General features: G+C 36.9%; 2 protein-coding genes across 7 annotated transcripts; both read right to left on the bottom strand.

Moving 5' to 3' along the window:
- Nucleotides 1–16,766: 16,766 nt before the first annotated feature.
- Nucleotides 16,767–87,739, bottom strand: ATF2 (activating transcription factor 2). Of its 6 annotated transcripts, none has more exons than XM_081141804.1 (15): nucleotides 87,573–87,739; nucleotides 77,070–77,160; nucleotides 67,079–67,153; nucleotides 65,049–65,118; nucleotides 56,470–56,566; nucleotides 53,297–53,415; nucleotides 53,028–53,156; nucleotides 50,298–50,476; nucleotides 49,683–49,797; nucleotides 47,701–47,787; nucleotides 34,932–35,081; nucleotides 30,731–30,937; nucleotides 24,062–24,167; nucleotides 21,238–21,273; nucleotides 16,767–19,296 (listed from the first exon to the last, which is right to left on the bottom strand). In XM_081141804.1, exons 3-15 carry the CDS (start codon nucleotides 67,108–67,110, stop codon nucleotides 19,070–19,072), a joined length of 1,554 nt encoding a protein of 517 aa, XP_080997930.1. In that variant the 5' UTR covers nucleotides 67,111–67,153; nucleotides 77,070–77,160; nucleotides 87,573–87,739; the 3' UTR covers nucleotides 16,767–19,069. The 6 variants fall into 6 exon arrangements, with proteins under 6 accessions (XP_080997930.1, XP_080997931.1, XP_080997932.1 ...); XM_081141805.1 differs by having other exon boundaries at nucleotides 87,348–87,710; XM_081141806.1 differs by lacking the exon at nucleotides 21,238–21,273.
- A 9,351-nt stretch (nucleotides 87,740–97,090) lies between these two features.
- Nucleotides 97,091–100,343, bottom strand: ATP5MC3 (ATP synthase membrane subunit c locus 3). The gene is made up of 5 exons (XM_081143383.1): nucleotides 100,227–100,343; nucleotides 99,936–100,041; nucleotides 98,710–98,787; nucleotides 97,995–98,188; nucleotides 97,091–97,352 (listed from the first exon to the last, which is right to left on the bottom strand). Exons 2-5 carry the CDS (start codon nucleotides 99,972–99,974, stop codon nucleotides 97,238–97,240), a joined length of 426 nt encoding a protein of 141 aa, XP_080999509.1. The 5' UTR covers nucleotides 99,975–100,041; nucleotides 100,227–100,343; the 3' UTR covers nucleotides 97,091–97,237.
- Nucleotides 100,344–135,596: the final 35,253 nt, after the last annotated feature.

Here is a 135,596-nt window from a genome sequence, read left to right as displayed (position 1 = left end):
CCGCGCGTGGCCAGCCCCGAGCCCGCCGCCCCTTTCCTGCCCCAGTGCCTTAGGTTAGGTTTGTCCCTTCAAACTGAAGCTGTCGCCCTCCTGTCCAAAAAGCACCACCCCCAACTGGGAGGGAAACAGGCTTTCTATCCTTCAGCCAACATTTATCCCGCTACTTAATGGAAAGAAATAGCTAATTCGTTCCTCCAGCTTTCCTTTTGTTACAATACAGTCTCCTTCGGGGGAAAACTGGGTGTTGGCTCCTCTCACTGTAACCAGGCTCAGACCCAGACATCTTACAGTGAGGGAGCCGGGCCCCCCAGCACCCACCCTGCAGCTCCTACTGTCCCCAGGCCCTCGGGCCTTAACACGCAGCCCTCCTTTTCCCTCCCGCAAACTTGGGAGTTAGAGTTTTATTTAATTGAAAATATGTATTTTTAAATACCTCTTTATTGATTTCAGAGAAAGGAAGGGAGAGGGAGAGAGAGAGAAACATCAGTGATGAGTCATTGATCGGCTGCCTCCTGCGCGCCCCTGACTGGGGATCAAGCCCGCAACTGCGTCACAGTTCCACTTGGCCCTCTGCCCAATCCCCCTTTCCGCGCTCCCTTACAGGTATTGATTCAAAGAGCACGTCCCATGAAACTTTCCGCAGGCAAATCTGTCTCCATCTGTTTCCTGGGGAGCCTGACTTAAGACAGAGGGTGTGGCAGAGATGTCTACATGTCCCACATAATGCACTCTCCCTTTCTTCCTTTGTGATATGGTTTATGATGTGTCCTTGTAATAAATCACTCCACCATAATTACTTAAGCTAGCACAAAGGGCTTCTTGTGTTTTGCAACCAAAAGGGTTCTAACTAATATATTATTTCCTTATGATAAATTTCCAGAAATAAAATTAATGTTACACAAGAGATGCACATTTTTAAGACTCTTGATCCCTATTGCCACATCATACTTCAGAAACATTGTGTCAATTTACATTCTCATCAACAGTGTATGAAAGTAACCATTGCCCAGATGCTGCACAACACTAATACTGTCCTTTTTAAAATTCATTCACTCAACAAATGTTTACTGAGTGACTGCTATGTGCCTGGCTATGTACTAAGTAAGGACTGTGGGTAAATCTCTGCCCTCATGGAGCTTGACTTCTAAGTGTGAAGAGACACACAGTTAACAAAATAGATAAGTTGCATTGTGTACAGGAAGATAGTAAGTGCTACGGAGACATATAAAACAGGGGAGGAGGGCGGGCAGTGGTTTAAGTGCAGTGGTTAAAGGAGCTCCCCCTGAGATGGTGACTTTTCAGCAAAGACTTGAAGGAGGTAAAGGAACAGGCGTGAGACTCTAAGGGAAGAGCATTTTTGGCAGAGGGAACAGCAAGTTCTGGAGGCTGAGTCACACCTGGTGTGCTAAGCAACAACCAGGCTGGAGGCTGGAGTAAAGGGGGAAGTGGGGGGAGTGGGAGGGGATGTGGTTAGTGAGGTAATGGGGGTTGCTATGTGGGGGACTGCGGCTTTCTCTAGACCAAATGGACAGGCATTAGGGGGACTGGAAAGGCAGAGGGACTGTTCTGATGTGTTCAAAAGGCGCCCTCTGGTGGTTCTGTTGAGAAGACTACAGTGAAGGCAAAGTTAGAAGTGGGGAAACAGGAGACTTTGCCTATCTGCTAGACAGGCAGGTGTGCTGCAAGAATTTTTTAAAACATGTAATATTTAGCCAGGGATGCTGACCTCTTTTCCCTCAAATTGTCAAATAAAAAAATGGCAAGAGTCAACACAACATAGCCGTTGGTGTGAATGAATCAAAATTATACCTCTTTTTTTGGTCAGATCAGCAAAAAATATAACAAATTTTTGGGTGTCCCACAAAATTTTAGTAATTAGTTTCTGTGTGCCATGAGATGAAAAAGGTTGAAAATCGCTGTGCTAGACCAAAAACATGTTTCATTTTGGTTTCTTTTGCACTTGAACATTTTATATATAAATTGGTTGTTCATATTTCTTCTATTGGAAACAGCCTATTTTAAGATCTTTGCTGATTTTCTATTATCATATTTACCTTTTGTTATGAGTTTTCAGTGATAGTAAAAATGTAGCTCTTTGTCTGTCCTATATATGTAGTTCTCTGTCCCCAATTGTTCTTTTAATTTAATCCTGCTTATATATTTTTTTTAGATAGAGAAATTTTTAATTTTTATGAGGACAGATTTTTAAAAAATCCAAGATGATTCCTTTAGGGATTCTGCTTGTGATGTAATAGTTAGAAAGTATTTTCCCAAGGTTCTTGCTTCGTTCTAGGCATTTTTATTTGAAAACATAGAAGCTGGCTTACTGAATGGGAAATTTATTATAATACTTGGGATTTAAACTGGAACCTAGGGGTAGGGGATTTAACCAGGCCACTTGAGATTCTGGAATTAGGAACTAAAACTTTACCTGGAACCAAAGCATTGCTCCCACTTCTCTCAGCTTCCTGCCCGCTCCTCTCTGCTTCTCCCTCAGCATCTGCTCCAACCTTCTCTCTTCCTCTCTGATAAGCTGTTTCTCCTCAGTGTGGCCACCCCTGTTCCAGCACCACTGACAAGTGGACTAGCATCTCTGTGCCCTAATTTTGACACATGGGAGAGAGAAGCTAATGCAAACATCTAGTAGATTGCCCTACCTCCCCGACCCCTTCCCCCCATAACAAATAAGCTGTGTCCAGGGGGTGCTAGAGTCACATGCTATGGGGCTCATCTTGAGGGGGCATGTGGAGGAGCAGTTCTTAAAGGGAACAGAAGGCATGCACTGAGCACATACCATGAAAGAAGTATAATCCACACTCATCTATATTTTATTCTAGTACTTCTTTGGTTTTAAATGTTCCATACATCCGAAATTAATTTTTGTGTAGGGTATACTATAGAACTATCACTTTGTTTTATTTTATATTTTACTGCAAAAACTGTCCCCAAATTTGAGGAAAAGAAGTTGAACTTGTACCAAAATTGCTATTGAAATGAACCAGATGTCTTATATTGCTTCAAGGACTTTGATGACTATTGCTCTTTAAATGATGTTTATCTGATTGTTGGAAATTCCTTTTGGTTATATGTTTTGTTGTTACTGCTGTCCCTTACCAATTCAAAAGCAGGCCACAGGATAGACTCAGCCAAACATGATCACTCTACCTAGTGGGTCACTGACACAAGGATGGGAGCCACCACCAGACCACTGTGTCCAAGGAATTCGTGTCCAGACCTTTGGTGGAGAAACAGCTGAATTCAGAAAGGCACTGTCAGCCAGGTGCCTGCCACATCTTTCCCATCCCGTTCTCTGTGGGGAAGAGTATCTAGATTAGATAAATCATAGAGATGATAGAAGTGGCAGAAACCAGTCAAACAAATACAAAATCTGGCAAAACTGCTGTTAGCGTTTATTTTGAGGGGCTTGTCATTTGTCCAGTAAGATAATTTTAAAATTAATTAATTTTATCATGATTTTAAAAAACCAGCCAATAACAGTAGGCAAATTATTTCTTTGATTCTCAATTTTTTTTTTCACTTACTACATGTCACTGTTGAACTAGATGATTTCTCATGTACCACAAACAAAAAATTCTGATGTACTGATTTACCAGTTTCTTGTGTAGGAATGTGTTAGGCTGTATGAAGTGCTGCATTCCCCCAAGGCATTTCACAAACACGAGAGCCAATATCTTCAAAGACTAACTTACCAAAGATACATTAAGAAATCAGTGAACGTTTAATAATTTCTCCAATAGTGATGATTGGAGAGGAGAAAGACCATCTCTCTTCCAAGTCTTCAGTAGAGACTACAGAGAACATTTTAAATAACTTCCATTCCACATAGGCTGGTTACCTAAGCCTGAACCAACCCACTCTTTGCTAATAAACTTCCTTTTCCTGCCCCCTCTCTGCCTTTAAAAACATTTCCTTTTCTGTAGCTCTTGGGAACTCCTTTCTATTTGTTAGATGGAATGCTGCCCAATTCATGAATCATTGAATAAAACCAAATTGATCTTTAAATGTACCCAGTTGAATTTTTTTGACACTGGTTAATCTCCTTTTGAGGATCTCAAAGCAATTTACCAATATCCCTTCTCTAACTGTAAAAAGAGGAGTCTTCCAATGTTTAAAAGCATACTGATTATTTTGAGCTCTAAGTAGTCAGTACCGATTGATTCACTGGTAAGTAGTCTCAAAGAGGCAATGTACTGATCCAATCTATGTTTATAACTTTGTTGGCCCTTTGATGAAAACAGGGACTGGTCAAAGGGTTCTGTGTCAGACATCAGAATTTAAAGACCATCAGCCAAGTACTTGGCTCTTTTGTATAAATTACAATTGTTCTGCTAATGGACTTTTCTTTTTTATATAGGCTCCAGGGTGTGTGTGGGTGTGTGTGGGGTCTCTAATTGTGACCCTGAAGAAAAGCATCAGCATCATCTGGAAACTTGTTAGAAAAGCAAATCCCTGGCCCACCTCAGACCTACTGAGTCAGAAACTCTGGGGTGGGGCCCAGCAATTTGTGTTTTAACAAGCCCTCCAGGTGATTCTGATGATTCAAGTTTGAGAACCCCTGTCTTAGGTGCCCCCCACTCCCAACCCCTATCATGGGAAATTGACACTCAGTTCTAATCAAACGTATATTTGGATCTGGGTGGCATTTACACAGGTACATAAATCCATAAAGACTCCTCAGGCTCTACACTTAAAACTTGTGCATCCTACTGAATTTAATTAAACCTAGATTAAAAAAAAAAAAAATCACAGACAAATTGTATTTCTAAGACAGCTGGTTGGGGCTGGGCTCCCTTGCCCCTATGAATGTGGGTGGTCAGACCCAGGGAGCTTGGCCACAGTAGCAGTGTCCTCTAACCAGTGATCTCCAACCTGCCCTGACGGGCCATGCCGCAGAATGAATAGACAAGGGGGCCTGTCTGCAGCAACCACAAAGGGATTTGTGTACAATGGTTAGCAGGGGTTTAGTCCCCAGACAACAACCTTGACCTGTTCTCTATCATCCGGGGAATGTCTCCCAGACCTGAAGACACAGGGAGCCCTAATGTGACACCTGGCAGCAGGTGGGAGGAAGTCCTGGTCCTTCAAACTGGAGTGGGGAAGGAGGTAGAACCTAGAAAGCAGTGATAAAACTCAGCCGACCTGGGCAAGAAAGCAACCAAACAACGAGAACATACCTGCTGAGGCAACCTCTCGGCCTCAAAGGAGCCTGAGAAAGGGGGAGGAAGGACCCAGGACCAAGAAGGGCCCCTGCAGGGCCACAGCCTCTGGCAGGCGTCTCCTCTGTCCTGCCCGCGAGGGCGAGGTGCAGACCCCCCGAGAGTCATGGTGTCAACTCTGCACCCAGCCTCAGAACCACAGGATTCTCTGCCTCGGCCCTGAGGTGCCTCGTGTGTCTGAAAGGAAACAACGCACCCAGTTTCCAGCCTCCCATCCCCACGCACCAAGAGCTGCCACCCCTCCCCGCTCTTACTTGGAGAAGCCGCCCTGGACTCTGCATCTGGGCTGCTGGGAAAGCCCAGCCTTGCCCAGTGAACGCTCGGGGCCAGGGCAGGGGACGGAGACCGGCCCAGCAGGCAGCCCCGGGCTGGGCTCGCGTCCCTGGCCCTGTGCTCAGCGCACAGTGCTCCCAGCCAGGCCCGGCCTCAGCGGCTTCTGCATCCCGGGCCTCTGGTTAAGTCAAACTGACTCTCACTCAAGTGCGGTTTCCCCCGCTATCCACAGGTACAGAGGTCCCTATGAAACCTTTTGAAAGGTAAAATGGTGTAAAGAGAAGAGCAATTACCATTAATTTATATGAAAACACTTTTGAGTGTCCCCAGACCCTCCAAAATAACCTTCAAAATCATATCAACTAACACGAAACCTACAGTAACACTAACATGCCGTAAAAACAGAGCCACCCTTGCTGCTCCGGGTGCTGTGGCCTGTAAGGACTTGGTGCGAAACAAATGCGGCCGCAGTTTTTGCCTTCTGCCTTTTGTAAAAGTGAAAATCCTCCCTGTCAGAGAAAACAGGTACTAAATGGTGGTCTTTCCCGAAAGTGAGGTGGCGTAACATGAACTTCCAAAACGCAGGGGATACCTGGACTACCTACAGGGTATTTTTCAGTCTACCCTTGACCAGTGGAAACGGAAACACGTTTAAAATCATTCCTGAGTCAATGACGCTTTCCTTAATTTCCCGGAGAACCTCAGGCTGGAAAGCAGGCCTCGGCGTGTCCCGTCCACCTCCTGCGCAGGTGTTCCCGCTGCTGCATGGCACTGGTTCAGCTGTGGGGCTGCTTGCTATGCCTCTGGTCGTCCAGCATCTGAAAGTTATTTCCACAATGGGTGAGTCTTCCATTGCGTAAGGCTTGGTGGGGAGAGACCTCCCCCCGCAGACCATGAGGCAGGCGGCTACCCCTCTCTCCATCCCGAGAGCATGGACAGCGGGGACCTAAGCTCAGCCGCTCAGATGCTGCGACCTGCAACTTTAACTTTTGAGCAATAATGCAAAGATGAAGGGACCTTGAGGAATGATCCCCTGGGACGGCAGTGCAGTCTGAGGAAGCGCCCAGGGGCAGCAGAAGCAGTGGCGGCTTCCCATTATCCTGAAGTGAGACCGTGTCCGCCAACCGGCCAAGGCTAGTTTTTGTTCTTGGTCTCCTCTGGCCACGTTAGTGCTTGCTGTCCACTCTCCCCTTCTGTGAAACTTGAGCTCCTGTCCCCAGGTCCCAGGAACGCCCATCATCACGGCCACAGCAGGCTCTGCAGCCCAGCCCTCCGGTCTGACCCTGCGGCGGGCTGCTGATCCTGGTTGAGTGTCAACCTGGGATCCAGGCGATCAGGGTTCGATTCCCGGTCAGGGCACGTGCCCGGTTGTGGGCTTGATTAATGACTCTCTCATCATTGATGTTTCTCTCTCTCTCTCTCCCTCTCCTTCCCTCTCTCTGAAATCAATAAAGATATATTTTTTAAAAAAATAAAAAAATAAAGTGCTCAATGTAATGTAGCACATAGTTCTTGCTTTTGCAGATGCACAGTTGACTTCATTTGGGAGGGCTCCAAAAAGAAGTATTTAATAATATTTGGTGCAACAGGATTTTATCTGTCTAGCTTTTTAGTTATAGCCAACAAAACAAAAAACACACAAAATCCAGAACTATGTAAGCCATTGTATATTTTAATATTAAACTAATGTTAAAGTAATAATTACCTGCTAAAATAAACTGACAGTGAATTCATTCCAACTTTTCTACAAGAAACTTATGTTCTCTTCCCTTTTAAAATACTACCACTAGGTGGTGTTTTGTTCAATTAATTCGAAAGTAAAATTTTCTTTTGACTCCGATTTCAGAAGGAAATGTACTGAAAAGTAAACGTTACCAGCTGCATTTCAGTCTTAATATTTACTTTCCAACTTATTCCAATTTTCTAGACCAGCTATGGTAAAAATGAAAAGTTGCTTTTCTCAAGTGTTATGCACACTGTTCCATCTTTCTTTAAATGAAATGGAAATGAGTAGGTCTTTCTTTTCTCCCCTCGAAAGGACCTGGGAAACAGAATGATGCAGGAGGCAAGCCCTAACATAGGAGAGAAGTATGAATGTTTGCCTGTTTGGGAAATCACTTTTTATTTAAAATTCTCATACCTTTCTTTTAAAATAAAAAATTCATATTAAAAAAATCAAATTCCCCTTTAAACTAAAGATACTAGACTTTTTAATCCCTTATTTAATAGTGCCCACTGCTCCTATCATAGACATACTAAGTCTTCTGCAAATTTATTACTAAAAACACTTTGTTAAAAACCAAAATTATGGATCACTTATAAAAGTACTCCCAGCTGATGGAACAATTATTTAAGTAAGGTAAATAATATTTTTTTCATTAGAAATGGTAAAAATGGGCTTTTATGTGTCAACTCCAAGCCTTCATTTCCCTCTGTGTCCAACCTGGATTTGAACCCTAACCTGCTGCTTATCAGCTCTGTGACCTTGGGCAAGCCTCTCTCTCTCCTGTGGGGTCGTTGTGGGCTGCTGCAGCTCTCAGCTCACTGTCCCAGGATCTGTTGGGCAGCCCTCTCCACGCAGCTCTCTCTCTCCGAGTCTCATTGCCTACTCACTCGCCTTGCCCTGCTAGTACTAGCCCCAGTAGCAAAATTCGTAGAACCTCTATGCCCTGTTCACACCTTTGTATATAGTCCCTTTATTAAGTTCTCCTACATTACCCAGCAATTTCAGTGCACCACCTTTTTCCTGCTGGGTCCCTGTGATCCAGGGGTTAAGCTAATTTGGGGGAGGTGGTAACTACAAGAAATGCCCTGACTATTCATTACTTGGGGCCTCTGTGCTTCTCCAGAAATCTTGATGATACTTGCTCAGAACTCAAATTCAGGGATCCCACCACTCTCACCTGCTATGTTTTCCTGCCGCATCCAGAGCCCCTGGGTTCAGCTGAGGGCCAGGCCCAGATGCGAAGCTCCAGCCCCCCTCCACCGTTCTAAGGACACCGAACACAACACGTTCACCATTTGTGAGGCTCTGGGACTTTGCTGAAGAGTGGGTGTGACTTGGCAGGGACCCCATAGCATTCCATCCAGGCTTCAGCCATTTTTACTGCTTCCCCAAACCTGTTTCCCTCCCAAATGAACTACCCTTATCTGCTGTCTCATGTCATCCGACTCCCTGGTCCCCAGCTCCCACTGCTTCTCTGATCAGGGCACCCAGGACAGCTTGGTCTGTTCTCCCCAGGCCCTTCCCAAATTCCATGGAAGAAAATCCTCTCTTCTTGTAGCCTTTGGGGCAAACAGGCTCAGCAAGTCCTGAAGTCACCCAATGCTCTCCACATTCTTGCTAGCTCCTTACCTACCCCCAGCAGCAATTACACCCCTACGATCCCACAGCACATGCTGGAGGAGGGCGCAGCTTGGGAGCAGTTGGCAAAAAACAAACCAGACTTTGGGAACCAAGCATTTTACTCCAGGACTCCACTTGATGAGCCCACATGCTCGGTGGACTTGGGCCTTTCCCTCCTGTGTGCCCAAGAGCCACTTTTACACAGTTTAAAGAGCTCCTCTAAATCAGCAGTTAAATATGCCCAACCCCCGCAAATGAGCAAAGAACAAAATCTGGCTCTAGAGGACCCTCTGCCCAGGGGCTGTGGGCACTTTGCCTGGGGCCCCTTCCTCTTGGAGCAGGAGGTGGGCTGGTGGTGAGGTCCTGGGCCTGGAGACTCTGGCCAGGATGAGAAGGGACTACAGACAACAACAGCCACTCTACTTTTACTCAGGCCCCTGCCTCCCTCGCAGCCCTCCCGAGCCCAGAGGAGCTCACCTCAAGCATCTCCACGCCCAGGACCCCGCCTCCCATTTCCTGGGACACTTCTCCCTCCAGCCCCAAACCTTGTCACTGTCTGGGCTGAGCTGTCCCCAGAATGACTATGGGAATACTCGCCCCTTCATGGGAAAACCCATTCTCTTCACAAAGACGTCGTAGACTCAGAGGGATAATGGCCCTATAATTACAAATACATTTCTCAAATTCTGGCTAGTTTGTCTAATATAAGAGTAGCTTGGAAATCAAATTGAAATTGGGTTGTATAACAAGCTAAAACCAATTTCTTTTCAAGAATTAAAAATTTTTGTGACCCAGCATATGCACGGTTTGCTCTCTTATAACATATCTTGGAAATGTGTTGTTCAGAATGAGGTTTATTTATATTTTTGAAAGATTTTCCCCATCTTAATTTAAATATTTTTGTCTCATTTAATACTGTAGACTTTGAACACTAGTTTGCTCGATATCGATATTGCCTGACCTCTAATTTTATTAGTTTGTATTTCCCAGCATATCTTTTCCCATCTTTTTATTTTCAACCTTTCTGTCTTTTTGTTTTATATGTATCACTTGTACAAAGAATATAGTTAAAAGTTGATTGCTTTGTCACCCAACTATGTGTTTAGGTTCTGTTGTTTCCTTCAATTTCATGATTTCCATTATATTAATTTTTTTTCCTTTCTTCCTCCCCCCATAAAGCCTTAAGGTTTCAACAAGCTTATTTAAGTTGTTTCTGCATCATGAGCCTCAGTGATTTCAGGGACCCAGGCCTTTTTGATCTTGCTCGGTCATCTGTAAAGTGTTAACCTCATCTGTGCGGCACCGTGCCTCACCTCCACGTGGACGCTGCAGCCCAAGGAAGAGAACAGGGGAGGGATGACCCAGGAGTTGCACGTGTGATTTTCATTCACTCAGTGAGCTGGGACTTCAACACCCGTCCTCCCAGGGATAAGGGAGGCTGGGAAAGCAGTTGCGGTTACTGAGCTGTCGTCTCTCAGGGGCATTCCCCACCCTTCTAAACTCTGGTTTTTGATGCTGGGATTTCGGCTCTGCAAACTACATTTCTCCTTTGTCAGCTAACTTTGCAATAAGTTCTACCAAGAAGAGGCAGTGGAGGGACACGGGAAGGTAGGAGAGAGGGGTTTCTTCTTATTTGCTGGCTGTTCCTTTCATGTGACCCCCAAGAATGATCCTGCACCCCAGTTGCATCAGTTGGTCCCAGTCGCCAGCTTCTTTTGGCACTCCCAGAACCAGCCATATCGCCACCCTGGAGACCTGAGTCACAGCTCTGGGAACTGTTGGTCCTCTGAGCGTTTAGGTTCTATAAGCTCAGACTCTTCTTTTTATTCCCATGGCCCTAGGAGCTGTAGCTGCTCCCTGAAGTTATTACCTCTGTTTTACCTCAGTGTTCCTAATTGGACTTTTCAGTTTTCCAACATTTATTAAACTCATTTGCTATATGAAATTCCCTGTGTTTAAATGCCAAGTAGAGTTTTGATTTTCCTGAATGAACTTGGCCTGACTGATACATGAGCCTGTAGCTGGTTGGCCCAGTGTCATTAAAAACTATATTGTTCTTTAAGAAGGTATGGTGGATATTGGGGACAACTACCAGTCCTCAAAACAAAATAAGAATCTTGGTACGGTTTCATTGTTCCCTTCTGTCCCACTGTACCTTTCAAGATTTGTTGAAACCACCTTGGGTTTTTATTCCCATAGCATTTTAAGACTTCCTTAAACAGTTCTTTTTAAATTATTATTTTTAATATATCTTTATTGATTTCAGGGAGAGGAAAGGAGAGGGAGAGATAGAAATATCAATGATGAGAGAGTCGTCATTGACTGGCTGCCTCCTGCAGGATCGAGCCCGCAACCCAGGCACGTGCTCTAACCGGAATTGAACCTCGATCTCCTGGGTCCCAGGTTGATGCTCAACCACTGAGCCACACCCAGCTGGGCCCCTGGGTAATGTTTTAAGGGAAGGATGTGTGTATACTGGGGAGGGGGACATACATTTTGGGTGTCCAAACATGTTTTACAGTGAATGGGTTCACAAGTCACTAGTGTGTGCTATAGAATAAAATTAGTTCATTGAGAAAAACTTACAACACAGAAGTAGCACAGGACACCAGTGCCCCGAGCTCTCATTATTGCAGCAGGGTGATCTTGGGGTGATCGTGTGCCGACAGCCTGCACATGATCCAGGAGCAGAGGCCCCAAAGTGCTTTACGTATTTATAGGGAAGATGGAAGGGAGTGAGGAACACTTAGTGGATGCAACAGTGGGATTTCCTGAGAAACAGATAAAGAGCCTCGGAGCTGAGCCTCTGGTGTTAACGTGATCTTCTGCTGAGCTAACAGACCTGCTGAACGGGCTTCCTGCTAAGCTGCTGAAAGAGGTGAGGGAATGAACCTCCCGAGCCGTTGGATACCTATCTCCTTGGTAACGTTCGCACTAACATAGAAAAAAATCATATAGCTGGGACCACTGTCATATAGTCAGACCACTGTCAAAATTACTCTGAGATATTAGCTAGGGTTTCCTGTGTCCTTGAGAACTAGATGGGACCAGCTTGAACCCCGATTTCACGTCTTGCGTGCCCAGACCGCTTCTCAAGATTTCTTCAAATTCCTTAGGAATTTGTGTAGCACAGTGGTTAAGAGCACAGGCTCAATAGCCAGGCTGCTGTGTTCCAATTCTGACACTCTGCCTGTGCAGCTGTGTGCACTTGACTCCTGTCCCTGCCCACATGCATATATGCAACCTAAGGGCACAAACCATGGTGTGGTGAGGGCCTGGGGAGGAATGGGTCAATGGGGAGAAAAAGGGACATCTGTAATATTCTGAACAATAAAAAAAAAAATTAAATTAAAAAAAAAGAAAGAAAATGTAAATTCATTATGAAAAATTTGGAATATATAAAAAATTAAAAAGTAAAGAATGCCTGGTTATTAAAAAATGTATATTGAAAAAAAGAACACAAATCATGATTTTAATGCTTGCATAATATTCATTAGGTTCCCATGCAATGTTCTGTAGTGGATTTCTTAGTAGCTTCTGCTTGGTATTTATCAAGTAGAACATCAATATAATCTAATTTATAGTTAGATCTGATCTTATGATCTTAAAAGAATTTAAAAAAATTCCTGACTCTGGCTTTCCTTATAATTTTTCTAATAGACTTTTCATTTAGGAAGATACAATATTTGTTCTAAGTTCTGTAATATATTTAAATGAGTTTTGCTGAGATTGGGCTTATTTTGGTTTGTCTTGAAGAAGTATGTTGTAGTGCTGGATCAGTATCTTCTCTCTGTCCAAAGGAGTATTTATATTTCACTCAAATGAAGGAACAGGCCTCAGAAGCATACTGATTATGAGAAAAACCAGTCAGAAGTGGCATTTGAGAGTATAAAATTCCTGACCATTTGTTTCAAACACTAGTCAACTAAATCTGCATTTGGTGTGAAATTTGCGTATGTTTAACATTACAGATAGCCTCAAGAAAAGTAATATGCAAGGACTGGGATTTGGTCATGGAGTTTTAAAAAGCAGGTTGTTATGGAAGAGGGCCATTGCCTTGCCCAGGGCAAGCATGATAGGCGGGCAAGCCTGATAAATGTTTCCCTTTACCTGGGTGGGTCACACCCCAGTACACTTAGCATCCTGCCCAGTCCTATTTAACCCCTTGGCACCTGCTGTGCGGTGTGGAGGGTATCCATAACGTGTTGCAGCCACCTGGGACACACCTCATAAACTCCTAATGTAATGACAGTTGTCAGCCTGGAAACCTTCCCCAACACCTTCATACTGTTTTCCATAGTGGCTGCATCAATTTACAATGCCATCGATGGTGTAGCAGGGTTCCCTTTCCTTTACATCCTTGCCAACACTTGTTATTCCTTGCCTTTTAAATAATAACCAGTCTCAAAGGTGTGAGGTACTATCTCATTGAGGTTTTGGTTTGTATTTCCCTGATGACTACTGATGTTGAGCACTTTTCATGTACTTGTTGGCCATCTGTATGTCTTCTTTGGAAAAATGTCTATTCAGTTCCTCTGCCCTTTTTAAATTTTTTCTATTGTGTTGAGTTCTTTATATATTTTGGATATTAACCCCTTATCAGCTATTTGATTCGCAAATATTTTCTCCCATTCAGTAGGTTGCCTTTTCATTTTGATGGTTTCCTTTGCTGTACAGAAGCTTTTTAGTTTGATATAGTCCCACTTGTTTATTTTTGCTTTTGGTGTCAGATCTAAAAACTCATTGCCAAGACTGATGCCAAGAGGCTTACCACGTATGTCTTCTTCTGGGAGTTTTATGGTTTTAGATCTTACATTCAAGTCTTTAATCCATTTTTAGTTAATTTTGGTGTATGGTGTAAAATAGTGGTCCAGTTTCATTCTTTTGTATGTGCCTGTCCAGTTTTCCAGCACCACTTATTGAAGAGACTATTTTTGGCTCCTTCGTTGTAAATTAACTGACCATATATGCATGGGTTTACTTCTGAGTTCTCAATTCTTTTCCATTGATCTATGTATCTTTTTATTATAATAACATACTGTTTTGATTATTATAGCTTTGTGGTATAGTTTAAAATCAAAGAGCATGATGCCTCCAGCTTTGTTGTTCTCTCTCAAGACTGCTTGGGTTATTTGAGGTCTTTTGTGGTTCCATACAAATTTTAGGATTGTCCTATACTGTAAAAAAATGCCATTGATATGTTGATAGGGATTACATTCAATTTGTAGGTTGCTCTGGGTCATATATATCTATTAACAATATCAATTCTTCCAATTCACGAGCACAAAATATCTTTCCATTTATTTGTGCCTTCTTCAGTTTCTTTCTTCAATGTCTTATAGTCTTCCTAGCACAGGTCTTTCACCTCCATGGTTAAGATTACTCCTAGGTGTTTTATTCTTTTTGATGCAACTGTAAATAGGATTATTTTCTTAATTTCTCTTTCTGATAATTGGTATACAGAAATGCAACAAATTTTTGTAGTTGACCCTTGAAAACAAGTTTGATTGCACAGGTCCACTTACATGTGGATTCTTTTCAATATACAATTGACCTTCTATATCTGCAGGTTAAAAACCTGCAGATTCAACCAAATGCAAATCAAAGACAGTATTTTTGATCCACGGTTGGGAATCTGCAGACATGGAAGTCTGACTGTATGCATCGCTCTATGCCATATTATATAAGGGACTTGAACATTAGTGAATTTTGGTACCCCTTAGGGAGTCCTGAAACCAATCCACTATAGATATCAAGGGATGACTGTATATTTTGTTTCTCGCAACTTTACTGACTTTATTAGTTCTAATAGGTTGTGTGTGTGCACTTTGGAATGCTGCCAGAGAATAAAACTACATATATTTTCCCTTTTACGTAGGTTCCAATGTCACACGGCCTTTGTTATTTCAGAACTAATAAATCCTTTCATTTTGGAAACGTTTTCACTGGTCACACTTTTTCTATGGCAATATATGTAACTGGCAACTCACCATTTATGTTTTCAGAAAGGTCTTTTACATCTTGTGATTTTTTTCCCCCCCCATGTGGGATGCTCTCTAGGATCTTAATATTTGCTTCAGTGACACCCAAGTCTCAATCTATAGTTACACACAGTCTGGAAAGACCTGCACTTATTTTTTTAAACCATGTGAGAGAATTACAGAAGTTACTTTTATTTATTAAAATAAAAAGATTTTTCACAATTACATCAAACAAAAATGATTCATTGCTTCAAAACCATTATCCTGTAGTCAAGACAATTTTAAAATGTCAGATTAAATTTTGTTCTTCTAAATTTACTTTAGAACTAATTGCTTTGATACTTTGGTGTTCTCTAGGGTATGTGTGTGTGTGTATCTATGTCTATCCATGTGTATATGTATATAAGATGAAGGCCTAGGAGTAAATGTTTCTTGTATAACAAGTCTCACAAAGAAATTCTTAGTGTCACACATCAAATTCTATAGTCTCAGATCTAGAATTAGCAAAACTACATTCAACAGTAAGGACAAGTCAAGAGATAAGAGATTATCTTTCCTGTCCTCTAAAATAAACATGACTTTGCTCTTTTAATATACCAGTTGTCAAACTTTGTTACAGAAATGCATCAGCTTGTCTTCATGAAATCTTTTATATCATATCACATAATCTAGGTTAAGTGTCTTTGTTAGCATGTGTACCTTAAAAGATAGCAGTGATTCTTTTTCTTTAGATTGAAACATTGTTCTACATGCTCTCCAGCAAAACTCATCTTTGTCTTCACTCAGCACTTACCACTTCCAACACACAATGTACTTACTGTGTTGTGTTCCCCCCTCCCCCACAATGTAGAATGTAAGCTTCACAAAGGCAGGGATTTTTGTGTCCTGGCAATAGGTGTAGCCTAGAACAACGCCTGGCACCTGGCAGCACTTTCACCCTTTAAAATGATGTAGTAGGAGGCCTGGCCAGGTGGCTTAGCTGGTTGGAGTGTCATTCTGTAAACCAAAATGTTGCAGGTTTGGGGCATGTACGGGAGGCAATTGATAGATGCTTCTCTCTCTCTCTCTCATATCAATAAAAACATATCCTTGGGTGAAGATAAACAAAAACAAAAAAATTGATGTGGTAGGAGATACGGTTGTAGATGTTAAGGCGATGGGGTTGGGGGAACAGAACATCTAGGCCTTGAGGCCATTGTAAGGAATCCAGCTCCGAGTGCAGTGAGGAGCACCTCCAGGATTTAGAGAGCTAACCTGCCTTGTTTAAAAGCATCCCTCTAGCTGCTGTATTGATGGGCTGTAGTAAGTGGGGTGAAAGCAAGGAGACAGTTATGAGGCAGACAGCAATCTGGGTGAGAAATGCTGGCACAGATGAGAGTGATAGCAGTGTCAATGGCGAGATGTGGTTGAGTTCTGGCTTATTTTGAAGGTAAAGTAAACAGTGTTTCCTGATGAGTTGGACGTGGGCTATGAGAAGAGAGGAACAGAGAATGATAATGTTGTTCTGGCTTAAACAACTGCAAGAATGGAGTTGTCATCAGTTAACTTATGAAAATGAGGGAGGATTCCATTTGCAGGTAGGGTGGAGGAAGGTTAAGAGTTCAGTGTTGGACATATTATGTTTAAGGTGTTTTGTCAGGCAGGCATCAAAAGACACCAAAGGCTGGTGGATGTGTGTGGCTGAAGCTGAAGGTGTTTCAGGCTGGGGACATAAATTAAACGTTCACTGTACCTTAAACAGTGCTTCAACTGAATGCCGAGAAAGAAGAATGGGCTGAGCACCCTGCAGTCAAAAGGTCTTTGAGAATGAATAAATTTTAACACAGAAATAGAGTAGCAGGTTCTTAATGCCATGAAGGAAAAAAAAAATTATCATTATCAGGTGATGTTACTTTATGAAACATAGGTAAGAACAAGCAATTATGAACATAATTTAAAGATAGAATTTATTCTCTGATGGTTTACTCATGCAAACTGCACATAAAAGAAAATAGTACAGTTTGTGTAACATTGCAAATATAAGGACTCAAAATGCTAGGTACAGAAGTAGTGTGACATCCTGAAGGTCAAAATGAAATTTGTGTTTATACAACTAATAATGATTTTTATTTGCTGAGTACAGACTGATTTACAATGAAAGTTTTGCTAACGTTGGTAAGCTCATTAACCGTTTACATGACTTCTTACATCTATGTAGCTTTATTTTACAGTTGCAAGAATTCCTGTTATCAAAGAACTTTAACTTGCATAAATAACAAATTGAAAGGAAAATGCACTGAAGGACTTAGGAGAGAGAAAAATTGAGGCTTTTCCTAACCCATCCAAACTACAATAAAAAATAGCGTTCTTGCAGAATTCATATTTTGTGCCTTTGAGTTCAACTCCTTAGCATAACTATGGCAAAATCATGATTAGAAATTACTTTAAAATTATAAAACCAGTTAAAAATAAAAAAAATTTAGAAGTAGAATTATCAACTAAAAATGTTCTGTTTTAATAAACCAAACAATAAAATTCCTATTATCTTCATAACTTAAAAGTCCTGAAATATCATTTGTATAATTTGAATGTTTCCCAGTCTGGAACTTAGGCAGGTGGGATGTTTCCTTGAATTATCAAGGATATTCCATATAGGTTTAAATGTCAGTCTCATTAGGAGATGGCACTGAGACTTTAGCAAAGAGTGTAGTATGGATGCAGAACAAACTACACAACTTATTATAAATGCATTACAGATATTTACATAATGGAATCCTGCTTGAATGCCAGAAGTTGCTACTGGGTAGGACTCATAACTATTTTACAAAGGTTTCTTACACACATCTACTACTTTAAAATTTTTAACAATTTAGTCTATTTTAAAATAGTGTACTGTATTTTGAACATAACCGCAGAATAAAAATAGATAATGGCACATTAGAAAACTCAATATCCCACAGATGACTGGATAATGAGAGAAGTGTACCTACAATCATCTCATCAGAAACAAGCTACGTCATGGAATGTTAGTTACCCAAGCCTGCACAGTAATGACGTTTGCAACTGCAATCACCTATTGGCCAGCATCACACTGAAGGCATCATTAAACATTCAAGCAAAGACTGCTGGCATAAACTATTGAAAGACACATACATACACACATACATACATGTACGCTTTCTCACTCTTGCTTCCCACGTTATAATTACATTGTTCTAAAGATAGATACTGATTTTTTCTCACAAGAAACGTTATCAAAATTTGCTACTAAAAGATGACAGTGCTTTCACAAGAATAAGTACAAGTTAGCTTGCAAGTACAAGACAATGGGGGTAAACAGTCTTAAATTTTCTAAGTAGTAATTTTTAGGCTTTTCTGGCAACCATACCATACTTGATTATGCATAAACTTCTCAGTTTGTAACCTGACATCTGCAAAAAAACCCAAAAACCTAATTTCAAAAATTATTAAATATCTGATAACCCTGTATTGTACATTATATAATTTCATATTTTATTAGCCTCAAAACATAGGGTTTAAAATACTGAATTTAAGACTTGAAAAATAGTCATTTTTGAAATGATAAAGGATTCCAAAATTCATGTCTACTTAAAATTAAAAAAAAGATGCACTATTAATGATCTTGATTTAATTTAACATTAAGAGTGTGCATAAAAGCACTGTATGTCTTCTACCATGTTTTCACTCACTCAAAAAGTGTTCTCATGTTCCTTTTGCATAATGTGCAAAATAAAAGGCAAAAAGGTTAAAAGCAAATTTCTTTCTCTTGCTAGTGCTTTATGACTTTGTTAACATTACAAAGTCCATAGGGATTTAAGCAGAACTTTGGTATAAATGATATAACAATATTACCATCACAGTTGAGGGATAAGAGGTGGTCAAAAGAAATGGAAGTGGGAAGAGAGATTCAGTAACACCCCCATTTATTAAACACCACCAAATTAAAAATGATAAACCACAATGAATTATAATACAGTTTATACACTGAGCACAGAAAAATTAATAAATCTAACAATATTTATAAAAAAAGCAAAATCAGTCTTTTCCAGAGACTAAAAACTTGTTCAGTCTGATCATCAACTGCTGCTACACCACTTTAGAGCCAAATTTAATTTCAAGTAAAAAAAAAAATTTACAACCACAGATTTCGCATAAATGGAAACTGGTCTTTCCTTGATTTCCCTTTGAAGTCACTAATGAGTATCTAAAACTGCTGCACTGCAGGTTTCTAATCAACTTCCTGAGGGCTGTGACTGGGAGGAAGGAGCCATAACGATCTGTGAAAGTGCAGGCTCTGTACTCTGGTCCGCCACCTGGGTAAGGACTGAAGTGGCTACAGCTTCTGCCTTGGAGGTTGAACTGACTCCATTGGATGTGCTCACAGAACTATGCTGTATCGCTTCAGTATGTGGACTACTTGGCACCGACAGGTCTTCTGAACTATCATCTTTATCAGCAGCTGAGTGGAAAAAAGAAAGATTGCTCAGTTTCTTAAAATATCAAAAGAATGTATCAGTAGGCTGAGTCAATATTCAGAGTAAAAAGTTATAAGGTATTTTACAAAATCAGTTCTTTTGATAAGTCAGTATGGTGGGAATTGACTAACTGAAACGTGGCCATCAGGCATGAAGTGGGCAATTTTACCTCCATGCAGCAGGTCTAACAAAGGCACAATGACGCACATGGAAACATCTGGGTGTCCAGTGCCTCAGAAAATAGAGCTGAATATCTGCTAACCAGTGGGTGCTGAAGAAACTGGGGTAGGAATTTGGGAGACAGACTCCTATAGCTATAACCAAACACTTATCAAACAACACATTTAACAAAACCAATCTGTTTGCTACATCCCATTCTTACTAAAAGATAAAAAAAATGTATTGCCACATGAATAAACAAAATTAATTCTTACATACAAATTATATCTTCAAATTATTCCCTCTGTAGTCTCCAGAGCTACATTTATTCTGGCTGACTTTCCATCTACTGCAGCACTGGATGATTACAACACCTGATTCTAATGATGCAGACACATGAGAATAAGCAATATTTAGAATCTAAATGCCACCAGCTGTTATAGTTGCATGAATTAATTGAGGTTCAAATAAAAATCTGTATAAAGCTCTAGATACTACAATTGAAAAGATATTCAGGAAAGGGCATTCTAAATATTTATGAAGGTAAATCTACCAATTTGTAGGCCTGAATAACAAATCTCCCATATCTTTCTTATTTTAACAAAATAGAATCCAATAATTTCATTTAGTGAAAAATTTGATATGCACAACACACAGTTATACTGTATCGTAAGTTATGAGACACAACAATAACATAAACACCTTCGTGAAGCCAGCCTCAACTTAAGAAAGAGAACATTGCCAATAACCCTGAAGCTTCCTGGAAGCTCCTCTCCTCACCAAAGTCAGTCACCATTCTGGTATTTCTTTAACCATTCCCTTGTTCTTTCTTTGAAGTTTTGCCAAATAGGTATGTAACCCTAAACAATATTGTTTAGCTTATTATTGAACATTCAAAAAATAGTATCATACTGGATATATTCTTTTGCACCTTGTTTTATTTACTTGGCATTAAAATAATTTTTATTTAGTTTAGAAGAGACAAGAAGCAGGTTTTCTATTAAATCTGAGAATGTATACTGGCCTACTTGCTATTGGCTAAGTCCCCATTCTGAAAGTCAATTATTAAAACACTCTAGACACTATGAAGCAGGACTTATCCCATGATTTATAAGAGAAGATGGAAGGGAGGAACCTCACAAAGCACAACTTTTATTCAAATAAAATTCCTTCTTTTGAGGGTTTTCTGAAATATAGTAATTCTTAAGAATTTTGACACATTTGCCCCCAATTTATGCATTTTTGAAAAGCAGGTTTTAAAATATATGTGAGAAAGAGTCCCATCTTCTCCATAATATGCTATGAATGCAAAGCCACACCCCTGGATAAAAATTTGACCTCAAGACAGAATAAAAAATCTCAATCAGTAATTCTTTTAAAATTATAATAAATGTTATAAAACACTTATAATTTAGTTAAATAGCCAACACAATAGTTACATGTTCAAAGAAAAGACAGGAGACTACTAAGAAGCCCTCTGCTTATCTAACCACTACTCTTCAACAGGACAGCAAACTGACCTTTCTCTCAACCTTAAATTCTAGGGATGCACCAACTTTCAAAAATAAAAAGGCTGATCTGTGATGAGTGTAATAAGGAAATGAAAATGTATAGTGAAGGCAGTGACTCAAAATTAAACAGTAAATTCTAAGGGACAAGTGATTATCTCCAGTATTTCAGAATTATGTAAAGCAAATTTTCAGGCTGCACAAAGAACAGGTACTCACTTATAAATTCTGTAATTATAAATTTTATATATAAAATACCTTTATAATGTGATATATCTGCACCCATGACCATTTCTAGAAGGTGAGGAGAGAAAAATTACTAGTATAATCACAAGAACTAGACAGATACAAGAAATCTTATGACACTCAACGAGCCATTTTTAGGTCTACATAAGTTTAAAGAAATCAGCTGTTTGACAGTTCACTCTCTGAATTTCTCTACCTCTGTTCATATATATTTTCAGTACTGAAAATACAGGATGTGATAAAAGTAAGTTTGCAGTTGTTTGTGTAGAAAATAACACAATAATAATCAATAAATGATAATACAAGAATAAACCTACTTTTGGCCCACTCGTATAAGCTCTCAATTATGTTTAGGACCCACAAAGCTTTCTTTCCCACTTATGATTATAGAAACAACTATAATGCAATTTTAGTTATACTTAGTGATCATAGAGAATATGAATTAATGGCAATAAGATCCCTTTTGTGCTTTATTCTTTACGGAACCCAAACATTTAGAATGTATCATATTTTCATTCACATTTTATACTATTTGACTGGTAAGGTGCCAACTGTCACGGTTCCCCATGACTGAGGGTTTCCCAGGATGCATGACTTTCAGTGTTAAAACTATGACCCTGTGACAGTGTGACTTTAATGGTCATCTTTACCCACAAGAGTTTGTAATATTCCTTAACGTCTACTAAATCTTAGTTTTCTCTCTCACATATTTTAAAACAATTAACTAGCACTACAGCTCACCACCATTAGCAATTGCTGTGTGCAACGTGATGAATAGTGTTAGGTATTTGTGAATTTCCCCATATTTTCTACAAGATTTAAATATTCACGTTATCAGTCTGTATATTTACCTTAACTATTAAACAACAGAGGAATCAGATTTTTTCCAAAGACTTCAAATTTGAAAATAGAAATTACTTTAAAATTTCTACAAGAGCTGAAGAGAACAAATTTTATGATAGAACTATACTTGTTAATCTGATTATCTAGATGACTGGACAGGAAAAAAGGTAGGTATAGCTCCTCAAACCAAAAATATCTTGCATTCTCACAACCTAGTATAATATATATTCACTAAAAACTTACTAATCTAGATTTTCAGTCAGTTTATTTAAGGGTATAGGACATAAACCCATACATCTAGACATTTAAAAATACCTTTATAAATTATTGCTTACAATGAAAAATTGGCTTATATTTGCTGAACATATACAGCCTACAGAATAGAGAGAAAACTGCTGGGATTATCCAATTAATTGCTTAAGATTTAAAAATTGCAGACAATTTTCTTTCTCATTTTATAGACTCAATTATGTATTTCCTTTTGAACTATCAAAATTCAAGAAAACTCTCTTGCTAAGAAAACCATGTATGTATAATGCTGAACTCAGTAGCTTCTATAGGAAATTATGTTGTTAAGTCAGATGGGAGCCATAATAGCCTCATCCCTGTGGCAATCATTGTTAATATGAACTCCAAACAAATTTCTATATGGGTCCAATTTACTCCACAATGTGTCTCACTACCTTGTCAAAATGACTAGATATCAAAGGACTGTGATTTATTTGCTCAAAAAGGACAAAAATCAATGTTCTAAATATATATGGCAATAGAGAGTTGCTAAATCTACTGACTTTTAAATTAAAAAATATTGCCCATTCTGATGAAACTGCTTACAATGACTAGAAGTAAAGATGGTGGCCATTAAGTTTTATCGTGAGCACCTGAGGAACTGTTTGCATCCAATACAAAATGTTTCTTTCTTATGAATTACTGACAATGGCAAATTAAAACAAAGTGGATACATATGGTTAAAACAATCTTCACATTTACAAATACCCTGAAATATCACTAAATCATAAAAACGAAAACTGTGGGTTATATATTATAAATGTTGCCTAATGCATTCCTAGCTCTGTTATTTGTTACAAATTTGTGTAAATGGACAAAATTGGCCATTTATTCAAGAGTAACAGCTGGTTCCAACATTGTGCATATTATCAAAAAGAAGGACATTACAAGGAGGAAAAAACACAATTAACCTCTAAAATGCTGAGAACAGAAGAATCTCAATTTTTAGGGAAAACATTTAAGAGTAAAGTGATAAGCAGATAATTTAAATACTATTCTATTTTAGCATTTTTATGACTAATTAGAAGATTCAATACAAAGGTTCACAATTAAAAAAACACACACACAATGCTGATATCTAAAAAAGAACAATAGGATCTGATGCTATATATTAAGTGAAGACAGTTGATTTAAAAAAAGTCATTACTGCCCGGTTGGTGTTGCTCAGCGTGGGCAGTGACCTATGGTCCAGGAGATCACGATTTGATTCTCGGGTTTCGGGCTTGATCCCCAGCAGGGGGGTGTGCAGGACGCAACCAATCAATGACTCTCATCATTGATGTTTCTGTCTCTCTCTTCCTCTCCCTCCCCCTCTCTGAAATCAATAAAAATATATAAAGGAAAGGAAAAAAAAAGTCATTACTGAATGAAGGATGGAAAAGAAATGTTTCACCCTGTCAATCTAAGACAAAGTGTTACACTGGGAAGATAAAATAATCATCAGTACTTACAGTATATTTTAAATTATTAACTAACCCATTTTGTTGATCTACAGCAATTCCTAGAAAAAAAGCTAGAAATAGGAAAATTTAAAAACTCTAGATTCTAAGAAGTAGACCCCATTCCATAACAGTTTTGTAGAAGTTCTGGTATTTAATATTAAATATTAGAATTTCAGTCTCCTTTTTTTAAATGGAAGCTTGGTTCACTGTGGCAGTATTTCACTGCCGTAGCCTAAGGCTGTAGGTAATGGAACATTACTCACTATGATAGCCAGATTTCTTCTGCATGGCGGTTACAGGGCAATCTTTATGAGCCAGAAGAAGCTGTTTTAGCTGTGCCACTTCATTTCTCAGCAGGGTGACTTCACTCTGGAGAAGAAACAAGTTATGTACCTTACCAGCATCAGATTAAACATTTCTTACTGTTTAAAACAAGTAATGATTAAGATAATGAAAACTGGACATCTTTAACAGAATATCAAGGAATAAATAAAACATGCTGCTTACGTATGTTCAATCAATACACATTAGTTTTTATATGTTAGCATTTGTATAAAAGCTGCAACTTTTATAAAAATTTAAGATAACACAACTGGATAGCATATTTCAAAGTTTTTACATTACCATTTGCCTTGAAACTGCTGATTATATATATATTAGAGGTTAAATGTTGAAGGTATTTTTTATTACATATATGTTACATGTTCCTTTGATTATTTGAAAAATTAGAAACATCAAGGGAGTCAGGATAAATTTTCACTCACTCTCTTCACCTAAAAATGAAAAATTTATCCTGAAAACTCAATCAAGTTTCTAGTTTTCTAGAAACTTGGAAAAGCTCTGTATGGGAAATCACAATAACCAATGAATCATGGATAGCTAAAATGCATTGCAAGGCACTGTGCCTGACACGAAACCAATGAAAGTAGATGTAATACCTAAATGGTTTAGTTGCCTCTGACCTAGACAATTCGTACACATCTAAATTTAAATCTGATAAATCAATGGTGATTTGTCCTATTCTTTATTACAGAATAAGCATGTTAGCTTTTGTTTCGGATGCATTAATCTGGAAGATTCTCTGTAAAATTCCAAATAGAGATTCCAGTTAATTTTGTTGGGTCACCCTCACCCCCAAATACTAAAGACATATAGATTAGTGATAATTATCAATACTCAAGAGTTAGAAATAATATGAATAAATTGATAATATAAAAAAATCTTAATTTACAAACACCTCTACTTATTTGGACTTTCTTTAACCTTAACTATGCTGTTTTCATCCATGAATTCAAAATTAAATGAAATATAGCAAATGGACATACATAACAGCTCAGGCACTTCATTTTCCACCCTCCAGTCTCTTATCCAGAAAGCTTAACGTAAAATAATTTAGATTAGACTCATTAGGTATCCCGACATGATTAATGACAAACATAAAAATCAAAAGAATAAGGCAAGTCTGTTGGGTCAAATAGTTCCTCACACCCCAATAATAATGAACTGCAACACTATTAAAGCATAGAACAAAAATCGATGCTCATGATAAATCTGTACTATTAATAAAAGGGTTAAATTGTTTAGAATATCATATTTGAGACAAAAATGGTTTATAGCGATCAAAGCACAAAAGGGAAAAACAAAAGTTTTGCTTTAAAAATAAGTTGTTTAGACAATTCATTTCTATGAAATACTGCAGTGTCAATATTGCTAATTATAGATCTTCGTTAATGACACTATTGATGAGAAACCATGTTATGAATAATCCAATATATAACTTCCAAGAAAGTTTCTCCCTCTGTCTGTCGCATCAGCTTGATTTTGAGACTCATGTCTACAAGTTTCTCTCATTAATGTCTGTAATATAAAATAGGGCTGGATATGTATGTCAAGCATATATAATCTTTTATAATTTGGTACCTGTGGCCACCCTTCACATTAGTTTGAACCTATGGAATAATCAATGTTTAACCATTTTTAACTATGTATAGAACGATTTATATGGCTAAACACATACTGTTGTCTCTGCCTAGGAAATCTTTCCTCTCCTTTTCGCCTTGCTAATTATTTCACTCATCTTTAGCAGTCAACTCAGCATAGTACAGGTTTGCATAGAAAAAGAAGTTAGGTGCCCATTTCTTTGTTCCCACAGCCATATATACGTGTATGTTTGTGTGTATTAATATAGTAGTTATCACAATGGATTGCAATTTTTGGTTTACTTGTTTGCCACCTCTGCCAGACTGGGATTTTCTCAAGGGCAGGGATTATCTTGCTCTTTGTATCCCCAGAGCACAGCACAACCTGGCACAGACTGAGTACATATTTATATTTAGAGAGGACCATGGAAATTCTGTGTCTAGGAGGTAAAAAATACCAAAAAGAGGTGAAGTGAAATAAGGGACATGGAAACATTTTGAAAATGTCAAAGTCTCACTCAAATGTGAGAAATTACTGAATTTTTCTAATCAAAGTAAAACGTATTTGCTAAGATAAAGCAGATGCTGAAAAAGTTATTACTCTGGTCTAAAATAAAATGTAAATTATTTTGGCATTGTCTTACCATTGATCCACTCTATTTTAGCTACTCAAAATTAATTATATACTGATGAACAAATCTTTCTTTACAGCTTATCTGCAGCAGATCAGACTGATGAAATCATGACAGGGTGGCCAACTGATCAATCAATCAAAAATTCTCACTGATATTTCGCCACAGACTGATGACCAGGTATCCCATAAATTTATGATCTTTGACTTACTAGCTCAGCCAATACCCTCAAAATTAAATAATGTTAGATGGTTTCTTCTTTGGGGAATTTCTCATAGCTAAAGATATAATTTTTCTTATGTTTAGTCTTCAGAAAAACCAATGATCAAGTATCAATATTCCCACTACACAATTTCAAAGGTTGTCATGGATGCAAAGCCTACACTAGAGAACAAAACAGTTCTTGGTCTACAATAGAAATATAGATGAAGGGGTTCCATTTTGAAAATATTTTGCAAAACAAATGGGAATGACCTTTCTCTTCTTCTCATACTTTAATTACTTGTTTCATGTTTGTCTCCTCTGCTAGACCACAAGTTTTACAAGTGCAAGGATAATGTCTTTTTCACTATTATATTCCCTGTGTCTAATAACATGCTCTGCCACAACAGATGCTTAACGACAGAATAAATAATAAATAACTAGTATTTGCATAGCATAGTTACAGAATACTCTTCTATAGTCTCTCTCATTTGACCTTCATAAAATATTCTATGACTTTGACAGATGGGAAAGTAAAGGCTCAGAAAGATTTTTAGTAAAGCTAGTAAAAGGAAGTACTTGGTCTCAAACTCTTAATAAAATGCATGAGGAACAGGCGGCATTACTATTACCCTCCCCCAGATAAAAAACTCAGGGGAGGGGAAGAAAAGAAGACAGTAATATCATAAGATAGTTCTGATTTTTTTCCTTCACGAATTAAAAGAGGCATTGTATAGCATCTTAAATTGTTGCTATTCCTTTCTGTTTCAAGTAATAAATACTAAAGATTTTATAATACCTAAGCTTAAGAAGCAAAATCCACAAAAAAATCCCCAAGTTTTATACACAGAGTAATGGTTAAGGAATTACTTGTAGTAAAGAGTCTGACTTTTGTTTATAAAGGAAATATGCTGAAATTGTAAACTGAAAACTACCGCCCCCCAAATAAGTATAACTGAAAGACAAAACCATAAAGTTAAAACCATTTCAAATAAAAGACAACAAAATCATATTACCTTAAAAATATAATTTATAATTAACAGCATCCAAATCTTGGTTAGATTATCATAAATATCTCTAATACAATTTGACAAAAAACAAACAAACCTGCCTTTCAAGCAATGATTTTAGAAAGCTAAAATATAATCAAATTTCGTGTTTGGAGCAATAAGGTTGAATAATTTTTTAAATTGAATATATATTTGGTAAAAATATGAACAGTCATACCTCAAAATTCATCAAACCTTTTATTGTATATAATATATAAGTAACCATGAGTCATTACTGTCCACTACACCGATCAGCTAAGCCTGTATGTCAAATGAAAGATTATTTTTAAAATGTAGAATTGATGATGGTGTTCACACAAAGTACAGTTTAATTATTTCTTTGACATTCAATTTTCTTTACAAGTCATTCTGTTCTTCACAATTAGTGGTTTTGCTGTTGGCAGAATGAAAGAAGTTTTTTCTCCCTGAATCAGCTATAAGCATGTTAACTCTTCATACTCTGAAAACTACAGTTTGTTTTAAAACTATTTTAAAACTTTTAATTTTATTTGACAAATAACTAAAAAACAATAAAAATCAAAATCATATATCTTCTTGAAATAATAGGGAAAGTCATAATTGAAGTACCTTTGCTTCCCAAACCATCTGTGCTTCCCAATACCCTCTCTACCATGTTGCATCCTGGTACATGTCATTCCTAAAATTTTACCCATGTAGGGATTCATTACTATATGATTTCCATACCTATACATGTATCCATCTAACTTAACTATAAACCTTTTACTAGTGAAGGTTTATGGTATACATTTTAGTATGCAACTAACTTTTTATTAAAATTCCCATAATATAGAATTAACCATTTTAAAGTGAATAATTTGGTGGCATTTAGTACATTTACAATGTTGTGCAACCACTTCCCTCTATCCACTTATAAAACACCTCTGTTATTCTAAAATAAGACACGTTACCCATTAATCAGTTTCTCCCTTTCCTCCTTGCCCGTCTCCGGCAACGACCAAGCTGCATTTTGTCTCTATGGATTTATCTGCTCTAGATATTTCATATAATAGTCATATAATATGTGACTTGGTGTCTAACTTCTTTCACTTAAGCATGTTTTGAGGTTCATCCACATTGTAGCATGTACTTTCAATCCTTTTGTGCCTAAATAATATTCCATTTTATGTATATACCAGAATTTATTTATCCATTCATCTACTGCTGGACATTTAGACTGTTTACAGCAACTTTTTTTTTTTTTTAATTCTCACCTGAGGATATGCTTTTCAGAGAGAGTGAAAGGGAGAGAAAGAAAGAGAGAAAGAGAGAGAGAGAGAAACATCGATGTGAGAGAGACCCACTGATTGGCTGCCTTCTGCATGCACCCCGATCTGATCTGGCTGGGGATTGAGCCTGAAACCAAGGTCGTGCCTGTGGCTGGAATTGAACTTGGGACCCTTTCAGTCTGCAGGCCGACACTCTAACCACTGAGCCAAACTGGCCAGGGCCAGCAACTTTCTTTTTGCCCACAACAATATATTACAGGCATTTTCCCAGGTTAATACATACAAATGAACCTTATTCTTTTTTGTATAAGTATTTTAAAGAAACTCCTTGACAACGTATCATTTTGTCTGTCTTCATATTTTGTTATGTACCTCTAAAACTGAGAACACTTTCTTATCTATGATGCCATCATCATAGTTTTTAATGATTAAAAATACTGATTTTGCCCGCTGGCGTGGCTCATCGGTTGAGTGTCAACCTACGATCCAGGAGGTCATGTTTCGATTCCCAGTCAGGGCCCATGCCCCGTTTGCAGGCTCGATCCCCAGTAGGGGGCGTGCAGGAGGCAGCCAATCAATGACTCTCTCATCACTGATGTTTCCCTCCCTCCCTCCCTCCCTCCCTGCTTCCCTCCCCCTTCCTCTCTCTGAAATCAATAAAGATATATTTTTAAAAAATAATGAAAATAGTTTTTAAGAATTCATTTATCAGATGGTGATATTATAATAATTTCTTAGCATACCCTAGTAAGTAAGTATGTATTTGAAGTCTCTGTGATGTGGTAAATCATGTTTAATTTTTTTCTAAATGGCTAATATGCTTTCTAAGACAATTTGTTCTAAAACTAACATGTCAATTTTCAAAGCACAACACAGTATTAAAAGATGTCTGCCTTACATATAAAAAGTTTTTAAGTAATAAAATTTATATTATAGGTTAAATGCTATCCCTGATGCTAAAAACTTTTTCCTAAGCACTTAAATAGACATTTATAATTGGTGACATCTTTAAAGATAGAAAGGTTTAAGAAGAGAGCATTTCTCATCATCAATTATAATTATATAGAAAGATTTGTTTTTAACTAGGAATAAATTCACTCAGAAAACTGATCAATAACTACAATTCATTAACATCAATTTTCTAGTTGATGCTCAGCAGCAACTGGTAGTTTAGAAGATTTTGCTGGAGAACATTCACAACATTTAAAAAAGAAGAAGAAAAAAACAGAAGGAAGGAAATAGATTTGATGCTCCCCCATTGGAAATCTTACCAAAGACTGAACAGGAAGGAGCCTTAAACCTTTATACCCACGAGGTTCCTAAGAAATATATCTAAGGCACATTGGCAGGGCAGCATAAAATGATTTCTATTGCCACTGGCCATATTGTACCTGTTCTGTGGATAATAAGAGTCCTTCAGTTTCCAAAGCTGTCAATCTGGCACCTTTCTTGAGCACTATATTCACTTTAAATAAAACAAACAAAACAAAACAAAATTTATAATTCAAAGAACAAAAGGACTTAAAAACAAAACTGCTACTAAAGCAACTTTATTGTGATATAAACCAAAAAAAGAACGTGAAAAGTGAAATACCAGTAATATTTTTAATTTTAAGATTCTTTGAACTTTATATCACAACTTTATAAAGTGTAAGTACTTTTGCACTACACAATTAAACACATGTTTAAAATTACTTCATTGTATCAGTGTTAAAAGTTTCATCTCAGTATCCAAATAGGTTTAATAAAATTAGGCTTACACAGGTTCTATACACACCTAATATTGTATCCTAAAATATTTAGATGGCTAACTAGAAAAAAAAAAGGGAAGGGCTATGTTCATGATTATTAAAATAAAACAAAGTTTACATATATGCACCATACCTGCAGTTGTCCGTTTAATGAACTCAAGTCTTCTGCTTTCTTCTCTAAAGACTGAACCCAGACTTTCCTTTTTTGCCGGCATCTTGAGGCTGCTGCTCTATTTCTCTCCAGAAACTTCCTCCTTTTTTCATCAGGATCTTCATTAGCTGCTCTTCTTCGGCGACCACTTGTATTTTGGGTCTGTGGAGTTGTGTGAGCTGGAGAAGCCTATAATAAACAGAAATGGAAGCTTTTTATATTTTTATCTGGTGAGTGAAATAACACTGCCAGTAAAGGGTGGCAGAAGGGGAGAGCTACTAACTTTATTTTCTAAGTCTCACTGTACACATCAGTATTTTGGGGCAATGTGAAAATCACCCTGTGGTTTAATAAATTCCTTGAAATAAGTGAGCACTGCTGAAACAAGATTCTAGCTAAGTCACTACTATATTAAATATAGTCTTTAAAGATTCTATAACATTTTCATTTTTATAGAAATAATATGATGAAACTGAAAATGCAACACAAAAGATCATGTAAAGATCTTACATTTTCCCAAGTATACTCTTAAACAAAAGTACATTATGGTATTATTCAATATATTATGGTATTATTCAACCCTCTGAAAACCAATTATAAGGTACTATGGTAAAATTTTAATAACTTATTCAAAGTGACTATGGGAAACCATGTTTACTGTGCTATTTTTGAAGTAAAAATATCATTAAATCTGTAAATTTTCTTTAAAAATTGGTTTCTCTAAAATTAAGGCATGAAAGTATGTACAGGCTTTGGTATATCGTCAGGTGCCACTTAGTGATGGGGATACAGTCTGAGAAATGCATCATTAGGCAGTATCATTGTAGGGGAACATCACAGAGTGCACTTACCCAAACTTAGATGGTACAGATCATTATACCCCTAGGTTACATGGTATAGCTTATTGCTCATAGGCTATAAGCCTGGATAGCATGTTACTGTACTACAGACAATTTTAACACACAGTATTTATATCTGAACATATCTAAACATTGAAAAGGTACACTAAAAATAGAGTATAAAAATAAAAAATGTTACACCCGTATAGGGCATTTACCATGAAAGGAGCTTGCAGGACTGGAAGTTGCTCTGAGTAGGTCAGTGAGTAACTGGTGAGTGAATGTGAAGGCCTAGGACATTACAGTACACTACTGTAGACTTTATAAACACTATACACTTAGGCTACACTAAATTTATAAAAACACTATTTCTTTCTTTAATAATAAATTAACCTTAGCTTACTGTAACTTTTTTACTTTATAAACTTGAGCTTTTTAAAACTTCGGATTCTTTTGTAACAACACTTAGCTTGAAATACATTGCACATCAGTACAAAAATATATTCTTTTTTTATATCCTTGTTCTATAACTTTTACTATTAAAAACATTTTTTTTTTTGGAAATCCTCACCTGATACATTGAGAGAGAGAGAGAGAGAGAGAGAGAGAAACATCTAGCAGTTGCCTCCCATGTGCACCCCTACTGGGGATGCAACCTGAAATCTAGGTATGTGCCCTGACCGAAAATCGAACCCACAACCTTTTGGTGTACAGGACGACACTCCAACCAACTGAGCCCCTGGCCAGGGCTATTTACAATTATTTTTTTCTTTTAAAACTTTTTTGTTAAAAACTAGGACAAACACAGACATTATCATAGGCCTAACATAGGGTCAGGATCATCCACATCACTGCTGTCTACCTTCACATCTTGTCCCACTGGAAGGTCTTCAGGGGCAATAGCACCGTGGAGCTGTTATCTCCTATGATAACAATGCCTTCTTCTGGAATACCTCCTGAAGGACCTGCCCGAGGCTCTTCTTGAGGAGGTGTCACTCTTTTCAGAAATATGCCCAAGGTGGTTTGCTTGCTTGTTTTCCATCCTAGATTTGCTTGCAAGCATATACTGTAATCTTACAGAACCACCACCATATATGTAGTCTGTCATTGTCTGAAACCTCGTCATGTAGCACATTACTCTACTCAGCTTTTCTTCAGTTTTTTGAAATTTAGGGTAAGTCTTTTTCTAAGGGTTAGGTTCATTAATGCTTATTTTTCTGGTGGGTAGGATACCAGAGGAGTCCAGACTTTCATTTTAATTTATCCCCCACCCCTCAATGGATTGGCCTGGTTATTTCAGATCATCCAGAGACAGAAATCTTCACTCACTAGTGACGTTGTCTAGTGTCTAGCACTACAGAACAATAAATACCTCCAAGCCTCTCACAAATCCCAAAATTGTACCACAGAACACTTGAATACGGGAGACAGGAAATGAACCCTTGGAAACAGTGCAAAGGAAACAGCATGTTGTGCCCACAGGCACATGATGAGATTCAAAGAAGCCTGAAAGCAATCTGTTACCTATAATTAATTATATTTTAAAATGGTGTGAACAAATAAAACTTCTATCTTCTCCTAATCTATATAGTAAGCAAAAATCTCATATATAAGCTCAAATAAGTTCTGCAGGAAAATCACCAAACTACTTCTCACTCTATGAACTCCAAAAAAACTAAATGTTATTATTTAATTCCTTTTCCAAATAACTAGCATTAAAAATTATAAGGGTTATCCCATTTATACTATGTTTTAATTGTAATAAAGATCAAGTATTAGATTATTTATTTTATGTATATAATTCCAAGTTAATCTTTTAGAAAATACTTCTATGGCTGGCTTCAAGAATGTCAACCTTGCACCCAACTAGCATGGCTCAGTGGTTAAGTGTTGACCGATGAACCAGGAGATTGAGGTTCGATTCCTGGTCAGGGCACATGCCAGGTTGAGGGCTTGATCCCCAGTAAGGGGTGTGCAGGAGGCAGCCGATCAATGATTCTCTCCCTCATCATTGATGTTTCTATCTCTCTCTCCCTCTCCCTTCCTCTCTGAAATCAATAAAAACATATTTAAAAAAAGAAAAGAATGGCAACCTTGTAATATTTTTTGTACTTCATCCTTGTAAATTAAAGCAGATTTTTTCCCTGTATTCATCTGGCCGAATAGGAAATAACAGTTTTTTTTCTTTTTTTTAAATGGACAACTCAGTTATTACAGCAAAGGCTAAGCCCAAGTAAGTGGAAGCTATTACAGAATTACATTTGTATATTTTTATACCTAACAAGGACTCGAGGCTAATTAGAAGCATATATACCTCTTTCTCTCCTTTGATTCATTCATTCCACTTCATTAAAAAAAATGAACTAATCTAGAAACAAGAGATACAGCAGTGGAGCTGTTATCTAATAAAATCAAATATAAAGATACAAATAAAAATCAGATCCAGGGAAACTATAGCTGGTATAAGAAAAGAAATTATATTCCTTTCTTTTAAATAAACTTTTAAAGATGTGAAAACCATACTTAACTTGTAGACCATACAAAAAAACAGCCCAGGGCTTCATTTGGCCCCAGGTCCAGCTTGCTAACCCCTGAATTACGACATTAAAACACACTTGCTTGCCCGCTCCCTACAACTACATTCCACTTTAAGTTTCATAAAGATAAAATATAATTATCTAAATACCTATGCTTAGGAGGCATTCTAAAATTTGCTATTTACCTGTGTTTCTTTAAATGGAAAGCTTTGCTTTTTAATGCCAATGCTAACATTCTTTAAGTAGAGAAGATAAAAGCTCTTGTGTTCTGAAACACTTAACAGAAATATAGTAACCCTTTACTACAGAAATATACTATGGACATACAGAAATACCAATAATCTAACGGGAAGTCACAAACTACATACAAGTGAAAAGGGCCTCTAGTACAAACAGCTATATATGGCATATCTTTTCCTTTGGTGATGTTTCACAAATTTTAATTAAAGAATTATTTGATTTATGTTAGTAATGTAATACATATATACATTACTTACTGAATACAATCAACAGAAAAAAATGTTTCCTTAAAAAGTATCAATGGATATTGTGTTATTTCAGTCCAACATACATACAGGGTGTCCTACATAGTAATAACTGCTTGACAGAATATGGACTGGACTGACTTTATTTAATATCAATACTTTTACATTTGAACTGCCTTTTCCTAAGACTTCTGGTACACTTTCAGAATAACAATATAACCAGAAATAATTTTTTTCAAAGTACATAGTCAATTAAGTTACACTGTATTTGTTTTTTCAAGGATAACAACAGAGTGCTGAATGATAAAAACAACACACATACCGGAGTTTCTGTAGTGGATGTGGCTGGCTGTTGTAATGACTGTGGTCGAGATTCCTCTGATTGAGTCCTAACCAATCCGCTACCATGACCTTTTACAGTATCGCCATTGGTCACAGGAGGATGTTGCTGGGTCAAAGCAGCTTTTAATCTCTGAAACGCAAAAACCAATTTTTAAGAAGTTCCTTACTTTCCACCCAAATCTAACTCCTAACATGCTCTTTGGTTAACCAAAAAAGATATTTGTAAAGAAAGGCATAAATTCATTCAGCTTCAAAATCAGTTTTATTATAATTCATTTCAATCCTAAAATCACTATAAGTATCAGTAACATAAACAAAAGAACCTTTGGAAAGCTTCCCTGAGTCTTTTGTCTAGTACTAAAGGATTCTGAACTTTGTTGTTCCTAATCAATTTTGAGGAGTGAAAATTCAAAACACTACTTACTGAAAATAACTAGCTTTGTTAAACTAAAATAAGCAACACAAGTTAATTATGTGCACTTTCACTTATTTTCCCCCACCCAATTCCTGTATCCTATATCCCAATATTCCCAGGCTCTTAGATTCTTAGACCAAAATCTCTTCTTTTCCAGATATGGGCCATCTGATCTCTGCACCCAGGTCTGATGTCAGTGCTTACTTCGACAATGACCTGATGTTGCATTTTTTAGGCCACTACACTATCTGTCAGGCTAAACCTCCTCTCAGAACCTACAGCTGGGTTAGCCTCCCTTAGGTCTTCCCTGTCTCCAGTAAGCAGATCTACTTCCAAGTCTATCCCTTCCACTATGTTCCATTTTTCCAGTTAACTAGACTGTACCCAACCCCACTGTCAGAGTATGACAGGTCTAGTGTTAGAATGAAGCCCTAGAAATTTATGGTTACCTCTTTATAAGGACACAATTTGAATAAAGTTTATTCTTCTATCAGCAAAAATGTATCATATGTGAATATATTATTTCTCCAATCAGACAGTAAGCATTTTAAGAGCAGAGGTTGCCTTACACTTCTTTGTATCCCTTTTACCAACTGGCACGTTATTGATTTGCAACATAGATGAACAACAAATATATTTGCAAATCAAAAGAAATTGTTTTCTTTGGTGAAAACAGCACATGTGATTTTTGGGTAGTTTTATTGTTATGATCTGTAAATTTGAAATAATTAGCATAATATAATCATACTATAGTATCTTAGAGATGAAAGAGACCTCCAGGGACCTGAGAGATCTGGAACTATTATTGCTGATAATGTTCTTAATATCTGAGATATAGTCCTTGAGCCTAAAATAAAGTTCCCTCATAAAATTTGATGCAGAAATACGTCCATTACATTTTCCTAAGATCCACACTCCTGCACAAATTTTGGGAAAGAGAGGCTACAAATATTGGTATGAGAACTGTGTTGCAGTCTATCCAGTGCTTCCTAAACTTTCTAGAATTGCCTGGATGTTACATGTTAAAAACAGATTCTTGGTAACCTTTCTCTCTCCCTTCCCTGGACTTAGCAAAAAGAGGTGGATAAGAGAGAACTTTTGAAAAAGAAAAAAAAAAAAGATTCTAGTACAATTGCCTTCATTTACTCCAACTAAGAACAATTTAGAAAATTTTACAACTATTCAAAATTTGAAGTTTCTTTATTTTCAGCTATGCATATCTTCTATAAGTGATCCAGATCCCTTAAAAACTGAAACATATATGAAAAGATGAACAAAATTTCCACTATGGAATAGTTCTATCTGGACAACTGTTAGTGGACATTTTCTCTTTACTGCTAATCACTGTAGATTCTGAGTACGATTTCAAAAATCAATGGCAGTACTGATGTATGTTACATACAGTAAAATGAACTCATTTTAGTGTAAAGCTCTGAGTTTTAACAAGCACATACAGTTGTAGAACCACCACCTACAATGAGGCTACAGTACAGTTCTATTACCCCCAAAATTTCCCTTACTCCTTTCCTGTAACTCTCTCCTCACACACCCAGCCCCTGAAAACCACTAATTTGTTTTCTAATCCCAAAACTTTTGCCTCTTCCACACTACCATATAAATGGAATCACAGTGTATAGGTTTTTGAATCTAGCTTCTTTCCTTTAGCATAATGTATTTGAGATCCATTCATGTTGTGATATCAATGAGTTTCTAATAGGACAATATCCCAGTTTTATAGATTAGGAAACCAGAGATCACTTGCTCAAGGTCACACAGCCATTAAGCTAGTTCAAATCCTGGATTTGTCCAAAAAACACAAGGAGTGATCAAGAAATAAAATCTGAGACTGGATGGCTTAATGATTCAAAGACAACCACAAAGGATTAGGAATGCCAAGTCTGATACTGCAACAGCTAAAGCCACACCACCCAAGGATGAGGTAGGTTTTTCCCAAAAGAGTACTTCTTTATGAATTGCAAAGAGCACTACAATATGTAAAGTCCTAGTGTCTTCACTGGTTGGTATACATAATGTATACTGTATACATATTTGTATACATATGGTATACAGCCGAGAAGACACATTATGTTCAGAATTTAACTGCTTCAAACTATCTGTGTGACTCTGAACAAATTATTTAATTTTTGAGTCTTGGTAACACTGGGAATGAATAATGATAACTTCCTTGCAGGGTTAAGGTAAAGCTTAAGTATAATATGCAAAAATATCTGACTCATAAAAGGATTTCGCAAATGTCAGCTTCCTTATTTCTTCAAAAATAGCCTCTATTTTCTTTGCACAGATTTGGGGTTGGGGATGCCAAAAAATCAGGAGAGTTCCTACACTTCTGTATTTTCAAAATGTACTCAGGAAAAATGAACTTTCGGGCCATCTTAAGCACTGGTTTAGCCTCAGACATGTTTTATTATGTAAAATATATTCTCAAGACCACGTCATACACTGCATCTTTCAGAATCCAGATAAAATAAAATTCTTGGTTCCTCCCTTACTTTTCTTCCTTCTTAAACAAGCAGAAACAACCACATTAGTTGCTAAGATACAGGAACTTGGGAAACATAACTGATGGGATAATGTGGAAGTAGATGAATTAAAACTAAAGTCAGATAAGTGACCAAAGCAGTAGTTGGCTATAATCAGGTAGGAATACTTAGGCTAAGTGGTCAAAGAATTAAAAGTAGAAAGACAGGGGTTTGAAAGTGTGGGTCACATAAACAGAACAAAGGAGAATCTGGGGAGGTGGTCATTCTGCATAATTACATCATTTAAAAACAGAATATTAGACATCAAATACAATGAACAGTACTCAGTCTCTAGTGTTAGGTTAGGGCTTTCATTTCTGGATATAAGACGTGCATAAATATAAGAGGCTGTTGAGATGTGAAACTTAGTAAATCATGTGTTGGTAAAACATTTTTAAGTCCTTAGGTAGAAAACATCATAGAATTGAAGAGCATTTAAAGTTTTATAGAGAAGAGCTTAACTCTTAGAATTAATGAAATACAGTAACTGCACATAGGGGAGTCTGAAGTACATAAACATCACTCTCTTGAATAATCTTTAGTAGGGCAAGTTACTACCTTACTGAGCACTTAAAAGCAGCATCAGTATTCATTCATTACCCTCTCTTGACTGCCCTAGGGTACACAGTCCTCATCCAGTGAAGAAGCTCTAATGTTTGCTCCATGCTGTTACATTGATTACAGTGAGTCTGACTTGGAAAGTGTGCCACTGGGTACAAAATTTAAGATTTTTCAAGGGTTAATTAACACCGCTCTGAAATGCAGATTTTTTTAAACAGCAATAAATATACATGTAAACTAAAAATAATTAGAATGGGTTAGGTAAAAAAGTTGTCACTAAATATGATTCATATAAATTTTACAATTAATATAAGGATATATACAACCCACACATATATATTTGCTAGAGACATTTAAAAGAAGGGCAAATAGTTTGGTTCAAAAAATTAATAAAAATATATAAATATAACAGGTATTTATTTTACAATATAATTTTTGAGCTAGCAGAGATACTGGAAATCAATTACTCCATTCACCATCTTACAGATAAAGAAACGAAGGCCCAAGAGTAAAGTTAATTCCCAGAATCATAGAGAGTGAGGTACAAGCAGAACCAGGACAAGAAATTCTGTCTGTTGATTCCTAGTTCATTAAACATATTTTAAACAAAAGTTTTGCCAAACTAGAGCTTTTGTCTAATATTAAGTATTCTAAGTATATTAGGATTTGATAAGAACATCAGACATTGGTCAGCCCATTACTAAGATCAAAATTTCTCTCAATAAATTTAATACAAATAAAAAAAGACTAAGAACTCAACAAAATTAAATAATATTTAAAAGTCTATATTCTCCAACATGTACAATAAAACATAGACATAATTTTAATTTTAAACTAAAGGTATATACCTTGTTTGGAAGAATATGAAAATATCTTTATTACTATAATTCTAAGTAGACTAGTGTTTTAATGTTTAGAATTAATTTTTAGTGATGTAAAATTCAACTACTACATTGAAAACTTTTTTTCTTAGAGAAATAGAGATAGACTGTTGTGCTGAACTGAATTCACTTTAAGAGGTAATTTGCTAAAAATAATTTGCTATTCAAATTCTATGTTATATGTTGTATTCCTGAAAACAAATTTTGTCACATCTGTCAGAACTTAGTAGGAACAAACTACTCTATCATAGTTCAAAGAAAAACCATAATGTTCTCTGGAAACAATTTATGAAAAAGTCAGATCCATATTTCACATGTGCCACAAAAGCTCATCAGAGTAATAACCCTCCTTCTCCTGGGTGTTATCCTACCATCTGCTGCTCTATTACTTATCTTTATTTTGCAACTAATTAACAGCATAATCTTCTAAATTCAGCAAGTTAATTATCATTATTGTGGTCTTTGCAGCATCATCAGTCCTCATGAAGTCTTGTCTCCCCACCCCCAGAGAACATATGAAAATGAAGTAGGTTGGGAGAGAGTCTGTTTCTTTGGAGTGGGCTCATTAGGTGTTTGCTGATTAGCTTGGCATGCAGAGGCAGGTCAGAAGAATTCTGCTGAACATGAGGTTCCATGCAGGGTATAACTAAGTTAATGTACGTTTCTGAACATTTGCCAAGATGCCCTCTGTCAGCTCTCAGTAGAAACCCCCTGCAGAAAACCTACTGGCTACCCACTGTGTTTAAAGATATTTCTCAGTTTGTCACACAAGTCTTAAAGGAATGATTCTGGAGAATGCTACTTAAATACTTTACCACATCTTCTTAAACAAAACTCCTAGATGATTAACATTCAGAAGATTTACTTTTTGATTACAAATACTACCTAAGAAAACTGTTCTTAGGTAGGGTAACAAAGACAGTAAATATCTGTGATTTGTTTGTGTGCTTAATGACAAACAAAACCCCTATACCTATATTTGGTGAGATATAGTGCAATTTTGTAGAAAATAGATTCTACATTTTTTTAAACCACACTTACTTTTCCAAAGTCTTATTTTAAAGTTCTTAAAATTAAAAAAACAACAACAAGCCTTGCTCTGAAGAAATTTCTTTAGCAGAAAACAAGTATCTCATTTTAATATTTACAGTGGACACAAACACAATGCATATATAGTATCTTCCTGCAAGCACTAGGCATCTGAAAATCTGGGTACCACAAAAGTATCCTTAACTACCTTAGAATATAAATAAGTTTCTCTTTAGCTACAGCGTGCTACTCATTTTATGTTTTCCAATGCTGCCATCTCTCTTATTTTTTTTATCCTCACCAGAGTATATTTTTTCCATTGCTTTTCGGGGGGGGGGGGGGGGCGGAGAGAGAGAAAGAAAGAGGAACATTAATGTGAAAGAGACACATAGATTGGTTGCCTCCCGCACGCACCCTGACTGTGTCCTGAACCAGAACCAGGGAAAAGCCTGCAACTGAGGTACGTGCCCTTGGCCAGAATCGAACACGGGACCCTTCAGTCATGGGCTGACGCTCTAACCACTGAGCAAACCGGCCAGGGCTCTCTTACGTTATTTTTTAACCACAGGTCACTTTAGTAGAATCAGCACCGCTACAGTATTTAGCATATCATTGATAGATTGTGACCACAAAGGTCAAATAAATCCTTAAGAGATATGCAAAACCAAACAGGGAGGATGTTTTAAGAATTTTCAGAGAGTTGAGAACAACAACAAAGCAAAACCCAACTGAAGTAGTGAAAGAAGAAATTTTGAGTTTTATTTGGGCTGAAGACTGGTGAACAATCAGAAAAATTAATTATGTAATGTACAGGAGATGTGACTGGGAACCACTCATTTGGAAAGCATGGATTTGGAGCTCTGTCACTCACGGAGGAAAGAATAAAGTCCCGTGATCACTTATCTGGTCATTAACTTCTATGTACTGGGATATGAACCCAGTTTCAGTTTTCTTCAGTTGGAATGATACACTTCTTCATCTGGTAAATCTTTTTATTTTTTTAGCCCTTTGAAGCTTAAAAAAAGTAAATCAATGACACTGACGTTTTAATTCAAATTTAGAACTAATCTGTACCTATTTGGTATTTTATATTCTAAAAGCACCTAAAATAACAGATTATCCTTGGATTTCAATTTAAAATGGCTAAGAGACTGATTTATTCCTGTGATTTTAGTTGAAGAGCTAAGATAATCCTACTAAGCCTCTGAATCAATCATACAAGAATATTTTTTAAAACTATGCCTCTTTGATTGTTATATGCATATATGCATAATCCATGGACAAAGACAATAGTGTGGTGAAGGCCTGGGGTGGAGCGGGAACCGGATGAAGGGGGGCAACGAGGGAAAAATGCAGGACATCTGTAATACTCTCAACAATAAAGACCAAAAAAATTGAAAAAAAATTAAAAACCACGTCTCATTATATCTGTTAAGTTTAATTAAATTTAAAGGTAACTAAGTACTTGGGAAAGTTTGTTAGATAACTGAGGTACCTATAGAGAAAAAAGGATATATTAAGTTTAAAATGAACTTTAATGAAAATGTTTAATATTAATTATATTTTAAGCCCTATAAAAGTGATACTTACATAGATTTGTAAATTGGCCTTGAGAAATTAGTGAAGAACTAATTTAAAACTTTAATAAATATAATATTATTTCTAAAAAGTAGTCCCTGAAAAAATGATTTTTATGCACAAATGTTACCATTAAGGGCATCAGAAAATTGGAAACAAAAACCACTTCATTGATATGATATAATCCTGTCAGTACCTGTTGAAAAAAATCAATACTGTCCTTCTTAAAGGTAAGACTTTTTTATTTAAATTTTTTTTTTTTTTTTCTCCTAGAGAGAGAGGAAAGGGGAGGGGTTGAGAAAGAGAGAAACAGTGATTGGCTGCTTCCTGCACACCCCCTACTGGGATTGAGCCTGCAACCCAGGCATGATGGGAAACCGAACTGGGGACCTTTTGGTGCATGGGACAATGCTGAATGAACTGAGCCACATGGACCAGGGCAAGTAAGACTTTTTTGACTCTCTTGATAATCACAGGCAACATTTGCAAAAATAAATAAATAATCTCAAAATTTCAGATCACATCTGAATTTCTTGGTACCCAAGAAATGTTTGTTAAATAGATAACAATCTTCCTAAGGTTGGTACATTCATTTTGTCCTTCTAGCAATATATAAGTATGGTTGATGTTGATGATAATGACATACAGCACTGAAAAATTTTTTTTTTTTTAAAAAAAAAACACACATACATATCTTTATTGATTTCAGAGAGAGGAAAGAAGGGGAAGAGAGAGAGATAGTAACATCAATGATGAGAGAGTCACTGATCAGCTGCCTAGCCCGCAACCTGGGCATGTGCCCTGACTGGGAATTGAACCCCCATCTCCTGGATCCTAGGTCGATGCTCAACCGCTAAGCCACGCCCGACCGGGCAAAAATTCTTAAACAGAAACTAAATGATGTTTATTCTGTTACTAAAACAGGGTAAGCAGATTAATAATATTTGATAAAAATAATAAACCAATAGTGAAGTGTGCAGTAAAATAATTTCTGTACAAAAAAATAATCCCAATTAATCAGAATTCCTTTAGCATTCCAGACAACTGATATTTTATTACCAGTTCATGTTACCTGAATAGCATGGCAATATCTATTGTTTTTACAATAAGCCAAATAGCTATGACATATTAGAGAATGGAAACACAGGACAAATATATCAAAGGTGGTATGTTACCAAACCACAGTATAATTAAAATATAAATCGGTAAGAAAAAGATAAAGAGAAAAGCCTCAAAATATTTGGAAATTATAAAATACACCTTTTTTTACTTAAAGTTTTATTTTATTTATAAAACAATACCACCTATTACAGAGTTATGAAGATTGAGATACAAGCCAGATAAGATAACTCAGATAATTATCCAGATAAAGTTATAAGCCAAATAGGTACCTGAGCTTCAAGGGTAGGTAACAAATATTTCCTTTTAAATAATTGTGAACCTTGGAAAATAAAATCTTGCTTCTCACTTCTGCTTCCAGTTCCAGTTATTCTATATAAAGACAAGAAGCACTAAGAAAATGAAAGAGACCTGAGATCCAAAAGTAGACGCTTGTTGATATTGCCAAGAAGCTACAGTTTACACAAGAACCAGGAATGGAGGTCAGTTCATCCAAAGTTAATCAGAGAGGAAGATCAGTAAGTATCTACGAAAGTCTGTCACATAATACCCTCAGGCTAGCCCCTTTTTTCTCCTCTCTTCTGAAAAACACTATGGAGTCTTTCTCAACATTTTATTATAATAAATTTCAAACATACATCTAAGATGGAAGAATTATACAATAAACATCTGTATACCCACCATTACAGTCTTCCACTAACATTTTACTATATTGCTTTATCACACATCTGTTCACAAACTCATCCCTCTATCCATCATTCATAAAGCCAACTTATTTTTTGGTGCATTTAAGCAAGCAAAGAATTGGTTCAGCTAGTATCATTCTAGTCATGCAGCTAGAAACAGTAAAACACCACAGTGGATATTTACCCAAGAAAAATGAAGACACCTCTCTCCACAAATACTGTACAAGAATATTCACAGCAGATTAACTCATAATATCTAAACACCAGAAACAACCTAAATGTGCATCAACAGGTGAATGGATAAACAAACTATGATATATTCATACAATGAAATATTACTCAGCAATAAAGGGAACGAAATACACAACAATGTCTCAAAAGCACTATGCTGAATACAACAAGACAGACACAACAGTAAATACTGCATAAATCCATTTATACAGTTCACTTTTAAATAACCCATAGCTCAGAGAAGAAATCACAAGAGAAATTAGAAAATGAAAGACAATTAAAATATAGCATATCAAAATTTGTACAGAGACAAATATAGCTTTAAATGCATATATTAAAAGGCAAAAATATTTAAATCAATAATCTAAGCTTCCACTTTAAGAAGCTAATAAAAGCAAACTAAATCCAATTAAGTACGCAAAAGGAAATATTAAAGATAATAGTAGCAATCAATAATAGTACAAATATAATAAGAAAAATAAAGGCAAGCTACAGACTCAGAGATACTGCTATACACTCATAGAATGTCTACAAGGAAAATGATAAACAAAACCAAATGCTGGAAAAATGTGGGAACTAGAATTCCCATACACTGCTTGTAGGAATGTAAACCTTTGGAAAAAGCTCTGCAGTTTCTCATAAAGTTAAGTGTATACCTACCCTCTGAGTCAGCAATTCTACTCAAATATATGTTCACAAGAAGAGTTATATAAAAATGTGCACAGTATATTCACAGTAGCTAAACACTAAAAGCCATTCTAGTGTCCATCAACAAGAGAATGGATAAAGAAATTGTGGTATTCATACAAATAGAATATTAGCAATAAAAAGAAGCAAACTATGATACACTCAACAACATGGACAAATCTTACAGACACATGCTGAGCTGGACACAGAATATATAGATTCCATTTATATGAAGTTCTAGAACTAATTGCTGGTGACAAATAGAACAGTTGGGGGAGGTGAACTGATTGGGAAGGAAAATAAACTTTCTGGGTAGATGTTACTGTACTATACCATAATAAGGGTGTGAGTTACATGAATGCACTTATCAAAACTGTACAGTTAAAACTGGTTCATTCCAATGTATGTAAATTTTACATTTAAAAAGCCTATTAAAAACAATTGAGTGGGGGTAGGGAGTGGTTTGAAGTACAGATAAAATAAGAATATTTTGCTAATAATTGAAGGTGGGTGATGGGGGTTCATTATATTATCCTGTTTACTTTATCTAAGCTTGAAATTGTCCATAATGAAAGTTAAAAAAAGGAAACAGACTAACTTCTGAGTCTTTTTATTTAATTACAAAAGGACAAACATCTATTATCCCAATTAAAATAGGCAATCATCTAAATATAGCTATTTCACATTAGCAAACTTCTAATAAGAAATTTATTTGGATTATTAAATTTAAGTGGGGCAATCTGTGACTCCCCATGCTATATATAAATTTGTAAACGTTATGGCCTTGGTATTTTTTTAATATACAAGCATACAAAACACTTTTCTTCTTATTAATTTAATTTTCTGGTGACTTAACAGAGAAAGTGCTATTTAGGGAAGTGCTAAATTTAATAGTTTCTACAAATATGGCCTACTCTTGTAAGTCAAGAGTTTTATTGAAATCTGATTTGTTCCTTTTGAATTAATTTGTAAGAAAAGAAGCTCACTGAATATGTAAAAATATTTTTAGGTGCAATGCACCACAATATGATCTCTTTAACTCCCATTTCTACTCTCAGTTCTCACTAACTGAATTTTTTATTAGAATGATGTGTTTAAAGTAAAAAGTACAAAAAATATTCCCAGTGAAGCTCTTTGGCTATCAAGTGAAGATTCATCTTAGTATTTCTGAAGTTCTGATCTAAACATGCTGTTATGTGAAAAATTTCCCTTTCAGGTTTTCAAGTTCTCTTACCACAATCAATAAGCAGCTAATTTTCACACACCTTAATCATCTACTTAGTTCATTCAGATGGTGTGTAGGTTTTATTGTTAAAAAAAGCTATCCCATGCCAATTTCAGATTGATTATTTGAAATTAATAGGGAATAGCAATAAAAAATTTAAAGCCTTGCAATATGTAATGGTTTTATGTGTACAAATTTATATCATTAATACAGTGCCTAGCACTGAAGTGAAGCAAATAATAGGTGCCTAATAACTATTTATCTATTGATTTCCTAATGGTACATTAATTGCTGTTAAGAAGAAACTGCCCTAAAGTATGTTAGACGGCAGAAGTGAGAATTACACTGATTTATATAAAAGATGATGATGATGCACAGAAGAGGCACTGTCTTGTACAGCATTTTGGAAAACCAGCCACACCACTGGCTGCAAGTTGGTTGTGGAGGGAGAGGAAAGACCCTCCATTCTCATTTTGGAATTCCATAAGGACCATGGCATAATGCAAGAGAGCCCAGATGGCATTCAATCCCCAAAGGTGATGGTATATATTCTATTCCCTCCTTTGGTATATGAGCCCTGTAAGGTCTCTTCCCAAAGCTGTGTTGGAAATCCACACTTTGTGTGTGCAAGTTCAGCTTAAAAAAACAGCTGTCCTCACCCACACCGCATAAACCACAGAGAGCTTCTTGAAGGGAGCTAGTTTACCATGGTCCTAAGGTCAGGGTCAGGGAACTAAATAAAATAGACCACATGCTGAGTTAGTTCAGTGATGTCACTGAACACACATAATTGTGGAATGATCCCAAAAAATATTCTTGGGGACACCGTCTGAAAGAGCATCATGAATGAATATGCATTCAGACCTTCTCAGGTCCTACTACTCTTTGCTTCAAGGTTCACAACTCAAGTGAGAAGAGGAAACAATATTCTCTGCCAAAGCCATGATTCAAAATTCTGGCTTTGTTATCTTTCAGGGATTATCACAAGGCCTCTTAGGGAATTCATTTATATATGATTTAAAGTAGGGTTTACCGCCATTTTAAATAAAAACACTAGATGAAATTTAAGACTTTTGAAGGGTAGAGATAATTTTTTTAAAAAATGCAGCAGCTGCAGGTTTTCTAGCAAGAAAATTAGCAAATTTATAGGATTTGGGGCTAAGAGAAACCCCAGAAATCTAAGTATAATCCATTTGTTTTACAGATGAGGAAACCAATCTCAGAAAAGTTACAGTGGCTTGGTTAATGGTAATGAGTAGCAGAGTTAGGATTAAACTTAAAACGCATGTCTCCTGACTCCTAATCTATAATTCATTCCTTAAATAACAATTTCTTAGTGTCTGAAACACAACTCAAAAAAATGGTTTTCCTTTATATATCAGATGCAACGTTGACTAATTTGTGTACTATTTCAGAATTCTTGTCAATATTGTTCTACAAATGTACATCACTGTTTAAAACCACTTATCAGCACTGCCTTCAGATATTACACCTAGTTTCACCTGTAATATTCCTAGCCTCCACCAGGAGGACAGTTTGTTTAAAAGCTATAGCCAAAACCCAGACAAGAATTAGAAATTTACTTCCCATCCATCCATCCATTTAAAGCACCACTAACTAGTAACCATGCTAGTTGAAGCTTTCCTTTTCCAAATCTTCTGGTTTTTGTAATAGTGTAATACAGCCCATAATTTTACAAAATGTGATCTAAATTGTGCATTTGAAGTGGGCCTTAATGAAAAAAACTATTTCAAAACCAGCTCAAGAAATGGACATAACAAGTAATATCTTTTTTACCATTTTTGCTTCTGACTGTACCGGCTGGGGAGAGGAAGGACCTGGAATTCCTGGAACACTAGGCACCATGGTGACTGGTCGAACGAGCTATGCAAAAGATATTAAAAATTAATTGCTAGAGAATGTATTCAAAATGAGATTTGAACTTTATTTGCACAATGGCTACTATAATAATTTGAGACTTCAAATCAGAAAACTATATCTCTACCCTAAACCCTTACTGATCTTACATCCTAATTTATCCTTAAAAAGTTTTCAATTTCTAAGACATTTGCTCCCCTAATTTTCAATCTTCACAATTTCTTTTTTTAATGGTTCCTTCTTATAGAAACTCACAGTACTCCAAGTGACTGATGCAAAACTTCTCACATATCTTTACACTTCCATTTATTTTGAGGTGAAAGAAAATGTCAAAAAAGTTGTGACAACTGGGCATAAAAAATAATTTGAACAATGAATTGTGCTTTTCTAAAATACATAAATTTATAAAACATAAAAATAGTTTGCTATATTAATATAATGCATGATGTGTAAAAAAAAAAATACAGGAACCTGGTAACGTCTAATAATTTCTCTAACAACCTGGGAAAGATTTTCCCATTTTGTTTTTAACCTAGTATCAACTCTGAGTGATTAGTTATTGTGTAACTAAAGTATACCTCTTTTTCACTTCCATTTCTTTCATCACAGTTACATTTCACATGATAACCATATAATCTCAAGTACAGGGCAAGAATGTTGCCCCCTAAAAATATGCTCAGAAAAGAGGAAGTAGTCACCTTATTATATTTAGTTCTTATTAAGGTCTCTCAAATAATGCATTTGAACAGCAAAGTTCTGTTTGAAGATCACATAATCTGGAAATTATTTCAATCAAAGCTAATTCTGGACACTTAAAAATATCACTTAGAGGAATAAAAATAAATATTTAACATTAGTTTTAATAATATTCTGGGGTATAATCTCACCAAAAGTGTTGGATGTTACTATAAGTAGGCTTTTAAAAATAATTTTCAAAAGCTATGCAATAAATGATTATATTGTACTAATCAGAAATACTATCTACAAGATAAAAGAAGAAACTATCTTTTTATTATATGAATGAGTATTAGGAACTGGCCTAAGACTTCCAGAAAGAAAATACTAGATTCAAAAGTGTTATATTGAAATTACTTAAGTAAAAATGACGAAAATGTGTTTTGGAAAATTGTGCCAGATATCTTAAAAAGTGGTTCTAATGATGAAAAGTTTAATGTTGAAGACACATTTATAGAGTTTGAATAAAATTGTTTTATAAATGTGAGAACAGGAAAAATAAGCATCATTTCTAACTTACATTATTCTAAAGAATGTGCTTTTAAATATTCACTAAATTATTAAATATTATAATTAGATATTTAACCACTGCCTATGTCTTTTAAAATTTATATAATTAACATGCCCCTCAAACAACTTTTTTTTGGGATTTTCTCAGGAAAGTGGTGGACTAATTATTGTTTTAGAGTGTTTAGATTTTCACACACTCGAATAGCAAAATAATTCTGTAAACCCAATTTGACCATAAAATTAACAGAGTGTTTTAATAAACAATTTCTACAATATTAAATACCATGGAGTTATGTGATAAGTGTTCTAGTATAAACACCCTCTTAAAGAACAGAAATCTGTGTTAATATTTGAATTCTACAAATTTAGTCAAATTGAAATGGGCTGACTAGGAATAATGTTCTCAGTATTAAAAATACAAGGGAAACAATTAAGATTTTTGGAGGATAAAAAAATGTTTTCTATCAATTATGTTTCCCTTAAATGTTGCATGTTACCACTATAAATATCAAGGAATAAATACTACTTGCGACTAATAAATATTTTGTTGAATTCTATTTCATAAACCAATTAAACAGCCCAAAGTGTATTTTCTGATTACAAAGATAAATTTTGCTATAAAGAAAAAATTTAAATAGCCTAAATCTCAAACTTACTGGGACTGCAGCTGGAACATGCACATTAGAACTTGTAATTGATGCAGGAATGGCAACAGGCATGGTTTGTCCATTGGGAAGATGTAACAGAAGAGGAAATGGACCTGGTACAGGACTAAGAAAAACAAAAGAAGGGAAATTAAAGAAAATAAATCTATATCAATCATCTTTAAAACCACAAGAGTATTTTTACTCCTATTACTATAACATTTAAAAATAAATTTTCTCACCAATGCAAAGCAAATTGCAAAATTTAATTATTTTTAATTGCACTGTAAATGCATAATACATATAGCAGTGTGGGGAGAAAAAACACAGGAAGAAAATGGAAAAAGTTATGGATTTATTCAGGACAATTTCCAATATATTAAATGAGAAAAATTATTATCAGAAAGCTCTTAAGAGCTACCTGTCTAAAAGAAATACCATCTAAGTTTTAGGTATTTATTTTCTTAGATATACATGTATTTTAAAAAGACTACCCAAATACTTTTTCCAAAAATCAAAGCATGCAGAATATGATACATACACAAAACTAAGGTCACAATTCAAACAATAATATGACAACAAAAACTTAATTCATAAATAGGTGAATGATTGGCCCAAATCACTTACACAATTGGCCTGTTGGAGGACGGTGCCTGGGTGATTACAGTACTTGAGGTTGGCGAAGGTACTGCCTGCTGAATAATTACACTTGAGTCAGAGCTTGTAAGCAGCACATTGGGAACCTGTAATGATGCTGGACGAACAATAGCTGACGTTGGCTGTGCAGTTTGTGCCAGTGGTACTTCCTATTTAATAATGAGATAAAAAGTGGAATTAAAAAATGCAAGTCAATTCATGTACCTTAATGAACAGAAGATAACACACTTTGAAAAGTGTCCACAGGATAATACTTAATACCCCCCAAAGTAAATTAATATCTAAAGTTAATTAAAAGAAAATTTTAGAAGCAGCTCTGAAGTTTCAAATGCAATGCTCATATTTTAAAAACATCTGAGTGGTTTTATCAGTACAACTGGTTTTCCTATCAATCCAGAAATAAGTCAGGCTGAGTAACTTGGCTATGATTCCATGAGAATTTTAGTAAAAAATAAAAATACAATCCATTCTCAGCGAGTCATAGTCTTAAAATCCAGAAAGGATTGTCTAGCACTACTCTATCACCGTACTATAAAAAGAGGAAAGAGGCCTTGGCTGGTGTGGCTTAGTTGGTTGGAGCATCATCCTATACATTAAAGGGTATGAGTGTGATTCTTGGTCAGGGCACATACTTGGGTTGTAGGTTCAATCCTCAGTCAGGGTGCGTACTGGAGGCAACTGATCGATGTTTCTCTCTTACATCAATGTTTCTCTCTCTCTCTCTCTCTCTCTCCCCCTCCCCCTTCCTCTCTCTAAAATCAATTAAAAAAGAAAAAGAAGAAGGAAAGAGGTCTAGGGAGACTGTATTATGGCTTATACAAATTCAATAATAGAAATATTTTTTAAAAATTTAGAGCAATGCAAATGTTTGCTTTAGGTAGCTATCACTTCATTATTGATAATTTCTCAGCATCAAATGGCCAAGTAATATTGATACCTTAAATATAAAATACATAATTATATAATTATAAAATAGTTATTGGCATGAGATCTTTCCAAATTATAAAAAAAAACAGTGAATTAGCTAGGACGTTACAGATGATCTTTTCCCGTTTTACAAATTAGGAAACAAAGAGATTAAGGACCTTACCCAGAACTCCTTAACTAGTTTGTTAGTGTAAAAACTGGGTCTACTGTGTACTTTGAATTGGCCTTTATGCTGCTGCTCTTTATCAAAATCTTATTAAGATACATAGAAAAATAAACTAGTACTATTGGAACATCACCCATTCAACAAGTTTGAGAATTTATAACATGTTCTCAAGGACTAGCTGAAAGAGACAGACAATAAACAAGTAAAACAAAAAAAATTTCAGATTGAAATGTGCTATAGAAGTAAAAGTACAACATAATAAATAACTGAAAGATTAACTGACAGAAGGTTATATTTGGCTACTTTAGATAGTACAGTGAAGTAATGTGAGCTTCTTTGAAAGAATGGTATTTGAACTGATACTGAAAGGATAAGGAGATCACTCTAGGGAGAAAGAAGCAACATTAAGAATAATGTCTTTGGGGCAAGAAAAAGCTTGCAATATTTCATAAACGCACCAGAAGAATGGTATGAGGTGAGGCTGGATGGGCTGACAAACCCACATCACTGAGAGCTCATGGAAAGAGTGTGAGTTACCTTAAATGCAATGGCAAACCACTGAAGGATTTCAAGCAGGGAAGTGACAATGTATTATGATGACTTGGAGTAAAATGGTGACACCGAAGACAGAAGAGGATAAGTTAAGGATCTATTCAGGAAGTAGGTCTGGTAAGATTTGCTGCTGGTCTTAGTGTGAAGGAAAAGAAAAAAAATTAAGGATTCTTGGCTTGAGAAACTAGATGGATTGGGAGAAAATATTCTGAGATAGGAAAAACTGTGGGAAGAATCAAGGGCTCTGATTTAGGCATACTAAGTTTAAGATGAGAGCCCAGGTGGTCCCAAGTTACCAGGCTATTCAAGATCCAGAAATGAGCCCGGCTGGGTGTGGCTCAGCAGTTGAGCATTGACCTAGGATCCAGGCGATCGAGGTTTGATTCTGAGTCAGGGCACATGCCCAAGTTGAGGGCTTGGTCCCCAGTTGGGGGTGTGCAGGAGGCAGCCGATCAATGACTCTCTCATCACTGATGTTTCTATCTCTCTCTCTCCTTCTCCTTTCCTCTCTCTGAAATCAGTAAAGATATATTAAAAGAAAAATAAAAAAAAATTTAAAAAAATCCAGAAATGAGGTCCTAACCTACCTACTAAAGGCCTGTACTAAGAGAGTATCATCATCATCTTAGTTGCTGATCTGAGAATGAATAACTATGCCCATAACCCTTTAAAAGCCTAAATAACCTTTGTTCAACTTTTCATTGTAAAGATTCTTAATTAAGCTATCACTGTATAAAAGTAGTTAAAAATAAAATAGCAAAACCCTGAAAAATCAAGTTAAATTTATATATCCTTTAAAAAATGTCTTATCTAAAATGACTGCTATTCTCCCTTATAAATTTTCTGTGTGTAATAAAAAGCTAATTATCTATAAAGGTGAAATCTTCCCTCTCTGAAATTCCTGTGAATATTCACAGGCTTTCACATATAACCTGACACTGAATTATATACAATTTATTACCTTAATGTTTTACGTAGATCAAATATTAATCCTTACTTGGGATGCTGATTTTTCCACTTAGTTTGTGTTTCTACCATAAATACAAATTTCTAACCTTTTCATCACTGGTAGTAGACTCTGGGTGAGGTAAAGGACTATCTTGGTGAGTTGTTTCTACAACAGATGGTTCCTCAATTTTGCTTCTTATGATGGGTGTTGCAAGAGGGGATAAATCTAGAGGCATCTAAGATAAACAAACATTAAAGAAACTGTTAAGAGTTAAAAAAATAGCCAATCAGTATATCTAAAATAAGAAAGAAGAAGTGTAAACTATAATTGTTATTCTGTGAGAAGTACTCTTTAAAATCATGGTTAACAACATACTTTTTTAATGTCGTCTTCTGAGGCTTTCTTGAATTCATTCTCAAATGGACTTGCCAACTCATTAAACAAACCCACTTCTTCACAGTTTTTCAAGAATCGTGTTGGTGTTGGGGTCTGATCTGAAATAAATATCAAGAAGCAATCATATAGATTTAAATATCATAAAGAACCCTAAAATATACCTAGTAAATTAACAATTTAGCAGGACTGCTTCAGTCAGCTGTTAATTCTTTCTTTGGAAAGTCCTCTTCCTTTAAAGCAAACAAAATTTAGTTAAATTTTTGTTGCAGTTCAAGATATTTCCTCCAAGTTTATGAACCATGAAAGAAGTCCTTCTTGTTCCTTAGTCCATACCTTTTGAGTAGAGTGATATAAACATCCTCTACTCAGAGATCAACTATTAACATTAGTCAACACAATAAGATTTTTAAAAAATTTACATTAAAAATTAAGTTTAAAATACATGCAATTTGGGGAAAACTAAGGCAAGAGCATGTATGTACACTCTAACTTGGCCCTTCCACTAGTGCTCATAATCTATTATTGAAAGCATGCTTAAGATAAAACAATCCTTAGCAGGTAAATAAAAATACAAGGGGAAAAAAAGGTTAAAACAAGAGCCCTAAAATAAAAACAAACGAAAACAAAACCCTCCTTATTACTATCTATTGAAGCTAATTTTCTATTTTAATGCATTTTTCAATCTTGTATGAGGAGCTAGGTATGTAAGAGTTCCATATCTATGGAATGTTCTAGCTTAATTTCTCAGCAGCACAGGACTTCAACTTTACATTTTCAAAACTTGAAATATTTTCACTATATTTGAATATTACGCATGCTATGTGCATTACCACATGTATTGAATATATATATGTATGTATTGGTTACAGAACAAATGACTGGTAAGGTCCATGTGTAATAAAAAATAGTAAATTTATAAATTTTGCCTATTAAATCTTATTATTTTCAAGGTTATTTATTCATATTTATCAGAGTTGGTAACATATTCAAATTCTATTCACATTTTATATCTTTTAGGGCATCAATTTTATAGGTTATAGCATGAATCTTGCATAAGCTAAATAAAAATATAAGATGACTCCTAGTTTAAGATAAAATAGTCATAAAATCTTTTGTGAAATTAAAATTCCTATATTTGTTAATTACTGTATCCCCAAAGTGGGCATTACTTAATGTTTTCTCTTCACCCTCACACATATACTAATACGATACTACATTAGAGTACTAAGATGTTTACTATATATGTAGTTAGCACTAAAATGACCTACTTGTCACACGTTACACATAACGTAGGCCTACCTCAGATACTATTAGTATTATCAGAATTGCTAAAAAGTCTCTATTGTGTCATTCTTTTACTTATTAGTTAGTCTGCAACTTATATACCCTGAACCCCCAAAAGATTTCCAAAATCGTATTATGTAAGGTCCGGGCATACATGTATCAGCTTAGGTCTATCATGACTGAATTAGTAAATTGAATATAAATCTGAGTCTTCTGTTCACATTTAAGGGGTTTACCTATCTAAGCTCAACAGAAGGCTCCTAATTTGTGTTAAAGGGAGAGAAAAGTCTTAAAAATAAAATGCATATACATAAATCACTTTATCAGTGATTACTGGAATGATCGGGCTAGAGAAAAGTCAACACAAGCACAATCGTTTAAACATGCAAATTGCTCATGGTTGCTGATCATCAAATATATACTATACACATCATGCATTCTATTATATAGTAATGCTAAATTACTCACCTCGATATATGTTAGTAAAAAAATGGTCAAGTGCTGTCTCTGAATGTGTTCTATTTTTCTATTGTACTAAATGCAGATAGAAAAGCAGTTTCTAGAAAGTAATCTCAAACACTTTTGAGTTAAAGTTACAAAAAGAGATATTGCTCTAAGACAGTTTCAGAGAAACAAAGACTTTCATGCCTACGAGAGAGTGCCTTCCAGGTTGTTGTTGTACAGCTTATTTGACTGCTTTTTGGTTCTAGTTCATAATATCTGATATATGACACTCTAAAGAAATGCACACCTCACTCTCTGCTTTCGTTTTACTTAAGGAACTGAAGATAGGTTGAACATTCCCCTACATTTTTCATAAATAAATTATTTTGATAAATTATCAACTTCGTTACCTTCAATTTTTTCATTACAAAAATTTTGATGTTGAAAGTACTGGAAGAACCATCTAATATTTGCCTCATTATCTTCCAAAGATTGCACATGTAAATTTGATCTCTACATTTGGCTAATAATCTTAAAGTACTAATAATATTCAGTATTTAGGTATAAATACAGACTTGCAAAGAGTGTAACCTAGGCTTTACAAAAGAAAATAATTTAGTGTTATTTTGAATATTTATGATATGTGAATCTGTAGTTATGACACTAAAAGTCTGAAATTTATATAAATACGTTTCATATAAATATTTTATCTCAATACTTATATATAAAATGCAGTGAAATTACACATATTATATGTGTGTACATATACACAGATGTGTACTTATATATATTGAAATACCAAAAGAGGGGCAACTAACACAGCATGTTGGACAATAAACCAATACATAAATTAGGTTTCTCTTCTCACATATTGTGAAAGATAATCATCTGCTTAGGTGATACTTTATGTTCATAGGATCAACATACAAAACACTGACTGAATTTAGGAGACTACTGAGAGTGTTTTACTAACACAGATGTTTAGTTCAAAGAAGTAGAAACAAAATCCTAATAAACAAGTTGTCTAAGTGCTCTTTCTCATAACAGGAGGAGTATCATTCTCTATCTTCCCAAAGCACTGTAGACCAGGCTTGAACAGCTAAAAGAAACAATGACTAAATATCGCATTAGTTTAATTATCTATTAAATATAAACTTTGGAGATGGTATGAGTGCTCCCAGGTTTCTAATTAACTTCCACAAAACTGACATTGAAATCTACATTTGAAAACCATACAAAAAAGTGAAATGAATGGTCAGAAGGAAACATGGAGATGTAATGGGTAAAATACATGTTGCCAACATTTACTGTAAATGAAATCATTGGAATATCACCAGACTATATTATTTACAGAGAATACACAAAAATTGTGCACATTCCAGGTGAAATATGTATATAAGCTATTAATAAAAGCATATACTAACCAGCCACAATGACACTGTCATTACGTGCTGGACCAAATTTCAGTGTCATCTCATGTTTATGTTTATGGACAGCCAAATGATCCTCGTTGGTAAAACGCTGTGGCAAAAAGTTTTAAAATATAGTTAAGATTTTCAATTTGATCAAATAAGTAAAATAAGGAAATTCATTTCCACAACATGTAAAACCACCATTAACAATGAAATAGCAGTTTGTTAACTATAGAAGAATCTATTGTTAGTACAGATAAACATACTATATTTCAAATAATCACAGAGAAACTCATTACCCAAGAATAAGCAATGCTGATATATTACTAGATCTCATAGCTCATTTGAGAGCATATAAAAACAAAATCTGAAGCAAAGAAACTTCATGTAAATTTCACTGGATATTAAAAATAGACCACTATTAATTTCTGCCATATCACAGTAGAAATATATGCTCCACGGTATAATGACTTTTGAAGAAAGTATTGTATTTACATAGACTTCAGGTTACTTACCACTTTTAAAATGAGAATTTTCTTATAAAAATATACTCCTGGATGAATTAAGAACTAGATCAGGTTCTTTATGTTACCACATGTAAACAGAATACCTCTGTCATAACTTAGCAGCAACCAGTGCAATAATAATTTTAAAATTAAAAATTTTAACTTAAAATACTGATTTTTTTTCATCTTTTTTTCACCTCAGTCCTTATATTAAAAATGAAGCAAAAATATTTTTAAAGCTACATTTAACTTGGATAGGTCCTGCATGCCTAAGGTAACATTTATGATTACAACATAATAAATGCATAATTTAAATATCTCCTGAATGTCTGGATATCAACCTTTATAAAGATACTCTTTACTAAGCAACATTAATAAGTGAAAATTGGGAGCACTCACTCCTTGTTATTTCAGAGCAATAATTATAAAGTGTCAAATTAAGAGACCTAAACTCACTCTCTAGACTATGTCCCTACAAATGGGGATGTTAAAATGATATATATTTGAACTTAGTTCCCCAAATCATCAAATGGATTCCTTCTCTTGTGGTCCCTCCTTCCACCTATCCAATTCATTATACCCTTTCATGCAACTAATAATAGTAGCTTTAGGGTAACATTTCTTTCCATTATGCTCTTTATTCTAAAATTTTCTAATTATTCTAAAAGTATGACATTGAGCACCTATATCATCCTTACAAGTCAACTAGATCAATCTGTAGAAAATAATCTCTCTCATTAATGCCCATTATGCTCTGCACAATGCCTTGGTTATAGTACCTATCAAAACTATATTGATAATTTTGTATTTCTGTCCTTTTAAGTAGGCTGAGTTCCTATTGTTTGAGCTTCCCCAAAGTTAACATATGTTAAGTATTTAATAAATGTTCAAAAGAATGAACTCCTTACAATTAAACAGTTGAATCTTCAAGCCCAACCTAAAAAAGAAACAAAAATAAACCACCAAAACTACAGACTGTTCAGTAAGGTGAATTAAGTTTTCTTTTAATTTGGCCATATTTTGCTACCATAGTAAGTATGGTTTACTACTCAGTCTTTAGGTTACTGTATGTACCAATGGAAAAATGTCTATTATTATATGAGCCACCCTTCAGAATCTGCTTGTGGTCCCACTGAAGCTGAGTGTTCAGATGCAACAGTACCTCCAGTACCTTTATCCCTTGACTTAATTCATTTATTCACTCTTCAGACATTTCCTAAGCACCAACTATAGGCACTGGGACCATAACTCAGTTCTTCCCCACTCAAGTGCTATTTTCCTATGCTTTATCATTATAAGAATTCCTCCCAAATTTGGAGAAATAAGTAGTTGTCCTTTAACAGACTTTGAATAACAAAGCTCTTGGAGAATGAACATATCTATCTTTACTGGCATTATTTCATTGCTTTTAACTTTGTATTACATTTTTAAATGTATGTCTTACATTCCACACTAAATGTATCTTAAAGCAAAATTCACTTTGTTACGTATAAACTAACAATGTGGCTTCCGCACAGAAGAGAGTCAGTAAACATTTGTGAGTGAATGTATTTTGACAGAGGTCCTAGATTGTAAAACAGCAAAGTCAGCATAATTAATAGATAAGAACTTGGAAAATTACCTCCCAGAAATTTTATTCTATCAATATCTTCTACTTAGATGGCTTGACCATAGATGTTCAAATCAAAAAGCAACTACATATAGAATAAACAAACATTATGTTTTGTACAAAACATGTGAAAATGGCACCAAGACTGATCTTAAGTGAAAAGGAGCAGCTAAAAAGACCCTAAAAAACATTTAGGGTCATATTAATATTAAAAAGGGAAATGAAAGAAATATGAATGTATGATCTCCAGATCAAATTTACCTAAATGCTATTTATAAAGGGACTGTTGATTGTATAATGATATAATTTATATACATGGATAAAATACACTAAGATTAGCACTTGATACAGGTGAGTTTAACCTTGGCTGTCATATAAAAAAATTTATTTACCTCTAACAAGAAACTTAAAGACAGTGGCAAAAGGCAGTCTTGTCAAAAAGTAGTCACCAAGAAAAGATATATACAGGGGTGGGCAAAAGTAGGTTTGCAGATGTGAGTATGTGAAACTGATTTTATTTTTGTATTATTATTTATTTATGAATTATTGTATTATTTGCATTACAACTGTAAGCCTACTTTTGCCCATCCCTGTATATATGAATGAATAAAATGCATTTTCTCAACAAATACTTATACAGTAGCTATTACATGCTAAAATAAAATTTTTGCAAAATCCCTTTGAATTACTTTCCTACCCAAATTAAAAAGTTTATTCTAAAAGTAAGTCTGGAAGAAAATTATAATGATACTGCTAGTAATAACAACATATTGAATTCATACAATTAGCACAAATCCAATATGAAATGTGCACAGTATTGTGTTAAACAAGACTTCGAGAATATAGCTGAATAAACAATGAGAAAGGCAGTCAAGAAAGGTAGGACAGGATAATCATCTCTCTTAAAAGGTTAAAAAGGAAAGGGTAACCTGACAGATTGGAGGGCTGTGAATCAGAAGCTTCTATAGTAAAGTGATATAAGCTCTGATATCTGAGAAATCTGTAATTCCAAGACTTGAACACACTGACTAGAATTAACTTCCTAAGAAATCAGTCATTCTGCATTTAATTCACACATATGATATATATTATTATTCCTATTTAACAGATAAATAGGTATAACTAAGTTATAAAGCCATCAGGATAATACCAGTTGAAGGACCTATTCAACATCAGGAAGTTACTGATTAACACATACATGAGTGCATACACATTCAAACACCTCCACTGAAACTTTAAATAAAATAAATTTTTATCTCCTTCATAAACCAGCTTATAATGTATAAACACTCTACAAAAAAATAATAATTTTCAATGAGAGTGTCACCAAAAGCTAAAACAGAAGACTTCCAATGTTACCTGAATTTTTCACTAAATTGTCTCACTTTGTCTTTTCAGACTAATTCAACAGAACACCACTTTAAAACAAATGAAGTTAACAAAATTCTTTGTTTTTATCCTTACTGGAGGATATTTTTTACTGATTTTAGAGAGAGAGGAAGGGGCAGAAAGAAAGGAAGGGGGGAGAGGGAGAAAGAGGGCGAGGGCGAGGGAGAGAGAGAGACATTGATCAGTTGCCTCCTGTACGCAACCCCAACCGGGGAATCTAACCAACAACCTAGGCATGTGCCCTGACCGGAAATCGAACCTGCAACCTTTTAGTGTACAGAATGATGCTCCAACCAGCTGAGCCACCTAGCCTGGGCAACAGAACTCTATCTATGAAATACCTAATAGTGACTGAGGGACTGAGGCATATAGAAAAGATTAACTATCAAGAGTCAACAGTTACATGCTTTGATAATGCTTTGCCTTGATTGCTATAGGTCTCTCTCTCTGAAATGGTATTAACAACAAAATGTATATCAATTTTAAAAATATGTTTGAAATTTTAAGATTTAAAAGTCTATTAAGTGTGTTAAAGCTAAAATTCAAGTTTGGAATAAAGTCATTATTTACTTGTGACAAAAAATAATTTGTACTACCGCCACTTTTAAATTCAATTCCTATTAGAAGTTTTGATTTTCTAGGAAATATTATTTGAATGTAGAGAGAGACTATTCCATTTCTGTTCTCAGCAAGATTTAACAAATGGATGATGGTGACATTAGCCAGGTTACTTTTTGTTTAATCCTCACCTGAGGATATGCTTTTTTATTGACCTTAGAGAGAGAGGAACAGAGAGAAATAAACATCCATTGGTTGCCTGTGCACATGCACGGACTGGAATCAAACCCACAACCTTCTGGTGTTCAGCAGGATGTGCCAACCAACTGAGCCACCCAGCAAAGGCAGCCAGGTTACTATTTTGATCAGTAACAGTTAAAGTTACAAGATATTATTATAACATCAAGATTATTTTAAATCCCTTAGGGAACAAATATAGGCAAAAAACAAAAAAAAGTACTAATACCCCAAACTGGAGTGTTCACGATGAAACCAGTGCTTAAATAAACTATTAGAATAAAAACTGGTTCAGCTTTTAAAAACAATATGGCAGAATGTATGAAGAACCTCAAAACTATATATACATTTTGACCAAGAAATTCTATTTTTAAAAATGTATTTTGATAAATTAATTAGAGATGCATATAAAGGGTATTATAAGATATTCATCACACTGTTGCTTATAACACTGGAATTATAAAATTATATGTAATTACATATTATATATATTCACATAATTTGTATATTATATAATTATATTAAAAATCATAAAAGTTTTATAAATTATAAAAGCCCATAACAGAGGAATGAGTAAATAAATTAAGGGACATGCTCTGGCAATAGAATAGGACATAGCAACGTAAATCCATGTTTTCAATTAACACACAAAATGCTTATGATAAATGCAATGTAATGTGCATACAAATATTCTATTTCCAATACTTCCTGGTTTTGTGACTCAGAATATAAAACTATGTAAGTGCAGTATGGTGCCAATTTTGTTTGAAAGGGAGAAGGACTTATGAAATGCTCCAAATGTTAAGAGTCCTCTCTAGATTTTATTTTGTCCTTTTAAGTCTGTCAACATTTTCTGTGAAACTTTTGTTATTAAGAGGAAATAAAAACTTTGTTAATTGAAAGATAACAAATACAAATACCTGTATTTATACCTTGAGGTCTGAACATTCTATTTACAGATAGAACACAAGAGTAGGCTTGGGTACAAACTTATTTCTAATACTTCCTGGTTTTGTGACTCAGAGAAGTTCATAATATGTTTACATTCAGTTGCTCCCTGTAAAATGAGGACAGTAGCACCCATTTCATAGGGTGGTTGCAAGTATTAAATGACTATCCACATAAGCTTCTTAGCACAGTGACTAAGTTAAAAAATATTATCATTGTTTTTATTATTACAACTATTATATAAACCTTCAATTTCCCAAATACTATTTGAAACAAGTTGGGGCACAGATAAATAATAGATATGGTATATACTTAATATTTGAATGCTCTATTCTATGGTTCATAGGTAACTTCTGTGTGTGTGTTTCTGGGATAGAGTTTTTGTTATTGTTATTGAATAAAGTTTATATTTTGGAAAACTTTTAAATTTACAGAAGAGTTACAAAGATAGTACAGAAAGTTCCTGCACACTCAGAACAGTTTCGGCTGCCACTAATGTTTTTATCTTATTTTATTATGTTACATTTATCAAAACTAAGAAACCAACACTGATACATTACTGATAACTAAATTCCAGACATTGGTAACTTTGTTTTAAACTAAAAAAAACCCCACATTAGAGCAGGTCCTAGCCTTTAGTTCTTCCCTATGATAAAATTTAGTTACACTTTGCTTTACTTAAAGTTGCAGAACCTATTTACAACATTAAGTGAGGTCTTACTGTACCCAGCTTAACCAGATTTAGGCTCCACATGACGTACTGCTACATCCCCAAATTCAAAATCATCTCTGAAAACTGTAATAAAGACTGCTAACTGTCCCTCAATCTCTATTACTCAATTTTTTTCCTTCAATAAAAGAATTTCCTAATTTTGGTTGAGTACCTGGCTGCCACGAACAAAGACTACATTTTCTAGCTTCCTTTGCAATAAGGTGGCCATGTGATTGAGTTCTTGCCAAAAATAAATAAATGATTATATGCATGACTTTCAGTTAATAATACTTGCTTATAAAGTGGCAAGTGTACGTGTGTGCTCTGCTTCCCCTTCTCCCCCCCCTCATTGCTGAAATGTGAACTTGATGGCAGGAGCTGGGACAGCCATCCTGGATCTAAAAATGGAATTCACATGTTGAGGATAGCAGAGTCAGCCTACCCTGGAACTCCTACATCTGGGTTGTTACATAAAATCAAACTCTTTAAGACATTGTTAGATTGACTGTCCTAACCAGCATCCTAAGTGATATAAGGGGCTAAAAATTTGCTACCCCTAAGGCCATTTGAAACAACATGCCATAGCTTCTAAAGGTAATTTCTTTTGTGCAATAGAATAAACAAAAATGTAGTTTTGTTTTTAATGGTGACTATATTGAAGGAAATATGTCTGTACGCTTTCTTTTCTCTATTCAAACCTTCCAACCCTCTACCTCCCTCCCTTTTTACTCTCAGTTACTACTGAATAATTGCCCATGGTCTTATTTAAAGCCAGTCCCTTTACTTGAGCACCAGATCCCATCCTTTCTTTTACCTATTTAAGGGCCCCAATCCTGCAACAGTTCCTCTTTCTGCAGTGTCAAATATGTTGTGATATTCCCACTATACAATGCAAAACATCAAGCTCCACTTCAATCCTCCTCCAGCTATATTTTTCTGTTCCCTTTAAGCTAAACTCCAAGAAAGAGCTATCTTATAATGCTCTCTACTTTTGGTTTTCCCTATTTTCTCTTCAACTTATTGCAATCACATTGTCGTCACTGCTGCTGCAATGAAACCACTCACCTAATAATCTTTGTATTTCTGAACCCAACAGTAAATACTGAATTCTCACCTTTTTCTTACCAACTATAAGACTACATTGCTCCCTCAGTTTGAAACACTTCTACTTGACACAGTTTTCCTATCTGCTGCCAGGACACAATTTTCCTATCTGCTGCTTCTCGGCCTCCCATGCTACATCCTCTCCCTCTTTCTGACTTCTAAATACACAGTGACTTAAAACTTAGTCCTTCCCTTCTTCGCCATCTACACTATTTAAATATGGAAGTAAAGCTAAGCAAATATGGGAATTACAGGTTATTAGACAAAATGTATTACAAACCTTGACAATGTAAAAAACAATAATTATTAGACATTAAGAGATGGGAAAAGAGGGAGGTGGAAGTATGAATGTTAACTCCTTTCACAATAGGAAGTCTAAAAAACAATTCTAACTTCTTAATATTTTCCTTTTTTTAATATTAGAGAAGCCTTTTAAGAAACAATCTTTTATGATACACATACACACATATATTCAGCAAGAGGTTTCTTTTTGTTCTGTTGAATTTAAGCAAATTTAAATGTAATACTTTTTATTAAAAATGGCATGTGTATTAGTAAAGAGTCAATCACAAAATAACAAGCAATTCTTATTATTTTAAGAAACTATTAGGAGAAGGAATTAGGGGCTTGTCTGAGACTGAGTTTCTAAGAATAAACCCTAGAACATAGCAAAACTGTTTGTTGTCCAAAGACTGGCTCCAGAAACATACTATATTCACTGTAATCCACGGCATTACAGAATCATGCTGTATCTGTTCAATCCACTCCAGCAAAATGGATGACTTGAGTAATACCACCTCTCTCTCCATTTAACTCAGTACCAAATCCAAGGAGTAAATGTGATATACCAGAATAAAACACTTTCCTACTTATTTCTGATTAATAATTTGTATACTTAAGTATTCTGTAACTTTACTACACATTGAATTTATTCTTTAATTCCTTAGTGCCTGTAGTTATTTTAAGATTAGAATAATAATAGCAATAAATTAATAATTTAATAGCCTGTTACAAACCAGTAAAATATTATTTTCTGAAACAACACTAAAGTATTATTTTCTGAAAAAGCTTTCACACATGCTCTGTATTAAAGATGTTAGACTTAAGAACATTAATACATTAGTAATACTCTCAGGTAAATATTAGCTAATTTCATAAGAGTTTAGCAAATAAAATAATTTCCATATAAGATAATGTACATCTAATTTCCAATTAGGCAGTTTACAGTGATTTTCAAGCAATAATGGTCAAATAAAAATACTTTTAAACCTGAGATTTTGTCCAGGTTTTCCACCTTTCCATTATAAGATGTAGCTTTTTTTCATATTAGATTGAATTTTTCAAAACTCAATAATGCTAATGAGGAAAAAGAAGAGTTTCTTTCCCAAATTATTCTGGGTTATTTTCATTTAACTCCAAAATTGTACAAAACATTGTAAGAGAATCCTTTAAAGTGACAACATATACTGTCATCAGTGTTTTAACAAATATAAATATACAAAATGATTTAAAGTAATTTATGTATTACCTGGCCACATCCAGGGGCAGTGCATAGAAAGGGTTTGTCATCACTCATATTCCACAGGTCCTTGTATTGCCTACAGTAAAACATTAAGAAATGGCTAAATGTTTTACAGTACAGATTTATAAATAAAGAATAATTTAAAATGTAGCATTTTTAATTTTCACTAAGTTTACTACCTTTTCTATGCGGATGTGAACTAATATACTTTTACTGACATTTTAACCCTATCTTCTATCTTATTATGAGTAGACAAATATATGTGAACATGCAAATTTTATACTATAGAAAAAAAGGGTAGGACCCCACCCAAATGGCTCTGTTGGTTGGAGCATTTTCCTGTACACTAAAAAGGTTTCGGATTCGATTCCCGGTCAGGGCACATACCTAGATTGTGGGTTCGAATCCAAGGTGCATACAAGAGGCAACTGCTCGATGTTTCTCTGTCACATCGATGTTTCTCTCTCTTTCTTTCTCTAAAATCAATAAACATATCCTTGGGGGAGGATTTTAAAAAAAAGGGGTAGGAACCCTGGTCTATCAGGCTAAATCCTTCCTGTTAAACAGTAAAGTGCAGAAAGAATGAAATACTGTCGTTAGAAAATCACCACTTTAACCCCCAATAAATAATGGATCTAGGCAACTATCATCAATTTCTGATAAAACCATTAGGAAAAAAAGTGATGGGAACTTTATAATGATTGGACTGAGCTGACAGCACCTAAACTTACTGGTCAGTCTTAAACTAACATCGCTAAAAGTGGGACAAAAAGACATTACATGCTTCCTAATATGATGCAAAAGAAAACACATGAAGTAGCTCTGGCCAGTGTTGCTAAGTGGTTAGAGTGTCAGCCTGCACACTGAAGGGTGGTGGGCTCAATTCCCAGTTAATGGCATGTACCTTGGTTGTGGGTTCGCTCTCCCGGGGTGTGCACAGGAGACAACCAGAAACATCGCACATTGATGTTTCTCTCTCTCTCCTCCCCCTTCTTCCCTTCTACTTTCTCTGAAAAAGCAATGGAAAAATATCCTCAGGTGAGGATTAATAAAAACACATGAAGTATTCTTGGGGGAAGTAAAATCAAATTTGAATGTAATCAAGCTTCTGCAGATCCAACTACAGAAAATACAGGTGATAGAAAAACATGTAAAACAACACTACCAGGTTGCAATTAGCTAAATTCTATAGGACAAAAGACCTGGTCTCTTCAATAAATAAAAAGCATACGGAAGAAAAGAGAGGAGGTGGGGTGGGGAGTAGGAAGTAGGGTGAACTGTTTTAGGTTATGAGAGCTTTAATAAACATACTAACCAAATGCAGTATGGTGACCTTTTTGGATCCTGATTTGAACAAAATAACTAAAAAAAGATATTTCTGAGTCAAGATTATTTTCCTACTTTTAGATTTAGACTTAAAGTTCCCAATTATTCCATCAACTTGTAGGTTTTTATTTTGTTTTTGCATTCTTTCTAGAAATTATATGTAACAAGTGTATTCGACTCAACTAAAAATTCTGCCCTTTTCAACACTAGCTTGTTAACTTCAGCGCAGTGTTTCCCAAAGCATTTCCAACAGGGATGACAATAGCTACTACAGAAAGAAGGTATGTGGCCCAACAAATGTGGGAAATGCTGAAGCATTTATTTATTTATTTTTGGTACGACTTTTCAGAGCCATCAACATGTTCAAGTGAAATGAGTAAAGGAGCACCTAGCATATTTTTTCCACATCCATTTGCTATTTGAACCCCTTTTTACAGAGTACTGTATCTCATGGGACTAGTATTACTTGTAACTCATTTTAGGAGAAATCAAAACCCTAAAATATGTTTATATTTGTCATAGTTAGGTATATTTTGATGCTCTTTTTAATAATTTAAAAACAATAGGATATTCAGCTAAACAACACACTAGATAAGTGTTTTCTTATTAACGGAAAAAACACTAAAATACCTATCTAGAAACAACCTTTGAAAAATTTTATACTCTAAAATATTAAAAATGGCTAAAAATATCAAATATTGCATACATACCTGGCAGAATTCACATGTAACTTGAATTTCATAAGTTGAACAACTTATCACGTCCTTTTTTTCATGGCAAGGATACTGAAAAACAAAACAGGTGGTTTCCCACAGTTAATAGTATTGAAAAATTTCTTGAAACACTGTGGAACAAAACAACACTCAAATAATGACACTGTAACGTTATTATCATCCAAAAATCCAGTCACTATTAAGAATCTTTATAATAGAGTACTGCTTCTTAAATATGAACATCATCCATGTAAATGCCTTAAACATTTATATAAATACATATAAAGATATATATTAAATATCGAACTCCACCACAAAGAGGGTAAAAGAGAAAGAAACATTTAATTAGACCTTTACAGCAGTGGTTAAAGAGCAGCCATTAAAAGGGTGAAAAGCCTGACTTCTGAAGTCTGATGAGAAAGATGAGAGCTAGCATTTCAAGACATCTATTCAAAAGGCTTTTAATTTTTTAAAATGTAGTTCATGGTGGTCCGGTTCTCAGCCTAATTCATTAAAATCTATTTGTTTCATAATGTATTTGATCTATATAAGCAGCTCTCTCTTCCATAACTTTATAACTTACTTATTTGATATTAGCTTAAGGACAAGTAACATACTGAAACAATCTAGGTCAGTGGCCCATTTTTAAAACTCTGCTAATATTATTTCATCCTGTATTCACTAAAACCCCATCTAGTGGTGAACAGAGTAACTATATATATGCTTACTCAAATAAGCCAAAGGTACAGAGAGAAAACCTTTATTTTTCATAATTTTGCTTCTAATTGTGGTGTCAAGAATGTCTTGTTCAGGAACAGTGTATGATTTCTTATAGGGAAATCTGTAAATAGCCACAGTTCTAAATCTGGAATCAAGAACGATGTGGTATAGGAGATAGCAAGTAGAAGGTTTTATCTCTGGCCCCAGGCAAAACTTGTATCTAGTAAGATTCCATTTCTTCATTCACATCCATCTTTACCATGCTGTCTGTGAGAAGAGGAAAAAGAATAATCCAAAGGAATACAAAGGAAATCTATAAAAGTTATGCTTCTGTCATTACCAGTAGAATGTGGGCTCAATAAGGGCAAAGAACTTATTTTTGGGTTAACTACCTAAAACAGTGCCAACCTCAAAACATTTACTCGAAATATTAAGGAATGAATAAATAGCTGTATGACATAAACAAGTCAAATAAGTTTAGTTCACTTTGTCACTATATTGCTTTGAAAAACCAAAGCAATACTTAAACGTAGTTAGGTTCCAGAAGCATTTAGACACCAAATATATGCCAAGACACAAAGATTTTTTGAAAAAAACAATGCTTGCATTTGAGAAACTTTCAGTCTAACAGAAGAAAGAGGAATACAGAAATCTAATTTCAATTCCTTTGGTAAGAATGAGAGTTAAAATACTATGAGAATATAGAGGTAGTGCAGGGACCAATCTGATAGTTCTAGAAGTGCCTTCTGAGATTTAACCCTTGGTACCCCTTCCTCTTTCATCCTTTCCACTCCCCCACCATAGCTGTCTCCTTTCTCTAAAAAAGAAGATCCTTACCTGTACATCAGCCTATTTCCTAGCCAACCAATAAAAATTCTCATTCGTTATTACTATTTTTCTAATACCTAGCTGAGGTAGCTGTAAATATAACGGTTGAAGCACTTTGAGACATAAATGATAATTCCTCTGGGAGGCTCAAGTGCCATCTCTTTATTAATCTAACTAAATCTCAAACCTCTAAATCCAGGCTTATATCCCTTTTACAGCAAGGTTGGAAATGTGCTCATAGGAAAATGTGGAAGGAGGCTTTTGTTAAACTATAAATTGTTGAGGAAGTCAATGACTGTAGATAGAGAACTGTTACTACACCACATCACTCTCTCTGGCAAGCATCTACAACTTACACTGGTGGGAAAATCACTGTCATAAACAGTACAGATGAGGGCCCTGGCCAGGTGGCTCAGTTGGCTGGAGCATCCTCCTGTACACCAAAAATGGTTGTGGGTTCAATACCCAGTCAGGGCACACACCTAGGTTGTTGGTTTGATCCCCAGTTGAGGCATATGCCGGAGGCAACAGATCAATGTTTCTGTCTCACATCTATGTCTATGTCTGCATGGTTGGCTCTCTCTCTCTCTCTCCCTTCCTTCCTCTCCCTAAAAAAAATCAGTAAGAAACATATCCTTGGGTGAGGATTTAAAAAAAAAAAAAGGACAAAAAAAAAAAAAGGACTACACAGGAGGGTTCTAGGCAAAATTTAAAACAAATCAGCTTCTTTGGTTTCTCTAATCTCTCTCAACATTTCTTCTTATACTCCTTTATCTTGTCCTCATAATCTAGTGTTATCCAAATTTACTTTTTCTTCTTTAGTTAACAAATACATATTTGAGTGTCTACTTTATGCTTGGCACTATGCCAGATACTAGGAATGTCGTGGTGAATTAAGAAAAATACCTGTCCTCAAAACTCAAAAGATTCCAGGATAATAAGGGAGCTTACACTAACTAATGAAGCATCTAGCTCAGACCTCTTCTTTCCAGTATTCTAAGACAATTTCACATATAAACATGTATATGCTCCTCATATTTTCTGTATTTCATTGCTATAAGGCATTTTATTTTGGAAGCTCAAACATGATTAAAGGTACACTTAGAATTTTGTTTGTTAAAACATAGTCAGACATGCCCTGGCTAGGCTGCCTGGTTGGAGTGCCATTCTGTACACCAAAAGGTGTGGGTTTGACTCGGTGATGGCACAAACCTATAGTAGTGGGCTGAATCCCCAGTCTGTATGGGAGGCGATCGATCGATTGATGCGTTTCTCTAACATTGATTTCTTTCTCTCTCCCCTTTCCCCTCGCTCTAAAAATCAATAAAAACTATGGTGAGGATTGGAAAAACAACAAAACCATAGCCAGAGCAATTTCCACTATTAGGTATCCCACATAAATTGATCAATATCATATAGTTACTAAAAAAACCCTCAAAGCCAAAGTTATAAATGGGGCTCAGAAGGTCATTGTTATTTTCTGACAATATGAACTAATTACACTACTGAACTAAGATGTTATAAAGAACTTTAAATTTTCTCTCAGAAAAATATAGAAGAGCAAAAAGGGGGAGGGGGAAAGTCCCCCAAAATACCACTACTCAGAGATAACTACTGCTTAACATTCCAGAGCACATATTCCAGTCTTATAACTGTATGGAGATAAATAATTTTAAAAGCTGTAAAAAAAGTACTATAACTTCCTTTAAAATGCAATTATCTAAGTTCTGGCACATCAATAAATAGTATCATTAAATATTAGATTTTATTTCTAACTTTCTATTTGTGAATATTCATCATCAATGAATATCCTTGAGGACAAATTTTTGTGCAATAATTTCCACAGGATGAACTTCCAGACGTGAAATTGCTGTCAAAGTGAAGGCATATGTGTGTGTGTGTGTGTGTGTATACTTTTTAAATGTTTTTTATTTTTTTCAATTACAATTTACATTCAATATTATTTTGTATTAGTTTCAGGTGTACAGCATAATGGTTAGACAATCGTATACTTTACAAATGTTCCAGTACCCACCTGGCACCACACATAGTTATTACACTACTATTGACTATATTCCCTATGCTGTACTTTATATCCCATGGCTATTTTGTAACTACCAATCTGTACTTCTCAATCCCTTCACCTTTTCCACCCAGTCCCCCTACCGCTTTCCTCTCTGGCAACATCAGTCTGTTCTCTGTATCTATGAGTGTTCCTATTTTGTTTGTTCATTTATATTGTTCTTTAGATTCCACATAAGTGGAATCATATGGCATTTGTCTTTCTCTGACTGACTGACTTACTGCACTTAGCACAATACCCTCCAGGTCCATCCATGCTGTCACAAAGAATAAGATTTAGTTATTTTTAATGGCCGAGTGATATTCATTTTATATATGTACCACAGCTTTATTATCCACTTGTCTACTGATGAGTACTTGGGCTGCTTCCATAGCTTGGCTATTATAAATAATGCTGCAATGAACATAATGGTGCACATAATCTTTCAAATTAGTATTCTGGGTTTTGAAGGCATATTTTTAAGGCTTTTGATTTATATTCCTAAACTGCCCTTGAATATATAATATTGATTTCTACTTTACAAGTAGTGTACAGAAAGGCCTCATTTCTTAACATCCACACCAACAGTAGATATTATTTTTTGACATTTTTGTCAGATTAGTGAAAAAACTAATTTTAAAGTTGCATATCCTGACATACTAATAAGGTTGAACTTCTTCATATATGTAAAATGGTTATCTGTGAAGTGCTTCCTTTGCTGATTCTTAAAAAATGTTAGAACAAAATTCTCTTTCTTGAATATAGATCATAAGCTCTTTCTTATGATATGGACTTCTGATCATGTAGCTCCACACTGTGTTCCTGATCTGGTCCAACTATTCAACTCACAAAAGCAGTCCCAAAGGGTGAAATGACTTACTCAAGTAAAAAATGAAATAAGAACCTTTCAATTGCTAATGCCATGCCTACCAAATGGTATGCCTTGCTCTACTAAGCATATCAACAATTATATCTTGCTATTATTCTATGTCTACCAATTATACCAAAATTTTATGTAAACTACCTTTAAAAAAAATAATACAGAAGGACTCTTTGGGGACTTGTAGAGTTATACAACTAACCCTTTATCAAATAAAATCACACATAATATAAAATGCCAATAAGAAAATAGTAAAGAACACTTTAAGGAAAGGTGAATAGAAGAAAATGGGAGAAATTAACCAGCAAACCATTTCTTATAACTTAAAATTTATATAAAAGTCAAGCCTCGGGGGGGGGGGAAGGGGTGTCTTAATAGGAGGCACCTGAGGTCACTGAGGGGCAGCCCAGTACAGAGTGTTAGAACCTGGCAGGTAAGCAAGGTGTCCATTGGTGAAAAGAGGGGTTGGATCTGAGGGGAGTCTCAGTTGGGTGAGGAAAGTGTATAAGGGGGTACGTATACTGATGTGGGATGTCAATGCCCAAGAAGCATGAAGAGGCATCCACCTGGGGTAAGGAACAGGGTTGGCACCAATCCAGCAAAAGATATCAGGGCCCAAGCAGGAGGATATCTACTTGATAAGGAGGAGAGGGTCTGATGACAACAGGCAATTCATTATACACATCCACAGGAACTGACTGAACAAGTAAATATATCAAGGATGTGGTTGGTAAAGGTAAATTCACACTATGGGTGAAGGTATTATACATAATGAACCATTGTATTAGATGAGATTTGGAGATATTGGTGTGAACTCATGACTTTCTTTTTATTTTTTTAATTGAGCCCACCGGGGATAGTAACCTGGGCATGTGTCCCTAACCAGGAATCGAACTGTGATCTCCTCGTTCATGGGTCGACACTCAATCACTGAGCCATGCCGGCCAGGCATGATCTCCAGTGGGGGCATACAGGAGGTAGCCAAGTGATGATGCTTCTCTCTCATTGATGTTTCTATCTCTCTCTCCCTCTCCCTTCCTCTCTCTGAAATCAGTAAAAACACATTTTAAAAAATGACCTTCAATATAGATATAAAGATACAGAAATATACAGGGTGTCCCAAAAAATATACACACTTTAACAGCTGATAGCTCAATTTTGAAAATGAAATGTATTTTAATAAACACTGCCTTTATAATTATTCAAAATGTGTGTACACATCTTTTGGGACACCCTACAGATGATAATGTGTACATATATGCATACAAATATTCATATATTTCCCTACCTATGCCCACTGAGAGGGCCTGGGAACAATGATACTTAGCACCCAGAATTTGTCTAGATACCATTCTCCACCAAAAGGAACTTGGGCTCCTTGAAAATTTGGTAGATTTCAGGGCTGGGGCAGGGAAAATACAGGATGGGCTTTGAATATCTTGAGCCAGAAAGTAAAGAAGGACTTACATAAGAATGTGGCCAGAAAGTGGCCAAATCTAGGACAATTTGAGAATCAAAATAAATGATGACAGTAATGGCCCATATCATGAATAAAATAGGATTCCATTAATCTATACTGATATAAAAGAATAAACTGAAAGTTTGACACGACAGAATATTTACATCCTCTCAAAGGATCACCCTATAAAATACATTTTAATTACTAAAGGCAAAAGTAATTTATAGTATAAAAATCTGGCAAACGTCACTTTACTCAAGTGATCCAAATTAACACTAGAAATAGGGGAAATCAATACCAAGTACCTTGATAGGATGCAATAATAAGGATATCTTCTTATCACTTCCATGATAGTAATCCAGAGACACATTAACTGAATTTAGTCATGAAGAAGTATTATACAAACCCAAATTGAGGTAAATTCTTCAAAATAACCAGCCTATAATCCCCAAAAGTGTCCAAGTCATCAAAGTCAAGGAAAGACTGAGGAATTGTTTTAGATTAAAAAAGACCAATGACACATAACTAACTGCAATGTGAGATTCTAGCCTGAATCTTTTTGCTAGAACTATAAAAAGACATTATTAGAATAACTGGAAAAATTTATATGGGATGTGCAAATTAGATGATAGTAATATGTTAATATTAATTTCTTGATTTTCATGGTTGTATTGTGGTTTTGTAGGAGACTGACTTATTGTAGAAAACAGATATTTGGGGATGATGGGACATCAGGCTGGCAACTTACTTTTAAAAGATTCTGAACTTAAGAAAATTTTCAAAAAAGAATTTAAAATTAAAAAAATTTAAAATTAAAAAAACCTTACAGTTTATGTTGTATATAAATAACATATGCACTATAATAATTCACATATAACCATGATATAATTAGTATGTAGTTTTTCAGCAGTGGTTATATGAAAGAAATACTACAAAATATATGGATTCTCTAACAATTCTCTGCTTGTTTCTAGTTTATAACTTTCATGTTATGAGATATCAAAGAATAGAAAAACTATGTTCTGTACTGCAAGGTTAATAACAAAGAGAATCATACTACAGAACAATTTCCAAGGGCAATCCTATACATCTGACCCAAGAGCCCCTGACATACCTGGCTCAGGTGAACCAGGGGAGACACCTGACCAAGTTAAGCCAATCATATTACCTCTTCAGGAAATTTGTAAAAGAAAAAAAAAATCAGCCAGAGGTGGGCACCAAAGATTCAAAATCATATTCAGAACTGGTGGATATTTTCTGTCATCTTCATACTGATAAGAAATTGATGAAAGCCAGAATGGAACAGGCACAGAAAGAGAGATGAGAAACCGTACAGCCAAGATGAAGCAACAGTTTCTGAGATGCCTAAATATGCTTACAATTGGGTCATGAGAGGGTCTTCTATATCCTGAGTGTAAGGCTCCTTTTTTTAAAAAACCTGAATTTATCTGATTTTCTATGCCCTAACTAAGACAACTACCTGGCCAACTCTAGAGAGAGGGTATGGGAAGACTACTGAAGGAAGCAATGCCTGAACTTAGTCTTCTCAATGAAAGAGGCATCAGCCAGCTAGAGATGATGTTTTGGGTACAAGAGACACCATGTAGAAAGCACAATAAAGCAGAATATACTGAAGGATCTCTAAGAATTTCTGATGGCTGAAGTGTAAAACAGAGGTTGAAGGGAAGAGAGATGAGGCCAGAGAAGGAAGCACATCTTGAAGGGCCTTTAATGCCCTGGCAAGGAGTTTTGATTCCATCCTTACCTCCCCATCCCACCCCCACTCTGAGGTTATAAACTATGGCCCTGTGCTGAAATGTTGAGCTAGGAAAGTCTTTCACATTTGTAACTGGTTGGGGCAGGGGTTGGGAGAGGGAAGAAGAATAAGCAATTGAGCCCTGGCTTATTAGCTTAGTTGGTTAGAGCATCGTCCTGCTATGCCAAGGTTGCAGGTTGAATCTCAGGTTAGGACATATATAAGAAGCAACCAAATCTATGCATAAATAAGTGTAACAACAAATTGATGTCTCTCTCCCTCTCTCCTCCCAATTTCCTCTCTAAAAATCAGTAAATAGTCCTGGCCAGTGTGACTCACTTGGTTGGGTATGTCCTGTGCACCAGGAGGTTGCCACTTTGCTTCTGTCAAGGGCACATGCCTGGGTTGCCAGCTTGATCCCCGGTGGGGTGCATGCTAGAGGCAGCTAATCGATGTGCTCTTACATCAATGTTTCCCTCTCCCTCTCTTTCCCTTCCTCTCTCTCTAAAAATCAATAAACTATTCTTAAAACAAACAAAAAATCAACACTACTGAGGATTAAAACGAACAAAAAATCAATAAATTAAAAAAACATATACAAGCAACAGAGACCACATGTGGCCCCATAAAGCCTAAAATATTTACTATCTGGCCCTTTAAAGAAAAAGTTTGCTTAACTCTGCTGTAAAAAAATGAACAGATTTTAAGCAGATGAACTAGATAATGAAAGGGACATGTTGGTAAGATCACTACTAGAAGTATGGAGGATTGATTACAGAGGGCAACACTATGCATAAGAAAACCAGTACAGGCTATTGCTTACTAGCCTGAATTCAGAATGATGGCCTGAATTCAAGCATTACCAATCAAAATAAGAGAAAAGGACCTGCTTATGAAAAATGCTCTTAGGATAAAACCTCGTATCCTTAACATTATTTTCAAATCCTTGCAATGGACTGCCTTCTGCCTCCTATCCCAATCTCATGCTACCTCTTCATCTCTTGGATTTAGTCAAGCAGGCTATTAATCAGCTCCCTCTCTCAGTCTCACTTCCCACTATCCATCCCTTTCTTAGTTAACACCGCTCACCTCTGATATCCCTCCACCCACTATCCCCCTAACCTGAAATTCAGATCTCTCATTTACTTAGTCATTCAGTCAATAAATATTCATTGAGTAGGTACAGGTGGGTAGGAATTGTGTTAGACTCCAGAGTACAATGATATAGACACGGTCCCTGGCCTCATGGAATTTACATTTTATGGGAAATAGTTATGACCAAATCAGTAGACTTGAACATTTAGGTTGGACAAGTAGCTCAAAATTATTTAATGTAGGTATTAGTGTGTAAGAAAAAAATTATCAAGTGTTGGAACTCTTTCCTCCTTATACTTGCTGAAAAATTTTAACTTTTTCAAATGCAGATGTACATTTAAATTATTTTCCAAATTTTTGTCAAAATTAGAGTAAATGTACATTTATACCCAGTTTCTCATTTGATATGAATCTCTAGAATCAGATACAATAGCATAGGCCAATTTGCTTGTGTATCTTGGTATATTTGACAAAGTCTCTATCACCAGACCACACTGTTTTGAAAAATTCTGTATTCTGGGCCACATTTATTAAATCAGTATTTTCTTTCTATTTTTAGAAGCTATATCCCTAAACTATAAATGGCTCGAGATCAGAACTCATTGTACTCTGTATCTTTTAACATCAGCATACTGTGGCTGCCACATAGATGTTTAATAAAGGTAAATGTTTGAGTATGTAACTTCCTATCAATGTTTTTGATCAGCATGAAATAATCATGGTATTAAACTTAGTTGATAAAATTCAAGCCAAATACATTTGACATTTTAGTTAGCTGTTAGTTAGCTAACAGCTTTAGAGTGGGTAAAACGTTTTATCCGAAATATTTTTGAAATGTAGAAAATATGTCATGGATTAACTTGTTGCTATCCTTATAAAATCCTAGGAGAATTGGGACTTTCATATTAGGACTCTGTGCTCCCTAGTCAGATAGGTTTAGGAGCCTCTGGGTTAAACAAAATTAAACACTTCAGTGTGCTATTAGTGTGCTACTATGCATAGTAGCTCCTAAAGGACATTTTCAAATTTGCTGAACCTCAGAATTTTTTTACTAGACACTGTTAGCATGGTAGAACACTAGCATTCTGAGGACTACTATCTGGAAACATCTGTTGAATTCAGTAATATTTGAGAGACAATCACAAAATAAAAAGACCACTTTTGCATTAAAAGCTTAAAATCTCTTACCTTTCTAGCTGGTGGGCCATGAGCTTTATTCACTCTGCTCCTAGGACTCCCTCAGTTCTAATCAGGTAAGCAGTGCTTCCCAGGTTTCCTTCTAAGATGAAGAAAAGAGTGAACTCATTACTCTGAGGTCTAAAGAAAATGCCTCATGCAGTTCAACTCCATCCACTATATTTTAAAAATGCATATTTTATTTTATATTTTAAAATGCACGTGAAATTTGCCTCCATTCTATTTAATATAAAAACTAGGGTTCCCTCCAAAGTCTTCAATGCTCCAGGAAGATGTTTATCTTGTAACCTCCTATAACTCCAGGCACACTGCCAATTATCAGAAGTGTAAGTTTCAAGGATGGAAGTATGGCAGTGGAATCTTGGTGAAAGAAGAAAAACGAAGTTTTTTAGCATACTGGAAGGGAAAGGTAGTCATAGACGACAGGTGAAATGGCAGTGCTGAATCTGAGCATCAAAACAGAGTGACGATTAATACTGTTTCTTGTGTCAGTACTACACCACAACATCCATGGGACCAGTTTATGTGCTCCTTATTTGGAAACAGCTTGACTTTTTTATATCTGAATCAGAATTAGGTTCAGCTGTGACTGACAGAAAACTCAAAATAACAATGGCTTAAATGACTCAGAAGTTTATTTCTCTCGTATAAACACAGGCAGTCTAGAACCATGATCATTATGAGCCCAGGCTCTTTCTACTTTGTTGTTTTGCCACCCTTAACATGTGGCATCCCCTTCATGGTTTAAAATAACTGCTCAAGGTGTAGTCATTACATCTGCTGATCAGAAAACAGGAAGAATGGGGAGATAAGCAATAGTCAACCTTTAGGAAGTCTTTTTAGAAATCTCACAGGAAACTTCCATTTATATTCCATAGGCTAGAACTTAAGTCATATGGCCATAGATAGCAGGAAAACTGGGAAATATATTTTTTATTTTGCCATATGCTCAGCTAAAAAGGAAAAAGAAAAGAATGAATATTGGTGGACAATCAGTTGTTTCTGTCATCATCTCATTTTAAAATGTGAGATGGTTGGCAGTCTACTGCCTTAAAAGTCTACTGAAAGGAACTTTCAAAAGCAGAAAGTCCTGCCAAGTGACCAAGGAGCAAGACCAGTGTTCACAAGGACTTCTGTAAGTATGCAAGGCCAATATGTAGGTGACAAAGGGGAAAATAGAAAGACCAGACTACCAATGCCAAAGTAAAGAAAAAACCTATGTAGTTGTACTTTGGGAGGACAAACTCATTTAAGCAGTCCATGAAGTACAGGACCATTATGTAAGTATGGGAGTGCCCAAGGTGAGACTGGGTAAGAGCTGGCAGAAGGCTCGGTTACAAAATGCATTAGGGGAAGGCAGTGAACCCAGAAGCAGGATGTTAAAAGGGAAAGACTTTCTCTCCCATTATTAGGTCATGCATGAACCTCAGAGATTTCCTTGTTGTACAGACAAGGGTTGCACTTTACCTTGAATAAAGTTGGCTGAAATAGCCTTAGTATGTTTAAAACTTTGATGCAAATACCAGAAGCCAGAAAGATTCATTTCAAAGCTGGCAGCCAAAATCTGTTTTATATACAGCCTGTTCCTTAAAGGGAAAGGGATATTCGGCTATACAAACGTAACTTGGGGACTATAAATGAAGCAGCAATTCAAAGAACAAGTGGCTCTGTAGGATAATGTAAAGGTTCCCATCTTCTAGGTCTCTACCCTACCCTAGCTGCTGTATTATGTATTTCTGGTATTTGGATATAACTAACCTATGGGTAAGGGGTAGCATCTCTGGTGAAGGCAAGTATTCTGGAAAAAGGTTGATACTGTGCCAGGAAACAGGGCTCAAAAGGTAGCACGAGAAAGGAATTTTCCTGGACATTGACCCAGATGAGTCTAACATAAAGGCAATCCTGGTTGGAAGAAAGAGCTGGCTTCTGGTCTTGTGGAAGAACTGACACTAGGCAAAAGGGGGACAGTCTCTCAAGGCAGCAGTATTCACACAGCTGTATGTATTACTGAAGGTAACTAAGACTTTCCAAAAGACATCTGAACAAGATAAGTTTTAAGAAAATCAATTTCCATCTCAACTTCCATATGTGTGCTTTCCTAAAAACGATCTGCCTACTTTCCTTAAGTCCTCATTCTTCTACTCTTCAAATGAAACTCATCTCTCTCACCCAGATCAAATCTTATTACAATGCATTGCCCCAGGATGTAAAACCCTCCATGGACCAAAAAAGGGAATAATTTAAAATAAGAGTGTATTAAAGCTTCCATTAATCAAGGTACCATTACATCTCAGACTTGCATTTTTTCCTGTCTTATAAATATTTCTGTTAAAGCAAAGTATGGCTTTAATAATGGTGTTTTGCCCGATGCTTAGGAATGTTTTGAATTCAGATATATTGTATAGTGTAATGACTGGAACAATAAAAACACTTTTATTTAATGATTTCCACTCTCAAAATATTGTCCAAAAGTGCACCATCCTGACAGAGAGCTCCATGAGAACAAAACAAAGAGGAAATCAGTAAAAAACTCTGAAAAGTTTAATTTATATTTGTTGCAGAGATAAGGTGATTAATAAATACTTTAAAATATTAAAATACACTGGATTCAAATAAAATTGTTAGAGGAGTGGAAAGTAAATAAAGCTTCAATAAGAAAAAGGAACAACAGAAGTTTCCAACTGTTAAAGATGAATTAATTCAAGATTTTTTAAGTGAACATATTGAGATTTTACTGTCACGTAATAAAACAAAATATGCTGCTATATCACTTGGCCCTTACTCATCTCCTCCCAGGTCAAAATGTATGCATCTCTTAATAGCCAGCATTCTTTTAGATCTGAAGTTAGGCTCAACCCATTCAAGCCTCAACACAATCTTCTTTGTAGTTTAGCCTTTTTGTGGAAAATCAGCTTTTTATGCCCACCACAGCCATTCTGATTCCTGTCATAACACTGCTTTCCCTGCCCATACAGAGGATTCTTGCCCTTTTTATACTGTGTTACCTTGGGTTGATGCTTGTCACTTACAGAAGGTAAGATGGGTTTTAGGAACTTCACAATGTTTGCAAGAGTGCTATCAACATGGAAAGTCAAGTTTGTTTTCTAAAATGAATGATAGTATCAAATCACCATGGAAATAGGGTATTTATAAAATAGTGGTAGCTAGAAAAGCCAGAAATTATATTTTTTTCAACTTTTTAAATAAAATTTCTTTTCAGGTGCATGAGTGTAGTAGGTAGAATGATCCCTTCCCCCAAAGATGCCCATACCTTAATCCCTGGAACCTGTAAATAGGTTATGTTACATGGCAGGACTTTGAAGCTGTAAAAAGATTACAGATCCTAAAATAAGAAGATTACCTGGGTTATCCAGGGGGCCCAATTTAATTACATGAGCACAGAACTTTCTCCCTCTGGAATCAGAGATTCAGCAGTCACAGCAGCAGTCACAGAGATTAGAAGCATGGGAGAGAGATCTGACCTACCATTACTGGAGAGGGCAGCACTGAAAGCATTTCAGCTTCCAGGAGCAAACATCAGCCCTGGCTGGCAGTCAGCAAGAAAAGAGGGACCTCAGTCCTACAACTGCATTCAGCCAACAATCTGAATGAACCTGGAAGTGAATTCTTCCCCAGAGGCTCCAAAAAAGAAATGTAACTCTGCCAACATATTGATTTTGGCTTTGTAAGACCCTAAGCAGAAGACTCAGCTGAGCCCAGTTGGAAATCTGAACTATAAAAACTGTGAGACAAATCTGTGTTGTTTTAAGATGCAAAGTATGTGGTAATTTGTGATGAAGAATTAGATAATAGAGCAAAAAATGTTAAGATGCCCAGGAGGGTAAGCTTGTGTACCAAGGCGTCAAGGGCATCAGCAGCACCTTATAGACAGAGTTTCCTCTGTGCTACAATTCCCTTATATGTTGGTTGAGCACCACAAAATGCACGAATTAATCCTAGAGTTCACTATGAGGACAGCAAAATGGGCATAATAACAAACTTAAACCTAAGAGTTTGAAAACCTGCAGCTGGAAGGACTTCATTCCCTTTTCAATGTTAAAGTATCTTTATAATTCTATATTAGGAAAAATTTAAATAGCATGATTTCACTACAATCCTCTCCAGTAAGAAACAATATATCAATTTCAGGGTTGTCAAAAAGAATAAATGAAAATATGTGTAAAATACATAGTACAGTGCATGGTACTCATACTGAGGTATCCATTAAGTTTATTAGAAGTTTTACTGTATTTTATTTTGACTTTCAATGTACATTTTCCTAATGCTTAATTAATCTAATCTTATTACCTTCTTTATTTTTAAAGCCAAAAACTGAGAACTACATGTGGTAGTTTAAGATTTAGAAGATTTTTACATTTATCTCTAACCCAATGTTATTTGATACATAACGTTTAGTCCATCAATGTAATGAAATCAAACTCCTCCAATATGAGAAAAGTATAAGCCCAGCTTTAATGAGGAAAGCACTTTTTAATTCTTCCCCACTCACAGCAGACATGACAGATGTCCTTCACACGTATCACAACTCCCACGAGTATACTGAAGTTTTGATGAAATTCCTCAAAGTTGATGGGACATATAAAGAGTATCACAGACTTTTATCAATATTGTATTCATGAAAGTACATAATTAGTATCTGAATAGTGATGTCAGCCCAATATCTCAAAATATTCTTTAATAAAAATCAGTAGTCCAAGTTAAATTTCATTTTTAAAGTGAGTTTTGATTATTCACAGGCCTCTAATCGTTAGGTAATGTAAGGCAAGCAAGTTCTTGTTTTATAGTTTAAAATTACAACAGAACATTAGAAATATGTAAATACAAAGAACATACAGATTAATGTTTATGAATATGAACAGTGCTAATGGAAGTTTTTATTAGTAACATCATTTTAGATTTGGTAATCTTATCTGTTATTTGAAATAATGTCCAATGCATTATTTTTGTTCAAGGTAGGTGTATAAAATGTACTTATCATTGCTTTCTTCTTACTAAAACTTGTCTTTTGTAAAAGTAAAAAGAAAACAAATTCACAGCTCCCCAAATACAACAATTCATAGTCATCATTGCTATTAAGAGTACATAAACAATTTCTCATTATGAAGAATCCACAAATAAGATAGGGTAAGAATTATATACAATTCCTATTACAACACTGCTAAGCTCACCTCTTTCTACTCTCAAAGTATGTCAAAATTCAAGTTAAGTGAAAGAGATGTTACCACAGGAATAATTCTCAAACACCCATATTTCAACAATCATTAACAGCCTTCCTTAAAAATGATAAAAGATACCAGTGACTCTTGACACTGGTTGAGAACAGATGATGTTACGATAGTTAAATAGTTAGTAAAGAATTCAAAAGAACAAACATTGAAAACGTGGTATTTTAATTTAATCATCTCTTCCACTATGGCGGGAAAGAAATTAAAGCTCTCTCTGAAATGTTTATAAGTGGGATTGGTAGAAAAGAAAAAAAATAATACCTGGATTTTATGGAAATCATAACATAACAATTCTAACATCTCAAAATATAGATATGCTATATTGCATGAGCTTTATATAGAAAAAGTCTGACTTGGGGTGAAGGGGCGTATGTGAAACAAAAAATGAGATATCCTCTCACATGGATTTATGAAAATTCTAAGGTGGTAAATTCTACCACAAATTACAAATTCCTAGGGACACTCAACTATATTGTCAAAGCTACCAAACAGACGGTTGATGTACTGTCTTCAAGCTACATCGCTGATACACATGCCTGGAGGGCCTATGACAGATTATTATTACTTCTGAATGAACTTTAACAATAATTACCACAGCACATACTAAGTACTCATTAAGTTCCTGACACTGTTTTAAGCATTGTATATATGTTAATTATTTATTGTTTTTCTTAAAAATAAGGAAACAGATATAGAGAAGTTATATTATTTGCTCAAGGTGACACGGATAATAAATGGTAGACCCATGACAATCTGGCTACTAAAAACTACCCTAAGACACTGATGACATACGTACTATGTACCAGAAAATGATACTGAGGAAACAACTCAATTTGGCTATAACATGCATATTCTTTATTTCAAGGGTTACCTATATGAAAATGTCATTATGAGTTAGTAGTTCATAAATCTATAGTTCAGAAGATAGCTCTTATATTAAAACAAACTAGCATAAAACATCCAACATGTAAACTATGTAAGACTGCATAAAATTTAAGGATTATTGTTATTAGACTGTCAAAAATTTTTGTAGCCTGGCCTATGTGGCTCAGCGGTTGAGCATCGACTTATGATCCAGGAGATAGAGGTTCGACTCCCGGTCAGAACACACGCCCGGGTTGTGGGCTTGATCCTCAGTAGAGGGTGTGCAGGAGGCAGCCGATTAATGATTCTCTCTCTCATCATTGATGTTTCTATCTCTCCCTTCCCCTTCCTCTCTCTGAAATCAATAAAGACATATTTTAAAAAAATTTTTTTGTAATCTTTAAGAGAAACAGTCAGTGAAATGACAGTAAATTTGGAATATATCTGTCCCAGCACATAGATCACTGGTGCACAAATAACTACAGACTGATATGGTCAACTAAATCAAACTGCTAAGTAATGCAACTCATTTCCATCAATCATTCCTAATTAAACAATCCTTTATTAATAAGCACAATTCCACAGTTGGTGAAATTATGACAAAGTTGATGTATTCATATTCTGATGATGTAAATTTGTTCAAATGTTTGGGGAGGCAAAAAACTGGCAACTGTAAAAATATTTATATCCTCTGACCTAGTGATCTCATTTGAGATTAGTATACTATGTAAACAATTCAAAATAAGCAAATGGATATATGCACAGAGATGCTCAATTCAATGTTAAAGTAGGCAAAAACTGAAGACAATTATTTTCCTGCTGGGCACTTAAAATTGAGGACATTTTAATAGTCATTTGGTAAACATCATGTAACCATTAAATATTACACAAAGGTTAGATAACATGGAAGAAATGCTAATGCTATAAAAGTAAAATAAAACAAAATTCTATATTATAATTCTGTAACAATGATAATATATATGCACAAACTAGAAGGCAACAAAAATAATGAAAAAGATTATTTGTTAATAGGGCAAAACTGGAGTTGATTTCTAGTAACACTATTCTAACAAACGTTCAATAAATAAAAAGAAACACACTAGCCCAAAAAGCAGAATTAGAAAAAAATGAAGCTATAAAACTGAAATAGCAAAGGTTCACTTAGGGAAACCAAAGAACATTTAGGGAACATATTTATAAATTTAATTACACATGAAGGAAACCATATATTATCAAAATAGCCAAAATGCACTTGGTATTTTTTCAAATAGTTTTTGCTAATTACAATGATTCCTACCCTGCCTTTCCTGATTAATTTTGAGAGTCTCTCTGGTAATAAGCTACTACTACTGTTGAAAGTGTTTTCTATTCTTTAGGTATTAAGACAGAAAACATGGTTGAGAACCACTATCTTTAAGATACACAATACAGGCATGAGTGAACAGGCCTTGCCCCCAAAACATTCTATTTATTTATGTCCTTTCCTGTTGCAAAAGTTTTTAAACACTTTACTACCAACTGCAAAATGCCAAGAAGGAAAAAAAAAGCATCACTAAATGTACTTAAAAATGTAAATAAAGACACCAGTTTCAAGGTTAAAAAGAATAAGTGAAAATAGTACATAATAAATATATGTATATATAATTATATGATATATATTTATAATATATGTAAAATAATTCAAATTATTGTTGACTTTAAAGATCCACAAACTTCCTTAAATTTCTATGAAACTATACTTTATTCTAACTTTTGACGCTGAGCTTAAGAAACAGAACAGAAGAAATAAAATGTTTTATGGGGTATTCTCCTAGATAGAAATAGGTAAATACTATCACTACTACCTCGTCATTAAAAACATTAAGAGAACATGCAGCATTTTAGCTAAGTTCTTAGCCTGAAATAATAGAGGTGAGTACAGGATAAACACAGAAATACTCAGTTAAACTATTGACTACAACAATGCAAATTTTTTTACAGTACATTTTAATTACAAAGAACAGCATAACATGTACCATATGTGTTGATTTTTATAAAGATCAGTTGAATATCCAATTATTGTCACCCATTGGGTTTTACATGAAAGATTCTGTTATTTTCCCATGGTGACATAGTAAGATCCACAAACTTGATCTAACAATTTATATAATAGCAGAGAACATATAAATTATTGAAACCCGCCCGGCTGAGCATCAACCTAGGATCCAGGCGATCAGGGTTCGATTCCTGGTCAGGGCACATGCCCTGGTTGCGGGCTCGATCCCCAGCTGGGGGTGTGCAGGAGGCAGAGATCAATGACTCTCTCATCATTGATGTTTCTATCTCTCTCTCTCTCCTTTCCTCTCTCTGAAATCAATAAAGATATATTTAAAAACAAATAAATAAATTATTGAAACCCAACTTTCCAAAATACAAAAATTTAGGTAGGAAAAATGTAGATGATTTCTTGAGTTAACGCTAGTTATAGGTAGTAGACGTTTGATGCATAGCATGTAATTTTTGGATATTCATATTGCTTCCAAATCCTGAGTACCAATAAAAAGTATCCCTGCAAAATATTAAAGAGCTGACATAATAACCATTCCTATTATTATCTTGGTTTAAAAACATGAAACAAATACTCCAAGTGAAAAAATGCAGTAATTTTTGGAATACATGTTTATGCACCTTAAAAACACACACACAAAAGTCCCTGAAAGCTCCTTCCTTACTGACAATTAAAATACAAACACCTAAATTCTAAATTATCACAATATATTTTAAATAATTAAAAAATTAATGGTAGTAGCATCTTCTCAAAGCCAGATTAAACATGTTTTGGGAAAGTAGCATACAAACCACAGTAAATTTGGAAGATTCTTATAATTACAAAGACTAAGACTCTTAACTGTAACTCAGTTACTGGTGGCCATAAAGATGCATGAACTTCCTTAAATCTGTTTTCTTGATTGCATAAGGGAATCTCTATTTTTTCATATACTTTACATAAATGTTCCTGCAATTTTGAAAAAAAGTGTTTACAATGGATTCCTCAGTCAGTGTAACAAATTTAATTAGGAGATATAATTGCTACTGTATGTGTCTTTCAGGGCACTTAACCCTGTAGGACTGACTTTTTAACAAAATTCTCACCTTCATAGCTTTGGTACAGGAGACCAAGAATACATGGTTAAAGATTATGCCTAGAAAGGCTATTACTGACAATGCCAGTGATTATGAATTTCTTCAAGTAGGACAAAATGTGCTCAGAGGAACAGTTTTTGTTCTGATTTCAAATATATACATTAAATTCATACATTGTTACCGTTTCCAAGATTTAAAATTCCTAAGAAATTGTAGCTTTCACATTATAATTTAAGGATTAGTCAATATGACTAAAGTTCATCAGGAGTAATCCCTTTTACTCCATCACATTCACTGTAGTGTTACTCTTGGCTTCACCAGTTTTAAGACGCCCCCATTAAGCGAGAGCAATTTTATACTACATAAGGGCACACAAATGGTCCCCAGCTCCTCCACCCTCTCCCTCCTTCCAGTTTCAGTTCAACGAGCGAACAGAGAACACACACACACACACACACACACACACACACACACACACACACACGCGGGGCTCTGGTCTCTAGGGCATCAATGAAAAGCACAGGTTATTTCCCAACAGAAGGTCTGCAGTCCACCCAGGGAGGTAAAATGTGGGGGGAAATAAAAGAATCAATACACATCCACACCTCAGCCCCGCCCCACCGGGATAAGTGGGGGTGGCGGGAGTGTGAGGGGGAAGAAAGGGCAGAAAAGGCCGAGACTTCCAATTCCCAGATTCTCCATACCATTTGTTCCTTCATGTTCCACCGCAGCAAGTGACCCTGACCCTCTTTCCAGCCGCGCCTCCCCATCCACATCCCCGCCACCATCACATACACAGTCCCCAACCACTGAGTTCTCAGTGGGAAACCAGAGCCAACCCTCTTCCTGCTCAAACCAAGGACTGAAGGGAGGCTCCCTGATCCCTGAGCAGACCCGACGCGTTACCCAGGAACCTCTGAACTGACTAAAGGAGATAAATCGGGGGGAGGGGTCTAAGAGGAGCCGTTATTCCTTTTTCCTCTTCGTTAGGAAAGCGCGCGAGCGGGGAGGGGCCGGAACAACGAACGGCAGTTACCTAACGGTCCGGCCGGGCGGTCGGGCTCCAGAAGCCGACGCAGCGCGGCCGCTGGGGTGGCAGCACAGTCAGTCGCCCCGAGGGCTGGGCGCCGAGGCAGGAGCGCCCGAGGTGATGGGAAGCGGGGGGTGGGGACTATGGTGAGCGACGTCGCCATGTTAGTGCCTTCTTTCTCCATAGCCCTACAGTCTCCAGCCTTGCGGCCCTCTCCCCATCACCACTCACCTTTCTAAGTCACTAATTCATGCTCCTTTCGGTCGCCAGGGAGGCCTGAGCTCAGCAGTGTTTACAAACTACCCTTGGAGGAAAGGGCTGAACGGCACTTTAAAGGCCACGGACTCCCACAGGCTTCCGTCCTCTCTCGCGAGATTGGATTGACAACCCTTTTCCCCGCCCCACTCCCGGCATCCCCCCTTTCTTCTCGTGCCCCTCCCCTCCATGCACACGCCCCTTCTTGCCTCCTTTCAGACAGAGCGCCTCCGGGTCAGGTGATTCCGTCAGGTTTAAGGGAGAGGGCGGGACTTCGGGAAGGCGGGGATTGAGGGGGCGGGAACCAAAGGACACTCACTAGCTGGTGATTGGACAAAGAGCCCGAAGGGCGGGAAGCAGTTTTGGAGGGGGCGGAACCAGGGAGCGAAAACCAAGGTGTCTCGGTAGCACAGAACCTGCGGCAGCCAGTGATTGGCAGCCGGCTGGAGGCGGGCTGGGTGTGGGGCGCTGGAGCAGGTGGATGTTGAGGTCGCTGGAAGGGGTTGACGTTTTGCTGGGAGGGAAAGCTGAGTGGCCCGAGGGGGGAGAGCGGAGGGGGAGCTGGTGAGTCCCCGGAGCCCAGCCCCCCGAGGCCGGTATTTCCGTTTCTGTCGCCTCCCCGCCCTGGGTGGGAAGAAGAGTAAAGCGCCGGGAGGGGGCGGCGCGCGCCTAAACCCACCTTCCCGCTGCCCTGGACCCTGAGAGGGGGAGCTTCTGCGAAACTGAGGCTTGGAAGAGGCCGCGTTTGCCGGAAATATCCCACTAGGCCCCGACGTGCTTAAAGCGGGAAAGCCAGATAAGTCCGTTCTGGAAAGAAAAGAAAAAGCCTTTGCTCTGAGTGTCGTTTGTTCGAAGTTTACTAACCTAAAGCTGGAACTGATTCTTCCGGCTCCTAAGCGTCTAGTGCAGTGTATGATATTAGCATATAATTATGTGTTAAGTGACTTACCAAAAGGAAATACAATGTCTTCTACTATAACACCGTAATGTAAAAAGTGCAAGAACTCGTTTTTAAGAGAAAGTCTCCCATGTTTTGGTATATCCTATTTTATCAATTTTCCTTTACTTAGTAGTTATAGATAATATGTATCAATTTTAGTAGAAATAATTTCAAACCTTTAAAACATCAACAACTCCTGTTTTTAGAGAGGACCAAAGGACACTAAATTAGAATATGGCATAGAAATGTCACTCTCTCCACAATGCTATCCCACTGCTTAATAGGTCTGCAATGCCAAAGAAATGTCTGTCAAGCTTTGAAAATAACTGTTTAGAATAAAGGGGGAGATGAGGAGATCATTTGATTAAATTAACACTAGAGACTATACAAGGGTGTGCAAAAGTAGATTTACAGTTGTGAGTACTGAAACACAGGATTTATTCTTGTATTTTATTTATTATTGTATTATTTATTTGTATTATTTGTCTTCTTTTTTTATTATTTCGTATCCTTACTTACGATTTACCTTTTAGGTAATGATGGCTGGTAATTTACCTACTTTGCCCACCCCTGCATTTACTTCACTCCTTTATTTACTTAACAGAGAAGTAAACACTAACACAGAAATAAGTACAGTGCTGAAACTATTCCTTTTAACGTTGCTATATACGATTTAAATGTTTAAATGTCAAGTGTAGGGATATTGATTGTTCAATAAATATGCACTGGCCTAGATTGAGAAGATGATCAGCGCCCCTGTGAAAATTTGCATTGACTATTAAAAAAGGGCATGTTTTTTCAGTATCTTGTTTTTTTATTCATTAAGTGCCGATTTCTAGTCCATAACAAAATTATGAATAGTTTATGGATTAACATAAAATTCATTCACAAACATTATCTCTAAATTAAAGTGGAACTGAAATTGTTGGAAGATTGTGGGAGACAGTATTTGAGAGTTAATGAACCTGCAATTCAATAATGGCATCTGGCAAAAAAGTGAAATTGTAATGGCACTGGACTTTTTAACAGGTTTCTGGCCTGTATACATGTATGTGAGCCAACTCACTTCTCTTTTAAAGCTAATTTCATTACTCGAGAGATCAAAAGGGAGACAGGTTATTAACTCTGCTTCTCAAATTAAGATGAAAGTACCATCCTCATATCAGTAACATTAAGTAGGGTTAGTGTAGTGTAACACTAATTATATCAACAAAACCTCAGCAGCTCGGATTACTGATGATGGACATGGTGATGGACAAGTTTTGCAGCTGACAAATCACAGATGGTTAGGTCTAGGATACAGTCACTAATATGGCGCTGCTTGTCTCCATTCCCAAAAATGTCTAATATAAGGAGAAAATAGATAAACGTTACCGCATTTTAGAAGAAATTTGCATCACGGTTGATTTTTAAAACAATTATTTTTCATTCACTTAAGATCAAAAATTTAAAATTCTTCTGTCTAGTTTTGATTCATTTTCAGTTAGCAGTAGGTTTGGTTTTAAATTCGTCCTCTTTGTCCCTACTCCTCTGGTCGGTTGTCAAGTAATTATCTACATAATGCACTAGAGGAACGTATTACGATAAATAAAGCCTTTCAGGAGTCCTCTTAGACAAGAGAAGAGTCATTTAGTAATACAAATAGTACTGTGACCTGTTGTGAGAATGCAGTTTTAGCTAATTTTTTAAAGAGAAAGTATAAAGAAGATGGGGAGAAAACACGTGGAGAGGATGCAGATCTGTTCAATGCATGTTGGCAGCCTGGCAGTTAGCAAAAGTTCTCACTTTATTTACATATTTCTAGTTCCACAACAGTTCATTGACTATAGCTTTTCTACAAGTGGAGAAAGCATTCAGTGTGGACAAAATGAGAGAAAGAGGGAGAGGGAGGGAGGTTGGTTTAATTTATAAACCATAGTTTTTGTTTCTCTATAGATAAACAAAACATAACATACTCCAGAGTATCCCTTATATCTGCCTTGGACTCAGGGAAAGAGTCTCTGCATTTTCACAGGTATCCTTAAGATACAGCCTAGTACAGTGCATTAGCTGCGATTTTGCCAGTGAGATCAGGTGTGTTCGTGTGTGTGTGTGTGTGTGTGTGTTATGAAAGGGATGGAAGAGGGAAGGCATGATTATCCGCCCACCTGATATCAGAGAGATGCGATGAAAACAGCATGGTCCTAGACATTAGAGTTGATTTTTTGGGGTAGCTTCACTCATGGTACGTCGTCTTTTTCTATATCTGACAGCCCAGGGTTTTCCTGCACATTGCTGAAATCACCTATGTTATTACCTCTCAGTGCCTGTTCTCACTATGGAAATTTCCATTCAGAACATTTCAAGTGCAAGGGGTACCACTGTTTACCCCCAACCTTTGGTTTCTCAAAATAATTTATTTACTGTATGTGGCTTTGTGGGGGAAAAATTAGAGGGCTGTATTTATTTTAATCATACCAATTATTTTATGCCAGCCTCAGTGAGACTAGCCTGGAGACTATCAGTGAGACTATCAGTGCCTCCTCCAGTCTCTCTCTCATCCCACTCACTAGAAAGAGGGCTTTTCATCATCATATTCTGCTTCCCCCACACTTTTAAGTTATCAATACAAATAGATAGAACCACTCCTAGGGTAAAGAATTTTGCCTGGCCATTTCAGTGTCTACCCTTAATGGCTAGTCTATTTGAGCACCTGAGGCCCACAAAATACCAAAGCCATGAATTCCTATGCCGGGAACCAAGGAAGATCTGGTCATATGGACCCTCCCGGGCCCTTAGACTAATACCTTGCTCTTTCCAGTTACCTTTTTACCTTGGACATAGACTCTTAGGTTAACTGTCAATCAGATGCTCTGTTCCTGTGCACTTCTTTACTCAAACTCAAAGCCAAGGTGTATTGAGCATAAACATGCCAGGCGCTGTTCCTGGTACTGAGGCTACAACTATAAACAAGACAAAGTCCTGGGGAAGGGGAGACATAATACATAGGAAAACAATAAGAATTTAAGTAATGGTAGTGACTGCTATGGAGAAAATATAGCATGGGTGTGACAACATGCAGTATTATAAGCTTACTTCTTTTATAGGATTTTAGAGGACTTGAGAGCTACAGACATTTTAGATATTTCTAGAGAGGTAGATAAATGCTTTAGCTGCAGGTATTAAGGGAATAATACTGAGCTGTCCAGTGGCTGAAAGACTCAGCCAACCTGTAGCTATTTGAGGAAGCAAACACTGGGACTCGCCTAGAAGAGGAGCAGATAGATCCTGGAGTCTCCATGGCTGGGAAGTGCTGACTAAAAGCTGTTGTTGAATGGCAGCCAACAACCATGGGTCTCCTTAAGAGTTGGCCAAGATCAGTTGTAGGATGTTAGCTCACTCTAATAGGTGGAACAATCAAAAGCCTTAGGATTTATGAGTCCATGTTAATCTCAGGTCATTTCGTCTTTTTAATATTTGAACTCCCTTGAGAAAGGAGCGCTAACTAAATTTCTAAGAGGAGATCAATTATTAGCATCAGCCAGGAGGAAGATGTATAGATTCTGACCAGGAGCCTGGACCCAACTTTAGATTATAAACAGATTGATAACTGAAAGGATGTGACCTAGGGAAATAGACACAGGCATACCTGGGAGATATTTTGGTTTTGGTTCCAGACCCTGTAATAAAGCAAGTATTGCAATAAAGTGAGTAGTAGTCTTTTTGCTGGTGGAAGGTCTTGCCTTCACTTTGTAAAAAATGCAACATCTGTAAAGCGCAATAAAGTGAAGTTCAATAAAAAGAAGCATGTCTATAGTTGCATTCTTGCATCTCTTCAGCATTTGATCTGTTGCAATGTGTTGCTTTGGTTGAAGAACCTGATGAAAATCTAGCCTCACAGCTATGTAAGTAGAAAAGGACCTCCTGAAGCCCCGAAAGCCTCAGAAGTCTTCAGACCACACTTTAAGAATTACGGGATTAGCAGTACATTCCAGTGGGAAGGGGGGAAATTTTTTCCAGGGAATGAATTGACAGCTATTTGAAAGAGTCTGAGTCATGGCATGCTGGAAATTACAGTATTCTTGGACAGTGCTTCTCAAAGTTCATTGTATTTACAAATCACCTGGGATCCTTGTTAAAATTCATATTTTGATTCAGCAGTTCTGGGGTAAGGCTCTAGAACCTGTAGTTCTGACAAGTTCCCAGGTGATGCCAATGCTGCTGATACATGGGCCTCACTTTGAGCAGCAGTGCTCTGGTATATTATGCTATACACATCATCAGAAAGCCTATAAACACATGTACGAGTGAGCTTGTGTGTGTGATGAGCAGTGGGGTGGGGGGAGAGGGAAGATAGGGATGGGCAGAGGGAAGAGAGAAGTATAATAAACTCATGTAATCTTTAAAAAAAAGCTTTAAAAAGATTTCCCTATAAATCCTATTAAGTTTTGGCTACCACTTATTAACTATCTCTGCATCAAAGCAAGGTAAGGCATAATCTTGCTACTGACAATTCAACAGCCATGTTTGTTGAGGCAGGAAGATGGCATAAGATCTGAAAAAAATTGCCCCTAATTAACAATTGGGCAAATTATTGATGGACTCTGTGTTTGGGACTGAAGTCCATAATATTATCAGTAGTTATACCATGAAATTACTAAATATATGCACAGCATGTAGAAAATTGAACTCATTTATTATTTCAGGTGTAGAAATCATGTATTTAAAAAGGCTCTGCAGAGAACAGAGTGCAACAATTCAACCTTTTCCTCTCCGAGACATCTACCACCCACGTCAAACCGTATTGGCTAAAATGACTTAATAGAACTTAAAACTATGGCAGAAGCATGAGTATAGTTTATTTGGTTCTCAAATGTTACTTCCCATTTGTCTACAATTCTTAAACTTAACTTCAATGACATTCATTTCTACCCAACATTAGCCACTCATCAATGTGACCAAATTGTAGGTTCACTACAAACTCATGTTATCTACCTGGAGCTGGGTCCTTACTGCTGGTCTGTACTTCTTGTATTCACATCTACTCCAAGCCATAAACCATAACTTTCCTTTCAAACCCACGAATCTCTCTGTAAGATTATACTTCAAATTTGTATTTAAAATTCTATAAACAAAATCATTTCCCCCATATCAGCTTTTTCCTTGTCACTCCTAACATAATCACACTAAAAATTAAAGCATGGACGTTGGAATCAAGGAAGATCTAAATCTGGACCCTGACTTTGCCACTTAATGGCTACATGATCTTGGAAATTGTTTAACCCCTTTGAGCCTATTTTTTTTCTCTGCATCTTGGAAAGTAATCCCAATTTTGCAGGGTTGTCATGAGGGTTAAATGACTTGAGTACAGTTTATTTGGTTCTCAAATGTTACTTCCCATTTGTCTACAATTCCTAACTAGTTCCCTCTCCTTCCCTAACTAGTTCCCAAGATCTAGACATCAAATCTACTGCTACTCTTGTAGACTTTAAAAAAACCACGAAAAACAAAAACATTGCCACCATCCTAGACTAGGCCCTCATTACCTCAGCAAAGCTACTATAGCAACCACTGATTGTTATTGGCCCTAGTCCATCCTATACACTGGTCTTATATTAACCTTTTTAAAACAGAGCTCTAAGCCGTCAAAGGCTGGTTGTAGTCACCCAAATAAAACCCATTCTTATACCTGCCAGTTTACATCATTTGGCCCCAGGCTACCCTTGCAGCCTTATCTCACACTACCTCCCTCTGGTACCCAGACCGCTCTTTGCTTCTTACATGCTTTTCCTGATGCTACCCGCTAGCCAAGATTTCACTTTCTTCTGGCCTATCTTCATTCCACCAGTTCTTAAGGTTTATCTTAATTTGTAGACAAATAACATTTCTTCATGTGATTCCATCACTGGAAATTCTACCTATTTTGAAGATCTTAGTACTTACTGTCACTCTTCTGAAACCATTCTGAGATTTAGTTATTTCCATACATACCTAGTGTTTGTGGCTAGATGACATGTTTCTCTGTAATTCAAACATAACTTTCATACTCAAACCTATTCTGAGTTAATCCCAAAGGCATTAAAAATACCGCATTTCTGCAACTTGGAAAGGTAACAACTTAATACCAAATAGAAAGTATGCTTGGAAAACTGGCACTCTGCCGCTCTCAGTGCTCTCATCTGTTGGACTTTTAAAAAACCAAACTCTTATCAACATGAATTCACTTGATGTTTGTGTGAAAATAACATCTTACTGGCCTCTGTTCAGAAACTAAGAAGCTGGTGAAAAGCGTATGCCATTAATATTTGTAAGGCTCATGAACTAAGGGAAGTGGTACTTCCTGTAAAACGGTGCACAATAAACATTTCTGCTGTCAGTAGACGTATTCCAGTGAAGTACTTTCAACCTCAGAAACTTGTTACTGGACATAAAAATATAGTAGAGGGATATACTCCAGGATGTCGTCCCTTTTAATGTCCTTTTTGCCTTCTAGGTAAAGTAGGCTGTGGTTATACTTCTGTTATACTTTCTAAAGTCTTTTTTTTTCCTCAGCAACATGAAGTCAGGCAGCCACAGCCCAGATACTTCCATTCCACTTTCAGATTTCCTCAGCGAGGGGCATCTCTTGCAGAAACCTGTTCCAGAATCAATGTTTCAGGCCTCTTCAACCAACCACCAAACCAGCATTACGAACATTTTTTTTAAACACAAGTTGATTTAAACCAACTTGATCACAGGACTAGTTAATCTACATATTTTCCTAGTATTAAAAAATTTGGTATGATTTATACTACATACTTTGTGTTAACAGTACTTTAATTGTAGTAAAATATATTTGCCATTTTAACGATTTTAGTGTGTCAATTCAGTGGCATTTAGTACATTCACAATGTTGTTCAACCATCACCACTATCTACTTCCAAAATGTTTTTATTACCCCAAAGCAATCCCCATACCCATTAAGCAATCACTCCCTATTCTTCCCATCTCCCCAGCCCCTGATAATGTGCTTTGTCTCTATGGATTTGCCTATTCTGGATATTTCATATAAATGGAATCATATAGCATGCAGCCTCTTGTGTCTGGCATTTTTCACTTACCATGTTTTCAAGGTTCATTCATGTTGTAGCATGTATCAGTCAGTACCCCATTCATTTTTATGGCTGAACAGTATTTCACTACATGGATATACATTTTGCTTATCCATTGATCAGTTGATAGACAACTGGTTGTTTCTACCTTTTAGCAATTGTGAATAGTGCTGCTGTGAACATTCAAATACAAGGTTTTGTTTGAATACTTGTTTCTTAAAATCTTTTGGGTATATACTAAGTTCTGGAATCCCTGGGTCATACAAAGAGTACTTTTAATTTACATTGCTGAATTCAAATACTGAGTAGTACTGTTAAAAAAAATAGTGATGTCTCCAGGAATGACAGACTAGATGACTAACCAATCAAAAAGTGGTAATAGCTCTAGCTCTAGCTTTTTGTAGCCTCATTTCACTGTATAGACAGTAGGATGAATACATGTAAGTTAGTGATTCTCTGTGCACAAAAATTGACCTGGGAAACCTTTTAAAAAAATGCAGACAACTGAGTCTCATGGCCCAAGATTCCAATTCAGTAAGTTCAGAACCTAGGGATTTGTATTTTAAACAGACATCCTAGGTGATTTTGATGGAGGTGATCTTCCCACGGTACTCTGAGAAACCCTGGTAATTGATGACTCAACTGAAATCAAATTAGGCAAAGGGCATTAAAGGAGTACAATGTAGGTTTCATAATTGTCATCTTAACCTTCATGGAAACCCTGAAACTGAGATGACATATTATATAATGGTACAATGTATTTACTAGGGGAAAAACTCAGTCTTTCTATAGTAATACCGCTTTCTTACTCTTAATAGGAAAAAATTTGACCAAGAAGCAACATGTACTATCATAAACAAAATACTGTTGGATCAACTATTATCTCCAAGACTCCTACTATAAACATGTTAGTATCAATGATAAGCAATGCTTTAGCAACTTTGGGCTTTAAAAATGTAGCCAATTCGGTTTTGGTTTTTAATGAAAGCCTTGTTTGAGAAACTAGCTGCTAGATTGTTTCTTCTTAGAAGACAGATAAGATTCATTATAGACACACAATTGCTTAGAAACTTAATGAAAATTGCTTCCTACTCCCATCCTAAAAAGCTGACATGATTTTTAGATCTAGCTGTGTAAGATCAGCCAAGTTACTCTTGGAAGATGATCTTGCTTCCAAGTATTGAATTCATGTTAGCTCTTAAAAACAAAAGTATCTTGAACAATTAACTATCTTGGTTTAAATAATCATATTTCATAGAAGCTGAAAGCACTCAAAATTTCTCCTTTAATGATTAAACAAAAACCCCATAATTTACAATGTGCAGAACACTAGATAAAAGAATTCTCGTAAAAATTACATTAGGATCTTTTTCATCAGTGGGGCAACCGCTGTTAATTCCCTCTGACTTGTACAGCATCTGCCTGAATGCACGTCCCTTCTTTGTGATGATCTAAATTTAGGTAAGTACAAATCACAGCAAAAATTAAAGTTTTCATCTTTAATGAAATGACTTTGGAAATAATGTCTTATTTCCACGACACCAATACTACAGTGTTCGGAGTCACAGTAAAGTACACAGAATTACATCCGTAATTAATATGAATGCCAACATTCCAAGCAGTAATTTCCATTACATGGCAAACAAAATCAAGAAAGCAACCATCAAACAAAAGAGACCCATAGCTTCAGACAAGGCAAATCCCAGGATAGCATATGAGAACAGCTGCTGCTTCAGCGAAGGGTTTCTAAAAGAGAAAAACACATTTAATTGTTACTGTGAAATATTTGAATTTCAATGGTAAATGTTAAAGAATCAGATTACTAGTGTGGGGATCTTTGTAAACTGGGAAATACTGGAAGTGTATTTGCCTAGATCTCTTTTGCTTTGCCTTTGACATTCCTTTCTCCTCAATCCTAATTGTGAGGAAAAGGGGGAGAGCTGACTCTGTATGTCAATATAAATGGTTAGTCTTCATTTTGGGGGGTTCTGACATTCTTCTTATGCCTGTGTAAGTATGTTCTCTACCTTTTAAGAACTGAGAGTTTAGAAATAAGGTCTTTAGTAATAAAATGAAAACTGACTTTTATAGAATGTGCTATTAATTCTATTCCCAGTATAGCTTAACAATTAAGAGTGCAGACTGTGAAGTCAAACTGAGTTAGCTATGACTTTGAGATTGAGACCTGTGTTGCTAGTCCTTCATAGGTAAATAGGAGTATATCTCCAATGGGTGTTGTGGGGAGTAAAGTGAGATGTGTGCAAAGCCCTCAAAATAGAATGCAAGACACAGGGTAGGCACTTAATACAAAGTAGCTATTATTATTTCACTAAATTTTCTAAGTTTCCAACTATTTCAAGCATACCCTTATTTGGCCATGGAAATTACCTGGCATAACCAATGATAAGGCTGCCAAAGACTGTTCCAATACCAGCACCAGAACCAGCCACTCCTACTGTTGCAGCACCTGCACCAATAAATTTGGCAGCAGTATCAATGTCTCTGCTGATTGCACTGGTCTGAAACTCCCTTTGGATTAGCTGAGGCACACCATTCTGGGCCCCATTAAATACTGTAGAGCCCTAGAGAACAGGAAATAAAGGCAAAGGTCAATCAGTAATCACAGTTAGCTATTTTAATTACTATACTGTCAAAATGATAACTAGTTTTCTATTTTGTAGCCAAGTTTGAATAGGAGGTGGTATGGCACAATAGAAAAATCAAGGGCTTAAAATAATTCCAATCTTGTACAATAGGGATAACAATATTTATACCCTATAAAGTTGAAAATTTAGAAACAATGTACATGCATATGCTTTTAAAAGAGTAAGTTTTTCAATAACTGCAGCTATTATAATTTTAAATAGAGGCAACACAAGCCTATATACTTAAATATACATAAGTATATTTCTTAGCCAAATCAGGTGGGTAAGTTTTGGATACAGAAGTTTACTTTATAGGCTTATCTTCTGCACATTTTATAAAATGTGGAAAGGATTGCCTTCAAACCATTCATTCATGAGTTTTTCCCCCCCTTCACTTTAATTAAAACCATAAGACATACTTAGGAGTGTCACTTAATTTCTATTATTACAACTATTACCTCTCCAGTCCTAGCTTCTGGTCGAGATAACACTGATGCAGAAATTGGTCTGTATGCAAGTCTGGACCCAGCTCGGATCTATTAATGAAAGAAAATATCACGTAATAAGTAAGGATATAGATAAGACTTCAATGACCCTTCTTGCACCATGAGTTCTAAGAAAGCAAGCAGCATAAATGAGTCAAAGTTCATGACTTTTCTGTATTGACACTTATCTTGGCTGTTTGGTCATTTTAAATACATGAAGCAACTTTAATAGTTTTTAAAACTTGCCTCATAAGCTATTTGTAATATACTGTACAAAACTTCTAAGAACTAGCTTAAAAAAAAAAGTATTGCTTTTAAAATTTCAATTACTGTAGTGTCACAATTCAGATCATAAGAACAGCAATAAACACCGCACATTCTTTGGTAAGTTCAAGGGGATCAACAAGTGAGTTTATTAGGAGAAAATAAGCTTCTTATTTAAAATAGCCCATTAGTTAATATGAGCTCCCACCATTTCCAAGACATTCCAACATGTCTGTTAATCATAAAATTAAAAAGCAGTTGAAGCAATTCTACATCAGAGTAAGAATAATCGGTGAAATACTCTGACCATAAGGACATATTCCAGTCCATGCTCTGCCTGTCCTTGAGTGTCCACTAAACTAAGGTCACAGAAAATTCCTTCGGAACCAAGATCTAATTCTCTAAGACAAATCTCCCATATCTTCTCTTCACCTAAAGCCTCTAAAACGGTTATGGAAGTAACATTCTAGAGGCAGGAAGACAGCTTTAGGCTGCTCCGCCACCTTCCTCCACCCACGCAGGGCGAGGCAAAGTCCCTCCCTCTGCAGCAGCGAGTTTGACCTACAGACAGGCAACAGAGAGCTCTGCTGCGGTGAACTAGGCCTCAGCGGCCCCCTCCCCTGCTCACAGCACCCCAACCTTAGCCTCCACCCCAACCCGCCAGCGTGACCGAGGGAGTGGGGGAGGGGGCCGCTCCGGGCCGGGAGCAAGGAGGGCTTGACCTACACCGCTCCGGGCCTGACAGCTAGGCCTCGGCCGCCCTCCATCGCCCTGGTGGAGGAAGGAGCAGAACGGGGCGCGCCAGGATCGGGAGGGAAAGACACGGGGTTAGGGGGTGAGGGGAGATGCCCCGAGAGGCCGGTGTGCGCCGCCCACTCAACAACGTGGCCGCTGCAGGCCGACAGGTCGAGCCCCGGCCCAGCTGGGCTACGCACCAGAGCGGGGGTGCAGGCGAGCTTGGCGCAGGCGAACATCTTACACTCCTGGGGCGGCGCGGCTGGAGGACTTGGTGGCAGGCGACGTGGGCTCCGCTCCCGCTTTCTGCGGAGGAAAAGAGGCTTAAGGTCAAGTGCCCTCCGAGGGCCTGGACTCCCCGCCAGGTCCCGCGGGCCCCCGTGCACGCCGCCGGCTCGGGCGCCGCGCCCAGGGAGGCGCCGGCAGAATGAATGGGTCCCCGTGGGCGCCGCTCCGCCCGGGGAGGCCCCGCGCCCGCGCCCTCGGCTTACCTTCCCAGGAGGTGGCGGCGGCGGCGGCGGCAGAGGTCGAACGAGTGGGGCTGGGCGCGCAGGCGCGGGCCGGCTCTTATCCCCGCCGCGGCACCCGGATGGAGAAGGCGGGGAATCGGGTGCAGTCGGGAAGGCGCTCAAGGTCACTTTGTAACAACTTTATTGGTAGTCGTTGGGAAGGACACTGACAGCCGCCCGCTGATGGGCTGGCTGGTAGACCGTGGGCGGTAGAGCAGAGGCAAAAAGAGGTTGAAAATCAGCCCTGGCGGAGAGACATGAACAGGTTTTGGTCTAAACCGCTGGAGGAAAGGCCGCTTTTCTTTCAGTTGACACCTTGTGAGATTTGGCCTCTTATCAGTTGCTCTCAGTAGAGGGTCCCCTTCCTGGCCATTCTCTGCGAGGGAGGACTTTGTGTGCTGGGAAATGGGTTTATTCACTACTCGACAGGACAGATTAGGGTCCCCAGCAAAGTGAATACGTTTCTTTAAAGGAATTTGGAACAGGATTCCAGAGGGATGGTTAGCTCTTTGGACGAAAGAGGACCTGGCCTAGAAGTACTGGGACAAAGGAATGAGCAGATGAGCAGCCTAAGGGTTTTGCGCTCTGGGGCACAAAGTTGGCCGTTGGTAAAGTGAGAGAGGTCAGTTTTTCTTCCAGCTCTAGATTGGAAGAATTAAGGGATTGTATTGTATTTCATGAAGGCCTGGGACTAAAGAAAGTCTGAATATTTTCAAAACCTACCCAACTTTAACATTGGTTTTTGCTAACTTTGGACAAATCATCTTCTTCAAATGCCAACAGAAATGTCTCAGAAAACAGCTTTTACTGAACTTCTACTTTACTGAGTCCACAGATTCAAATGCTAATCTCATCCAGAAACATGTTCACTGATACGCCCAGAAGTCATGTTTAATCTGGGCACCCCTTGGCCAGCCAAACTGATACATAAAACTAATCATCATATGTTTTATACTTTAATAATAGATCCTCTTAAGGGAAAAATTATTCTAAATGGATTTGCGTATGGAGATAGATTAAGGGAAGTTCCTGTTCGTTCAGCCATAAATCAGTAGTAGTAACTGTTGAGGAGGAGGCACGAGACAAGCAAGGATTCCTAACAGGATTACTTCAGGGTACATACGGACAGAGGCCTGTGGCAGAAAGAGGTGAAGTCTAAGTTCAGGCCCTGCGCTGTCAACATGTCAATAAACGGATGAACTGACCTAAAAGAGGAGAGAATAGGTCCTTTGTAGGTTCTATCAGGGTTTAAATATTTATGAAGAATATTAGGTGTTCAAAGAACAGATGCTGTATCTTTGAGAATGGTGTGTGTGTATGTGTGTGTATGTATGTGTGTGTGTAACACAGAGAGAGAAAGAGAGAATGGATCCAATAATTATCTTCTGGAAGAAGAAAGACTTTAAAGAATGCAAAAGCATATCCACCTCACACAGGCTGGAGGCTCAGAAACTGGACTTGGGCTTCTGAAGTGCAGCCCAGACAATGAGGGCTCTGACCATGGCCATGTGTCCAAGGTGCTTTCTAGACCAATTTACTCAGACTTTGCTGGGTTTTGCATCCTAAGATTTACACTGATAGAAGGAGGGAAGTGGATCTTGAGTGACACCAACCCATGTTGATAGGGGGTGTATATTTGCACTGAGGAAGTTTGAATTAAAAAAGGTACTTTCCGAGAACTTTTTGTGAAGTATTTAATCCTCTCTGTATTTTTTCCTTAGACTGTGGAGATACGTTATGAGACATAACTTGTAGTATCTGATAAGCCTGGCTGATGATGGCATGGGGAGGAAAGGAATGGGGAGGTAAAGAGAAGTATGAAAAATCATTTCCAATATAGCTGCAGCCATCTCTCCTATCCTGCAAGACCCTCTGCATTCACTCATCAAGCAGCGGAGTCTGTTTCCCTTGTTAAATCTGGGCTGACCCTGTGACTTGCCTTGACCAAGAGAATACAGTATATTGGAAGTAGGAACTTGTGGCTTCTGGACTAGGCCTTAAGAGGTCCCATAGCTTACATTCTCTCTTTCTTAGAAATCAGCCACCATATTAAGAAACATGGGTTAGACATCTAAATGCTAAGAAACCACATGTACAGAAGAAAGCCTCATGAAAGAGAATTAAACTACCCTGACATGTGCAAGAGGGCCTCTTACGTTCTCTAGCTTCAGTGAAGCCTTCCCAGTCAACACGGCATGGAGCAGAAGTGAGCCCTGTCCAAATTCTGCTGGGATAGAATATTTACTGAATGAATTCCAAATAATTCAGTAGGGAATTAAAAGTATATGTATCTTTCCATATCCTCTCATAGGGCCAGAGGGTCTTGGCTAAAATTTATATAAAGAGTTACATGAAAACAATATACTAACAAATGAATATTATTCCATCATTTTTCTGGTAAGATGTGCTAGTTATTGAGAAAATGTTTATTTCATGGTTGATAATTAATATTGAAAAACTACTTACATAACAGGAAAATGAATAAGTGTATGGCTATGAGATCAAGGCCCTCTGTGGACTCTTGCCCATCTCAAAAATAATTTACTCATTTTTCTTTCTTTTTTTTAAAAAATATATCTTTATTGATTTCAGAGAGAGAGAGAGAAACATCACTGATGAGAGAGTTGTCATTGATCAGCTGCCTGCTGCATGCCCCCTACTGGGGATCGAGCCCGAAACCTGGGCATGTGCCCTGACCGGGAATCGAACCATGATCTCCTGGATCATGGCTGATGCTCAACCGCTGAGCCATGCCTGGCCGGGCTCATCTTTCAATGAATTCATGGCAGACTCAGTTGCCTATCCAACATCATTCTCTCTCCCTGTTCACAGCTTAAAAAGTACTGAGCTACTCAGGTTGCCTTACGGTCAGAAATGGTCAATGACAGGTGAGCTGAAGCTACTTGGCATTGTTCCTTAAGTTGCTTCGAAGGGGGTAGATTCAGTTGGCTCATTTCTTTATTCCTTTTCCTTTTCTTTTCCCTGCCTGGAATTTGGACCCAGCATCTGGAGGTGAAGCAGCAATCTTGCAGCCATGAGTACAGAAGCCACACATGAAGGAGAGAGAAACTGGACACTAAAAGGAGCCTGAGTTCTTAATTTTTTGGTCAATAGCTATAGCTAGCTCTTGACTGCCTATTTATGGACTTTATGTTACACAAGAAAATAAATCTCTATTTGGTAAAGCCACTAAAGTCAGTTTTCTGTTATATGCAGCTGAATGCAACCCAAACCAGTATATAATTTTATAGATCTATGCCTCTGAAGCTGTTTCGTATTTGGGCTGTAATTACAGCAGAAATGGCTTTCTCCTGCAGAATTTATATGAACTTACACCTGTCTTTCCCCCGGTATTCCCTGGTATATCTGCTAGAGACCAGTCAGGAGACAGACATATTAGCAATTTGAACAAGGAAAACTTAACATAAAGAATGTTAACCAGTAAAAGGTGTCTATAACTATGTAAGAAGGGTAGAGTGTACTCTATGATACAGAAATAGCAACTGTGGGAGTAGTTTCTACCCTTGGCTAAGGAAGGGTGAACAGCAAGGAAGAACTTTGAGACTTAGAGAGGGCATGGCTGCCATAGGAATGTACAGTCCACCAGTAGGGGCCACAAGTGAACCATGAGCCCTGCTGAGGCTAACAGAAGCAGTTATTTGCACACCAATCAACTTGCCCACGTGAAAAACAGTATAAGCGAAAGGAAAAGTCCTTCTCCTCGGCCTCTAGACTAACAGTGTCTTTCCATCGCCCTCTATTGGCAAAGTCTAATATTTTGCTGGTTGTCAAAGCAGAAATGCCTGCAGGGTTCAGCTCTACAATAACCAAGCAAGGCAGAGAAGGATGGATTTGTCGCTGAGAAGTCACTGACACAGCTGGCAAGATTTTCAAGGGCAGTTCTAATTTATATTTAATTCTTCTGTAGCACATTACATAGAATGTTAAACATAATAGTCATTCAATACATTTTTGTTCAATAATAATAGAGGGCTTAGTATGTACAAAGTAATTTGTAATAACTATATTGTTCTTCTCTTTTAACTTAGATTTTAGTCAATTTGGACAAATTAGAGTGACCTCTAGAATGTCTTTTTCTTTCTAGTATTGCAAAATTCAAACTTAGAGAACCAAAGGAAGCTTTTTTTTTTATTTGTTTGATTATACATCTTTATATTTCTTCATAGCACTTGTCGCTACCTGGAATTATTTATTGTTTGTTTGTTTAGCTCTCACATTAGACTATAAGTCCATGAAGGCAGGAACTTTGTTTTGTTCATTGATGTATCCACATAGTCTAGAACATGCTTGGCCCATTAATAGGCACTCAATGAATTTTTGAGCAATAGAGTTGGAGAAGGAAGGGAGGAACTGTTAACTTTTTCTTTACACACCTCTATCATCTGGTATGTTATCATACACATGAATTACTTTAAAAATTTAAAAAACAATGTATTGGAAAAGTTTTAATAATTCACATAATTGATAAAATTTATTACATTATCTCCCTATGGTGCTTGCATTAACTAAACCACAGGAGTCATTCTTAAACGTTGAATTTCTTGGTTCCTGGTGATGGGCTTGGGCATACTTTTAGGCAATAACCCTACCCAGTACTTTTCCAGTTATATTCAAACTCTATCTATGGCATTTAAAGCATTGCGCACATGTGTGTGTGTGCATGTGTGTGTATCTTCTTATCTACATATTGTCTGGAGTTTCTTGTATGTGATAGGAAGGTGTTATATCAATTTCACTTATTTTTAAAGACAATCAGTTACAAGTCCTTATTCTCCTTCAATAAATTAAATCCATCCATATTCAGTGGACCCAGATATTCCATTTATGTTAAGAAATAAGAAATTTTACAATGCTAATAAAATATTTGAGAGGACTCCTGTTTATCAAATTTTTCTGCCACTCTAGACCAGTGAAGTCTTTAAGGGTCATATTCCGAGTCCCAGTGCCATGTGATATATGAGGGTCTTATATCAATTTGGGGAATTATAGGTTTTCCACATGGTATAAATACATCATGCTAAGTATGCTTTATTTTCTGTCCACTTTTGGATTATCGTGACTTTATGGAGGAATGGCATGGTTACACAGCACAATCACTCTTTCCTTGGCCACCTCTTACACCTCTTAAATTGATTTTAGTCAATTATTCCATTATGTAGTTTGTTCAGACATAGTACTAGACTTTTCCTTACCCATCTTGCTTTGCTGAGAATTCCTGAACTATGAACTTTGATACTGAGACTAATTTCCTATGCCATGTCCCCAAGCCAGGGAAACTGATTAAAGTGGTGATGGCTGGCTATCTAGTATTTTTTAAGGAAAGTGTGGGTTTCAGAGGTGCTGAAGGAGCCAAAATGGGGTCTGTAAGTGCAAGTCTCAGGTTCATTTAAGCCTCAAGGATTATAGAGAACTTGCCTTTCTTGATTAGAACCAGAGGAGAACATAGGCAAAATGTGCAACTTTTAAATGTAAAAACTTGTATTTGAACTTGAAGTAGAAAATATGGTCAGACAAAAACTCATGATCAGTGGCTACAGGAAAGGAAAACAAAGTTTATAGTAGACAAAAGCTTTAATTTAGTGGGTCGCATTCCTTCGTGATGGGAACATTCCAGTTTGGAGAGCCACACATGGAAAAGCACTTGTTTTATCCGGCCCATGGTTCTGCTCAGTGTTGTACCGTCTTACAGGAATGGACAGTCATTTCAGGAGAATGGCCATATGTTCATGGCAGCCACATGTTATTTAATTGCAAATTCTGTCAGTTGTTCCAGGTTGTTCTTTGGCCAGATTCCATCTGCCTTGCTTGACCATTTAAGGGAGTCCCCTCAACTTGTTCTACCAGAGAACTACCAGCAGAGAAGCACAAACCAATCCCCCATGAAATTACAGCCTTAAAGGACCAGTGAAACAGGTCTCTGTTCTATTTTATCTTTAAAAAATCACACAATATTTATATCTATTTTAGAGATTGATATAATTTAAAATGCTTTAAATCACCAATTAAATTACTTAATTCTCCCCTTCATTACTCTTCAGTAAAACTGATATACCATGAGCTAGGACATGCTTTTCTGTGGTTTTGCTCACTTCTTACCCCACCATTGCCTAGTTTGAGAGTGCCAGAACCTCACCTTTTAGGGGTAAAGATTTAGAGGTCAGATCTTCCTCTCTCTGGTCTGCTCATCCATGGCCTCTGGCTAAGAGAAGTTACATTAATATACAACAATATTGTATTTTCAATAAATGGGACAGCATTTTCAAAAAAATCATTCTGAAAACTTACTAGACTATGGCAAATTATATATAAATCTTTTTAAAAGATCTTAACAATTTTAATATCTCAAGAGTTAACTTTAATCAAATTCCTTCCCCCACTTCATTTCTTCACTAACTTTCAACTTCTTGGCTCAAAACAGCCCATTAATGTTTTTTACAACATCAATCTTATATCTGACCAGCATCAGTTAACCTCATTTGATTACATAGTATGCTGAGAGCTCTGGGGAATAAACTGAAAGGAGGAGGGGGCAGGTATGAGGAATTCAGGTTAAGCTTAGGGCCTGAAGTGATAGCTCAGTTCCGTATAGAAAGGCAGTGACTTCTTCAGATGAGTTTCAGAGGTACTCTTAGTAGGCAGAATGATGCCCGTCTCCAATGATGTCCGTGTCTTAATGCCCAGAACCTGCAAATGTTACCTTACATGGTAAAAGGAACTTTGCCGATGTGATTAAGTTAAATATTTTGAGAGAAGAGATTATCCTGGATTTTCTGGGTGAGCACAATTTAATCACGAGTGTCCCTATAAGTGAAAGAGGGAGGCTGGAGGGTCAGAGTCAGGGAAGGAGATGTGATGTTGGAAATAGAGTCAGAGTGACGCAGCCTAAGGAAGACTCGACTGGCTGTTACTGGATTTGAAGATATGGAAGGAGGCCACCAGCTAAGGAATTCGGGCATTCTCCAGAATCTGGAATGTCAAGGTAATGGATTCTTTCCTAGTGCCTCCAGAAGGAATGTCGCTCTGCCAATACCTTGATTTCAGCCCAGTGAAACCTTTCAGAGTATGGTCCTCCAAAATTGTAAAATAATAAAATTGTATTTTTTTAAGTCGTCCAATTGGTAACTTGTTACAGCAGCAGTAGGAAACCAACACAGTAGTCAAACTCTTGTCCGATGTCAAGTATAGGTCATTCATCTAGAAGTACAAATCAGGGAGAGGGGATAGGGCCTTGATTTTGGAGTTCAGGCAGCTGAGGTTCCAATCATTCATTTGGATCTTAGTTTAGTGCAAGGCCAGGGGGATAAGTAACAGGAATGTACGCTGACAAATGATGGCATGGTCTCCAACACATAATAGGTGTGCTAGCCAGCTGACTAGGTCATAGGACCAGGCCCACCCTGGGTACCCAAAATTTGAGATGACAGGGAAAAAAACAGTTACTCAAGAAACTGGATAACAGTTATCAGAAGATTGTTATCTCTAGGCAGGCAGGTATAGGAAGCTGACGTATGATAGTGCTGCTGAAATGCTCTTGAACATAAAGCAAGAGAACACTTTCTGCACCACACTTGCCTCCAAGTTGGTCTTAGGGTAGGAAACCCTGCAGGAAGAGGGCAGTTAGAGGAGAGTCATCAATGATAGGGTGTTGGCCTAAAAGGGAATAGAGTGAGGGCCAGGCAATGTGAGGCAGTGTCAGTTCAATGATGAATGAGTTTTACTGGTCACTTACTGGAGGGTAACAGTCATAGGCGTCTGGATTAATATTTCTTGATTATTCAGAGGACGTATCCAGGTGACACTGGGCAATAAGTCTAGAAGCATTTCTATTTTTTTTCTTCCCTCAGTGAAACAACTCTATTTAGTCCAATATCTTACTAGTATTTGTTTAATCTCATTAATCTATTTGTCTCTTTCTCTTTTCTCCTTCCAATTCATGTCATTCATTTATTTGTTCAACAAGAGTTTTATGTATTTATTATATACAATTGTGAAACTGCTTTCTAATCTGGTGAAATCTTTAAAATAAAATGTATACCTACTAATGTAAAATTAAAAGCCTTTTCTTCCCCTGCCTCCTTACTACTCTGCTATTAAATCCCTCTGGTCTGGCCAAAATGGCCCACTATCTATCCTTCAAACAACCACTGCGTAAGAGACTCTTTGTAACTCTGGCTGCTTTGCTCTGGCAAAGCTCACAGGGACTGCTGAGTCTTCAGTTATCTCTTACATATATCAGCAAAACATATGCTATCCAAATACATCTGAAGTTTAAAAATAAAATAAGTCAAGGGGGTAGGTGGAAGGTTAAGAATTAGGACCAAGTCTTCTTAACTGTCTCTATTTGCTATTGCTGCTGCCAGATTATCTGGACAAATGGCATTACCCTTGAGATCTGCTAATTTGTTCCCACGGTACAGTTTTCCTGCTTCAGAGTTTTTATTGAATTTGGACCTCTAGCCTGCCAAAATATTGACCTTTGGCCTACTCATTCCATGCTTTGACATCCAACCAAACTTATCTCAAAAATAAACAGAAAAAAATACACCACAACTATCTTTTAAAAATTATGTTATGTATGCATATGCACTTATAAGTAATCTAAACACTACAAAATTATATAGAGCAAAAGGTGTAGCTCTTGTATATTCTCCTTCCACATATTGTGTTTCTTTCCAGAAGTAATCACTATTAACAGTGTCGTGTGTATATTTCCAGATCTTTCACTATGTTTTTACATAGAACTATATAGCTATGGTTTTTAATTTTCTTAAATAAAAACATATATCTTCCTTTCAATAAATAGTGCTGGGAAAATAGGGTATCTACATGCAAAATATTTGGACCCTTATACCATATACAAAAATTAACTCAAAATGGATCAAAGGCCTAAATGTAAAATCTGAAACTATATAACTCTTTGGAAAAAACACAGGGGAAAGTCTTCATGACATTGGGTTTGGCGATAATTTCTTGGCTATGACACCAAAAGTACAGGCAACAGCAACAAAAAATAGATAAACTGAACTTCACCAACATTAAAAATTTTGTGCATCAAAGGACACTATCAAGAAAGTGAAAAGACAACCCACAGAATGGGAAAAGATATTTACAAATCATATATCTGATAAGGAATTAATACCTAGAATATGTAAAGACCTCCTACAACTAAACACAAAAAGCCCAACAACCCAATTAAAAACTGGACAAAGGAATTGAATAAATCTTTCTCCAAACAAGACAAACATGTGATCAATAAGCACATGAAAATATGCACATCACTAGTCATTAGGGAAATGCAAATTAAAACCACTTGACGCCCAGTAGAATGGCTGTTATAAAAGAAAAAAGGAAAGTAACAACTGTTGGTAAAGTTGTAGAGAAATTGGAACCCCTGTGCATTCCAGGTGGGAATGTAAATAATCTAGCTTTGTTGGGTTCCTCAAAAAGTTAAACGTAGAATTACCATATGATCCAGCAATTGCACTTCTAGGTATATACTCAAAAGAATTAAAAGCAGGAACTCAAACACATACTTTTACACCCACATTCATAGCAGCATTATTCACATAGCCAAAAGGTGGAAACAGCATAAATGTCTATCAACAAATGAGTGGATAAGTAAAATGTGGCATATACATACAATGGAATATTATTCAGCCTTAACAAGGAATAAAATTTTGATACATGGATGAACCTTGAAAACATTATGCTAAGTGAAATAAGCCAGATACTAAAAGATAAATATTGTATGATCTTACTTACATGGTGTACTTAGAATAGGCAAATTCACAGAGACAGAAAGTAGAAGCTACCAGGGGCTGAGGGGAGGGGAAAAGAAGAGTTATTGCTGAATGTCTACAGAGTTTCTGTTTGGATTGCCGCAAAAGTTCTAGAAGTGGATAGCGGTAACGACTGTATAGCATGTCAATGTACTTAATGCCACTGAACTGTACACTTAAAAATGATTAAAATGGTAAATTTTATACTATGTATATTGTACCATAATAAAAAATAATAAAAAATATCTGGATATTTCAATGTAGTATGTATCAGTAGCAATTGAGTTTCAGTAAACATGTAGCTACCTCAGTCTCTTAAAAATAATGTCTGAGCCCTGGTTGGTTGGAGCATTGTCCTGATGTGCCAAGATTGCAGGTTTGATCCTGGATGGGGGCACATAAAGGAGTCAACTGATAGGCGCATAAATGGGTGGAATAACAGGCCCGTGTTTCTTTCTCACTCTCTCCCTTCTTCTTTCTCTCTAAAATCGATAAACAAACATTAAAAAAAATAATGTTTAGAAGTTTATAATGCAAATTTCAAAATATTCAACAGCAAAGGAAATAACGTGTTAAATTCTCACCCATTACCCAGATTCAACAGTTGTCAAAACAGGGTCAATCTTGTTTCTACTATTCTCCCTCTCATTCACTTCTTTCCCCCTCTACCCCATGTTACTTTGAAACAAACTCCAGAACTCATAATATTTAAATTATGAATGCTTACTTATGAATCTCTATAAGGATTTCTGAAAAACATAGCCACAATACCACTATCACACCTAAAATATTTAATAATTCCTAATACCGCCAAATATGCAGCCAGGGTTCAGATATTCCTGATTGCCTCACAACATTTTAACAGTTGATTTGTTGAAATTAAGAATCTGTACAAGTTCTACACATTGTAATTAATTGTATGTTGTTTTTTAAAAAATCTCTTTGAACCTATAGATTCTCACTTTTCTTTCAGATTTACTAGTTGAAGTAACTCGGTTGTTTGTCAGGTAGAATTTACCATATACTGGATTTTGCTAAATTTATCCTCATGGTTTCATTTAACATGTTCACCTGAACTCTGTATTTCCTGTAACTTGGTAGCTAGATCTAGAGGGTTGGTCAGGTTTTTTTTGTTTTTTTTTCTTTTTCTTAAAATATTCTATGTAGGTGGTACTATGTACTTCATATGTGCACTAGTTAGGAGGCATATAGTGCTTGGTTGTTTTTTTTCTGATATTAAAATTGGTCAATGAAGTCAGCTTGATTTATCCATTATAAAGTTCCCCATCAGTTTTTTACTTAATGATTTTAGTGGTCATTGATAATTATTTCCTAGATCCATTATTTCATTATGATTGTGATATGCTGATTTTTCCTATTATTCCTTCCCTTCTTCATTATTAGCTGGAATTATTCAACAAAGAACTTTCCCATATCAGCTATTTTTGTTACCTTGAATTACAGTTAGAACAGAAAAGCCAAGATAAATTGTTGATCCTTTCCACTTATTTACTAGTTTTCAGAATAATGAGTCATGCATAATTTTAAACCATCAGAAAATGAATACAGAGTGATTTATCCCATAGATTAAGAGTGGGTGATATATCTTTAGGAAAATTCGGATGATTTCTGTCTTTGAAAGAAGCCTGGACTAGGTGATCTCTAAGGTCCCTTTGAGTGCATATAGTTCATAATTTGTCTTGCTCACAAGAAACATTTACGCTTTAATTCTCAATTTCAAAAAGAATTAGTTAAGGCCAGCCACTGTGGCTCAGTTGGTTGAGCATTGTCCCATGCACCAGGAGGCCACCAGTTCAATTCCTGATCAGGGCACATGCCCGGACTGCGGGCTCAATCTCCGTACGGGGTGTGCAGGAGGCAGCCAGTCGATGTTCCTCTCTCTCCCTCTTCCTTCCTCTCTCTGAAATCAACACACACACACACACACACACACACACACGCACGCACAAATTAGTTAATATATTCTAATGTTCTTTGGAGAGTAGACATTCCTTTAACATAAAGCATACTTTATTTCTCAAATAACTTGCAATAATTCTGTGGGTTTGTCTCAAAGTACTGGATAGTTACCTAGTATATTTTAGGGGACTATGTTGCCATCTTTTAAATTTTTTATAAAAAACTTCAAACCTAGATTTTTTAACTTTAAATATTAAACAAAGAAAAGTTGCAAGAAGAGTACAGAAAACTATTGTTTACTCTTTGCTCTGATTCACAAATTTTTACCATTTTTATATTCTCTCTGTATACATGTGCATGTGTGATATTGTCTATATACATAGACATCTATCTATCCACCATCTATACAAATATGCACACAGAAATGTTAAACACATTTTTATTTATTTTTCCTAAACCATTGGAGAGCAGGTTGTATGCTTCATGCCCCTTAATATTTCTGTGCATATTTCCTAAGAACAGGAAGATTCTCTATATACAAATATTGATTCATTATGTTGTACATCTGAAACTAACATAATACATGTCAATTTTACCTCAAAAAAAGATTCTTTTACATAATTACAGTTATCAAATTCAGGAAATATAAGATTGATAAAATAGTTTTATTCAATGTACAGTCCACATTCCAATATCATCAATTGTACCAACAAGGTCCTTTATAGAGTTTTTTCCCTCTAATACAGGATCCACTCCAAGATCACATACTACATTTAGTTGTTGTGCTTCTTAGTCTGTTATTCTCTAGAACATTTCCTTAGCTTTTCTTTGTTTCTCATGACTGACATTTTTGAGGAATACAGGTCAACCTCATTCTTTTCCATTGCCATAGTCATGTACATTGCTCAATTCTCATAATAAATATCAGAAATACCTATGGTTGATTTAAGCAGGAAAGGAATTCATTCATTTATTTATTTAAAAATTTAAAAAATTTAAATGACAGTTGACATACAATATATTAATTTCAATATATTAGTGTACAACATAGTGACTAGACATTTAGATATCTTAGAAGTGATTGCCCCAATAAGTTTAGTACTCACCTGACATCATACTTAGTTATTATAATATTACTGACTATATTACCTATGCTGTACTTCACATCCCTGTGATAGAAAAGGAATTTATTGAAAAGGTATTGGGGAAGTCCTAGAACTTAGCTATATCTCAATTAATATATTTTATTTTGCATGTTTATATCAAACAACATTGTCTACAAGCAAAAATAATAAATAGTAAATAATATTTATTAGGCACTTATAACGTGCTGTCTACAAGCAAAAATAATAAATAGTAAATAATATTTATTAGGCACTTATAACGTGCTGGACACTGTCCCCATTACAAGTATTATCTTATCCAAAACACAGTCTTATGCGGTAAATACTCCTCAATCCCATTTTACAAATGAGACAATTGTGAATTAGGGAGGTTAAGTGGATTGCTCAGTGTTACACAACTGATAAGGGGCTGAGAGTTCAAAGTCAAGTTTTGTCTGGCACTAAAGTCAATCCTTTTTCTATTTCGTAAGTATGGTAGTATAACTTGAAAACTTTGTTTTAGATATTTGATAGAAAATAAATGATCTGTGATAACCCCAAACATTAAATATTGTTTCAGTTGATATTCTATAATAAGAGGTATATGCTGAAAAATACACACTTTCATAGCTTTTTTGCATCTTATAAACACTTGACAAGCTAATGCTAGAGGAGCCGGCCAGAAAATCCTCAGCATGCACATCAACATGTACCCACTTGGGGGCACCCACAATGCAGCTATTTTACCTGTTCTGCCCAGAAGCTTCAAGCCCTGCAGAGCTGGAGTTGAGCCAGCTGATGAATTCAGTCGGTTTTACAGAACTCAGCCAGATCTGATGTCTCAAGGAATAGCCTCCTATATCCTTAAGTTTGGGGAATATCTTACTTAGCATGTTGCTCACACAAAAAACTATTATGTGCTATTTAAAACATTAATAATCAGTGTGTTTACTACAGGCCAAATGTCCTAGATACATTATTAGGATTTAATGACCAAGAACTAAAAATAATTTGCTGATTAAAAAGGATACATTGTCCAAAGGACATTTTGGATTTAAGCTATGCCAAAATTAGGAACATAATAATTAACCAGCAGGGGTAAAAATGTGCCATAAAATCAAGCTAAGTGTTTTAAGTTGATCTTGCATGTGTTGTACCAGAGGCATGATCTCTGACATTGGTGTATATATATTCAAGGTGCCCCCCCCCAAAAAAAAAAAATATATATACACATTTTAACAGCTGATAGATCAATTCTGAAAATGAAATGTATTTTAATAAACACTGCCTCTATAATATTCAAAGTGTGCATACATTTTGAGGGGCACCCTATATATTCCTTAGAGTTTGGAAAACTTCTGCAGGCACTGTTGCTGGTGCCATTGTTAGATCACTTTGGTCTTTAGCTGCATCAAATAGTAGAGATTCTCCTAAAATATACTAATGTCAAAGATGTTGTTGACCTAGATGCAGTTGCTGTGACTCTTCCTAGAAAGGGTTATTATTCTAGAGCATAAGGAGTGAAGATATTGAAAACTAGGTTGGACAGCACATGGCTATCACAGTGTCTTTAATACCTGCCACCTCTGCTAAAGAGGCAGATGAAGGCAGCCACGTTTTGTACCTAATAAATCCACCTTTCATATGGCTGATTGCAGTAGACTGAGCCAAAAAATAGACTGGAGAGCAGCTTATGGGGTTGCCTGGATCAAAAAGCTCTACCCAGAGAGGAACAACCAGACCAACTGTTCATGCTCAGCCATGAGAACCGATCTGGGAAACAGAATATGAGGAGGGAACAGTGGAAGCTGATATGAAAGGAAGCACGGAGGGGCTATGCTGTAGAAAAGAGGTCAATCAAAGCTAGGTTACAAGGAAGCTACACTGGGAAGAAGGTGAGACAGTAATTAAGCAGAAGCTATCAGAAGGAGAAAAGAGAGGGTAGAGGGACTAGTCTTTACTGGGAGGAGAAGCAGAGACAGGGAGAGACCGAGCCTTGTTTGTATGGAATATTCGAGAGAAGTGCCCCTGTTCTTGTTCCTGAGGGCCCTTGGGTACAGGTCCAGATTTTGCTCCAGTCTGGTCCCTGTTCTCTAATTGATATGTGATCCAGAGTCTTACAACAAACAGCATCACTTGTGGAAACTTGAGTAAATATCTTTGCCCCTCCAACCAAGGAAACTAACTAGAATAGGAGTCTTTTAAAAAGTCTCTCCAGAGGCTTTAACAAATTTGTGGTAAGATACCCACACCATAAAATCTACCACTGTGTTTTGAAGTGTGCAATACAGGGGCATTAAGTACATTTGCATTGTTGTGTCCCTATCACCACTATTTATCTCCAGAACTTTATCATCATCTCAGACTTTGTACCCATTAAACACTAACTCCCCCGTCCGCTCTCTGCAGCCCCTGCCAACCGATATTCAGTCTTCTGGCTCTAGGAATTTGTTTGAGTCCTTTTTGAATGAATAATATTGGTATTAAATGGTTAATATGTTATTTATACAGCCAACCTGTAAGTGACAGAGTTTTGGGGGAGCTGGAGTTATCCCAAATAGCCTGGAAAGTGTAGACTATTTATTGTGTTCAGTCAATCAACTGCAGATGGAATGCAAACCAGACAGGAAACCAAACTTGACTGGGAGGCCCCAAGGGAGTCTGAGATGTTGAGCTATGGTCTTTTGCCATGTTCTAGCAAAGGGGTTGCTATGTTCAGAGGAATGCTTCCTTGTTGTATAAAGTAAAATGACCCTATCTGTGGGGGAAGACGAAAATCTGAGAAGATTGGAAACCAAAGAAATTGTGGGTTAAGATCTGCCATCTCCATTTGGCCAGCATAGAATTATTATAGCACTATGACTCCTAAATGTGTACTTTTGGAACATCTTTCTAAGAGGCTTCAAAGTGTCATAGAATGTATATTGTGCCAGTGGTTACCCGGGACCCTAAACTGTGGTTTTATGAGGAAATGAGAGTGAGCTTCAGCTTTATGAGGCAAGGGTTTGAGGGACTGACCTGACCAGTTTCCAAGGGAACTGGATGAAATCCAAAAACAATCCAAATTAAGGTATCAGATAAGGTGAGCTGGGATCCTGCTGCAAGATTCTCTGAGCAGTAGCTACGCTGGTGATACCCAATAAGTAATGTCATTTTGGTTCAGAAGACAATGAGCTCCCAGATAGCATGTGGGGATCAGAGATATGGTCCAGATCCTGGGAAAAATAGATTGACCAGGACTAGGTGGGTTGATAAATTTGCAGCCAGGCAAACACATTCAAGTCAGGGCTGGACTGTTAAGTAAACTAGAATTGGCATCAAAAGCCCACTCCCACCATCTACATTTCTATGTAATTCATGTAACAGGTTGCTGTTTGTTTCTTTCAGGCAAGACTGATGAAAGGAGAGAGAAGCGGCACCTACCCATAGCCATGCTTAGTTCTCCTTAGCATACCAACAGGTGGAACTGACTGAAAGGTTGAGCATGTTAACTGTCTACCCCTGGGCTCAAGCATGCAAGAACAGGGAATTTGACAGCCAGGTCTTGCTATAGAGTCTGGAGAAGTGCCATGGTTTTATTAACCGATCCCCTCTTTTAGCTCATTTAATGTAAGGCTAAGTGGGCACTGCCCTGAGAACAGGCAACTTCCCTACTTAAGAGACCATCATCCAAACTCTGGGCACGGACTGATGTTTTTGATCAGGGCATTCATGCTGAAAGCTGACCTGGGAGATGGTGCTGTGGCACTGCCTACTAGGACCCCATGCTACTTTACATACTTTGCCCATCCCTGTTATATGCCACTCAGGTCCTCCTTCAATGGATCTTATTAACACAGCAGTTAGGAGTGTTGTCAGCAGACAGCCTTCAGTTGCCCTCCACTTCAGGATTTACCTAACCAAAGAGAATGGCCTTGCCCAAGGTCATATCCTTTCCAGGGCAGCCCATATCCAATGATTGATCAGTGGGGTGTATATAAAGACACTGACATCTAAGCCAACTTGAGACAACACCGAAGAGCCATTCTTTGGCATAGCTTCAGCACTTTCCATAGAGTCAGCGGAGGCAGCTTGATTTCTCCCACTGGCCAATTTTGCTTCTATCCTTGCTATGATCTGAATGTTTGGTCTCCCCAAAATTCATATGTTGAAATCTTAACCCCCAAAGGAGATGGTATTAATTGGTGGAGGCTTCAGCAGGTGGCTAGATTGTGAGGGTGGAGTCCTCATGAGTGGCATTAGTGCTCTTATAAAAGAGACCTCACAGAGCTCCCTCACCCCTTCCACCATGTGAAGACACAGCAAGAAGGTGCCAACTATGAACCAGGAACAGGGTCCTCACCTGAAAATGTGACCATGCTGGTGCCGTGATCTTGGATTTCTAGCCTCCAGAACCGTGGGAAGCTACCGAGTGATGGAGTTTTGTTATAGCAGTTCAGACAAAGATGGTCCCTTTCCTTCCCCAGGTGTTTATCTCAACAATGTTCCTTTATAAACATCCTTGCTATGGAGCTCAGTTTATAGTTTGGCGCTCATTCTTAGTTTCTGTTCTCAAGTCCCTATTCTGGTGTCCCAGTCATTACAATGGGACCTGGTCCTCTTTTGACTTTGAACTCAATGTGGGGGCCATTGCCACTTTGGTTTCCATTTATTTGAGGAAATTTAGCAACACTGGCTAAATGCCAGTAGCATTCCTTAGCTGTGTACAGCCCGAAATGTTTTCAAACATTTCCAAACATGAGCTTGTCAGGCCACTCTAAATGAAAAAACACCACCAGGGCAGCATGGCTTCCTAGGGCCCAGGGGCTCCGTGCTGAACCCGGCCTGGAGCCTGGTCCTCTGATGGCAGAGCATGCCTCACCATTTCCCTAGATTTTGCTGTGCCCTCTTCTGTTCATGTGTTAGAATGGTTCAGTGGCTACTCCTTCAATAGGTCCATATGTCAGAGCGAGGGGAGACCAAGACAAGGGAAATGTGGCAGAGGGCTAGTAATAGGTCCACACAATGTCGTTATTAGATGTAATCACTGTTAATAAGAATAGTGACCACTTAATCACAGCTTACTACGTGCTTCCATACATTAGCTCATTTAATTTTCATAACAACCCTATGAGAAATAATAGTACCTATAGGTGAAAACTGAGGTATAACACCATTAAGTTACTTGTCAGAGGTCACAGTTGGTAGGTGACAGAGCTGAGAGTCTACTGCAGGAAGCTAAGTCCAGTCACTTAACTTTTCATCTCACATTGTTTTTTGTCAGTGTTAAGTTGGACCTTAAAAGAGTCAGTAGTTGCACAAAGGGCCATCATCATCATCTTACAATAGATCAGTTGCTGAAAAATCAGAGGGGAAGCAAATATTAGCTTGTTAAATCTCATTTTCCATAGAATTATATTAAGATTTCATCCATGAACCTGAATCTTCATTAATTCAGAGCTTCCCAGCAGTGAATTTAGTGTGTGTGAGATCCTGATCTCTCGCCCTCAGAGTGGCCAGGCGGTCAGCAACCTCTCCCATTCACTCTACTGGGATGTGCAAATATTATCATTCTACATGCGCCTTGCTGTGAAATGAGTAGTGAAAGCACAGCAAATGAATGGATATTTCAAGTTTTCCCGGTGTTGCCTTTTTAGTCACTTATACTAATACTATACATGCTGAATAATTTTGAGGCTTAAGGGGATTTTTTTGGCTTTTGAATAGCTGAATTTAGACTGTTTGAAGTTTAAATTTTCTGATATCAGATCTCTTTGTGGCTGGGAAGAAGGCAAGGTTTCAGTATTTGAGTCACAGAGAAGTGAGATACCCACAAAATAGAATTTTGGGCTATTACATCACTATGTCACATGTCAAGTGCATTGAGATTAGAAGAGCACACTGAAATGGGGAGCAAACTTAAATATGGTACTGTGAGAGAGGGTGATCTTAAAGGTAAGTGACTCACAGAGCACACAGGGTTTTGACAAAAGCCACAGAGTATATAAATTTTATCTTATCTAAGGGCTTAAAAAAGTGATCGATTAATCAAAGAATTATTTAAGCATAGATCTATACAAATGTTCTTCAATAAACACTTATCTGCATTTGCAAAGGTCTGCAGTATTTCTTCTCAAAGCTCAGGCAGGTAATCTGAGTAGCTTGAACAGTGCTGCTTCTAACTTTGTGGCACATTAGAATCACCTGAGGAGATTTTAAAACTCCCGAGGCCCTGACTGCACCCTACATCAATTACATCAGAATCTCTGGGCATGTGTTTAAAAAAAAACCCCTCGAGTAATTTGAATGTTTGAGAATGTGGTTTAGAGCAGTAGCTATCAAACTTGGGCTGCATTAGAATCACCTAAACGGCATGTTAAACTGCAGATTGCTGGGTCCTACCCCCAGAGTTTCTGATTCACTAGTTCTGGGGTGGGGCCTGAAATTCTGCATTTCTAGCAATCGCCCAAATGGTGCCAATTCTGTTGGTCCAGGTAACCACTAATTTTGAGAATTATTTACATATTCATTAATACCATCTGAAGACATGTAAGTCATACTTTTTTTTTTTTTTTTGCTGGGCAGCATAAGTAGATGCAACCCCCTTGGAAAGGAATCTAATCACAGTTGTGAGCTCACTGCACACACAGGCTCTTTGGCAGGGTTACATCCATGCCCATCTGTTAGGCTGGCAGCATGCCCATGGAGAGTGTGCTATGCCAATTTCAGCAGGGCATAGGTGCTAACCAAACACGGTTATAGAGGGGCAGCTTTCATCACAGCAAATGCCATTTCTTGGGCCAGGCAATCCTGCTGTTTGCAAACAGCTTCAATGTGAGGCCACATGCTTCCTTACATCTGTAGATGCTTGAGGACATGATTAAAAAATAAATAATCAACAAATGGTTGATTAGTTTCCCTCAATCTGCCTTAGTGTTGTAATTTGGCATGTGGAGAAACACTCTCTTTGGTGAACTGGAAGCCATTCCTAAGGACCTGAACCTATGAAATGCTTTAAAATGTGAGATTTGGAACAGCTGCATTTATTCACTTGTAGATGTCATTATCATTTTTTTTGCCCTCTTTATATTTATTTAAATTTAAAAGATTTTAATTTTTAAATTCATTTCTCTTTATGTTCAAAAATTTTTTAGTTTAGGTTTTCACTCTATTTCTGAGCTAGACTTCCCCTGCCCCTTACATTTTATCTCTAGTTTTTTGAAGTATCTAATTTGACTTCTAACATACAATAGAATCCTATTATAATTTAGACTGGGAGTAGGGACGTTTCTGCTACAGAATTCCAATCACATTATAAGTCAATTACATTGATTATGGATCTAAGTATATATATTATTTTACTTATTCCATAATCAAATATGGGCTCTGAGGAGATCTTTGAACATTTTAGATTGAAACATTAGTTTTTGGATCAAAAATTTTTGAGCACTTTAAGATAAAAAAATAAAAACTAAAACAAAATAAGAACCAATGATTTATAAGAAAGAAACTGTTGATTTACAAGACCTGCAAAAATGTTATTTTCTTTTGAGAAAGCATACTGATTATGCTGGGATTGTACAAGGGAACCTAGGCCTGAGAGAATGGATGGGCAAAAAAAAAAAAAAACCAACAGCCCTCTCCCTTTACTATAGTTGGATTTTCTATTAGGTTAAATGGGCAAATAAGTATATGAAAAGATGCTAAACATCATTAGCTGTTAGGGAAATGTGAATCAAAACCAAAATGGAATGCCACTCGTGGGTTGAATTGTGTCCCCCCAAAAAGACATATTGAAGTTTTAACTCTAGCATCTGCGAATATGACCTTACTTGGAAATACAGTCTCTGTAGATGTAGTTAAGTAAGATGGGTGGGTCCTAATCCAATATGATTGGAGAAGAGACACAGAAATGCAAGGGAGAACTCCACGTGATGACAGAGTCAGAGACTGAAGTGATGCATCTACAAACCAAGGAATACTAAGGATTACTGACAGCACAGAAACAAAGAGAAAGTATGGAACAGCATTTCCCTTAGAGCCTTTGGAGAGAGCATGACCTTGCTTACACTTTGACTTCAGATTTCCAGCCCCCAGAATTGTGAAAGAATAAATTTCTGTTGTTTAAGTCACCCAGTTTGTGGTAATTTGTTACAGCAGCGCTAGAAAGCTAGTACACCACTTTACTCCCACTTGGATGGCTATAATAAAAAAGATAAACAATAACAATTTTTGTGGAATCGCTAGTGGGAATGTAAATGGTGCAGCTACTTATAATATAAAATGCCCAGAATAGGCAAATCTGTGGAGGCACAGAGTAGATTTGATTAGTGGTTGCGTGGGGCTGGGGGTGGGGAATGGGGAGTGACTGCTAATGGGTATGGCATTTCATTTGGGTGCTGATGAAACGTTCTAAAATTAGATAGTGATGATGGTTGTACAACTTTGTGACTATACTAAAAACCACTGAAGTGTACCTTTTAAATGGGTGAATTTTATGATATGTGAATTATATCCCAATAAAGCTACTAAGAAAGAGCCCATTCTTCTGTGGCTGCTTTTCTCTTTCACTGTGCTGACCTCACTTGCTGTTCCCACCTCTGAGATTTCATACATTCTGTGCTTAGGACCTTCTTCCCAGTTTTGTCTACTGGTAAATCCCTATTTATTCTTCAAAACCCAGCTTACACATCGCCTCTTCTGTGAAGCCTCTGTTCTCCCAGGAAAGTAAGCACTATTCTGTTTTGCACTCTTTTTTAAAAAAATTGAAATATAATTGACATATAACATTCTGTTAGTTTCAGGTATACAACACAATGATTCAGTATGTGCATATGTTACCTCATGATCATCACACTATGTCTAGTTAACATCCATCACCACACAGTCACAAATTTATTTTTCTTGTGATGAGAACTTTTAAGATCTGTTCTCTTAGTACTTTCAAATATACAATACAGTATTATTAACTTCAGTCTCCATGCCGTGCATACATTCTCCAAGACTTACTTATTTTATACCTGGAAGCTTGTACTTTTGATCCCCTTCACCCATTTCGCCCACCCCCACCCCCTGCCTCTGAAAACCCCGATCTATTCTTTGCATCTATGAGCTCGTTCTCTGTTTTTGTTTTTTTAAGATTCCACATATAAGTGAGATCACACGGTATTTGCCTGACTTATTTCACGTAGCACAACGCCCTCAGGTGTTGCCTCCTGGTTTGATATGGGTGGGAATAGTTGCACATTCCTCGCTGTATTGCTGCCCTTCATTCTCTTGTTGCTTCAGTTTCCCCTGCGGATTGTATTCCTCTCCGAGGGTGAGGACCATATCTCACCGCATCTGCATCTGCACTCAGTGCTCATCGCTGTGCCTGGCGCACGGGAGGCACTCAGTAAGTGCTTGCTAAGCCCAACCGAATCATCCGAAAACATACGGACACAGCTCAGGAGTAAACAGCAAAGAAAGGATTACGTAAGGCTGTGGTCATGAGCAGCATTTCCTAATTAGACTCCTAAGAATGTGGTAATAACATGACATTTGAGGAACCTATGGTTAGAAAGTTCTCAAAATTTTCCCTTTATTACCCAGCTGTACTTCCAAAAGCCAGCTAGCTTTTAGCTTTGTTTCGTCTTATTCCTACTCTCCCCCTTCTCCCTTCTTCCTTTTTCCCCTCCCTCTCTCTTTTTATTCATGAGCCAACATATGCATGTTTTTTTCCTATTAACATTTTTAACTTTCAGACTTACAAAAAAGATTGCAGAAATCATTCAAAGACTTCTCATATGCCTTTCACCCAGCTTCCCAAATGCTGACATTTTACAAAAACATAGTAACCATGATCAAAACCAGGAAATCAATATTTATACAATGCCATGAACCAACCTACTGACCTTATTCAAATTTTGCCAACTGTCCCATTAATGTTCTTTTTCTTGTCCAGCATCCAACAGGGGATCAGAATCATGGGATAGTTTCTTAGTCTTTCGTGACCTTGACACTTCTATGGAGTACAGGGCAATTGTTTTTGAAGAATGTCCCTTAATTTAACAAATGTGCAGCATATACTTTTTGTAGACACTTTGCTAGTCTCTGTGGTATTTTAGTTCAGGTTCAGTCTTTGCACCCAGGAAGCTGGTCCTTTAGTGAAAAGAATCAGCGATGCACAAAGTAACAGGTCATTACAATACAGTGTAATAAGTGCAATAATGGAGGTATAAATACTGAGTATGGAGAGGATATTAGAAGAGGCAACTGGCTATATCTTGGGGGAAACTGGAAAGACTTGTTGCAATAGGTGACATCTAAAGCAAGAGCAAAATGGTGAAGAGATGAGCAAGGCAGAGCTTGAGGACCCTGGAGAGAAGAGTGTTCCATGCAAAACTTAACCCATCAACTATAGCAGAATACTGCAGTCATTTTAAGAAATAACCTAAATACTCCTTGTAAAAATCTTTATAACCAGGACCACATTTAAACATGTTGAAGAAATCTGCTTTGACCTTTTCTGTCTTGTCATAATTCATTTAAAAACCCTTGACACTCTGACATTCATCCTTGTACTTTGGCAATTTCAGAAGTTCCGATGATAAAAATGACTTTAAAGAGCACAATAAATGTGAAGCTAAAGAAAAAAAAAAAAGATTTTAAAAATTGAGGTGAATTAATACAAGTAAATTCTGAAGTACATGAATGATTAAGGTGGTATAAAAGGAAATTAATTTATCAGAAGGACTCTGGCCTTGATCATTGCCAAGAAGCAGTCACATAAATGTCATCATAAAGTTAGACAAAATCATGCAATCATGTAACCTTTTTGTATCTTGTAACACCCAACAGGAATAGTCCCCAGTTGAACACAAGGGTTATAATAGGTTCATGTAAGAGATAGCTGGACATCCACAGGTTGACTTGTGAACTGGAGTCTACCGTCATTCGGATTCAAGTGTTTTGGTTGGGAGCCTTTGAATACGACTCTTGGCTGTGAGTTAGAAACAAATTCTGTAAGGATGAGTCTATATAGGCAAACTGGACACCTAGAGTGGGCCTCTCCTCCTCCTATCTTTTTGTTCTCTACTTCCCTTTCTGGTAACAGAATTTCCCCACCTTATAATGGCACTTATGTGCAATTTCTGGAGGCAGCAATGACTATAGTCCTAGAAACAGCACCAGCATAGAGCATATGTCATTTTGGAAATAAAAGGGGCAGTGCCCTTGCCTTTAAGCAGAGCAGCATTGTCCTCATTAGATCAATTCCATGGTGTGATATTAGGTAGTTTATCTTCAAGTTGGTTGTCAAGACCTTCCTGAGATTCTGTAAACTATCCCACATCCTTTAAAAAAATATTTTTCTTGGTGAAATAATCCATCATCGCTTTCTGTTGCTTATAACTAAGAATCCTGACTGATGTAGAAAGCAATTTGGAAATATTTATTAAAATTGAGGATATGCATACTCTACAACTTGGCAGCTCCACTGCTGCATATATACTTCAGAGCAGTGTTGTCCAGTAGGAGTTTCTGTGGTAATGACTGTGCCGTCCAATATGCTAGCCACTAGCTACATGTGGCATAAGCACTTGAAAAGTGGCTATTTCGACCAAGGCTTTAAAATTTTAATTGATCAATTAATTAAATTAATTAAATTGCTTTTTAATTAATTTAAATTTAAGTAGCTACATGTGGATAGTGGCTACTCTAATGAACAATACCACTCTAGAAAAATGCTTGTCCATATGCACAAAGATGCTCTTTGCAGCAATATTTGCAATAATAAAAAAATCAGAAACAAGTCATAGTTACAGAAATATATAAAGCAGTCAAGACAAAGAAATTTAGTTTATATTTTCAACACGGTTAATCTAAAGAATACAATTTGGAGGGGGAAAGTAAGCTGCATTATGATAAATACAGTGTGGCACCATGTTATGTAAAGTTAAAAAACAGAATTATTCTTCATATTTCTTATTGATTTAAAAATGTAGTGAAATTTTAAACACAGGAGGAAAGGCTGTACACTGACTTCAGGAGTGTGTTCCCTCTGTTCAGGGAGGAGAGGGAATGGGAGGTCTTCAACTACATACATTCTAAGATTTGTTCATGCTTGGGTGAGTATCATTAATTTGTTTTCATAATTATTAGAAATTTTTACCTATATCTGAATATTTTTTAATGTTTTTATTGATCTTAGGGAGAGAGGAAGGGAGAGGGAGATAGAGAGAAAAAAACGACATTGATGTGAGAGAGAAACATCGATTGGATGCCTCCTACCCACCCCCTACTGTGGATTGAACCTGCAACCCAGGCATGTGCCCTGACCCAGAGTCCTACCGGTGACCTTTGGGTGCATGGAACGACGTTCAACCAACCGAGCCACACTGGCCAGGGCCTAATATTTTACATATCAAAATGAAACATTAAAATATTAAAACTTTTATATACATATATACCTTTTATACGTTGAGTAACAGACTAACTTGACTAACCTGCCTCTTTAACTTCCTTTAATTCCACGATCAGAAGGATCGTCTGGTCTCCCAACTCTATCCTTCTATTCCATGATAATGGGGCTGTGGCCTGGAGGAGACCTCCCATTCCCCAGTCCCCCTTGTAGCTAGGTCTGTGTGTGTGGCTCAACTCTTGCCAATGGAAGTAGGTGGAAGTGAGGCGGCTGTCTTGCTTTTCACGGATTCCTGGCTCTGGACTTCCAGGCTTCTGCCTCCCTGGTGGCTGGAATGGCAACAACCAATGGCTTGGAAGCCACATGTGCAAGAGGGAAATCTGTCATGAGCCTCAGTCTCTGCATGGCGATATGGAACCGAGCTGCCCACCTACTTGTGACTGTTACCTGAGAGAGAAATAAACTTCCTTGCTTCTTAAGCCTTATTATTGTTGAATCTCATTATGGTAGCTCCTTTAGATATGTATTCACTCCCTCTCCCATTTTTTTTCACTTACTGTGTTCCAAATTATTTTTCTGATACCTGCATTGTTTATGGTGTTTATTACTCTCTTTACTAAAAAAAGAGATGAAGAGTGTCCTGTGCCAGAGATAGGACAGTGAGTAGAAGACAATACAAATAACATTTTTACAGCAGTTGTAATTTACTAGGACTTTCACTAGTCGGCCTGCCTCTATTTCTAACCTCTCGCTCACAGATAAAGAAACCCCAGCCCAAAGCTGTTAAACTTGACTAGGTTCACACCATGAGTTAGTGGTAGAACCTCCTGGTCTACTCCCACTCCATCCTCACCTCCTCCCACTGCCTCTCCTGCTTGGAAGGGAACTTGGAGATAATCTGGTTGATGTATGATGCTTGAATTCTTCCTACAGTAATTTATTGAAACATCAGGGCAGGATACACACACTCCTGGGAATTTATAAATCAGGGCCAGTCGGAATGTCCACTTACACACATATTGCTGAAATAAACTTCTCAGAGCCAGTCAGAAGTTTTCAGACACGGTAGTAAGCCTGAGTATAAATCCTGGTGCACTGACTCAAAGGTCCAGGCGGTATTCTTCACACTGGGAGGTGAGAGTCCACTTGCCATGAGGCGCTGCCTCTAACTTTTCCCTTGAATTTCCTCCGTGACCTCGAACAGGGAACAGCCCGTTGTGTGAGGGAACAAGGAACGAGAAAGGCCCTGGTGTAAATCTGTGTAAACTTCCTCATGAACAAAATTCCTCTGAAGGGCTGTATTTTATGTTTAAAATTCATGCTGATCTTTGCATGCTACTCCACAACATGGATTTATTTGTTTTAATAGAAGAAGCTTTTAAATAATCAGTTACGTTTCTTAACTCACCCTTCAGAGACTTTGTGGAAAGCTGTGGAAAGAACTTATCTGTTCTGTGTCTGGATACACTTTCCCATGTCTAAAGGGTACAAGTCTCCTGTTTTTAAAGACATAGGTAAGATATTTGGCATGAGAGTACTCAGTGCTCTTCATTTCGAGTATCACCTCTCCTTCACTCCCCCTGAGATTCAGGTCAAGGTTGCCTAGAATTAAAATCTGCCTGCAGGGGCTGTTTAAAAACTGGGACTAACCGTATTACCATAAGAGCCTAGAAACTTTTCTTTTGTCAGGGGATTGGAGGGGGGAAGAATATGGACAATAAACCATTAGTGCTAAGAGGGATGCTAGATAATACATAGCATCGAATCATAGATGAAGGAACTAAAGCCCAGAGAAATTATGGTTCTTGCCCCAAATTGCAAAATGGGCCAAATAGTTACACATTTCCCGCTCTGATTAATAGTTGAAATATCCTTTGCCTACATTCTAGATTACTACCAAATGCGGAATGTGTGGTGGCCATCAACTGCTTCCCAAGAAGTTGTTGGACATTTGTAGTTTCTTAACTCTTCAAGGCGGTCAGTACAACTGAGATGGAAACTTTAGTAGATGATTTTAGAATCCTTTTGCATTTGAAATGCCACTTAAAATCAACTTCTTTTTAAACAACGTTCAGTAACAACACCTAATAGCATTCCTGAATCATAAGAAGGAATTAATTATTTTTGCAGTGCCGTAATTCAAAGGCCTAGAGCATGGTTGGCAAACTCTTTCTGTAAAAGGCCAGATAGTAAATATTTTAGGCTTTGCAGGTCATATAGTCTCTGTTAAAATGACTCAACAATGCTATTGTAGTGTGAAAACAGCCATAAACAATATGTAAAAGAATGAGAGTGACTATGTTCCAATAAAACATTATTTACAAAAACAGGCAGCATGCTGAATTTGGCCTTCAGGCTGTAGTTTGCAGACCCCCGCCTTGGACTCCTATGTTTTATAGGCTTTAAGTGGTATGTGTGTATAAAGTCACCCAGAATGCTTGCTCTAAAAATGCTGCTAATCTTTTGTTTGGTTAGTTTTATTTATTTTTAAATAGCTCCTACATATTTTAATAAATTGACTGTAAATCTAAGTGACAGGATACCTCTAGAGATGTGTGTGTGGCCTGGCAAGAGTCATGTAATATGACTCATCTCAGTTACCTCATCTGTAAAATGGCATATAACACAATCCTTATTTAGATGCTAGTTCTGAGCTAGCTAGCTTAGAAATAATAGTAAGATGCACTAAAGACACCAAGGACATACTATTTATTTAGAGAGGAATTTGTTATATCTCTCTGCTTCTTCATTTTGTTCCCAGCCTCTTGTGTGGCCTGCTGAGAGTTAGCTAGCTAGCTTGTCTGAATCACAAAGAATGATGCTTACCCATGTCTTAGGAGTGGCAAGAAAAGCGCTACAGATATGCCAAATGTCATCTATTTAGCACTTAAATGCTATTGTAGCCGGACATGTCCACACACTTTAATTGTTGGATACTGATGGCTGCCAGTCCTAACAGTCTTGTGGCTTTCCACCAAACAACCTGAAAAGGGAGATAAAAAGTAAAGAAAACCAACAAAATAGAAAGGAAAGACGATAAAAGGTAAGGATAATGGCTGAGTGGGTAATGGCAGGCAACATCTTTAGCTACCATGAAAAGTATTAAGCCAATGTGTTTGTTGAATTCATTTTGTTGGTGGTCACTTTGTGTGCACTCCGAACATCCAGCAGTTAGCTAAGTAAACACACATGACTGATGAAAGAAGAAAGGGAACTATTTTTACAGGGACCATTAAACTTTAACTACCATCTGGCAGGGAATGATTAGAGAAGATCAAAATTAAGGCAGTCAACACAAATGCTGTGTGAATACCTCAGGGAATTAACATGGATAAAGACAGTGAACTTGTGGTTAAATAAAGAGACGGACATAAGAGGGAAGTGGTGAACACATCCTTTATGGGTTTGGACTCATGGTCACATTCATTGCCAAAGGAGCTCAAAGAGGGGAGAAATAACAAGGAGACCATGAGAAAGTCTGAAACACCTGGAAATAATCAGATGCTCTGCACCAATCATAAAAAAGAAAGTTAAAGAACTACACAGGACCACATCATTTGGGCTTCCTCCCTACCCAGGAAGGAAATGTTTATAGGAGAGGTGTGTTGAAATTGGCAGATAGTTAATATTCAGATTAGCCTACTACTTAATAGTAGGAAATGGTTGTATATATTGCTGGGAAAAAACATTAGGAACTATATCCTTGTGAACACTAAAGACTCCATAATTTCTGGGAATCACTGTTTGCCTGCTAATTAAACAGTCACCCAGCAGGTAGTTTGAGAAAAATACGAAAAAGGGAAGTTCGGCCTTATTTTTGCAGGGTACGTCTCTGTCTTCCATCAGTTGATAGTATAGCACTTAATTCTCGAGCAGCTTCACCCCTTTGAAAGAACACATAAAAGATTCTTGGAGAAAGCTGCTTGTGTTTTGTTTGTTTGATTGTTTGTTTTTTAGGTTATTTTTTGTAATTTGTCTCTGTTTTCAGATGGACTCAGAAGGCCAAACTTCTAAACATCTAAAAGAGAAAATGAGACAAAATAGCTATGCTGAGTGGGCCCCTTAGCCTGATCTCAATTCTGAAATAAGAAGCTCGATTTGGGGAAACTCCAGGACCCCGATTAATTAATTATCTAGTTAATGAATGAATGAAATATACTTGACATATAACATTGTGTAAATGTAAGCTGTACAACACATTGATTTAATACATTTATATATTGTAATATGATTGCTATTGTGGTGATAGCTAGCCCCTCTATCACCTCACATAATTATTGTTTCTTTTTTGTGGAGGGAATAATTAAGATCTAATCTCAGCAAGTTTGATGATTACAATACAATATTGTTGTTCACATTCTGGGTATATAGGGCCCAGAACTTTGATTACTGGAGTGATCAAGACAAGTTTGGAACAAATAAGCAGAAGCTAGCCCATCCCAGGCATCAACATGGAAATATCCTGGGACCAAAGGAAGGAAAGCTGTGCAGTGTATGTGGAAAATCACAATGCATAGTCTTTTGCTCTATCTCTGATTTTTTCTTTTTTTAAGGACTTAACTCTATGCTAGACGATGTGCAAAGTGCATTTCCATCCCTTATCTCATTTAATTGTCAATACAATCCTATGAGGTATGTATAAGGTTCCCCATTTTACAGAAGAGAAAACTGAGAACCAAGACAGAGAGAGGTTAAGTAGCTGGACCAAGGACAGGCCACATGGTTAGTAAATGCTGGTTCCAGGACTGGAACCCTGGTCTTGCTCTCTGTGCAGCAGCTTTTGTTCTTATGCTCTTCCCCACCATGGAATAATCTTCGTCCTGTGGCCCTATTGGCACCAAAGTCCTCACGCCAGTTCCCCAGCCTTATGACCTCCACACTTTCCCCTTCATGAATGAAAGTGGGCCCAACTTCCCTTTAGGGCCAGAGGCTTAAAAATAATAGATACAACCTAGTAAAGTGTTGGAGCAAACCTGCTATGATGCCCCTGCGGCAGGGGCCAGAGGCTCCCCTGGACAGTCAAGAAGGCAGAGCCAAGGAGGACCAGGCCACTCATTACCCCAAGGGCTGGTCTATTTGGCCCAGGCCATGTCAAGGGCTTTTGCAAAAGAAAATCAATGGGAAACAAAACAACTGTTTTTTTTTCCAAGCTTTGAATAATGTTTGGTGTTGCCTGGTGATGGTATATAATAACATTTCCCTTGCTTCTGATTTTTAGAATAAAATATTTTAGAGTAAAATTCCATTTTAATTAAAACTCAAATGACGGCATGACTCATCCACATATACCTGACGTGCAAGAAAATGCAGTGTGAAAAGTAAGAAAATCCAAAGGTGTGCCAGAAACCTCATCGTTAATGCATTCCCTTCTGCCTTTGTACTTGTGGAATCTCTAAACATCTGGTGATTTTACCATCAGGAAACAGTGCAGTGTCCATCTGTTAAATCAGGCTTTGGTCTCATTCACCTGGGAGGATCAGCCAGATGTGGCGTCCTTTACATTATTAATGATTTCAGTCTTCCCTTTGCACATGCCCTGTGAGGGCACAGTGTGGGGTATAGCCTATAAATCACTAAAAAGTGAAAAAGTCACATTTTACTTTATTTTGGGCATAATGAAGAAGAACAGTTTTGTGTGTTGTTTTTTTTTTACTCAGAGCATAAGTCATTAAAATCTATTTAAATTTTGGCCACTAGAAGACTTTTAACTGTTTTATTCCTTTGAAAGAAAAATGATCGCAAACATTACACACACACACACACACACACACACACACACACACACACACACACACGTTTCCTGATGCTCAGGAAGTGCGTACAAAATGAGTTATGCTAGGATTATCCCTGGATCTCTCACTTGGTGGTAGTCTATGTGATCTTTACAATTTATTTATAAATAGCTTCATACACAGTTTCAGCCTTTCCTATCACAGTTACTACTCATGGCCACGTGTTACAATGTCCCTGTGACGAAGCAGTGGCTTTAGGGAGCATCTGTGGCCTGAGACAGCATGGCACAACCACACGTGCAGGCTCTGTCTGTTCTGACACCGTGACCTTTGGCCAGTTAATCTCTCCGAGCCTTATTTCCTTCTCTTTAAAGTGGGGATAATGATAATAATAGCACCTACTTTACAGAGTTTTGTTCAGGATTAAATATGACCAGGTATGTAACTGTGCCTGACACATACTAAGAACAGCAAAGTTAACAATTATCAAATAGTAAGACACTACTCATAAAAAGCCTTTCTCAGCGAAATTGAGCAGAAGGTACAGCGATTTCCCGTTTACTCCCTGTTCCTGCACATGCAAAGCCTCCTTCGTTATCAGCAAGCCCCCCAGAGAAGCACATTTGTTACAACTGATGAACCCACATTGACACATCACTATCACCCAAAGTCCAGAATTTAACCTAGGGTTCACTCTTGGTGGTGTATATTCTACGTGTTTGGACAAATGCGTAATGTCGTGTATCCATTATTACAGTATCATACAGAGTAGTTTCACTGCCCTAAAAATACTCAGTGCTCTGTCTATCCCGAACCCTGGCAATCACTAGTCTTAGTATGGCCTCCGTAAGCCTACCTTTCCCCAAATGCCATATAGTTGGGATCAAACAGTGTGCAACCTGTTCGGACTGGCTTCTTTCACTTAGCAATATACGTTTACGTTTTTCCCATGTCATTTCACGGTTTGATAGCTCATTTCTTTTTAGCACTGAATAATATTCCATTGTCTGGATGTACCACAGCTTATCCATTCACCTATTGAAGGATATCTTGGTTGCTTCCAGGCTTTGACAATTATCGCTCATTAAATTTATAATTAAGATATATATGCTCCATTTTCTAACACATTTTCCAAGAAAGATTGAGCCAAGCTGTGGTTATTTTCTGCCATAGTTGCTGATTCCATATTTCACCTGTATTCGACGTTAAAGGGAATTCTGTGGCTGACTTGAGGATCCTGATTCACACATCAACATTACAAACATGACTCTTCATTAAAAAATGGATGCTCGTGCTGGGGGATAGAACTAGAATCTACTTAATTGACTGCTCACCAACAGTGTTTTAATCCAAGATAGAGAAGGAAAAGCAAGTAAGAAGATGGGGACCCATTCAAACAAGGTCATTTCTATGTCTTAACAAATTTATAAATGAAGATATTGACAATTATTTAAAATGGAGATTTTATGGGTTATTAGAAGGCACTACTTTATGGAAAATGATAATAATAATATAAATTTTTGAGCACCTACTCTGTGCCAGGCATGGCGTTAGATGCTTCTCACTCATTAATTTTGTCACTTAATCCCCAATATAACTCTTCATGGTGGGCAAATTTCTACAGAAAAACTGGTGCTCAGGGAAATTAGGTAACTGGACATAGCTTATAAATACTACACAAAGTTTGGTTAGGAACACAGTGCTTACTTGCCTTGGAGTTTACTTTCCATCTGCATTTATAGCTTCTCTTGAAGTAAAATGAAGAAAACTACTCCAATAGCATGGCTGATTGCAAATGCCTCCTTAATGAATGACTTCATAATGTAAAATTTAAACATACTGTTTTAAATGACAAATATTGACTCATAAAATGTAATTAGTCTTCCTGGTTCCAGTATTAGCAACCTTCAGTCCATTTAGTGCATAGCAATTAGAGAGAGGTTATTTAAACACATGTCACTCCCTTGCTTAAAACCTTTCAAAGGCTTCTCATTGCAATTTAAAAAACCCAAAGATAGCCCTACATTATGTGGCTCTAGCCCCTCTCCAACACTGTGACCCCCACACTGCCTCTTACCTCAGCCACACTGGCCTTCAGTGGGTCCTGGGAATGCCCAGAAATCCTTGAGTACTTTCCTACTGCTCCTCCTTCCTAGAAAGTTCTGGGCACTTCTTACCTTGCAGATTGTGATCTAAATGTCACTCATAGAGGTCCCTTCTGTCTGTCACCGCTCCCTGTTAGTTTCCTTCACAGCATGCATCACAATTTGTAGTTGCATATTTATTTGTTTACCATTGGTCTCTCCCACAGATTGTAACCTATACAAGGGCTGGGAGTACATACCTCTGTATACTTAGTGCCTAGCATACAGGAGAAACTTGATACGTACTTGTGGAGTGGTTTATGAATGATAGGAGCGTGAACCCAAAACAGACTTTGATAGAACAAAGCCCAGACCTTGTATGACTTCAGGAAAGCATAACAGATTAGAGGAATTAGGACAGGTAGGCTTATCTCGATGCCTGACACTGAATAAATTCTTAAAACTTATAGTGGAAAACAATCCACCAAGCAAACCCAAATGAAGATGGTAACAGCGTTTATATCTTTCACAGAATTGTTGTACAGTTTAACTACCTAACTGTTACGTAGCACATACAGATATACTTCTCTGCCATACATTTCAGGATGAACACCTCCACATTTTGAAAAGCTAGGGAACTAGGTCCCAAGTGTCTTATGCTAACTTTCTCTTAGCCTTGCCTGGGCCCCGGGGGCTCAAAGGCTGTGACAAAAAAAAAAAAGCATTCTGCATAGAACATTTACACGCTTGATGCAGTACATGGCAGTCGCTAAGGCGGAAAGCCAGAGGCAATGAGCACTGTGAGAATTATGTGCAGGTCTTCTTGGCAGCACTTCCCGACTGTAATTGAACTATCCCCTCCTGATCCTTCAGGTGCTAGCAGGATGATTTTCTGCAGACTTCAAGAAAATCCCTGAAGGGCCAAAGACACTTTCTTGGTGTTACAATCCTTATTTTAAGTGAAGCTAAATGTTCGGCTCCTAAGGACTTTAATAAGTTTCAAGAAAAAAGGAAATGCTAAGTTGAGAGTCTTCCCGCTGGGCCCACCCTGCCAAATAAGAAGAAATAGATCTTTATACCTATTTATTGTCAAGGTAAAAGAAATGCAAAATATTCAGAGTTAGACAAGAATGAGAAGTGGAAATCTGGCTTTCCAACTTAAATCCACAACATATTTGTGATTTGTATTTTTTTCAACTGCTCTTTTGAAGGGGTGGTGAAAAGGAATTAATGCTCTATTAAAGAAAAAGTGCAGTGTCAGCTTTTCACAAATGAAGCCTATAAATTTCCCTCAAACAAGAAGATGGTCCAAAAGCTGTGTCTCTGTCATAATCCACATTTGTCTCGGGCATTCTGTTAAGTGTACAGCCATTTTTAATTTTTTTTTTAAGCAAGAAAATGGTTTAATGCCTCCGCAAGTGGTACCCATACTACCATTCAGGACCTGCGGCCTCAGCAAAGCGCTCAAGCACAAAACCAACAGTGATAGAAATTCCTTCTTCGTGTCTCATCTCTTGGAGTTGACTTAAGTGCAGTGAGGATACCTCCTACCTGTGCTTTCTTTGCATTTTGGAGATCTAACTTTTAGGCCTTTTTACAATTTGCCCTTTCTCTAAGTATACTAAAAACATTAACTTTCTAAAAATAAACCTCACTAGAATGTCCATTTACATGCAAAGTTCGCTAATAATAATAATGGGCACCATTTTTTGAGCTCTTACTGTGTACCAAGGACTCACTTTACAATTATGTCAGTCAACCCTTATCACCATTTGCTAATGTAGGTGCTGTTTTTTTTTACAGATGAAAAAGTGGTATGAAGAAACTGAAGATGCTACAGTTGGTGAGGGCTGAGGCCTGCTGTCAAACCCAGGTTTATCTGGCTTGAAAGCTGGGAACTTAGCCACTACATGGTTCTACCTAATCATCTTACATGTTTCTGCCTTTGCCTACTTTTCCTAGAATAAAAGAGAAAAAGGAAAAAAAAGGACATTTTTTTCCCACACAAGGATTAGTTTTTGTAGCGATCCCTTCCTAAGTTAAAATGCAATGTCTCTTTTGTCTCAATACCAGTCAAGTATTTAGTGATTTTTTTAGCTTTTTTTTTAGTTTATTTATCCTGTTCATATTCAAAATGTACTTGACCTTTAAAAAGAAGAGCAGGGCTCTCAATTTGAGTTGTTTTCAGGTTACTGCCAATTTAAAACATATCCACATTTGAATGTAAACTGGTACAGCCTCTATAGAAAACAGTATGGAGGCTCCTCAAAAATAATAAAGAAAAGAGCTACCATATGACCCAGCAACCCCTCATCTGGGTGTGTACCCAAAAAA

Source organism: Miniopterus schreibersii, assembly GCF_964146895.1.
Source record: "Miniopterus schreibersii genome assembly, chromosome: 7".
NCBI lineage: Eukaryota > Metazoa > Chordata > Mammalia > Chiroptera > Miniopteridae > Miniopterus > Miniopterus schreibersii.
This window is presented reverse-complemented; position numbering and strand designations above follow the sequence as displayed.

Excerpts from the sequence above, each read along its gene's own strand:
- ATF2 (XM_081141804.1), bottom strand. The coding sequence starts at position 67,110 with ATGAAATTCAAGTTACATGTGAATTCTGCCAG. Across the intron at positions 56,567-65,048 it reads CTGCCCCTGGATGTGGCCAG|CGTTTTACCAACGAGGATCA; the intron begins GTAATACATAAA and ends TTTTTGCCACAG. Across the intron at positions 50,477-53,027 it reads CTACTACCAGTGATGAAAAG|GAAGTACCACTGGCACAAAC; the intron begins GTTAGAAATTTG and ends ATTATTAAATAG.
- ATP5MC3 (XM_081143383.1), bottom strand. The coding sequence starts at position 99,974 with ATGTTCGCCTGCGCCAAGCTCGCCTGCACCCCCGCTCTG. Across the intron at positions 98,788-99,935 it reads TCGCCTGCACCCCCGCTCTG|ATCCGAGCTGGGTCCAGACT; the intron begins GTGCGTAGCCCA and ends TTTCATTAATAG. Across the intron at positions 98,189-98,709 it reads CAGAAGCTAGGACTGGAGAG|GGCTCTACAGTATTTAATGG; the intron begins GTAATAGTTGTA and ends CCTGTTCTCTAG.